Below are 120,117 nucleotides of genomic sequence, written 5' to 3'. Positions count from 1 at the left end.
GATGCCTGGAAGAAGAACACATCAACTTTTGCCTTGGGACCCTCCAAACACACGGGATCAATGTTGATTTCACTAGTTTCCTCATTTCCTCTCCCCCTACCGGTTGTGCTTTTCCATCACCCCCTACCTTAATCTACCTATCATTTTCCTCACTGCCAACCCCCAGCCACACCTCCCTCCTATTTATTTCTCAGCCTCCTTGGACTCCCCCTCCCTGATGAAGGGTTTACGCCTGAAACATTGACTGTCCTGCTCCTCGGATGCTGCCTGACCAGTTGTGCTTTTCCAACACCACACTTTTTGACTTTGATTTCCAGCACCTGCAGTCCTCACTTTCTCCTATCATGTTGCCAGGGCCTATTGTGCTTTTCCAGTGTACGTTCAGCAGTTTCTACATATTATATGGAGTAAATTAAATTGCCTGAATGCTGCTGAAAGCGCAAGTTTAATTGCAGTCTGTTAAGTATCTTTGTTATTATCAAAGAACAGTTTGGTCTCTATTCTTGTCTGTGTGCACAGTTGAGCTGTGTGGTGGTACTGACTGCAAATTTTCATATATGATACTAACCTACACTTATAGTCATAGAGATGTACAGCATGGAAACAGAAGCTTCTTTCCAACCCGTCCATGCTGACCTTCCAAACTGGTGACCTGGGACACTCAGAAAGACAAGATCAGAAAATATGTGGCAATCATTCCCTACAAGTTCCCCATAAAGCCATACACCACCTGACTTGAAACTACATCACTGTTCCTTTACTGTTGCTGAGTCAAAATCCTGAACTCCCTCTGAAGATCATTCTGATTGTACCAACACTGCCATGGACTGCAGGTGTTCTACAAGGCAGCTCATCATCACCTCTTCAAAGACAATTGGCATGGGCCAATGGCACCCACATTCTGTGAATGAATTAAAAAGAAGTGCATCTGTGTTGTTTACTGAGTATCTATTCTACATGATATTGCAAATTCAAATAATGATTAAAACTCATCATTGAATATGATAACCAAAAGCTTTACAATTTGAGGATGAGAAGTGCATATTTGAGTTGATTTATTATTGTCATGTGCACTGAGGTACAGTGAAAAATGTCTTATTTGCTTTACAGGCCGATTGTACTATACAAGAGCATCAGTGTAACAGACCAGAATGTAGGATACAATGTAACAGCTGGTGAGAAGGTGCAGAGAGAGATCAACATTAACATTAAAGAGGTCCATTCAAAAGTGATATACCAGCAGGGAAAAAGCTGTTCTTGAATATGTTCGTATGTGGATACAAAAGTTTATATCTTCTGCTCTATACAAGAGGGTGAAAGTAGTATAGCCGGGATGGTGGGAGAGGTCTTTGATTGTGTTGGTTGCTTTCCTGAGGCAGCAAGAAATATAGGTGAAGTAAATTGGTGGGGGGGGGCTGGTTTGCATAACGGACCAAGTTGTGTTTACAACTCTCTGTGGTTTCTTTTGGCCTTGGGAAGAGCATATCACGCTGTGATGCATCTATATAAATTTGTAAGTCTTTATGGACATGTCGAATTTCTTTAGCCTCCTGAGGAAGTAGAGGCATTGCTGTGCTTTCTTGACCGTAGTATCAACGTGGGTGGATCAGGACTTAATGTTGGTGATTGTCATTCCCAGGAACTTGATGCTCTCGATCATCTTCATCTCAGTGTGATTGATGCAGACAGAGTACCCTCCACTCTGCTTCCTGAAGTAAATGACCAGCTTCTTTGTTTTGCTGATGTTGATGGAGAGATTTTACCTTTATGCCATGCCATTAAGCACTCTATCACCTTCCTTACTCCCTCTCGTTGTTTCATATCTGTCCTACAACAGTGACCTTGTGAATGGAGTTGGTGCAGGATTTGGCCAGACAGTTGTGCTTGCATAAGGAGTATGGTAGGGGACTGAGTACACAGCCTCACGGGCACTGTAGTTGAGGACTGTCATGGAGATGGTGTTGTCACGTATCCTTATTGACTGCAGTCTGTTGATCAGGAAGTCGAGAATCCAGTTACAGAGAGGGGGAGCAGAGACCTAGATCCCGGAGTTTGGAGATGAGTTTGTTTCGAATTATGGTGTTGAAGGTGGAGCTGCATTTAATGAGTAGGAGCCTGACTTGGGTATCCTTGTTGTCCAGATGTTCCAGGGATGATCATAGGGCCAGGAAGATGGTGACTCCCTGCCATGCACCTGTTGCACCAGGAGGCGAATTGCAGGAGATCAAGGCAACCTGGGAGGCTGATGTGAGTCATGACCAACTTCTCGAAGTACTTCATACTCATGGATGTCAGAGTCACTGGGCAGTAGTCATTGGCACTTGATTGATGGTGGAGCAAGTGGGGACTTCAGATCATAGTAAGGAGAAACTGAAGACATCTGCAAATACTCCCACCAGCTGGTCTGCACGGAGCCTGAGTGCACGACTAAGGACTCTGGTCACTTTCCACAGGTTGACCCTTAAGGCCGATCTAACATCTGCAGCAGTGACCGAGTGTATAGGTGCCCGAGGCTAATGGGACGCTGTCCTTCAGTTCAAAGTGAGTGTAGAATTCATTGAGCTCATCAGGTAGGGATGGACTGTTGCCTACGATTCTGTTCGACTTTGCTTTGTAGCCCATTATATTGTGCAAGCCTTGAGACAAGTGATGGGTGTCTGTGAGGTTGGTTTGGGTCTCAAGCTTAGTTTGGTATTGCCTCTTGGCATCCCTGATAGTCTTGTGAAAGTTGTACCTAGATTTCCTGTATAGGTCAGGGTTGCCTGACTTGAATGCCACAGAACTGGACTTCAGTAGGGAATGGATCCCTGATTAGAGTCATAGAGGTGTACAGCACGGAAACAGACTCTTTGGTCCAACCTGTCCATGCCAACCAGATATCCCAACCCAATCTAGTCCCACCTGCCAGTACCCCACCCATATCCCTCCAAACCCTTCCTATTCATATACCCATCCAAATGCCTTTTAAATGCTGCAATTGTACTAGCCTCCACTTTCTTTGGCAGCTCATTCCATACACAAACCGCCCTCTGTGTGAAAAAGTTGCCCTTTAGGTCTCTTTTGTATATTTCCCCTCTCATCCTAAACCTATGCCCTCTAGTTCTGGAATCCCCAACCTCAGGGAAAAGACTTTATCTATTTATCCTTTCCATAACCCTCATAATTTTGTAAACCCCTATAAGGTCACCCCTCAGCCACGATATCTGTTTGGGGAATGTTTGGATTGACTTCTTCAGCATGCAGTCATCTGTATACTTACTAATGAAGTCTGTAATGGCACACTTATTTAGGTTGGCCACTGAGTTCTTGAATATGGACCAATCCACTGACTAGGCAGTCCCGTAGAAGCCCTCAGACCAACATTGCACTACTTTCTGTACTGGGTCCTCGTGTTTCAATTTCTGCTTGTAAGCTGGGAGGAGGAGCACAGTAATGTGGTCTTATTTTCCAAAGTGTGGATGGGGGATGGAGCAGTAGGCACTTTTTTATGACTGTGCAGCAATGGTCAAGAATGTTTGGACCACTAGTGAGACACGAGACATGGTGGTGGAATTTTAGTAGCACATTCTTGTGGTTGGCCTAGTTGGAGTCATCGGCTACAACGAACAAGGCTTTGGGGTATTCCATTGCAAGACTGTTAGTAGCATTATACACTTCATCGAGTGCAATCTTCACTTCTGCGTGATGGCACAGAGCCAAAAGAGGAAATGTAGGTCTAACAATTTCCTGCAAATTAGCTCCACTCCAGGGGAAACGTGATGGCTTTTGGGATGGGGTGTCGCAGCATGGAAGTTAAAGGAGAGCAATGATAGTCTTGATTGATTCCAGGTTATTTATAATGGGGTAAGTGGTAAATCTATTGTTGAGGATCACAGCTTGCATTTTGTCATGCAGCAGGTGGAATTTGATGACAAAATTTCTGTGAGCAGTCAAATTTGAAGAGAATATTCCATAGTCCCTTTTGGTTGACAGAGTTGGAAGTGTTTGTGAGATTGAAGGTGATCATATATATATATCTCTGATTTCTCAGATAGTCCCTTCAGCAGAAATGACATTAATCTCAGCCATGGGGTCCAGCAAAATTCTTCCTTCCCAACTGGCAATTCAGTTACTTTGTTCACTCAAAAGTTAACTGCAATGTCTCATCTGATAGCAGCTTTATGTCTCCTAGGTCATCCACTTAAACAAATATCTTCATGTCTCCTGTCTGAAATCAACCATTGCAGTCTCCTTCCTCGTCTAATGACTTTCTACCTTATTCGTCCCACACTGTCCATCGCAAAACCCCGGTCATTTCTTCTGCTGAAAATTCTGATGGACCAAATGGCCTACTTGAACACTAGGGATTCCATATATGGAGGTTGTTGCTGCTCTGCATTTTTCTTGAATTGGTCCTATCGTGCAGATCACGTCCATTGTGCTTCTTGGTGGACGGAACCCATGAGTCCAGAAAGAGTTCTTCAGCTACTGGAAGGAGGTTGTTGAGGAGAATGTTTGCAATGACCTTCCCTATCACAAACCTCAGGGAAATACCCCTTTGTAGTTCCTGCAATTTGTGTTTATTCCTTTCTCGAAGACAGTCACAATTACAACATATTGGAGATCAGCTCTCCTCCTAGATGCCTCACAGTGCCAGAGACCCAGGTTCAATTCCCAACTCAGGCAACTGACTGTGTGGAGTTTGCACATTCTCCCCATGTCTGCGTGTGTTTCCACCAGGTGTATCCTCCCACAGTCCAAAGATGTGCAGGTCAGGTGAATTGGCTATGCTAAATTGCCCGTAGTATTAGGTGAACGGGTAAATGTATGGGTGGGTTGCGCTTCGGTGGGTTGGTGTGACTTGTTGGGCCGAAGGGCATGTTCCAACGCTAAGTAATCTAATCTAAATTCTTGTATCAGTGGTGAGTGATTTACTTCCATATTGCAGTATTTTGGCAGGTGTGATTTATAATTTATTTTAATGTGATTAATCTTGGAGTTTGAATTTTGAACAGTGGCATGGAAGATTGGGGCGAAGAGTCTTTGTGAAAGTTTAATAATTATAAATATTATATAACAATGATGATTTCTTTTAAAACATAATAAAGGTACAGAATCCTGTGGTTAGATAGGACTTTTATGAATCATTTCTCAATTATTGTGTGCAGTTTTCATTTCTGTATGAAGAATAAATGTACTTGCCTTGGAGGTTATACAGTGAAGCTTCTCCAGATTGGTCCTGTGATCAGAGAGCTGTTCAGTGATGAAAGGCTGAGCAAATTACGTATTTGCTTATCATTTTAAAAAAAACCTCCAGAATGTCATCTTATTTAAGCACGAAGTTCTGAAGGGACCTGACAGGATGAGCACCGAGCAGTTATTTCTCACGGCTGGGAACATCTGGCAGGGATGTAGTCTCTGGAAACAGCACCGATTATTTAGGATGTTTTTGATAAAGAGAGAGCATTTTTCGTTTAAAGGGTTGTGGTTCTTTGAAATTCTCTACCCAAGGCAATCACGGGATTCTTCAATGTTGAGTATCATGAAGACTGAATGATCTTTGGTCTCAGGGAAATCAAGGGAGATTGGGCAAGGGCAAAAAAGCAGAGTTGAAGCAGAAGATTATATTGAATGTTAAGAGGAGGCTTGAGGTTATATGATCCACAGCTGCTGTTTTTCTTATTTTCTGTATAGCTGATTCGTACATACATTAGGAGTCTCAACATCAATGATCACATGAGGCAGTGGAATTCATGTTTTTAAGTCCTAATAGGACCAGACTTTAATTTTCTTTACCAATTTAAGAAAGTTTTGGCAAATTTTATTATTTGCATTGCTTCCAGTACCACATACTAATAACAAAGAAAAAGTGTAGGTAAAGAAGTGTGCTGGATAAGTGGTGCAGAGGGAGAGTCTCAAACTTCTAGAGCATGAAGACAAGTATTGGGGCAAATTGGTCATTTACAATATTGATGTAATTTTTTAAATGTTGAATTAAATAGTGTTGTCAGGGTGGGAATTTCATATTAATTTGGTAGAGAGAGGGGTTGATAGCAGCAGTGAGGCGAGAGGAAGCAAAAGAACAGGGGATATGCCAATCTTAATGAAGAAGATTAATTCCACAGAGTTCCAAGACAAAATTAATTCCTTAATCAATACCACAAGAAGTAGTGTGCAAGTTTAGCTGTACGAAGGCCTCAGGAAGAGGATATCAGATTCTCAGGAATGGGAGTTGAAGTCGCAATTAAACTAAGTGCTGTAGGGATATTAGGAAATTTTCTGCAGTGAAAGAGCTGCAAAAAAAAAGATGCTTTTGGCATTAGATTTCTATCATGTGTTTCAATATTTTTAAACTTGTGTTATATGTAAATAGTTTGGTTTGTTGTATTTTATCTTAATTTCTTTTGTGCAATACATTACTGTTAAACACACAATATTGCAAACTTGTTTCTCTTTTGTTTTAATGAGGCTGTCATGGAAAAACAAAACCAAGATAGGATCTTTCAATCCAGATTTCAGTCTGGGATCTGACTTGTCCAGTGATGACATTAACGGAGATCATTACAGTTTCTCATACTGCCTCTTTGCCTGGAGGTAGAAACATTGAAAAGGATCCCAAAACACACAAAAACGTGTCAAATTGAAAAGTTAAAGGAATGGTGGGTCCAATTAAAGACAAGGAAGGAAATCTTGAAGGTACAGTGAATGAATACTTTCACTGAGTCTTCACAAAGGACGAAGTTAATATTGTAATAGTTGGCAGGGTGAGAGATAAGGTGCAGAGATATTGTACAGCACCAGAACAATTGGCATCACAAAATTACTATGGACCTGATTAAAAAGGAATGAATCTTGGGCTGCTGAGAAAAGTTAGAGTGGAGCTGCAGAATTTTCAAACCTGTTGGACAAGGGAGTAGTGCCAAAGGCCCGAAAGGATTGCAATGTTTCTTTTTTGTTTAAAAACATTGTAAGGATAAAACTGTAACCAAGAGAAAAGGATACAACTGTTACTGCAGGCTAATCAATGTAATATAAAACTACAGAATAATGTTCAGAACAAAATTGATTTGGCCTCAGATGCAATAGTGGGTAGAATTCCACGTTCACACTTTAGGAAGAATGTCACAGTGATGTGACAGTGATGTTTACAATATTTATACCAAGGAACCAGGCATTTGAGTTATGCAAGAAATTGGAGATGCTGGGATTGAGAAAATTAAGCAAAGCCACAGTAGATGCTGGACAGATTTGCATTATAAATACAGGTAATACATTAGAACAATTAGTTTTAAAAGTAATTTCAGTGTAGATCAAAAGTCTGACTAAATGTTATTTTGTTTTGAAACATTCTTTCATGGGAAGTGGATATCACTGACAAGACCAGCTACTATTACCGATCCCTAAAAGCCTTTAATTGAGTGGCTTGCTGGGTCATTTCAGAGGCCAGCTAAGAGACAGTTATATTGCTGAGGGAACTGGAGTCACAGGCAGGCCATAATATCTAATATCTTTGGACACGTCCTAAAAAATATTAGTGAACTGAATGGGTTTTTACATCAGTCATAATTTGATGGTCATCATTACCCAGATTAGCTTTATAATTTCAGACTTCATGAACGAAATTTAAATTCTATCAGTTGCCATGGTGGCATTTGAAGCCATACTCCACAGCATTAGTCTAGACAATGGATTAATTGCCTACTGACAATCATTATGCCACTGTCTCCTCATCTCGTTTTTAGTTAACATTAAGCTCTTATATGGATAAATCGGAGGAATTTTGATGGAGCAAGTAGGAGGTAAGGGTTTCTTCTTGCAAGTGGGTTGGTAACCTGAGATCATAGACGTAAAAAATTTTGCAAAAGAACAAAAGGGAGAAATTGTTTTGTAGAGGTACTTATAAATGACCCATGAAAGCTGGGTAGAATTAGATTCCATTGTAACTTTCAAAAAGCAATTGGATATGCATTTGAAGAGAAAGAAACAAAGTTAACATTTCACATCTGGTATGAAGTTGTACCCCACTTGGAATTCTTTCTCTTTCTATATAGATGCTGCCAGACTTCCTACGTTTCTTCAACACTTAGTTTCAGAATTCCAGTATCTGCAATATTTTGCCTTTATGCATTTTAAGAAAACCAACATTCAGGGTTCTAAAGAGAAAACTGGGGTGGCACTAAACTAGGTGTTCATTTTTCAAAGAACTAACCAATGAATGTTCTGCACTGCAAGACACTAAGAAATTCTCTTTTCAAAATTGTAAGGAATGGATTCTAGAAATTAATCCAACTTGAAGCTGTGAAAACAGTTGTATAGTAAACAGGTTAGTAAGGAATTTCAAATCAAAAACAAAGATTGAAGTTTTAAAATTTTAGAGTTTGACAGCATCCAGTAGTAAACAGCAGAGAACAAATACATTTTAATCAACATTCTTATTAATGATATTGGATTTATTTTTTCTAAAAATGGCTTAGTGTTTCTTTGAGGTTTGTTCAAAACTGGTAAATAAAGTTTGATAATACCAATATTACAATAGATTACATTCATGAAACACAGGATCACACATGCTAGACAACAGCAGCTTGACAAATGTGAATTACAAAGGTACCTTAATGGAATCCCAATTTAAATGGTTTTCAGTGCAAGTGAAAATTCAGATACTTCTACTATAACTTAAACCATGAGGAGATGTTTCTAATGATAACTTTTACAGTCTGAAAATAATTATTGGAACATTGTTTAAGATCTCATCTTTTCCAAATATCAATAGATGTATTTGAAAAAAATCAGCATATCAATTAGTATTTAAATCCTGAAGTATGAGGCAGAGTAAACCAGGTACACAAGCTTGAGTGCAACTCAAATGTTTTCTAGTTGGACTTAGATAAATTACATAGGATAGTCAATATAAATACTTTCTATTACAAGAACATAATGCTGCTCACACTCAAAACTGGAAAACATTTTTAAAAATGCTTGGAAAAATAGAATTTTTCACATTAATATCCTTACACCAGAACTAATGATCTGTTATATGTAGAAGACTGAAATGATTAAATAAAAGGGGATGACACTGCAAAGTTAAAAAGAGAGATTCTTGTGATGGCACATGGAAAGAAAGCATTGATCAAAAGGAACTGTGAATATCAACAGCAGTACTGCCAGAACTTGACATTTGAAAGAAATGAAAGCAGTGTTATGAAGGTAAAAATAAAATTGACATAGTACTAAAGGACCATAGGATTGTTCTCTCATCAGAAAGACAACCAGTGGTGAGTTTAATCAGTGGTTCACCAAGACACTGACAAGGGAAGAGGTTGAGAAGGCAGGACCGTTATGGTGACCTCAGCCAGTGTGGGAATCGGACCCATGTTGTTGGCAACATTATAAACCAGTCATCCAGCCAACAGAGCTACATCATTGATCTGAAAGCTTAACTCTGTTTCTCTTTCAAAAGATGCTACTGAATATTTCCAGTGTTTTTTGCTTTTTAGTTAAGTATTCTCCAGGGTGTATTCAGATGTGCTATGGGGACAATAGTTTACAATGGTTCGGTAAAGAATACTTCATCATATGCAGTACAGACAACATAAACCTCTTGGACTAATTTTGTATTCCAAGATTCATCTATTGCACATGTGATACAATCCTCAGATGTCATTTGTTTCCAGCAACTAAAAAGGCAAGGGGAGCAGTTGTATAAGTAACAATTACTGGATAATCTGATAATTTTGCTACATCGAGACTTGACTTGCAACTTTTCCACTTAAAATTTATGGACAAATTTAAAAAATCACACAACACCAGGTTATTAGTCCAACTGGTTTATTTGGTAGCACTAGCTTTCAAAGCACTGCTCCTTTATCAGATAGTTGTGGAGCAGGACCAGAAGAGACAGAATTTAGCTACAAGTTCTGTGTCTTATGGCCCTGTTCCACAGCTACTTGATAAAGAAGCAGTGTTCTGAAAGATAGTGCTTCCAAATAAGTCTGTTGGTCTATAGCCTGGTGTTGTGAGATTTTTAACTTTGCCCACCCCAGTTCAACACTGGCTCCACCACATCATAAAATTTATGGAAACATTAAAAATGACTTATTTTAAAATAATACCCAATATTCAGAGTATGTCTGTGCAAACCAATCCGGTCATCAGGTTTGTCAACAATTATATTTACAGAGTAAGCATGACTTCACCAAGGTCCATGGTTAAATAATGAGAACAATTTGATACGCAGAATACATGGACACATGTATTTTTAATATCAGACTATGGTCATCAAAATTGCACGTAATACCTTTTACTCTATGTTTTGGTGGACACTGTCAGGAATAATAGTGACACAGCAAGTATAAATAAGAGAGTGAGGGTTTAAATTGAAAATAGTCTCTATTCCAGCCCTACTTTATTGTAGCAATCCTTCATATACAGTTACTTTTTCCATTTCTCTCCAAGAGTTCCTTGACCATTTTCTCTAATGAAAAGAGGTGCTCATCTGTATCTTCTGGAACGATCTTTCGTAAGGAGTCAGCAAGTTCAAATAGGTACTCTGTGTTCCTTCCACTTTGCCCAACAGCATTTAAAATCTGCAAAGCCATGTCTTCCAAGGGTGCTGGACCCAAGTAATTGGGATTATCACATGTTCCTATGTATTGCATCACAGGGAAAGGATCTATTGAAGTATCCTTTGGATAAAATGTAACTGTAATAGTCCTGTAACCATCTTTTTCTCGTAAGTCAAGATATTCCTTCACTTCTTCTTCTTTTCCATCTGGAAGTTTATACACCACACCCCACACGAGGCCCTGAATATAAACATACAATATGGTAATGTATTTGTCCAAAATTAGAATAAATACAATTTATTATTGACTATGATTTATGTACTATAGAAAATAAATTTTAAAAGGACATTATTCATATTTCATAAACTTGGAATGGGCTATCTGCATTTAAATTTGGTTCAATAATCTATAATACAACCTTAATTATGTTAATGTATCAATGCAAATATTCATGTTTTGTATCATCCCATATTAATAGCATAGCAAATCTTAATGCTGTAGAACATTTATTAGCAAGAAATAAAACAAGTCCTTTGTATATTTCACACCCTAATTGTTATTGGTGCTGTTTTATAATGTTGTCATAAACACTACAATTGCACAATGTTAGTAACCCATTATCTCCTATCTTGAATTATACATTTTAAATTACTGACCTGACATGCAATGTGTAAAAGATGAATTATCATGAAACTTCCCTAACCATATTAAAAATTCCACCCTTCTTTCTCTCCCCATCCAACATTCTTACCAGAAACAATCCTATTCCAGGTAAAACCTTTGTTTGATTTTTTTGTACAAATATGCTTGTCTCCCAACATCTTGGGGCAAGATCAGAAATTCAATTTGGAAAAAATACCTCAATGGCATAGTGGTATTATCACTAAGCTAGTAATCCAGACACCCAGATTATGTCTGAATCCTACCACAACAGATATGAAGAAAGTCAATCTTGATTGTTGTACAAACCCATCTGGTTCACTATCGTGTTTTTTTGGAAAGGAACACTACTGTCTGGCCTACAAACAGATCTAACAACTCAAGACTAGGCACTGTGGGCCATTACTGGTAGCATAGTTTATTTCAGCACACAATCTGTAATTTCATGGGCCAGCATATACCTGACTCTACTCTCAGCATAAAGCCAGAGGATCAACCTTGGTTCAAAGAAAAGTGCACAAAGCCATGTATGTCACAAGACATTCTGAAAAATAACAAGTGCCAATCTGGTGAAGGCACACAGCAGGATTATTTGCATGTCGAACAGCATAAGCAACATGTGCCAGAGAGGGCTAAGTAATTTAGTCTTGCCACGCAGTGGTGGACAATTAAACAACTCACTGGATGTGATGAGATTCCAAGAATATCTCCATTCTCAAAGATGGGGAAAGCCCATGCACAAAATAAGGTTGATGTACTTGCCTGAGTGGATGATCCATCTCTAGACATCCCCAGCAAGATAGATTTAGCCAAAACAGTCTTTAGGCCAATTTAAGTCACTCCATGAGAGATCAAGAAACAGGTGGAGGTGTTACATACTCTAAAAGGACCTGATGACGTTCTGTCAATAATACTCAAGATATCTGTTCCAGAACTTGCTATGCCACTAGCCAAGATGTTTCAGTACAGCAGCAACATTGGCATCTACCCAATACTGTGGAAAATTACCTATGTCCTATACACAAAAAGCAAGTCAAATACAACCCCACTAATTACTGCATCAGTCTACTTTCATCAGTAAAGTGATGGAAAGTGTCATCAACAGTGCTATCAGGCAGCATTTATTTAGCAATATAGTGTTCACTAGCGAGTTTTGAGAAGATTTGTAGTTCAGGTTGAGGTTCTGGATGTAGCTTTGCTCACTAAGCTGGAAGGCTCACTTTCAGATGTTTCGTCACCATACTAGGTAACATCATCAGCAAACTTCCGGATGAAGCACTGGTGGCATGGCCCGCTTTCTATTTGTGTGTTTAGGTATCCTTGGGTTGGCGATGTCATTTCCGGTGGGAATGTAATTTCCTTTTTTGTAAAATCTGGGGGGTGGTAAATGAAACCAGACGGATCCAACACACCCCGCTTCTACAGATTACCCAAAATCCACAAACTATGAGCCCCCCTCAGACCCATAGTCTCGCTACCTGGAACACCAACTTGCAGATTGGCCAAGGAATTACATCAAAGACTAGAACACCAAGAAGAAGACTCACACCACACAATCCACTCCACCCAAGAACTCCTGAAGACCAAAGACACCGAGATAGAAGAGGATGAAATAATGGTCTCCTCTGACATAACAGCCCTGTTTACATCTATCAACATCAACCTTGCCAAGAAAACACTGACTACATTGTTACAAGAACCAAAGGCACATACACTAAACACCACTAACTTCATCAGCAACAATATCATCAAGCTAGTGGACCTATGCCTTACCACCCACTTTACCTTCAACAACAAAACTCCAGACAAACCAACGGAACACCCATAGCATCTCCGATATCAGGGTTCTTAGCAGAGGCAGTAATGCAGAGACCCGAACAAACATCCAACCCAAACTTTGGATCCGCTCCATGGATGACACTAAATGAGACAAATTAGAGGAAACCTTCAAGACCATCAATAATATCCTTACTGGGATAAAATTCATTAAAGAGGAGGAAAACAACAACAAACTGCCTTTCCTCGCAGTAGAGCCAACAGCCAATGGAAAACTTCAAACCAGTGTCTACAGGAAAACAACACACAGACCAAATACCGAACGACAGAAGCAATCATCCCAACACCCATAAACGATGCTGCACTAGAACCTTATATCAACGAGCCACCACACACTGCAGCACAGAGGAGCTATGAAGAGAAGAGGAAAATCACCTGTAAAGTGTATGCAAAATGAATGTGTACCCAATGAACACAGTCTGCCGATTTCTCAGCAACAAACCCAAACAAGCAGACAAAACATGTCCAGGAATCCTAGCCACTCTCCCCTACATCAAAGACATCTCCAAAATGAGACCAACTTTCATTAGTATCCTTACACACAGGTCAGCAACAATATCACTTCGACTGGGACATCCACCTTAGAACAAGCCAAACAGAGACACGCATGAGAATTCCTAGCAGCATGGCATTTTAGCTGGAACTCTGTCAAGAAACCCAATGACTTGATCCCATTTACCACCACATGAGGAAAAAAAAACAGGAAATTACACCACCAACCCAAAGAAACCTAAACACACAAAAAGTGAGCCATACCACCAATGCTTCATCCGGATGCTCACTGATGACGTTACCTAGTATGGTGACAAAACGTCTGAAAACGAACCTTCTAGCTTAGTGAGCAAACTTATATCCAAAATGTTCACTGGTCAGTGTGGGTTCTGCCAGGGCCAATCAATCAGCTCCTGATGCCATTACAGGATTGGTTCAAACATGCACACAGGAGCTAAATTCCAGAGGTGAGGCATGTGACTGGCCTTAAAAAAACAAGGCTGCATTTGATCAAGCAAAGCATCAAGGATATCTAGCAAAATTTGAGTCTGTGGGAACCTGGGAAAAACTCTTCCTGTTTGAAGTCATACCTGACACAAAGAAGATGATTATGCTTGTTGGAGGTCAGTCATCTCAACTCCAGGACAGTTATGAAGGAGTTCCTCACAGTCATGTTCTAGGCCTAATCATCTTCAGCTGCCTGGTAATATAACCTTCCCTCCATCATAAGTTCAGAAGTGGGTATGTTCTCTCATGCTTGCACAATGTTCAGCATCATTCATGACTCCTGAGATACTGAATATACAGTCTTTCTCAATGCAGCAAGAGCTGGACAACATCCAGATTTGGGCTGACTAATCGCAAGTATTTGCGCAAGTGCCAGGGAATGACCATTTCCAACAAGACATTTCCTTGACATTCAAAGGGCATCATTAGCAACATCCAGGGGTTACCATTGACCAGAATCTGAACTGGACTAGCCATATAAATACTATATGGCTACAAGACCAGTTCAGAGGCTAAGAATCCTGTCGTGAATAACTCACTATCTGACTCCCCAAAGCCTGTTCACCACCTACGAGACGCAAGTCAGAATTGCGATGAACACAGCTGCATTAACAAAAGGTCAGAAGTGCAGATGCTCACTGATGATTGCACAATGTTCAGCACCATTCATGACTCCTCAGATACTGAAGCAGTGTTCAAATGCTTCAATATCTGGATAACATCCAGGCTTGTGCTGACAAGTGGCAAGTAACATTTGTGCCATGCAAATGTCAGGCTACGGCCATCAATCTAACCACCTCCCCATGACATTCAATGGTATTACCATCCCTGAACCTCCACTATCAACATCCTGGGGTTATCATTGACCAGAAACTCAACTGGACTCACCACATAGACACAGTGGTTATAAACAGCAGGTCAGAGGTTAGGAATACTGTGGCAAGTAACTCACCTCCTGAATCCACAAAGCCTGTCCATCATTTACAAGGCACAAGACAGGAGTGTGACGGAAAACTTCGCACTGTATACTAGTATAGAGATTGGGAGGTCATGTTGCGGCTGTACAGGACATTGATTAGGCCACTATTGGAATACTGCATGCAATTCTGGTCTCCCTGCTCGAGGAAGGATGTTGTGAATCTTGAAAGGGTTCAGAAAAGATTTACAAGGACGTTGCTAGGGTTGGAGGGTTTGAGCTATAGGGGGAGGCTGAATAGAATGGGACTGTTCTCACTGGAGCATCAGAGGCTGAGGGGTGACCTTTTAGAGGTTTATAAAATGAGGGACATGGATAGGGTAAATAGACAAGTTCTTTTCCCTGGGTTGACGGAGTCCAAAACTAGAGGGCATAAGTTTAAGCTGACAGGAGAAAGAGTTAAAAAGGACCTAAGTGGCATCCTTTTCAAGCAGAGTGTGGTGCGTGTACGAAATGAGCTGTCAAAGTGGTAAAGGCTGGTACAATTACAACATTTAAAATGTGTCTGGTTGATTATATGAATAGGAAGGATTGAGAGAGACATGGCCCAAGTGCTGGCAACTGGGACCAGATTTATTTAAGATTTCTGGTCGGTATGGACGAGTTGGACCGAAGGGTCCGTTTCCATGCTGAATATCTCTCTGACCACTTCCCTCCAGAATGACAAAGTTAGCAGATACATGGGAGAAAAAGCATCTGCGTGTTCCCCACCAAGCCACTCACCAGCCTGAAATATTGTTGCACCTTCAGAGTCCTGGGTCAAAAACCTTATTGTGTGTCTACCTACATCAAATGAACTGCAGTGGTTCAAGGCAGTAGCTCAGCATCCTTTCTCAAGGCAAGTATGGATAACAAAGCTCATATTCCATGAATGAATTATAATAAATACCTAAAATCAAAAGTATTCACAAATGAACCAAAAAGTAATTCGATGAAACCTTTCATCGAAATAAATAAAACAAAGACTTCCTGAAAGTTGGACATTCTTGAAATAACAGGGGTTTAAAAAAAATCAGATTGCAGACCTAGCTTAATGTTGCTTGTATCAGCCTCTTCAAAGAAAACTTTAGGTCTGAATAATCTCATGGTTATAGAACTCACGTTTACAGATGGCCCCTGGCTTTCTCATGGACAGCTTAAGGTATAATTGATCCAGTTACTGTATTACTTGGTGGATATGTTACTTGGTGTGCTATGGTATCACAGTATAAGATCAACATTGTATTTTTATTAGTCAGGAAATACTATTTACATTTCTGCAATGTTAATGTTTTTCAGGTCAGAAAGATACAGAACTATCCAGGAAGCACCAGCATAGGGTTCAGGTTAGGGGATGTTCTGGGGAATGAACTTCAACTACATCCAGTAATGTTTTTAGATCAAATTTACCTCAGTAAAGGTGACATATTCCTACTGGGAAAGATTGAAAGCAAAAGTTAGGATTAGGATGAAGTAAAAAGGACAAACAAGGATATATAGTGAAATAGATATTTGGCAAAATTTGGGAGTGCCATCAACAACTTAAATTTATGTAGCATCATTAATAGAAAATGACTTAAGGATCTCCAGAGGGAGAAATTTGATGGCAACTAAAAGGGAAAGATTGGAGGCATCATAGGTTTGATCAAAGAGATGGACTTTAAACACAGTATATCAGGGTAGGTCAGGCAACCAAACAGCTGACTGTACACCAAAAAGAAGAGAGACTGAGGTCATAGTGAGAAGTAACAAAAGGAAAACAAAAGCTGAGAGTTGCTGGAAAAACTCAGCAATTCTGGCAGAATCAGAGGAGAAAAATCAGAGTTAAACAAATATTTTGGAAGATACAGAATGTAGAGAAATAGATGGTGGCATCCTGAAAAATGTCCATATTACAGACGAGGAAACAGTGGATGTCTTGAAACACAAAAAAAGTGGATTAATCCCCAGGACCTGATCAAGTGTACCCTAGAACTCTGTGGGAAGCTAGGGAAGTGATTGATGGGCGTCTTGCTGAGATATTTGTATCATCGGTAGTCACACGTGAGGTGCCGGAAGACTGGAGGTTGGCTAATGTGGTGCCACTGTTTAAGAAAGGTGGTAAGGACAAGCCAGGGAACTATAGACCAGTGAGCCTGACGTCAGTGGTCAGCAAGGTATTGGAGGGAATCCTGAGGGACAGGATGTACATGTATTTGGAAAGGCAAGGACTAATTAGGGATAGGCAACATGGCTTTATGCATGGGAAATCATGTCACACAAACTTGATTGAGGTTTTTGAAGTAACAAATGGGATTGATGAGGGCAGAGTGGTAGATGTGATCTATATAGACGTCGGTAAGACGTTTGACAAGGTCCCCCATGGGAGACTGGTGAGCAAGGTTAGATCACAGGGAGAACTCGCTTTCTGGATACAGAACTGGCTCAAAAGGTAGAAGACACAGTGGTGGCGGAGGGTTATTTTTCAGATGGAGGCCTGTGACCAGTGGACTGCCACAAGGATCGGTGCTGGGTCCACTACTTTTTGTCATTTACATAAATGATTTGGATGCGAGCATAAGAGCCATAGGTAGTAAGTTTGCTGGTGACGCCAAAATTAGAGGTGTAGTGGACAGTGAAGAAGGTTACCTCAGATTACAACGGGATTTTGATCAGAGGGGCCAATGGGCCGAGGAGGAGGAGATGGAGTTTAATTTAGATAAATGTGAAGTGCTGCATCTTGGGAAAGCAAACCTTAGCAGAACTTATACACTTAATGGTAAGGCCCTAGGGAGTGTTGCTGAACGAAGACCTTGGACTGCAGGTTCATAGCTCTTGAAAGTGGAATTGCAGATAGGTAGGATAGTGAAGTAGGCGTTTGGTATGCTTTCCTTTATTGATCAGAGTATTGAGTACAGGACATTGGTTAGGCCACTGTTGGAATATTACGTGCAATTCTGGTCTCCTTCCTATCAGAAAGATGTTGTGAAACTTGAAAAGGTTCAGAAAAGATTTACAAGGATGTTGTCAGGGTTAGAGGATTTGAGCTATAGGAAGAGGTTGAATATGGTGGGGCTGGTTTCCCTGGAACGTCAGAACCTTATACAGGTTTATAAAATCATGAGGACATGGATAGGATAAATAGACAAAATCTTTTCCCTGGGGTGGGAAAGTCCAGAACTAGAGGGCATAGATTCAGGGTGAGAGGGGAAAGATAAACAAGAGACCTAAGGGGTAACATTTTCACTCAGAGGGTGGTAAGTGTATGGAATGAGCTGCCAGAGGACGTGGTGGAGACTAGTACAATTACAACATTTAAAAGGCATTTGAATGGGTATACGTATAGGAAGGGTTTGGAGGGATATGGGCCAGGTGCTGCCAGGTGGGACTAGATTGGGTTGGGATATCTGGTCAGCATGGACAAGTTGGACCAAAGGGTCTGTTTCCATGCTGTACATCTCTATGAATTTTGACTCTATGTGTGACCCTACCTGAGAACTAACCTATGAGGAGTGAATATAAATAAAACATATCTTGTGTATTAACCTTTTTCTGTGACATCACGTAAATAAATACCTTTTGGAAATCTACATTAATTGATTAGAGTTCTTTGAGAAATGAACAAGTAATGAAGAAAGTGTTAATTTTGCCTCATACTTATGATTTTCCAAATGTCTTGGCATAACCTCCATCATGGATTGTAACATTTTTCTTCTGACAGATATTAGTTTTATGGGCTTTTGCATTCTTTACTTTCTTTCTCTTTGAATACAGATTTTACATGAACTCCCCACCCCCCCAATCTGCTGGGATCTTTTGAAAGATCACAGTGCTTCTATTGTCTCTGCAACCAATTTTTTAAGACCCTAGATTGCAAGCCATTAGATTTGGGACTTGAGCTGAAATAATTTTCTATGTACCCATTCTCCAATGATTATGATTGTTTTAAGTTCATCTCTCCCTTTTAGCCCTTGTTTTTCCAAGTATTTTGGCATGGTTTTATGCTTTACACAGTGAAAGCAAACAAGGAACCAGAATGACACTTGTATCGTTTCCTTGTTTTCCATTATTAATTCTCCAGACTCTGTTTTTGCAGAGGACCAAACACTTACTTTACTCTTGATATTTTGAAACAAATTAGAATGCTTACTGTTTTTATATTTCAAACTGGCTGTCCCTTTTTTAAAAATAAAATGGGGAATTAAAATGTGATTCTTTATTGGCTTTTAAAATTGTCCAAACTTTTGATCTAATGTTAATCTTACTGAGTTTTCTTCTCACCTCCTTAGACAAGAAAACAATCTTTAAACTAGACTTTAGCCAACCTGTCCATATTAATGTTCAGTATTGTGCAATAAGCATACTGAAGTTAAGCATAGTTTCCTTGCCTTAAGTTGCAAGCTGACAAATGGAGCACCTGTATTTTACAAAGCTTGCATCCTTCAGAACTATAGATTTTTACAATAATACACAATGCTACAACTTAGAACAATTTTACTGGCATTTTACACTCGATCAGCTAATTAATATGCAATAGCTGTTGTTCCTATGCAAAAACAAATATTTCAAATACATTTATGAATTAATTGTAAATCAGTCCTGAAGTCAGTTTAAAATTTTCAATTATGCATTATTCTTTTACCTCAGGATCTTCAACAAGTGTGACAACTCTTCCAGGCTACAGGGATGGAATGAAAAAATACATAAAGTCTTAACGAGGTACATAATGACATAGTATAATTAAACTACGATTATGGACAAGCCAAATTTGGTTGAACTTTAAAAGACCTCAAAATAAAAATTATTTCCTTGCTTTCTGACAAAACTAAAATATATTGGATTGTAAATACACTGGTTCCAGTTACAAAACAGAACTTAAATCAAAACTTCATTAACTACACAAATTGTGGCCCTTTCTTTCAGAAACCACTCTGCAGACGACTTACCCGACTTTCCAACTATATAACAGTAATAGATTACCTCACTGCTATCAGGCAAAGTCAGTCACCATATTGGTGAATCATGCTACACAATTTTGTACATTAGACTTTTGAATGTACCGAATCAGAATTGTAAGCCATACGCTTTTACAGGTAGTTCTTCTATAACGTAATGGTTACACTCTTGTGCAACCCTGTATTATAGAAAAATTGTGCTCTAGGAACAGCACTTGAAGTGTTGTCGATGTAATCAGGTCACAGTCAGTAAAGTTCGCGCTTTAGAAACAGTGTCCCCAACTGTGTTACAGCAAATTCGCATTAATGAAACGCGTGTTATAGCAGAACAACCTGTATAAAATATTGGAGTATCCAATGTTCAAAGTATGCCTTATTTAAGTTTATTCTATCCAAACAATAGAAATAGAGAAAAACTACACAATTGATTTAAATGGAAATAAACTCAAAGTAAAACACTGACAAAATTTAGACTATTTTTATTTTAAAACCTGCTTTCAGAAAGAAACAATGATTATACAAACATTAGTCTATTAGTCAAGACCTGGGACGAACAACTCACAGATGAAAAGTTCAAATTTCATGTCAAGTTGTCAAGCCAAATCAATAATTTAGTTCATCATAAAAGTTCACCTAGCCCATAAAAAGACAAAAATCAACTGAATTGCTTAATTTACCATGCCTATCTGACTCCGTAAACGTGAGAATTTAGTTCCACATTACTGCCCACAAGCAACTAGAGATGGGCAAAAGATACAGGTCATCAATACGCCAAGAACAACAAATATTTGAATGCATCATTCTGATATTTTTGGTTTATAAATAATGGGTATTTTATCAATACAGCAGTTGTGATAAACATAATCAATAATCAACTATAACAAATAATAGGTTGTATTTGCCATAAATGAACAGGTTCATGAATTTACATTACTGACACCCAACTAGCTGGGTATTAACATGCTTAGGATTTGACCATCCATAAAACTGTGGGAGTTACAAAAGCAGGTTAGAGGCCAACAACTCTATAGTGAGTAACTTACTTTTTGTGTCCTCAAAATTTCTATACACCATCAAACAAGGCACAAGTCAATGGCATGATGAAACATTTTCCGCTTGCCTCGGCGAGGGTAGCAATGACAACACTCAAGATGCCCATATAATTAACACCCCATTTTCCTTCCTCAACCACATGATGCACAGCAGCAACTCACCAAGACTCTAATTTCTCCCACATAGAAGGGGAAGGCACAAGGGAAGTCCGCCACCTGCAAATTCTCCTTCAAGCAACATACCATCACATTTGGAGACATATTGTTATTCCTTGACTGTCAATGAATCAAAATCTTGGAACTCACTTCCTAACAGTAGCAATGGTGTAGCTGCAATAGATGTCTAATAGCATTTCAAGAAGATGGTTCACTACCACCTTTTCAAAAGCAACTATTGACGTGCAACAATTTGGTCTTGCTCGTGGTGTCCAGGACGGTGAAAAAAATAATCAAATTTAATCCCCACCAAAGAATTCAAAACAAAATGTCTGACACTGCACAAGATAAAAAAACTGAAATGCAGAACAGTTCTCATTTTCAGTGAAACATATAAACATTGGCAGTCATTTGCATCTCAGCTCTAGAATACAAATCATGTCCAAAATGGGACAAAGTCTGTGGTGAGATATGGAATAAGTCTTCTTGGCAGAATCTAAATTGAACATCAAATCATAGGTCAAACGCTGCCTGACAGCACTGTTGCTGAGTTGTTCCATCATTTTACTCATGATTACCAGTTGATTAATAGTGCATCAATGGTTGGATAAGATTTTGCAGCAGCACAAATCTGAATCAGTTGACCAGATCTGGTAACCTATCAAGAATAAAGACAAATGGAATAAAGATGTGGAAGATACAGAATGTGGGGAAATAAAGGATTCTGGATAATCCAAGATGGAGGACGGGAAAAATTTCTGGCTATAACAGCTGCTCCTTTTTTTGAGGTATTTTGGGTGTTGGAGGTGATTTCCTCGAATTCCAGTTTTAGATGCTGTTATATTGTTTTGGAACTTTGGAAAAAAAGTCAAAACAACAGCAGTTTCAAAAGGGAGAAGCACAAAGGAAGCACATGGTGAGGTCAGTGCGAGAGAGAGAGAGAGAGAGAGAGAGAGAGAGATCATGTACTGCTGGACATCGGAATGCATTTGGGAAAATTAACAAACAGTGAAATTCACAACTGACCTTGGAGGAACTGTTTGGGGAAAGTCACAGTACAGAAAGAGATAAGTGAATTGTATTAAGTGTGGCCTACAGAAAGTCTGCAGTAGTGAGTAGAGTGAGTTATTTCTTGATGATGATTTTTGAGATACACTTCTTGATTAAACCTAAAATATAAGCCATAACTATTAATTTAACCTCTACAAAACACTGCCCCAGGTTATTTTCTGGATCTAAAGGTCTGTAGATTATGAAGGAGCAAAAATGGCCTTTAGTAGAGTGATATGCGCTTAGAGTCAGAGATGTACAGCATGGAAACAGACCCTTCGGTCCATGCCGACCAGATATCTCAACCCAATCTAGTCCCACCTGCCAGCAACCGGCCCATATCCCTCCAAACCCTTCCTATTCATACACCCATCCAAATATCTCTTAAATGTTGAAATTGTACCAGCCTCCACCTCTTCCTCTGGCAGCTCATTCCATACACGTACCACCCTCTGTGTGAAAACGTTGTCCCTGAGGTCTCTTTTATATCTTTCCCCTCTCACCCTAAACCTATGCCCTCTAGTTCTGAACTCTGCCCACCCCAGGGAAAAGACTTTGCTTATTTACCCTATCCAAGCCCCTCATAATTTTGTAAACCTCTATAAGGTCACCCCTCAGCCTCCGATGCTCCAGGAAAAACAGCCTCAACCTGTTCAGCCTCTCCCTATAGCTCAAATCCTCCACCCTGGCAACATCCTTGTAAATCTTTACTAAACCCTTTCAGGTTTCACAACATCTTTCCGATAGGAAGGAGACCAGAACTGCATGCAATATACCAACAGTGGCCTAACCAATGTCCTATACAGCCGCAACATGACCTCCCGACTCCTGTACTCAATACACTAACCAAGACAGGAAAGCATACCAAATGCCTCCTTCATTATCCTATCTACCTGCGACTCCACTTTCAAGGAGCTATGAACCTGCACACCAAGGTCTCTTTGTTCAGCAACACTCCCTAGGACCTTACCATTAGGTGTATAAGTCCTGCTAAGATTTGCTTTCCCAAAATGCAGTACCTCACATTTATCTGAATTAAACTCCATCTGCCACTTCTCAGCCCATTGGCCCATTTGGTCAAGATCCTGTTGTAATCTGAAGTAACTCTCTTCGCTGTCTACTACACCTCCAATTTTGGTGTCATCTACAAACTTACTAACTGTACCTCTTATGCTCACATCCAAATAATTTATGTAAATGACAAAAAGTAGAAGGCCCAGCACCAATCCTTGTGGCACTCCACTGGTCACAGGCCTCCAGTCTGAAAAACAACCCTCCACCAACACCCTCTGTCTTCTATCTTTGAGCCAGTTCTGTATCCAAATGGCTAGTTCTTCCTGTATTCCATGAGATCTAGCCCTGCTAATCAGTCTCCCATGGGGAACCTTGTTGAACGCCTTACTGAAGTCCACATAGATCACATCTACCGCTCTGCCGTCATCAATCGTCTTTGTTACTTCCTCAGAAAACTCAATCGAACTTTGTAAGACATGATTTCCCACGCGCAAAGCCATGTTGACTATGCCTAATCAGTCCTTGCCTTTCCATATACACGTACATCCTGTCCCTCAGGATTCCCTCCAACAACTTGCCCACCACCGAGGTCAGATTCACTGGTCTATAGTTCCCTGGCTTGGCCTTACCACCCTTCTTAAACAGTGGCACCACGTTAGCCAACCTCCAGTCTTCCAGCACTTCATCTGTGACTATTGATGATACAAATATCTCAGCAAGACGCCCATCAATCACTTCCCTAGCTTCCCACAGAGGTCTAGGGTACACCTGATCAGGTCCTGAGGATTTATCCACCTTTAACCATTTCAAGACATCCAGCACTTCCTCCTCTGTAATATGGACATTTTGCAAGATGTCACCATCTATTTCCCAACAGTCTATATCTTCCATATCCTTTTCCACAGTAAATACTGATGCAAAATACTCATTTAATATCTCCCTCATTTTCTGCGGCTCCACACAAAGGCCACCTTGCTTACCTTTGAGGGGTCCTATTCTCTCCCTAGTTACCCTTTTGACCTTAACGTATTTGTTAAATCTCTTTGGATTCTCCTTAATTCTATTTGCCAAAGCTATCTCATATCCCCTTTCTGCCCTCCTGATTTCCCTCTTAAGTATACTCCTACTTCCTTTATACTCGAGGGATTCACTCGATCTATCCTATCTATACCTTACATATGCTTCCTTCTTTTTCTCAACCAAACCCTCCAATTTCTTTCGTCATCCAGCATTCCCTATACCTACCAGCCTTTCCTTTCACCCTAACAGGAATATACTTTCTCTGGATTCTCGTTATTTCATTTCTGAAAGCTTCCCATTTTCCAGCTGCCCCTTTACCTGCGAACATCTGCCCCCAATCAGCTTTCCAAAGTTCTTGCCTAATACCGTCAAAATTGGCCTTTCTCCAATTTAGAACTTCAACTTTTAGATCTGATCTATCCTTTTCCATCACTATTTTAAATCTAATAGAATTATGGTCACTGGCCCCAAAGTGCTCCCCCCACTAACACCTCAGTCACCTGCCCTGCCTTATTTGCCAAGAGTAGGTCAAGTGTTGCACCTTCTCTCGTTGGTACATCCACATACTGCATCAGAAAATTGTCTTGTACACACTTAACAGTATGGCAGTCCCATTCTATGTTTGGAAAGTTAAAATCCCCTACCATAGCCACCTATTATTTTTACAGATGGCTGAGATCTCCTTACAAGTTTGTTTGTCAATTTCCCTCTGACTATTGGGGGGTCTATAATACACTCCCAATAAGGTGATCATCCCTTTCTTATTTCTCAGTTCCCCCCAAATAACTTCTCTCGATGTATTTCCAGGACTATCCTCCCTCAGTACAGCTGTAATGCTATCCATTATCAAAAATGCCACCCCTCTTCCTCTCTTGCTTCATTTTCTATCCTTCCTGTGGCATTTGTATCCTGGAACATTAAGCTGCCAGTCCTGCCCATCCCTGAGCCATGTTTCTGTAATTGCTATGATATCCCAGTGCCATGTTCCTAACCATGCCCTGAGTTTATCTGCCTTCCCTGTTAGGTCCCTTGCATTGAAATAAACGCAGTTTAATTTATTAGTCCTACCTTGTCCCTGCCTGCCCTGACTGTTTGACTCACTTCTGTTCTCAAATGTACCAGTCTCAGATTGATCTACTTCCTCACTATCTCCCTGAGTGCTCTTACTAGTTTAAATCCTCCCGAGCAGCTCTCGCAAATCTCCCTGTCAGTATTTTAGTCCCCTTCCAATTTGGGTGCAATCCGTCCTTCTTGTACAGGTCACTTCTACCCCAAAAGAGATTCCAATGGTCCAAAAATGTGAATCCTTCTTCCATACACCAGCTCCTCAGCCATGCATTCATCTGCTCTATCCTCCTATTCCTGCCCTAACTAGCTAGTAGCACCAAGAGTAATCCAGATATTACTACTCTCAAGGACCTCCTTTTTAAATTTCTGCCTAAGTCTCTGTAATTGCCCTTCAGAATCTCAACCTTTTCCCTTTCTATGTCGTTGGTTCCAATGTGGACAATGACCTCTTGCTGGCCCCTCTCCCCAGTGAGAACATTCTGCACTCTCGCTGAGACATCCTTGTCCTGGCACCAAGGAAGCAACACACTACCCTGCTTTTTTGCTGCTGGCCACAGAAACGTCTGTCTGTACCTTGGACTAGAGAATCCCCTAACACAATTGATCTCTTGGAACCTGACGTACCCCTTGTTGCATTACAGCCACTCTCAATACCTGTTTGCCCTAATTATTTATTGAACACTCTGAAGTTTAAATAAAAATCCTAGGGTGAATAATGCATTTAACTTCCTGTAGTCAGCTTTGAGATCAACAGTACACCATGGTTACTTCACTGCTTATTGCGAAAATTAGGCCAAAGACTAATGGTATGATTTACTTATGTTTGATTCATGCTCATTTTGGTAGCTTCCCAAATGACAAAGAAGATGCTCTGGCCATAAAAATTGTTGAAGTCTACATCGAGATCTGAAGATTCAAAAGGGTGCTGCCAGAAAAGCACAGCAGGTCAGGCAGCATCCTGCTCCTTGGATGCTGCCTGATCTGCTGTGCCTTTCCAACTCCAGCACCTACAGTCCTGACTTTCTCCTAATTAAGGCCTGAAGGCTGTCCCCAAACGGAAAATGAGTTGTTCTTCCAGCTTGCGTTTCTGATTTGCAGTTCTTTAGTTTTGTTTAGTGTCACATATGCTATGGCGCCAGACAAATATTATTGGACTAGACTTATTCTAGACATTAGGCGTAAGTGAGGAACGCAGATGCTGGAGATTAAAAGTCGAGAGTGTGGTGCTTGACCGGCTGTGCTTTTCCAGCACCACACTCTCGACTCTTATTCTAGACATTGGCTGTTTACGTATCTAGCATAAGGGACAAGTCCTGTCTGCACTGCTCCAAATGCTTACCGAGCAGATGTGTTACTCATATGGAGAAGAGGACGGGAGGGAAGCTCTGCGGCTTGGACAAGGAGACACACCTGCTCCTAAAGATTTGGAAGGTGGCTGAGAAGGAACACCTTCCAGCCCCACTGGCAGCCGCCAGGATTTAAACAGCCGTCACATCTGGGGACGGTTATTCGGAGCAGCCGGTGCCGGTGCCGCCTACCCTGACTCACCTTGCCCGGGACACCCCGGTGGTCGGTGCTGCCCTGCCAGAATCGACGGATGTAGCCCCGAATGTAACCCACCAACTTCTCCTGATAAGGGAAATCCACTTTCCAGATCAGCGAACCGTAGCCGAATATCCACATGCCGACACCTTCCTCCAGCACAGTGACCGCGTCCTTTCTTAACCGCGAACCGACCGATCACCGTCTCCGCCACGATCAGCCCAAGAACCGACTCACCAACGGATGCACCGCGCATGCACGCACGGTACGGCGCCCCAAAACCCTGATGGGAAATGTAGTTCTGCAGCCGACGTATATCACGTGACCTCGCGCCATGCGGACTACAGTCCCCGGCAGCCCACACGCCCTGCCCCCGATTCCACCTATCACTGAAGGGCTAGTGCTAGACATACGAATTCGTTACCAGCCACGTGCGCGAGCCAGTGGGCATGCGCACATGCACCGGCGACGTCTCGGCTCAACAGGAAGTTGAGTCTCGAGGTGATGATGATTCTTGGTAACGGAGCATTCAGGCATTTCTGGGCAATGGACTTTATTTTCTGGTTCTATTTCCATTCGTTCCTTTAACTGTGCTTTCGAAGCAGAGCCAGATTGTGAGGGGTGTTGCATCTGGAGGAAACCTATCGGCTGCTCGTTCATTGCCATCGTTTAAAGTGAAGTTCATGTCAGTGTTGACATAAAAGCAAAACATCACGAATGTTGGAAACTCTACAGAAAACTTAGGAAACATGCAACAGGTCTGGCAGAGAAAAAGAGAATTAAAGTTTCAGGTTGGTAGTCCTGCAGCTGCAGTTCCGATACTGCCTGGCCTACTGAGTATTTGCAGCATTTTCTGTTTTTATTCATTGTAATCGTGTGGCTGTTGAAGAATTGGTTTAAACCCGGAATGGTAACCGTGCTTTATGTCTGTCTACCTTATCCTCATGTACGTCCTTTCAGTGTGTCAAACTATAGCGCTTTTTCCAATGGGATCAGGAAGTTGTTCGAAACAAACAACAACGGCTTGTTGGATACTGGAGCACAAGTTCAGCTGTGCTCTTCCAGCACCACTAATCCAGAATCTGGTTTCCAGCATCTGCAGTCATTGTTTTTTCCTCACAGGTTCAGGGTCAAACTTTAGAGAGTATGAACATACATAGACTATTCGGCCCTCGAACTTGCACTGTGGTTCAATAAGATCACGGCTGATCTGTTGTATTTTGAATTCGCGCATTTCCGTCTAACTCCGATAACCTTTGATTCCCTTGCCAAACAAGGATTTGCCTTAAAAATATTTAACGGCCATGCTTCCATCCAGCTAGAGAATTCTGAAGTTTCACAACCCTTTGAGAGAAAATATTTCTCTTTCATCTCTGCCCAAAAGGGCAAGCAGTATTTTAATACGTTGTTCTCTAATTCTGGGCTCACCCACAAGTGGAAGCATCAGGCCAGATTTTCCATTCCATTTTTTTTGTTATGAAAGAATGAACCTCTGTATTCTAATAGGTTTGTTTTGTATTGTTGAACTGTGGGGAAAACAAACTATGCCCACTTCTCACAGCAATCAGCTGTCAAATTCTGAAATTTAAATGTCATGAATGCCACTTTGACAACTGCTGTCAAATGGTAAGTACATAATGTAAGTGTGATGTTTGGGTGCTGGGATTGTAGGCTTCCAGACGGGTAGAGTGGTAGTATTATGACATGGAAGTCAAACCCGTCTGCTAATTAAACTAAAATACCCAGAGACGATCGCCTCACTTCCTACTGTTAAAAATGTGTGAATGAAAGAAGATCCTTGATTTCCACTGTATAAATAGAAAGTAACAATTTATTGATTTAATCCTAACTGTAAACACTAACCAAAACTATTAACAAACGGAGCACTCTTCCCCCAATTAACCACTATTGCTTAGCTGACCCCAATTCTATTAATATGTTGTTCCAATAATGCAATGGTTAAACATTACATTAACTTAATTACTCAGAGTCCATACAGTCTCTTATGTTGTCTTTCTTCCAGTCTTCCAATTCTACTGTCTTCTCCCTGGGTCACCTTTTTACTTATTACTGCTTTTACAAGAAAAGGTATCTTTTGATAGCGCCTTCTGAGATTTCTTTGAGAGCAAGATGTTTATTTTCTTGGATGGCATTTGCTGTCCGACTCTGTGGCAGTTGCTCTGACCAAATTTCAAAGTGCCCTCGTAATTTATACTGCGCAACATCATACCCTGTCATTGGTCTGATGTTGTGAATTCAATAGCTTGAAACTGAATTGTGTTTTAGTATCATCAGCATAATTTAACCAATTAATTTAAATTTGAATTGTCAAAACAGCAGCCATTTAATTGTCACATGGATCTATTTTGGAACAGCCAGTCTCTTAGCTGTTCTCTATACTGGCAGCTGTAGCTGTACTTAAAATTCAGAAAACACTTTCTATCTTAAAGTGACCATACACTCTTTTGACTTTGTAACAGTAGGTGCAAGGTAAGTAAGTGCTAAATGATTAGGTGGTAGAATGCCAGCTAAGTAGGATGTCAGGTTTGGGGAGGATGCCACGTGGGAAGCAGTTCAGCTTCCAGATGGCAAAGGGGCCAAGTAAGTGATGCAGTATTTAGATTAGAGTCGATAAGATGTGGAGCTGGAAAAAGCACAGAAGGTCAAACAGCACCAAAAGAGCAGGAGAGTCGGCTTTTCAGTTGAAAGATCCTGACCTGAAATATTGACTGTTCTGCTTCTCTGATGCTTGACTTGCTATGCTTTTTCTAGTTCCACATTTTATCGACTCCAACATTCCAGCATCTGCAGTCCTTGCTATCTCCAAGTACTTAGATTAGGCCAATGTGGATAGAAGAAATCAGGTTATGGAGGGCAGGTGTCAGTACTGGGGAGGGGAGGTCTGGTATATTGATGGGGATCAATATACCAGGTCTGGCGGTCGGAGAGGGGTCAGGTCGGGTCTGGTGCTGGAGGAGGTCTGGTCAGGTCCAGGCTGGCGATGCATGTAGGGTGTTGGGTGGTCTAGCAGGTAGGTGGGGAGAGAGACAATGTTCCATATTTTCACTACATTAATTTAGGAAATTTCCCATCGTGGGAAATCCTTTTATCACTTCAAACAAATAAAGTTAAAAATCACACAACACCAGGTTATAATCCAACAAGGTAGAAACAATGCCAGCAGATGCTGGAAACCAGATTCTGGATTAATGGTACTGGAAGAGCACAGCAGTTCAAGCAGCATCTGAGGAGCAGTAAAATAGACGTTTCGGGCAAAAGCCCTTCATCAGGAATACAGGAATATAATCCAACAAGCTTATTTGGAAGCACTGGCTTCTGGAGCAGCACTCCGAAAGCTAATGCTTCCAAATAAATCTGTTGGACTATAACCTTGTGTTATGTGATTTTCAACTTTGTACATCCCAGTTCAACACCAGCACCTCCATATCAAACAAATAAGTTAGATGATGCCTCTACTATCTTAATTTGCTGGAATTCTGTCTTAATTTTGTTAACTGCCTTTAATTGACAGTTCAGCAGAATCATTGTCATGGTGCTGAAGAGGGGTCATCAGAATCAAAGCGTTAACTCTACTTTCTCTTCACAATTGCTGCCAGATTTGCTAACTTTATCCAGCAATTTTTTTTTCATTTCATATCTTCAGCATCTACAGTTCTTTGTTTTATTTTAGTGATAGCCCTAGGTATCATTTTGAGAAATTTGTGCAGTAGCCTTTGCACGGCCAATCCATTCTTTGGGTTTGGGTAGCCACAATTGAATGTTGAGCTCTGAATTGAGCAGGCTTCAGTATAACTGAAGAATGGTTTAATTTGTATTCTAGCCCTGTTGATAAAGCCAACCTTTTGTATCAACCTTTTGTCTGTTTGTGTGGAGTTTTCATGTTCTCCCGGCATCTGGGTGGGTTTCCTCCCACAGACCAAAGATGTACAGGTTAGGTGCATTGGCCATGGTAAATTGCTCCATAGTGTCCAGGAATGTGCTGGCTTGATAGGAAAGCCATGGTAAAAGTAGGGCTATGGGTAGGGTAAAGGTCTAGGTGGGATGCACTTCAGAGGGTTAGTGCAGACTCAGTGGGTTGAATGGACTCTTTCCACACTGTAGGATTCTATAATCCCTATGTTACCTGATCATGTGAATCGTTTCCTCAGACCTTATTCCCCTCCTCTTGAAATATACTGTAATCATTCCACTCTTTAAACAGATCCACGCTAGACATTGTGGTTTTGCAAACTAATATCCCTCTCCAACTTCTCTTTCTTCTAGCCAAATGTTGCCCACTTTCTCTTGTAATGTCAGTTTGTGTGCCTTCAAACCTCCTTTAATAAATGGTACTCTACTTGAACGAAAGAAACTGTTCCTCCCCATCCCCATGCCGTCTTTGAGGTTGACTACTAGATCTTTTTCCAGGACCTACCCATTACTGTTCAGCTGGATGGAATGGCCCACCTATTCTATCCTTTTTTTTTATTAAACAATTACAAAACACAGTTTACAATAAACAGCTAACATGTACAGCTGTAAAAAACAGCAATTTTACAAGGGAGAGGAGCAGCAAAGTCAGGCCCCAAACCCTACTGTTCAACCAGTTCACAGGGAGATGAGGACAAACCTCAAATGCCAGTTCCACATATAAAAGACAGTAACAATGACATTTGTACATGAGACAATCCAGTTGCACAAAAAAAAGTGCAGACAATACAGACCCAGCAAGCCCCAGTTCCTCCCACCTTCTGACCAATCTAAGGCAGCCCGCCCCTACCCACCTTCCGGCTACTATCCTTATTTATTTGGATGTAGCCAATAAATTTTTTCCATTGATCTTAGCTGTTTTCTGTCATCTCTGGAATCCTCTAATGATTTCTCCTTGGTTCAATGCCTTTTTCCATCTAAGTGCTGTGGCTTAATACATTAATAATGTCCAACTCTATAAGCTATATTTCTCAACCTGTCCACTGTCTATGGCTTATTATGCGACTTGTCTGAGATCCAACTCTGACTGAAGACAAGTTTTTTCCAGCCAAGATGTAAGAAGATATAAGACTACTTTCAATCCTTGTCAAAACTCTGTTTGAGTGCTTGACCTCAGTCTTTTTTAAGGCTGAAAACTAACATTTGCAAACCAGGTGTCCTATTTCATCTAGACATGAGTTTTTGACAGCACCTGTACTTCATTGCTAAGACCACCTATGTTTACCTTGAACGTTTCTGTTTCCGTCCTGCCTCAGCTCATCATTGAGGTGGCCTTTTGGCACCGTGGTAATGCCCGTACCTCTGGGCCAGGAGGTCCGAGTTCAAGTTCAATCTGCTCTTGTGTTGTGTAGTAACAACTCAGAGCAAGTTGATTAGAAAATATCCAACTAAACGTTTATGTGATGAAAACACTATAACCACTGTTGCTTTAGTGGTTAATCGGTGGATTTCATTAGACAACGCATGAGTTTTTTAATAGGAGCTCTTGTGTGCAATGTTAGCTAGGAGGCCCAGGTTCAAGTCTCACCTGCTCCACAGATTGGTTAAAAACATCTCTTAAACAGGTTGATTAGAAAATATGTGTTGGCTCATCAGCTGTTAAAACTCTGTTCTATGTCTGTATTACCTCCTAGACTATTCCAGTGGAGTCCTGGTCGTTCTCCCATCTTTCACCTTCCATAAACCTGAGCTCATTCAGAACTTTGCTGTCTTATCCTATCAAAAACTCCCATTCCCATCACTGCTTGAATGCTTGCAGGAGTCTTTGAGGAAATTTACAGCTGAAGCTCATGTTCCACTTCTCCTCCAATCCAAGTTGTAATTTCACAGGGCTATAAAGTCATCCAGCATAGAAATATGCTTCAATCCACTGTGTCCATGCTGACCAACAAACATCAGACTGATTAATCCCATTTACCTGCATTTGGTCCATAGCCTATTATGTCCTGATAATTTTTTGTACTCCTCCAGATGCTTGTTAAATGTTGCGAGAATCTTTACCTCCACCGAGTTCTCAGGCAGCACATTCCTTATTTCCTCTAAACCTCTTGCTCCTCACTTTGATGCCCCCTGGTATGAGACACATCTGCCATGGGGAAGAGAATCTTGTGATGCACTCTGTTTATACATCTCGTAATTTTCTATGCCCTCAGTCAGCTCAGCCTCTCGGTCTCCTCTGCTCCAAGGAGAACAAACCCAGCTCATCCAGTCTTTCCTCGTAACTGAAACTTTTCATCCTAGGCAACAACATGGTGGATCTCCTCTGCACCCTTTCCAGTGCAATCACATCCTTCCAATCATGTGGCAATCAGAACTGTAGATAGTATTTCATCTGTGGCATAACCAATGTTTCGTAAAGTTGTAACAAGACATTTTGTTGCTGTATTCTACGCTCCAGCTAATTGAGGCAAGCATCCTGTATGCCTCCTTCACCACCCTGTTTACTGTGCTGACACCTTCAGGGATATATTTAGGACTGATTTTACTCAAGTTTTGTCGGATTGCTGTGTTGGCTTACCTGCTTGACACCTTGTTGGCAACACCATTGCATCCAACTCCAAAGAGATCTGTCTGGCTGTCTGTAATTCTGGCATCATTGTTGCATTGGCAGCTTTGTCTTTTTCTTTTGTAGCCTTCTCCTCCTTCGGACACTGCACTGGTAAATCACTATTGCTTCTCCTTTCCATTCCATTAAACACATTTATATGCTTTTTTTCTATAGCATCCTCCCTCATTTCCCACAGCTCCTTTAAGCTGGTGCAGTGAACTGTCAGACAATGTGCTTGATTCCAGACTCCTTAGAGACATAGTCTCAAAACTGAATGAGCTGAACTGTAAACCTCTGAAAGGAAAGAAACTTGTCACATAATAGTGCTGTGAAAGCGTTCAAATTGAAATTGGGACTGTAGTCCTCGAGCCTGGAGAAAATACTGGAATAAAAGGAAAATTATTTCTCCCAGAAAACAACCCAAGGGTATTAACAGAAATTCAACAGGTGATTTCAGGAATTAGATGTGATGAACAAATTGTCATATTTGTCTCAAATCCATTCTTCCAAGTAGACATTGGTGGGTTTATTACCGGTTCCATCAGGTATTTGTTTTTAAAAGCAGTGGAGTTGATATTGCAGATACTGTGGAAAATTATGTTGAGCTGAAAGTCCAATCAAGGTACAGTAATTTCTGGGGACTCAGAGAACTACCCACTTCTATCATGCTTTGCTTTCAAAATGAAAGTTGACTTTGATTCCACATACCTCCTAAGTTGACATTCTTCCGAATGGAGATAATTCAGTCCAACTATCATACTTGCCTCACAGATAACCATTTGGTGAATTGTTTGACTGGACTTTCAAACTACAATCCTGATTTGAAGGTACTGGCAAATAACGTATAGTCACAGTTTGTCATACAGAAACTTGGCAAGTCAAGGACAAAATGAAGACTTGTGTATGCTTTCATTAACATTTATATAGCATTAAAAAAATCTGTATTCTGTGTTTTCTTCAAATGAGGTGCTGGGTTGTACTGACATTCAAAAAAGACTTCTGGCCTAGACAATATGATGTCACCTTTTGAGTGAGTTCACTCAACCCAAAGGTCACAATTGATACATGTGTACGTAAGCTCACATGCATACATATGGTAAATTACAAAACACAGTGATACATAGCTGTGTTCTTGAATCAAAGCTTCTCATGTCAAAGCATTCTCAAGTGTTAATTTAAGTTTACATTAGCTTCAATTATAAACAAGCAACAAAACATTAAACTTTACTTTTGATCTAGCCATTTGGATTGCTTCCTGAAATAAACTTTGCAATTAAACAAATCCAAATTTAATTTTTGTTTATTTGATCAAGTCAACATGGTTAATTATTGAAAAATAACTTAATCGTTACACCTCAATTTTCACCTCTAATGAGAAGCTCAAGGAGCACACAGAGCATTTTGTCACCAAAAGGCGCCTGCTCTGCTTGCTTCACTGCTGTAAACCCTTTTTATTTCCAGTTTTGCTTCTATCTTCCTCTCTGTACTTTTAAAGCTGGGTTAATTCCATAGACCTGTTGTCTTTTCTCCTGATCTCCTTTCTATAAATTCCCATCCAATATCCCTTCCTGGCTTCATGCATGTTGGCCATGTAAGTAGATATGCTAACTCTTTGGTTTTCGTAATGTCATTATTATTCCAGTCTTCAAAGAGAACCGTCGACTTTTGCTTTTGTAGGTGGACAGATGACTGTTTTATGCAGGAGACTTAATTTTGAGTTCTTCTTTGTGATTGAAAGCTTGTTTGACTTTTGTCAGAAAATGGCTATTTCAAAGATTGTTGCATTTCTCTTCTTCAAGGTGGAGCTTATGAACTTGTTGAAGCAGAGAGTTGTTGCAACATGCTATGGACCAGACCCCTCCAAAGTATATTGTGGAGATAGCCTCGACCCTAACTTTTATATTTATTATTATGCAAGTGTAAGATCTCTGTTCCATATTTGATTAAATTGGTCCACCACTAATCTTTAATCAAAACATGCTTTATTCTTACAACACAGTTAAGAGAAGAATTGGCATAACTTTACTCTGTTGAAATACTTAATAAGATAATATATTATTTAGCCACTAATCATCAACTATTCCCATTTAGACAGCATTCCAAAAACACACCCTTGGCAAAAATGCACTTCAGCAAAACAGTTATGATTCTTATGTTTCCAGTCGAGAAGAAAAATAAATAATTACTCCCGTTTGATTTTTAAGAGGAAGTGTCTTAATCTAAGACTTCACGTTAGCAGCAGAGAACTCAAGCAGCCAGCAGGAACTAACTGTAAGCAAAACCAAAAGCCTTTCTGGCCTTGTGTGAGCCCTCACCCTACCCATTCAAGATTCTTTTTGTCTTATTCAAGAAAATCATTCAGGAGAACTCAAAAACTGCTTACCAACTGCCTATCTGAGGGAGACATTTTGACACCATTGTGACAACACCCGTCTGCAAGAGAAATAGGACAGAGCACATCCATTATAGGTAAGGTACCATCATGCAAGGATTGGTTAAATAAACAAGGTCTTTTCCCCGGGGTGGGGGAGTCCATGGTATGATTTCCCACAGACAGTGGTTTAGACAGGCAATTGCATCTGTTTGAAAGAAAACAAAATAAATATTTAAACGCAGAGAATTATAACAGGACTATAATGAGTGAGAATAATGGAAATAAATAACTTTTCTTTATATTAATCTGTAGTGTCTCTGGACAGAAGAAACTTTAATGCTATGAAGTTCAGAGGAATCTTGCTTGAAATTGGGATTTGTTTAGTAAGGCAGAGTTCTCCGCAACGGCGCCATCAATTCTTGTGCTTCAGTTTGTAGTTCGTACATTACTGGGCCTTTATTATCTTCTGATGGTTTGTTTTCACCAGTTTCCAATACAGGTCAGTAATCAGCAGAGACTTTTTGGAGAGTTTTATTTTAGTAATGTTAACTAATATCTTTGATTGCGAGTGGGTGAAAATTAGCTCTGGAATATATTTACCAACTGTTATTGATACTTATATGATTCATTTGTCTAATCATGCATCTGTTTGAGCAATATACAGAGAATCCTGGCTACCTCAATTTACCTGCTTATTTCATCCCCTTGTTTTCTCTCACTTACATTTTACCTACATTGGGGAAATTAATGTTTAGCTTCAATATTAGATAGTCATGGCAGTTTGGTTTTCTACAGAGATATTAATCAGCCTCTAATCCTGTGGAGGCACTTCATGTATGTTCAATTTGTCATAAGGTATTGAACACATTTTCCAATAATTACACATGAGACCTTTGAACTTATGAATGCGTTTTGTTTCATTTCAGTTTATTACTCAATATTCAACCATTGTTGAATATTTAGGCGCCAATTTTAATGATAGAATGTGCAGATGTGAGATGATACTTAACATTTTCTAAACTCAATTTAATGTTCTTGCTTTAATAATTCAACCCCACAGGATGGACTTCAGTGAGGCATACTCTAATACTTGTTCAGCTGCTGGATTTGCTGCAAGAAAAGGAAATGTAGAACTTTTGAAAACCTTGATTCAAAAAGGTCATAGCCTTGACATTGCAGACAACCGTGGTTGGTGCCCAATCCATGAAGCTGCAACTCACAAATCTTTGAGATGTTTGAGACTCTTAATTCATGCAGGTATTGCAGTTACCTTACTGCTATTGTTGAAAAAGACTTGGTCCCGTCACCGAAACAACTGTTGTTATAAGTTGAATCTTGCTTTGATATCTTTTACAACCATAGAGTCATAGACATACACAGCATGGAAATAGACCCTTTTGTCCAAATCGTCCATGCCAACCAGATATGCTAAATACATCTAGTTCCATTTGCCAGCACCTGACCCATATCCTCTCAACCCTTCCCATTCGCATACCCATCCAGATGCCAAATAAATGTTGTAATTTTATCAGCCTCCACCACTTCCTCTGGCAGCTCATTCCATACACGCACCACTCTCTGCGTGAAGAAGTTGCCCCTTAGATCCCTTTTATATCTATTCCCTCTCACGCTAAACCTATGTTGTCTGCTTTTGGACTCTCCCACCCTGGGGCAAAGACCTTGTTTATTTACCCTATCCATGCCGCTCATGATTTTATAAACCTTTCAGTCCCTGATGCTCCAGGAAAAATAGCCCAGGCCTATTCAGCCTCTCCCTATAGCTCTAACTCTCCAACCCTGGCCACATCCTTGTAAATCTTTTCTGAACCCTTTCAAGTTTCACAACATCCTTCCTGTAGCAGAGAGGTCAGAATTGCATGCAGTATTTTAGTAGTGGCCTAACCAATGACCTGTACAGCTGCAACATGACCTCCAATCTCCTGTACTAAATGCACTGACTAATAAATGCAAGCATACCAAACACCGTCTTCATACTCCTGTATATCTGCGACTCCATTTTGAAGGAACTTTGAACTTGCACTCCAAGGTCTCTTTGTTCAGTAACACTCCCCAAGACCTTACCATTGAGTGTATAAGTCCTGCTCTGATCTAAATTAAACTCCCATCTGTCACTCCTTGGCCCATCTGATCAAGATCCTGTTGTACTCTAAGGTAATCTTTGCTGTCCACTACAGCTCCAATTTTAGTGTAATTGCAAATTTACCAACTACACCTATGTTGACATTCAAGTCATTTATGTAAATGAGGAAAAGCAGTGGACCCAGCACTGATCCTTGTGGCACACCACTGGTCGCAGGCCTCCAGTCTGAAAAGCAACCCTCACCATCACTTTCTGTCTTCTACCTTCAAGTCAGTTCTGTATCCAAAAGGGTAGTTCTCCCTCTATCTTTGCCAACTAGTCTACCATATGGAACCTTGTCAAACGCCTTCCTGAAGTCCATATAGATCACATCCACTGCTCTGCCCTCATCAATACTCTTTGTTACTTCTTCAAAAAATTCAATTAAGTTAGTGAAACATGATTTCCCACGCACAAAGCCATGTTGACTATCCCATTATCAGTCCTTGTCTTTCCAAATACATGTAAATCCTGCCCCTCAGGATTCCCTCTAACCAATTGCCCACCATTGTTGTTGGGCTCACCAGTCAATACAGAGGAACCTCTATATTCTGAAGGACACAGGCAGGGAGTACTTTGTTTGATTAATCAAATTCCGGTTATTCAAATACCAGATAATGTAGTTTAGCTGCGCATCAGGACCTTGCACTCTTGCTGGATAATCCAAAATTCAGATAATCGAATGCCAGCTAATCGAAGTTTCTCTGCAGTTCCCAGGCTAATCATTGCCACCCTTCTTCAATATTAGCCTGCCTCCAGTCTTCCTACACCTCATTTGTGGCTATCAATGATATAAATATCTCAGCAAGTGACCCAGCAATCTCTTCCCTAGCTTCCCACAGTGTTCTAGGATACACCTGATCAGGTCCGAGGGGATTTATCCACTTTTATGTGTTTTAAAGTGTCCAGCATCTCCTCCTCTGTAATATGGGCACTTTTCAAGATGTCGCTGTTTATTTCCCCAAATTCTCTGGCTTCCATCTCCACAGTAAACACTGATGCAAAATACTTGTTTAGTATCTCCCCTATTTCCTGTGGCTCCATACATGGGTAGCCTTGTTCATCTTTAAGGTGTCCTGTTCTCCCCCAGTTATCCTTTTATCCTTAATGTATTTGTAGAATCTCTTTGGATTCTCCTTAACATTATTTGCCAAAGCTATCTCATGTGCCCCTTTTGCCCTCCTAATTTCCTTATTAAGTATACTCCTACTACCTTTATAATCTTCAAGGGAATCACTCGATTTCTGCTGTCTATAGCTGACATCTGCTTCTTTCTTATTCTTGACCAAAACTTCAATTTTTCTCATCATCCAGTGTTCCCTACACCTACGAGCCTTACCCTTAACCCCAACAGGAATATGCTATCTCTGGACTCTCGTTATCTCATTTCTGAAGGCTTCCCATTTTCCAGACATCCCATTACTTGCGAACATCTGCCCCTAGTCAACCTTTGAAAGTTCTTGTCTAAAATTGTCAGAATTGGCCTTCCGGTAGTAGGAAGTGAGGACCGTGGATGCTGGAGAACTTTAACTTGTAAATTTGGTCTATCCTTTTCCATTACTATTTTAAAATTAATAGAATTATAGTCACTGGTCTCAAAGTGCTCCCCCACTGACACCTCAGTCACTTGCCTTGCCTTATTTCTCAAGAGTACGTCAAGTTTTGCACCTTCTCCAGTAGATGTATCCATATACTAAATCAGAAAGTTTTCTTGTACACACTTCACAAATTCCTCTTCATTCAAGTCCTTAACGCTATGGCAGTCCCAGTCTATGGTTGGAAAATTAAAAATCCCCTACCATAACAGCCTTGTTATTTTTACAGATAACTGAGATCTCCTTACAAATTTGTTTCTCAATTTACAGCTGACTATTTTGGGGGGGGGAGGTGGAATCTATAATACAATCCCAAAAAGGTGATCATCCCTTTCTTATTTCTCATTTCCACCAAATAATGTCCCTGGACGTATTCCCAGGATATCCTCCCGAAATACAGCTGTAATGTTATCCCTTATCCTTGCATTTCACCAGAGTCGTACTGTTCTCTAATGTCCTTCATTCTCTACAAAATGTAACTTGATTGAAATCTTACTAAGTGTGGTATATTCCAATTTTTGCTGACCTACATTCTCAATGTGCTCAACAATAACATTTAAAATTCTTGTTTGCAAATTTCTCCATCATTGTGGCCTTGTCACACACTATGCAATTTCATCCTTCCCTACTCCTAAAGGCTTTATTCCTCTTGCTGCAGCCTTCTGTGCATTTCACCTCTTCCCCTGTCTCTTCCTTTCAAACCAGGCAATTGCTGGTCGTGCTTTCAGTCATCTTGAAACATACTCTTTATTTCAAAATTTCGTAATTGATTAATTCTATAACCTCTTCTGAACGTATCCTTATTGACTCAATATCCATTTTTATGCACAGCTGTGAACCAGTTTGGGGTTTATATATATTGAATTTAGCATAATAATCCAAGATGGTGTTTCAGCTTTCTCATGTGTTGTTTGATTCTTGCACTGCAATCTGACAGTGATTAGTATTGGTAAGTAGAGGAACCAAAAGATATGGGATGATAGGGAATTAGGTTGGTGGTTAATGAATGTTGGCAATAAGTCTGGATGGATCAGGACAGCTTGACACTGTCCTGATTTGTCTAGGTCATATTGCAAAGCTGGTCTGCTTGAAACCTTGTCTGTTTACTTAACATCCATACAAAAACGGGCAAGGCATCATTGAGCTTCTAGCAATCATGGTGTGAGCACACAAAATGATCAACATGGCCACGAAGCTGAATCCACATGTCTATTGTCGTACCAACTGTAATGACTATCAGAAAGACATTGAAAAGAACATCAAAGGTGTCATGTAATTTGGACATCTCCCACCAGGGTTATCTCTGTAAGATCTTGGACATCACTTGGAATGACAGAGGTCCGCTCAGCGATGCTGAAACTGAAACATGTTGCCTCCAGACATATGCCCCACCAAAGTAGCAGTCAACTGGACAGGTATAAAGGGAAGGAACTTTTTTTTAAAAAAAACTTGGTGATAAACATTTAAGAATGACTTTCAAGAACAGTAATTTACTCCGATTGCAATAGATCAGAGTCAGTGGTGAGGTTTTGCTACCTATTGTCATGTTCAGGGGAAGATAAATTTAAATAGGTCCAGAATGTCTCCCACCCTATTCTCCTTTTCCTTTTCTGAAATTCCTTCTGAACGATTGGCTTATCTTGCCTGTTTGTTTCTATGTCAGTCCAGTGTAAATGGCTCTTGACCTTTTTCTACTGTGTGTCATCTGTGTACTCAACTGCATGAGTTCTTCTGGTTTGCTGAGATGTGAAATTGGACAGTATGGGACAGCAAGAAGCAGAGGAGCAGTGAATGAAAAACACAAAATTATAAGAACAAAGGAGAGGGCAATAGAGCCTGAGATACTGGAGTATATTATGTAAGCATTTGAAGAAACTATCTTCATTCGGATAAGAATTGCTAATTTTTGTGTGTATTCCTCTAGCTTCTTCTGCTCAGTACATAGATTTAAAGACTTTTGAAGGTGAAACAGCTCTACATCTTGCTGCAAAATGTGGCCATTTAAAAATTGTTCAGATTCTGCTAAAGGCTGGGGCAAATCCGAATGCCATTACAAATGAAAATGTAACACCACTTTTTTTAGGTAAGGTTCTAAAATCATGAATTTTTGGTTCATAATCTTCACATAGGAAATTTGAAGTGTCTTTAATTACTGAGACTTATTTTTGCAGTTGCAGGGTTTAAACATTTCTGCAAGGCAAGTAGTTTAAATTGTTAGTTGTTTCCATCACAGGGAGAGAAACCAGGGCTTGATGTTTTTTTGTTTGAGTTAATACAAGTCTTGCCATGGGGTCAATAAACCTCCATTTGTGAATAGCCAAATGACTGGGTGGTAGGCTGGGAATAGTGCTTAGAAGGGAGCTGTTGGTTGTCAGTACTTTGATAAATGATACCCTGATGATGTCTACAGATACACTCTGAGGTTGCTTTCTTTTTCTAATCTGCCATTCTTCTTAGTCTCTTCCATTCCTAGTTCATCCTTACTCTACTACTCTCTTACTCTCTTCAGTACAGTGACACTCGTACATAACTGAATACAATTCTCTAAAGATGAAATCCTGCTGTTTGCATGCTTGTCTCTAGTCAATTTTTCTGTTCTGTCAGAGCAACATAATATCAGTATCTAAGCTACTGATAAATTTACATAAGAGCAGAAACAGTTTCTCTCAGTAAGGACACATCACAGCTTACCTTAGTCCAGAGATCCTGATTACTGCACAGCTAAGGTCAAGGATTCCAATTGTGCATGGGATTTCATAAAAAGGAGCATCTTTCTTCCACAGGGACATCATTGATCATTAGATAACTATCAAACACACTTTCAACACATTCTGGGAATTAATATGTTGCCCTTGTGCAATCAATTAGCAACAAAAATTCACTAATGGTGTACATACTTGAATCAGATTGAGGGAAGATAATCTCAGTGTAATAATTAAAACGGGAAAGTATCTCCGAATTCTGGAAATAAAATTACTTGCAGCTATAAAAGAATCAGCCCACAAAATCCAAAACAGCAATCATGTGGATTCTAGATATAAAGTTTTCAGTTTCTACTTGGAATTATATCTCAACTGGTTATCATTTAAGTTTCTGGTTAATTTTTCATACAATATAACTAGGACTTTAAATGAGTCTGTGTATCTTCTATGTATTCATATTGCTACAGGCTTAAAAGCTTTTATATTGTATTATGTTGAAGCAAAAGTTTGATTTTGTTTTTGTCCCAACTTGGCCTATTTGAAGCAATTGAGAAAGGTGACATTGCTGTTGCAAAGACTCTTTTAAAGCATGGAGGAAGAATTAATGGGCCCCATTCTGCGTGTTTATGGAGCGTTCTGCATCAGGCTGCTTATCAGGTACTACTACATTCATTATGATTCTAATGGGGGAGGGTGTGGGTGAGGTGGGGTTGGGTGGGGTGGGGTGGGAAGGGGGTTGGGTGGGCAGTGGGGTGGGTGGGGTGTGTTGAGGGGGATGGAGGTTGGGATCTAGGGAGATAGTGAGGAAAGAGATCAGTCTGAGACTGGTCGGGCAGGCAGAAACAAAGCAGAGAACAGGGTAGAACTGGTAATTAAACTGCATTTATTTCATTGCAAGAGGCCTAACAGGTAAGGCAAATGAACTCAGGACATGATTGGTAACATGGGACTGGATATCTTAGCAATTATAGAGATGTGGCTCAGGGATGGACTGGGTTGGCAGCTTAATGTTCCAGGGTGTATGCAATAAAAAGAGGGGGCAAGAGAGGAGGAGGCTTGGTGTTTTTGAATAGGAATAACATTACGGCTGTATTTAGGAAGGGTATTTCTGGGAATATGTCCAGGGAAGTTATTTGAGTGGAACTGAGAAATAAGAAAGGGATGATCACCTTATTGGGATTGTATTATAGACCCTCCAATAGTCAGAGGGAAATTGAGAAACAAATTTGTAAGGAGATCTCAGTTATCTGTAAGAATAGTAGGGTGGTTATGGTAGGGGATTTTAACTTTGCAAACATAGACTGGGACTGCCATTGTGTTAAGGGTTTAGGTGGAGAGGAATTTGTTAAGCGTGTCCAAGAAAATTTTCTGATTTCAGTTTGTGGATGTACCTACTAGAGAATGTCAAGTTTTGCACCTACTCTTGGAAAATAAGACAAGGGGGGTGATTTTGGGCCAGTGACCATAATCCTATTAGTTTTTAAATAATAATGGAGAAGGATAGACCAGATCTAAAAGTTAAATTGGAGGAAGGACCATTTTGACTGTTTTAGGCAAGAACTTTCAAAAGTTGATGGTGGATAGGAGGAGAGGAGGAATGTTTGCAGATAAAGGGACAATTGGAAAATGGGAAACCTTCAAAAATGAGATAGAGTCCAGAGACAGTATGTTCCTGTTTGGGTGAAGGGCAAGTCTGGTAGGTGTGAGGAATGCTGGATGATGAGTGAAATTGAGATTTTGGTCAAGGAAAAGAAAGAAGCATACGTTAGCTAGAAGGATAAAATGGTAACTAAGGAGAGAATAGAGCCCCTTAAAGATCAGCAAGGCCACCTATGTGTGGAACCACAGGAAGTGGGAGAGATACTAAGCAAGTATTTTGCATCAGTGTTTACTGTGAAGAAAGATATGGAAGCTGGAGAACTTGGGAAATAAATAGTGACATCTTGAAAACTGTCCACATTACAGAGGAGGCGAAGCTGGGCATTTTAAAATGCATAAAGGTGGATAAATTCCCAGACCTGCTCATGTCTATCCTGTGAAGCTAGGGAATAGATTTCTGGGCCCCTTGCTGAGATATTTGTATCATTGATAGGCACTGATGAGGTGTAGGAAGACTGGAGGTTGGCTAATGTGGTGCCTCTATTTAAGAAAGGTGGTAAGGAAAAATCAGGGAATTATAGGATGGTGAGCCTGACATTGGTAAGTTGTTGGAGGTAATTCTGAAGGACAGGATTAACATATTTGGAAAAACAAGGATTGATTAAGGATGGTCAACATGGCTTTGTGGGTGGGAAACTGTGTCTCACTAACTTGATTGAGTTGGTTTAAAGAAAAAGCAAACAGGATTGATGAGGACAGAGGTGGATGTGATCTCCGTGAGCTACAGTGAGGTGTTCGACAAGGTTCTGCATGATAGACTGGTGAGCAAGGTTAGTTCACATGGAATATAGGGAGAACTAGCCATTTGGATACAAAACTGGCCCGATGGTAAAATTTAGAGGGTGATGGTGGAGGGTTGCTTTTCAGACTGGAGACCTGTCACCAGCAGCATGTTACAAGAATTGGTGCTGGATCCACTGCTTTTTGTCATTTATATAAATGATTTGGATGCAAACATAGGAGGGATGGTTAGTACATTTGCAGATGACACCAAAACTGAAGGTGTACTCGACAGCAGAGAAGGCTAACTCAGAATACGATGCGATCTTGATCAGATGGACCAACGGGCAAAGGAGTGGCAGATGGGAGTTTAGATAAATATGAGGTGCTGCATTTTGGAAAGGCAAGTCAGGGCCGGACTTATACACTTAATGATAATGTCCTGGGGAGTGTTGCTGAACAGAGAGATCTTGGAGTGCAGGTTTGTAGTTCCTTGAAAGTGGAGTCATAGGTAGACAGGATAGTGAAGAAGGCATTTGGTATGCTTGCCTTAATTAGTCAATGCATTGAGTATAGCAGTTGGGAGGTCATGTTGCAGCATGTGTAGGACGTTGGTTAGACCACAGTTGGAATACTGCATGCAATTCTGGTCACCCCACTATAGGAAGGATGTTGTGAAACTTGAAAGGGTTCAAAAAAGATTTACAAGGATCTTGGCAGGCTTTGAAGGTCTGAGCTATAGGGAGATGCTGAATAGACAGGGTATATTTTCTCTGGAGATTCAGAGGCTGAGGTGGGGGATCTTATAGAGGTTTATAAAATCATTAGGGGTATGGAAAGGATGAGTAGCCATGTTCTTTTATCCAAAGTGTGAGCGTCCAAAACTAGAGGGCATTGGTTTAAGGTGAGAGGGAAAATTTTTAAAAGGGTAGTATGTGCATGGAATGAGATGCTAGAGGAAGTGGTGGAGTCTGGTGCAATTACATTTAAAAAGCATCTGGATGGATGTCTGAATAGGAAGAGTTTAGTGGAACATGGGCCAAATGCTGGCAAACAGGACTAGATTCATTTAGGAAATCTCATCAGCCATGTGTGAGTTGGACTGAAGGGTCTGTTTCCGTGCCGTACATCTCTCGGGCTGTGTGCCCACCTGTGTTGTAAGACTATTTATTGACCCTGCTTCCGTCGCCTTCTGAGGCAGAGATTCAAAAGTTGCTGAAAGGCCTAATTTTACAGTAGTGCCGTCCAGTCTGGACTCCATCCAAGTGGAACATCAAGACTATTCAAGATATTAATCAAGCCATCTCTCCTCTTCTAAACTCCAGTGCAAGTAAGCCCAAACTGCTCATCCTATCCTCATGAGACAATCCACTCATTCCTGGCATTGATTCAATGTACACCTCCTCTAAACTGCCTCCAGTGCATTTACACCCATCCTTTACAAGGAAATCAAAACCACACAGAGTGTTTGAGGTGTGGTTTCAACTATGCCTTGTAAAATTGAAGCATAACTTCCATACTTTTTGGTTCAGTTCTGGAGAGGATCCTGTTGACCTTTTGGATTACAAACTGTACCTGCATATTAACATATTATGTACTGGAATGCCCAAATTCCTTCCTCCCTCGGAATTCCAGTCATTCTCCATTTAAATAATGCTTTGCTTTGTTATTCTTCATAACAAAATTGTATATCTTCACATTTCCCACTTCATGGTCCTTCTGCCAGATTTTCTGCCAGTCAGTCTACATATCCTTACTTATCTGCAATTTCCTTGTTTCTTCTTCACAGCATACTTTACTATCTATTTTGCAGTTTTCTGCAAATTTAGTTACCATTCCTTCACTTTATTCATCTAAGTTATTGTTGTAAATTATGCACAGTTGAGGCTCCAGCACAGAACGCTGGAGGACTCCACTTATCAAATTCTGCTCATCAGATTAAAAATGCAATTGAGCATACTGTCTGGTTTCTGTCAGCTGCGTAATCATTGATTCATGCTAATTTGTTGCCACTTATACTATGAGCCTTTACTTTCTGCAATAAAATTTGATTTGGGGCCTTATCAAATGCATTCTGAAGATCCGAGTTCAAGATGTTTACAGTCACTCACTGTTTCGGCCTGACATGCATGCGCAGACAGACATGCACACGCATGTAATTATTAAATTTGTCATTTAACCTTGTCTGTTAATATTGAAGTTTCATATGCTGTGAACAGTTATGTTAAAGTTGGTAATCACTTTGTTTGGACTATATCTGACTGTTTGCTGAATTTTTGGGAAAAGGTTAATTCGTTCATTCTGCTGATGTGATCCTGCTAGAAAGTTGATCATGTAAATGCTAGCCCTGTCTGGTTGATGTGAGGAAGATGGGTGATCGAAGTTTAGGTGTAATTAACGTCTAGGCAGAGACGGATGATCATCCTAAAATAGTTCCTTGACAAGAATTTAAGGTGAAGGGATAACTGTCATTGAGTGAAAAATGGTAATCCCTTTTTAGTTACATGAGCTTATAACTGCTTGGTAATTTAACTGAATGATTGCGCTGAGCTGTTAAACTATTTCACATGCATTTGTACAAGTCCTAATCATAGTTAACTTCAGAAGAATCCTGTCTACAGCCTTTAACTTGTAATGTTTTTTAGGAGCACTTAGAAATACTGAAGCTCTTGCTTGAAAAAGGTGCTGATAAAGAAGCCAGGGACGATTATGGAATTACACCATTGTTTCTTGCTGCTCAGTATGGAAAACTGGAAAGTATAAGAGTTCTTCTGCAACATGGTAATTGTTCAGTCTTAATACTTTCATCTAATACAGTAAGCTGGCAATTTTGGATAGGCTAATTTAAAATCTTAATATTGCAAATGCTGTGTGTGTGTTGTTTTCTTTAAATGAGATTGTTGCTTTTCAGTATTCCAAAGCGCATCATTCCACTCCTAGTTAAAGTGACTCAAGTCCTTTCAAATTAACTGGCATGCTGTTTCAGACGTTTGAACAATATTTGCATATAGGCAGTAACTCTGAAATGTAAATATTCTCTGCTAATCTAAGAACCTCCAATGAATCCAGTGACTGTTCCAATGTACTTTTGGAGTACTATGACTATTTATTTGCTGACATAACAGTGTCTGGTTTCCAATAATAATTCATTACTTGATTGAGAAATTTCTTCTTGAAAAGCTACTACATCGTCTAAATACAAGCAATTTTTATTTTATAAAATGTGTTTGAACAAAGTAACTATAAATCCACTAAGTTTGTAATAGATATGAATATACTATTTCAGTCAGACAGAACATAAGGGCAACTGAAGAATACACTCCAGTGTTTTTTTTCCAGGATATTAATTAAAGTATCGTATTGAGTGGAGAAGAGAACATGTTCTGCTTCAAAACATAAAATTTTATCTGGCATTGTTTGATGCTAACACTTGGCAAAATGGAAAAGCAATCACTCTTTAGTACTTTATCCTTTTGGTTGAATAAGAAAATTAATAGTCTTTGACCATTACCGTTCATCTATCCTTGATTATCACCATCGATATTTCCAAAATGTAATTGATGAATATTCTGCCCTCTGTCTCATACCTTCAATATTTAATACATATATCACATTGTAATGTGATCTGTTCTACAAGTGATTTGTATTCTTTATCCACAACTCTGGCATTCATTAACAGTAGCTTTGATTGTTGTGATGAGGGATGAGCAAATTGTTTCTGCACTTTCCATATAACCCTCCTCCTATCAGCCTAACTTCTATCTGCTGATGTCAATTATACTTCTTGGACCTTCTGATGAAAAATTCCAGATTTCTTGAATAGAATACAAAAATGTCTGGATTCCATGAATTGCAAGCTTACTGTGTTACCAAATAAAAAATACTTTGTTATTTCACAAATCCAAACGTGTTTTCGCACTTTTTAAAGAATGATTAGTAATGATTGGATGTTACTCTGGATGATGCCGTCATAATGAAATTATGTAGTCCTGCAATTTCACACAGGAGCATGCTTTAAAGTTGATAACAAATTATCATCCCCAAGTGGAAAGCAGGCGGTGTTTTCCTATTCTCTGATCCTATTTTTGCTTGCTTTGTCCAGCCTTTCCAAATAAAGTTTAAACTGTTGAGGTACACTGTTGAGGTACACCACTATCTATTACAGCATAATTGAAGAATCAGCAATGAAGATACTCATGGAGCTCTGAGTGTTCTTCTTTATCATATTCAACCTCTCAGTCATGTGTTTCTCATTACTTCAAATACTTGACACCTTATCCTTGAAGAATTCATGACAGTGATATTTAGTCACACTGGAAACATACCTTAATTATCCTTTGTGAATTTTTGGGATTTACTTATTGTCTGCTATCACATCAATTCTGACTCTGCCATGATTCAGAAATCTATCAAAGCCACAAAGCTCCCAAAGTGTCTTTCAGCAATTCTATCCTCATACACCTGCAATTTAGGCCCCTTTCAACTCTGAAAGTTGGTAATCATTGATCTTTTGTTTTCTACACCACCATGTAACTCCCAATATTTTCTCTAAGATACTTTGAAACAATTGTCTTGCTGAAACATTTTTAGCACGGCAGCCAATTGTTCAAAAAAGGGATCATTCCCGTGAAATTGAACATCAACCAAATATCAATATGTTTATGATTGATGTACAATTTAACAGTTTCAATGCCTGCACATATTGCAGAATTTGTATATTAAATTAGACTTATTTCATATAACCTCTCAAATTCCGTGCTATATTCTTCCATCGACTGATTATCCATCTTATTAAAATGATCGATTTTAGGATTCCAACAATTCACCTTTTTTCCTTGGCTCTGTCCATAAATCATATTTAAATCACCAAATTGTGCTTAGTATCCATGTGTGTTACACCAGTCCTGAAAACACTTTATTTCTTATTTTGTTTTCTATTGGCAAGAATAAAGCAAACACCTTTTCTTTTCATGCTGCTTCTTAATTAGAGGTGATACAAGGCCACATCCCCACCATATTCCTCTTCTGCTCCAAAGTTTGTCTCCAAATCTGAAAACACAATGGATTATCTTAACTTTTGATCTTGCAACGTGACTCAGCATTTCACTTTAAAAAGCTACTGAAAAAGTTGCTTCTTCCACATATCTGAATTACCTTTAGTGTTCTTTAACTTCTCATGGAGAGATTTACATTAATCTTCTACTACCTCCGCCTGAGTGTAACCATGCATCAGGTGAGGAGAGAAGCTAAGAAGGACAACCTCAGCTGGTATGGGAATTAAACCACATTGTTGGCATCACTCTGCAATGCAAATAGTTGTCCACCCAACTGAGCTCACTGACTCAAAAACAGAAATTGCCAGAAAAGCTCATTGAGAGATTTCTAGCTTCTGACTTGCTGTTGTAGCCATAATATTTTTATAGCTGGGTCAGTTTCTGGATAATAGGAGCCTCGATGATATTGATAATAGGAGATTTAGTGATGGTAATGTTGATTCTCTCTTGTTGGAGATGGTCATTGCTGAACACTTCTGTGGCATAAACATTACTTGCCACTTATGGCTCAAACCAAGATAGTATCCAGCTCTTGCTGCATTTGGACATAGACTGCTTCTGTATCTGAGGAGTTGTGAATGGTGTTGAACATTGTGTAATTATCAGCTACCCTCCACATTTCTGACTTTATGATCAACATTTCCTTGTATTTTTTTTCTGGCTATGCAGTACATGGCAATGATTTCCAGATTTGGAAGTCAGTGCCCTTTTGGTGTGCTGATACTGATTGTCATGTATGGAACATTGGAGCAACCATGTAGTCGACATGGAATGTTGCTTATGATGGAGGGTAAGTTATTGAAGCAGCTAAAGGTGGTTGAGCATAAGACATTACCCTGAAGAGGTATTGCTGAATTGCCATGGAGCTGAGATGATTCACCTCCAACAACCACAATTATCTTCCTTTTATGTCAGATATGATTCCAACCAGCGGAGAGCTGCCCCACATTCCCATTGACTCCAGATTCACCATGGCTCCTTAATGCCACACTCAGTCAAAATAGCACACCTTGCAATAGGGAATAGTTTGAGATACTGGGCATCAACTTGCATCTTAGTGTTGTAAGCATTATTCATGTGTGATCCTTAGTGGTCATTGTGGTGGAGGAGAGAAGGAGATTCACCCATCTTGACCAAATGCTGTCTTTATGTGGCAAAAACCGAAATGTGTTTTCAGCATCTGCACAGCAATCGGGACTGCAGTTTATGTGCAACTTAAGAACCTTGAGAAGAAATCAGTTAGTGTGTGACTGTTTACAAGAAACTGCAGCTCTAGATAAATTAAAAAAAACATAAGGAGTGTTTTTTTTAAACGCACTGATGTTTTGAGTTACTGAAATGTGTCATAATGATTTATAGCCATCACTTCTAGTTTTCACAACATTTGAAATTTTATGAAAGCTAGAACTAAGTCACATTAAGCACAGTTTTGGGGGGGGGGGTGCGGCGGGGGAATGTAGAGGATTTTGGTGTAGTATGATTTTTCTGTCTGAAAATAATGTTTGCCAGTGTGATTAAACTCACTTTTAAGAAATCTCTGTATAATTTGCAATGGTCAATGAGTGATGAGCAGTGGAGCCTGCACTTTTGTTCATTAAACTGGTCAGCATAGTGCCTCTGTGGTTAGCACTGCTGCCTCACAGCACCAGGGACTCTGGTTTGATTCCAGCCTTGGGCGACTGTCTGTATAGAGTTTGCAAATTCTCCCTGTGTCTGCGTGGGTTTCCTCCGGTTGCTCCGGTTTCCTCCCACATTCCAAGGATATGCAGGTTAGGTGGATTGGTCATGCTAAATTGCTCATAATGTCCAAATATGTGCTAGCTAGGTGGATTAGACATGGGAATTGCAGAGTTTTAGGGATAGGTAAGGGGTGGGTCTGGGTAGGAAGCTCTTCGGAGGAGCAGTGTGGACCCGATGAGCCACACTGTAGGGATTCTGTGATTCTAAATCCACACACCTTGGGTATTGTCTAGTTTTAGGTTACTTCTGTCAAATAGCAAATCATGGCAGGGAACACCATAAACTGCATGTTGTCAGGAAGGAGACATTGCATCTGCATGTGAGGCACAGCCCAAGTCAGTATTTAGTTTGAGGAATGTAGAGGCGTCATGGGAATTTTATGCAGAAGAGTGGAGGTGCCTTTTGCTTACCTTTTTCATTGTCAGGCATTTTAATGGGATATTGATCAGGATCAGGGACGCAGCACAAAAGAAGGAGTAGCAACACAGGAAAACCGTAAATTCATTGTCTGGTAATAGCTACTCGTTTGATTATATGTGATGGGTTACTCTCAGATTGAAGGTAATTAGGGGAAATATGTATAGGTTACAAACTAAAAGACCAGTAGGAATTTTTTTAAGAAACAAATTAAGAACTAAGTAAATAAAATAGAGCTGTTGTGTCTGTGCAATATGGGAGCTGGTGGAGTCCATTATGGTTCATTGTGACCACATCTGTAGCAAGTATTGTTTGCTTGATGAACTCTGTCTCAAAGGTGATGAGCTCAAGTCTAAGCTTTGGACACTGTGGCACATCAGGAAGAAGGGGAAGAATTATTTGGGATACTGTATTTCAGGAGGCAGTCACACTCTTGAAATTAACTCTAATTTGGTCAGTGGTCAGAGACCAGAGAGTGTGACTATGAGCAAGGCAGGTAAAGAGAGCCAAGAGGTAGTGCTTCAGCCCTTGAGATTCTCTAACAGATTTGAGATTCTTGCTCCCTGTTTGGATTAGAGTAAGGGCTGTAAGAATGATGAGCAAACTGAATATGGCTCTGTGGTACAGGAAGCTATTCAAGAGATGGAAGGAAAGAGAATTGTGGTTGTAATTGGGGATATTATAGTCAGGAATAGATGTTGTTATCTGTGGCAAAAATATGAGGGAGGAAGTTGATTGGAAGAGTGGCCTAGCAGAGAAGACAGTGGGCAGCAATGGCTGGGAAACTCTGGAGGCACAGCAGAGGTTCATCCCAAGGAAGAAGAAACATATTAAGGGGAGGTTGAGGTGATCATGACTGACAAGGGAATTCAGGGACAGGATAAAAGCAAAAGAAAATATATTTAATGTGATGAAGATTGATGGGAAGCCAGAGGATTGGGAAGTCTTTGAAAAAGCAGCAGAGGACAACTGAAAAAGCAAGAAGGGGGGAGATGATGAAATGTGAGGGTAAGCTCACTAGTAACATAAAAGAAGATTGCAAGAGTTTTTACAGATATATGAAAGGTAAGAGAGAGGCAAGAGTAGAATTGGACTGCTGGAAACTGAGGCTGGAGAAGTAGTAATTGGGAATAAAGAAATGACAGAAAACTGAATAGGTAATTTGTGTCAATCTTCATGGTGTAAGACACAAGTAGCATACCAGAACTTCAAGGGACTGTAGTGCCCATCCCTAGTGCTGGAGAAGCTGAACGATCTGTAGGTGGATAAATCACCCAGATCCCAGATGGCCTACACCCCAAATTTCTGAAGGAGATAGCCAAGGCGACTGTAGAGGAATTGTGGTGATCTTTCAGGAATGACCAGAGTCCGGGATGATCCCAGAGCACTGGAAAATTTAAGAAGGGAGGTAGACAGAAGACTGGAAACTAAAGGTCAGTTAACCCCCCCTTCGACATGGTAAGATTTTACAGTCCATTATTAAGGATGAGTTTGTAGAGTACTTGGAAGTGCACAATACAATACGGCTAAGCCAGCATGGCTTTGTCAAAGTAAAATTCTTTGAAAAGATAACAAGCAAGCTAGGCAAAGGAGAGCCAGTGGACGTGATCTATTTAGATTTCCAGAAGGTCTTTAATAAGTTGCGACACTAGAGGCTGCTAACTAAATAAGAGACGGTGGTGTTAGGGACAAAGTTCTGGCATGGATAGAGGACTGGTTGACTGACAGATGGACGAGAATGGAGATAGAGGTTTTTTCGGATGGCAGCCGATGACTAGTGGATTTCCACTGGGTCAGAGTTGGGACCACTATTCATATTATACATTAATTATCTGGATGAAGGAACTGAGGGCATTGTTGCTAAGTTAGCAGGTGGCACAAAGATAGGTGGAGGGACAGGTAGTGTTGAGATGGTGGGGAGGCTGCCGAAAGACTTGGACAGGTCAGGAGACTAGACTAAGAAAGGGTGGGTGGGAATACAATGTGAAAATATATGATCTCATGTACTTAGGCCGGAAGAATAGAGGCATTGACTATATTTTTTAAGGGAGAAAGCTTTGGAAATCTGAAGCACAAAGAGACTTGTGAGTCCCAGCTCAGGATTCTCTGAAGGTTAACATGTAGTTTCAGCTGACAGTTAGGAAGGCAAATGCAATGATAGCATTTGTTTCAAGAGGGCTAGAATGCAAAAGCACGGATGTAAGACTGAGGCTGTATCAGACTCTGGTGAGACTGCATTTGAAGTATTGTGAACACTTTTGGGCCCTGTATAAAAGGAAGTATGTGCTGACATTGGGGGTCATTCAGAAAAGGTTTCCAAAAATGATCCCAGGGTTAAAGAACTTGTCATGAGAGGAGTTGCAGACCTTGGGACTGTATTCGATTAAGTGCCGAAGGTTGAAGGAGAGAGTCTGATTGAAATTTACAGCATACTGAGAGGCCTGGAATGGACATAGAGAAGATCTTTCCAATAGTCAGAGAGACTAGGACGTGAGGACAAACCTTTAGAACTGAGTTGAGGAGGAATTTCTTCAGCCAGAGGGTGATGAATCTGTGGAACTCATTGCCATAGAAGACTATGGAGGCCAAGCCATTGAGTATTTTTAAGTATGTATAGGTTCTTGATTAGTAAGGTGATCAAAAGTTATAGGAAGAAGCAGGAGAATGGAGTTGAGAAACATATTAGACATGAATGAATAATGGAGCAGATGCAATGGGCCAAATGGTGTAATTCTGCTCCAATATCTTGTGGTCTTATGGTAGCCTTTTTATCTTGCTCTAGCCAGATAGCCAATTTCTCTCCAATTTCTCACTTGTCTCACCACAAAATGTAGAAATTCACCACATAGGGCTCCATCTCCAGCTTTAGTCTTCTAGCCCTTGAACCTCAACATTACACTGTACTGATGCCCATTGGGGTTCTGTATCCTACCTCCTGGAAATAATTGTGGTGGTCACTGCTCATTCCCCAACCAAAGCTTTCTTCTTTTCATTCATCTGCTGTCACTACAAAGCTTCTGCAAGAACAGACTGTTTTCTAGCTCCAAGACTGATTTTGATGGACAGCCCCAGGAAAGACTGACTAGGCAGCTGACTGCTACCCTTGCAGTTCCATAATTGATGAAGCGTTGCTCATTGTGTGCACTAAACAGCAAGTCAGCATGGCATACTGTGAGCAGTTAGGCCCTGGCTGAAGTATCAATGTGTGAAAACACATGACAGGCCAAGGCAAGAGTAAGCAAAGGAGGAATGCTACAATCATCCAGGCAGGTGTTAAGGGAGTGAGTACAATGAGAGTACACAAGGAGCTTTGATGTATAGTCAGTTCTCCCAACCTATATCATCTCTTCGTGCAGAGTTTCCTTGCAGCGACATTTAAATAGTAGTTGCTGGAGCACCCCTTAATGAAGCTTTAAAGTGCAGAAGTGGACCAGACCAATGCTGTGAAGGTTCTGCTAGTTGTCAGGTGCCTGCACCCATGGACATGAGATGCAAATGGCCTGTGTCCTGAGATGTTGCCACATGTCCAAGCTGGCAGTCTGGGGGAGCAAATAGCAACCTGAAGTCGCCAAGTACCTGATCTGACTTTCATGTTGGTAATTGTTGATGTCCAGTTTGCTCACAGCGGGTGGCAGAATAGGAACCTGCATGTTAATGAGACAAGATTCGGTGTTCCTGAGGCTATTAATGAGTAGTAGTACCTTGTGAGAATCTCATTGCATCAGCCGGAACTCCATGTGAAAATGCAATGAGTTATTTCAATATTAGGAATAACCTCAGCTGTCTTCTCACACAATTCCCCAACATTTGCAACTTGTGCCTTAAGTTTGTGTTTTGCCAGGAAACATACTTGCGTTTGTTTGAGACCAGCCATCTTTTCTGCAGAAGCTACTCACTGTAAATATTTTCTAATCAATCTGTTTGGAGGTATCATTACACATCTCTGGAGCAGGTGGAACTTGAACCTGGGCGTGCTGGCGCAGAGGTAGGATGTTATCCAGGACAGATTTGCTCGATGGATCAGTACTCCATCCACCAGCTTAGCCATTCACTTCCTCTACCATCAGCACATTGTATTAACAGAGTGTGCCAAAAACTTGCTGAACTCTCTAAGGCAGCACACTCTAAACCTGAGAGCTAGATGTGTAAGAGCAGCTGATGCATGGAAACACCACTACCTGCAAGTTCTCCTTCAATTTGCAAACCATCCTGAACTCAAACATATTCCCATTCCGTTACCATTGATGAGTCAACTCTTTCTAACAGCGTCATGGTTGTACTTGTGCCATGTGAATGGCAATGGATGAAGATGGTTGTTCTGTATCACTTTATTGAGGGGAATTAGGGATGAACAACAAATGCTCGTCTTGCCTGCAATATTTACTTCCCATGGATAAATATATAAACAAAATTTAGCATGTACATAAAATATGAATATTTCCTCCATAACAAACTACCACTAATGTTCTGAAACCAGTTTAACCAGTGAGAATAAAGCAATTTTATTCAATGCTGTGTTTCTCTAATTAGTTGACCTTGAAAACAGGTTCTCCCATTGTGCTATTTTAGATAGAATGTTACTATTGATAAATAACTGGGCAAGATGCTGTACAATAACTATTTCAATTGATACAGGGTTTGCTTGGGAAATTGCTTCTATTTTTTGGATTGAACATTTTGGTATTTAATCAATGCTTTCGCTAGTTCTTTGCTTGTACACTTTGGAGTAGCAGGCTTTTTCACTTGAATGAGACGTATTTCTCTTGGTTTTGCCTGATTAAATTACTTGATAGGTCTCTTTCCAAGCTGTATGACTCTTTCAGTCCAACTCATCCATGCTGACCAGACATCCCAATCTAGTCACATTTGCCAGCATTTGGCCCATCTCCTTCTAAAACTTTCCTGTTCATGTACCCAACTAGATGCCTTTCAAATGTGGTAATTGTACTTGCCTCCACCACATCCTCTGGAAGCTTATTCTCGACACATACCACCCTCTGTGTGCAAAAGCTACCCCTCAGGACCTTTTTAAATCTTTTTCCTCTCACTGTAGACTTATGCTCTCAAGTTTTGGGTTCTGCATCTGAGGAAAAATACATTGACTATTCAGGTTATCCATGCTCCTTATGATTTTATAAACTTCTATAAGGTCACTCTTAGACTCTGACTCTTCAGGGAGAAAAAAGCCCCAGTCTATTCAGCCTATCTCTGTAGCTCAAACCCTCCAGTCCTGTCAACATCCTTGTAGATCTTTTCTGTACCCTTCCGAGTGTAACAACATCCTTCCTACTGTAACATGTCAGAAAAAATAAGGTGAGTTAACTTTTACAGATGAATTTGAATTACAAGCCGTTGATTTAGTTTTTTTTTTATGTCTTTATCTGATGTCTTCCAAGTGTGATTGGAGAACATATTATTTAGAGTTCTAAAAAATTAACAGCAGAAGTTTTAGCAGGTGAAAGATGGACATCTGTAGGGATACCTTTTAAGCATGGCTCAGATTTCTGTATCTCCTATCTGTATCAATAAACTAATCTACAGTTGATACCTGACAAATAATTTGGATTCCGTCTTCCCCATTAACATTATCAGCTGGGTAAATTGATTGGCATAGAATTTGCATGTAAAAGAAGTGCTTATGTAAGAGCCAGATGTTCCTGAAACATGAAATCCAGAACTGTTCTCAATTGTAGTGTACACTTTCAAAAAAAAGTGAAAATTAAAAGAAGTAGATTTGCTGTCATACTGCATTCTATCCATATAATTAATGCTGCTTTTATAAAAATGATTTGCATACAAATTGGGCCTTATTAGATTGAACACTTGGATAAATTCTTCTGTCATACAGTTGCATTCAGATTATTTTGTTTAATTACAAAATAATGGTGAAAATGCTTAGATGCTCAGTAACAAAATAGTTTGCTTGTATTTTAATATTCATGCACAATAGCCTTCTAACATAACTTTTTTTTAATCCATGAGACATGAACTGAATTTGCAGTGGACTAACCTATTGAATCTATTTTGCAGGTAGTGATGTTAATTGCCAGGCCTTTGATAAGGCCACACCTTTGTTTATAGCAGCTCAGGAAGGCCATGTAGAATGTGTTGAACTGCTATTGTCAAATGGTGCTGATACAAACCTTTACTGTAGTGAAGATGACTGGCAGTTGCCCATTCATGCTGCTGCCCAGATGGGGAAAGTCAAGTGAGTGCTCTGACATATACTTTGAGTAAGTTGTGTTTGGAAAATTTTCACCGGGTAAGTGCGAGGTGATGCATTTTGAAAGATCCAAATCAAGAGTGGACTATACAGTAAATGGAACAGTCCTGGGAAAAATTTATGTACAGAGAGATCTGGGTGTTCAGGTCCATTGTTCCCTGAAGGCGGCAATGCAGGTTGGTAGAGTGATCAAGAAGGCATATGGCATACTTTTCTTCATCGGAGAGGGTTTTGGGTTTCACCCTCAGACTCCCACATATATTTTCCTCACAGTAAAGGTGAAGAAATGTTGCATATCCATATTGCTTACATTACAAAGGCCTTGTATTTATCTGCTTTCACATGTCAGGATTGTTCAGAAATTGTCGACTTTTGAGGACAATATTTTTCATTTCCTAGATTGCCATCTGTATGTTTCTACTTGGCATTTTGTTGAGATTCATTGCTATGGTGACTATACCAGCTCAAATACAGAAATGGTTCTCTTCAGTAACCTTAACCAAAACAATTATCTTAAATCAACTTGTAAGAGATCTCACCCAATCTACTTAAAATCCTTTATGGCTTGTGTTTTTATAACATTGATTAGAATAAATTTACGTATATTACATTGGCTGTATGAGCATTCAAAGTCTTGCACTATTTGTATTTTAAGCTAAGAACCAAAAACATTTTTTGTGTTTCTGATGTGTGCAAATGAAAACTAATTTCATGACATACATGGATTTTTGGCAGGGTATTGGAATTCTTGATACCAATCACTGATCGAATATGTGATACAGAAAGGAATAAAGTGAGCCCAGTCTATTCAGCCGTGTATGGAGGACAGCAAACATGCTTAAAAATGTTACTACAGGCAGGTTACAGTCCCAATGCCCAAGAGTGCCCATTGTATGACTGCCTATCGCCATTGTGCATGGCTTTTTCTCGGAGGTAAGCTTGCAACTTTTAAAGCTTAAATTACAATTCCTGTGCAATTGTAAAATACTTATTAGCTAAGCAGCTACATCCACAGACATTGTAATATTGTTTAAAAGTATATTTGCATTTGCCTTCTTATAGGATAATACTTTATGATCATTATGCTCAATGAGCAATTATTTACGCTTGCGCACAGATTTTCTGTGGGATTTGACATTGGAACTCCATGTGATCAGAATGCCATCAAATGTACTGCTTTCTACATGGCTACTGTAAAGACACCAACTGAAAATTCATAATCCCTAAGATTGAAGAACGGTTACTGAGCAGCGCAGTAACATTTGGAGGTATCATCCATTGAGCATAATAACTTTTTGTTGATATTTTTTTTCCAGGATCTCCCATCTCACAACAGCAGCAAGCTGTATTTATATAGCACCTTTAGATTAAAACTTAAAGGAGCTTCCCAAAAGTGGTCTAAAACAACACTTATCTTAAAGGGATTATATTTGAACAAATTGGCAAATGCATATAAGAACATCTTAAAGAAAGAATGAGATGTATTGGCGATGGGAAAGCCAGAGCTTAGGGTTTTGACAGTTGAAGCCACTGCCAATGCTAGATCAATTATACTTGGAAATGCTGAGGTCAGAGTTTGAGCAGTGCAAATAACGGAGACTTATGGTGCTAGATAATATTAGAGTCAGGAAGGGGCAAGTCAGTGAATTGATCTGGAAACAAGGACAAGAATGATAAAATTGCGATGTTTATTAAGAGGGAACCAGTGTGGGGCACAGTGAGCGCATGAGTGGTGGTTGAAAGGGATTGGATATGAGGTAGGATAAGGATAGTAGAGTTTTTGATGATCCCAAGTTTATTAAAGGACGAGCTTGCAAGACCAGCTAGGTGTATAGTGAAATAGTCAAGTCTCAAGGTAACTAAAGCATGGATAAGGAGGGTTAAAGTCACATCAAAGTTAAAGATTGCATCCCAAAAGTTGTTTCGGGGGATCTTGTGGCATTGGTTGTGTCTTCATCTATGGGCTAGAAGGTCTGAAGTCACCTCCCTGCAGGTTTGTCGTAACATGTTTGAACAAGTTGATTTAAAATCAAAAGCTGTTTTCGTACTCTTTCAGGATGGAAACTTGGTTTAAAAGTTTTGAATACTGAGTTATAGAATTGCTGAGCATGGATTTGGGGGGCACCAACAAGTTCAATGACTTTGGACAGGAAAGGGAGGTTGGAAATGGGCGGTAATTTGGAGAGTTGAGGGGGTAAGTATTTTTTCTTCCTTTGGTGAGGGATGTTGAAGGCATATTTGAACAGGGAACAGTACCTGAAGAGAACAAATGACACTATCTACTTTTTTGTGAGCCATCAAGCAAAGTTGGGTCATCTGAGGTTTAATGGGATTATGGTACAGCTTGGAGTGAGTTATTCACTTCAGAATTCCCAATATCTAAATATAACTGTTCAGCAGTGACTTTTAGGATGATGGATGTTGCTACAGTGCTTTTCAAGTCCTTCACAGACATTCCCTGAAACAATTTATAATCAATGAAGTACTTTTGAAAAGTCGTACAGGAAACATGGTAGCCAATTTACGTGTGCACAGAAAATTCCCAAAAACTGCAATGTAATGTCTAGATATTTTATTTTTGTGTTGTTGGTTGAGTATTAAGAATTTACTAGAATGCTGAGAACACCTCTCCTGCTCTTTGAAATACTGACATGATCTTTTGTATTCGCTTGAGAGATAGATTGAGCCTCAGTTAAATGTCTTGTCCAGAAGACCTCTTCTCTAATAGCATAACGCCCCTTCAATGCTAAAGTGGAATATGGACCTAGGTTTCTGTGTTCAAGTCAGTGAAATGTGTTTTGAACACAAAACCACCTGAGAGCTAGAAGCGTAAGAGCAGTTGATGCATGGGAACACCACTACCTGCAAGCTCTCCTTCAAGCAGAGAATTGTCATGTGATTAATTTTGGTAGGAAGAATGAGGAGAGGCAAAATTGCAAGTATGATTTAAAGGGAGTGCAAAAACTTTCAGTGTATTTATATCTGTCTTTGGAAGTACAAGGACAAGTTGAGCAGGCTGTTAAAAAGGTATGTTTGATTTTTAGCTTTATAAATGGAGGCATAGAAGCACAGAAGTTATTCTAACCTCTGGTTATGGCCCATACAGTGTATTGTGTCTAATAACTGGGCATCACACTTTGGCTACAGACAAGGCTCAGAAGATACTTAGTAGATATTGCCAGGAATGAAAGATTTCAGTTATATTGTGAGACTAGACACACTGGGGTTGTTCTCCTGGAGAAGGTTAAGCAACTTGAACTGAATTACCACCACCTATGTAAATGTTGTATGGTTCTATGTCAAACTGAGGAAAAAAGGACATTATACTTCAGAAGAACATGGACACATGTGAAAAATGGAATTCAGCAGGTGAAGCAGCTATTTTTGATAAGAACAAATCTATCATGTTTTCATGGAAAAAGTGATTGCAGCAAAGGAACAGAGGATCTCTGTACAATTACACAGATCTTTGAAAGTAGGATTGCAGATGAGGAACTCCATAAATGCATACCTGGAAATTTAATATAAATATTTGAGACATACCTTACACAATTTCATCAATATCAACTCAGGTTATCAGTCAACCGCCTGTGACTTTGTTCAGCTGTTCAAGGCCAAGTGTAATTTTAATATAATGTGGGAGTGAAAGGTCTGACAAATTTGTGAACCCAGATGTGAGTGTTCAAAATTTGGTTGCTGTCTTAAAGCTGTGTGTATTTTCTGTATGAATATTTTGCAATACATTTGCTTATAATAAGGAGAAAGTGAGGACTGCAGATGCTGGAGGCCAGAGTTAAAAAATGTGATGCTGGAAAAACACAGCAGGCCAGGCAGCGTCCAATGAGCAGGAGAATCGACGTTTCGGGCATAAGCCCTTCTTCAGGAATGAGGCTGGTGTGCCAGGTGGGCTGAGATAAAAGGTAGGGAGGAGGGGCGCTGGGAATACAATAGGTGGAATGAGGTGAGGGTGAGGGTGATAGGCCGGAGACGGGGTGGGGGCGGAGAGGTCGGGAAGAAGATTGCAGGTCAAGAGGGCGATGCTGAATCTGGGGGTTGGGACTGAGAAAAGGTGGGGGGAGGGGAAATGAGGAAGTTGGAGAAATCTACATTCATCCCATGTGGTTGGAGGGTTCCTATGCGGAAGATGAGGCGCTCTTCCTCCAGGCGTCGTGTGGTCAGGTCTGGTGATGGAGGAGGCCAAGGACCTGCACGTCCTTGGCGGAGTGGGAGGGGGAGTTAAAATATTCAGCCACGGGACAGTTGGGTTGGTTGGTGCGGGTGTCCCAGAGGTGTTCCCTGAAACGTTCCGCAAGTAGGTGGCCTGTCTCCCCAATGTAGAGGAGACCACATCGGGTGCAATGGATACAGTAAATGGTGTGTGTGGAGGTGCAGGTGAATTTGCGACGGATATGGAAGGATCCATTGGGGCCTTGGAGGGAGGTGAGGGGGGAGGTGTGGGTGCAAGTTTTGCACTACTTGCGGTTGCAGGGGAAGGTGCCGGCAGTGGAGGTTGGGTTGGTGGGGGGTGTGGACCTGACAAGGGAGTCGCAGAGGGAGTGGTCTCTCCAGAACGCTGATAGGGGTGGGGAGGGGAATTTATCCCTGGTGATGTGGTCTGTTTGGAGGTGGCGGAAATGACAGAGGATGATACGATGTATCTGGAGGTTGGTGGGGTGGAAGATGAGGACCAGTGGGGTTCTGTCCTGGTGGCGATTGGAGGGGCGGGGTTCAAGGGCGGAGATGTGGGAAATGGAGGAGATGTGGTGGAGAGCATCGTCGACCACGTTGGAGGGGAAATTGCGGTCTTTGAAGAAGGAGGCCTTTTGGGTGGTTTGGTAGTGGATTGGTCCTCCTGGGAGCAGATGTGGAGGAGGCTAAGGAATTGGGAATATGGGATGGTGTTTTTACAGGGGGCAGGGTGGGAGGAGATGTGGGAGTCGGCCAGTTTGTAGTAAATGTCTGTGTTGAGTCGGTCGCCCAAGATAGAAATGGAGAGGTCTAGGAAGGGGAGGGAGGAGTCTGAGACAGTCCAGGTAAATTTGAGGTTGGGGTGGAAGGTCTTAGTAAAGTGGATGAACTGTTCAACCTCCTCGTGGGAGCATGAGGTAGCGACAATACAGTCATCGATGTAGCGGAAGAAAAGGTGGGGGGTGGTGCCAGTGTAGCTGCAGAAGATGGACTGCTCCACATATCCGACGAAGAGGCAGGCATAGCTGGGACCCATGCGGGTGCCCATGGCTACTCCTTTGGTTTGGAGGAAGTGGGAGGATTGGAAGGAGATGTTGTTAAGAATGTAGATTTCTCTAGCTTCTTCATTTCCCCTCCCCCCACCTTTTCTCAGTCCCAACCCCCGGATTCAGCACCGCCCTCTTGACCTGCAATCTTCTTCCTGATCTCTCCGCCCCCACCCCCTCTCCGGCCTATCACCTTCACCCTCACCTCCTTCCACCTATCGTATTCCCAGCGCCCCTCCCCCAAATCCCCTCCCCCCATCTTTTTATCCCAGCCCGCCTGGCACACCAGCCTCATTCCTGAAGAAGGGCTTATGCCCGAAACATTGATTCTCCTGCTCCTTGGATGCTACCTGGCCTGCTGTGTTTTTCCAGCATAACATTTTTCAACATTAGCTTATAATAAGCTTGTTTATTTAATGTTTGTTCATTATGGTGTGTAATTTTTATGATTTTTAAAGAAAACACTAAAGTTTTTAATAGCATTCTTTAAACTTTTTCTCATTCTTTTTGATGCTGCAAGATTTCAAGAAAAGTATTTTTACAACTGTATTTTGGAAATCAGTGGGATTTCCCTTCAGCTTCCTTTGCAACTGTGCTTTGGGGATGAAGGAAAGTAAGGTCAGGATGACAGCAAGGATATCAGACTTAACAGTCACTGAGTCCCAGCAGGCAAATGCAGTTTGGGTTCTTTTTAATGTGGCTTTGTAACCTTTAAACTTGTTTACTTAGCAAAGGTAGAACAAGAGAAAGCAAAAAGAAAAACCTTTTGTTGAATTGCATCCAGGTGATATTTTTCAATTCACATTTGGCAATGTGATTTTCCTGACTCTTATCTAATCCACAGTTACCACCTCTCACTCGATGTTACATACCCCATTAGTAACCAGAGGTTTCATCACGGACTGAAGGGCCTGTTCATGTCCTGTCCAGTTCTATGTTCTAGAACTCTGAAAAAGCCATACAGCACAATACACCATTCTTATAATATTTTAAAATGACAATCAAATATTTTCATTTGATATAGGCATTAATGTGTCAGTTGTCTGTTCTTTATCTTAAACAACAGTTTTATTTTTAAAAATTAACTAATTTTGCTGATTACGTCTGATAATGCACTACTTGTTAGAGTGATTATTTAATTTCTAAAGTCGAGCCACATCTTTGAAAGGCAACCCAAGTAGTAGAATTCGTTGTGAGGTTGAATGCCTACTGACCTTGTTACTTTCTGCATGTCAAGTGATCTGGGAATGTTGAGTTTTTTTTAAACAGTAAAAGCAAAGAATCTATTGTGAAACTGGTTAATTTCTTAAAAAACATCAATCAATTTGGAACTTCAAATTTAACTTGCATCTTTCCAAACTTTTGGCTTATTTAAGGAGATTTCCAAACCAAGATTTTTGATATCATCAAGCGCAATATAAACTGGAATGACCTCAAAAATCCCAAATTTGAATTAACGCTATTAAATATGAAAACAATATTAAAATTACCAATCTTGAATTAACATTCACAAGTATCATTGAAAGCCAAAACTCATCAATGCTTCAGTCGACTTCATATTTTCATGACTTAACAGATCAATGTTAATTCCGCATTAATTCAGATTGATGGTTATTAGTTAAACATACACAAAACATTTTTATCGCCTTGCTCTTTTCCACAGATACCTTTTCAAAATGGTTTTCATAAAAGTAAGTTGTGTCTCACAGCTAAACAATTTAATGTGTTGTTTCCATGGTGCCAGGATCAAGGATGCCCTCAGAGAGGGGGCAGAATGTTCTCACGGGGGAGACTGGTCAGCAGGAGGTCATTGTCCACATTGGAACCAACGACATTGGAAGGGAAAAGGTTGAGACTCTGAAGGGAGATTACAGAGAGTTAGGTAGAAATTTTAAAAAGGAGGTCCTCAAGGGTAGTAATATCTGGATTGCTCCCAGTGCTACGAGTTAGTGAGGGCAGGAATAGGAGGATAGAGCAGATGAATGCATGGCTGAGGAGCTGGTGTATGGGAGAAGGATTCACATTTTTGGATAATTGGAAAGTCTTTTGGGGTAGAAGTAACCTGAACAAGAAGGACGGATTGCACCCAAATTGGAAGGGGACTAATATACTGGCAGGGAAATTTGCTAGAACTGCTTGGGAGGATTTAAACTAGTAAGGTGGGGGGGGGGGTGGGACCCAGGGAGATAGTGAGGAAAGAGATCGATCTGAGACGGGTTCAGCTGAGAACAGAAGTGAGTCAAACAGTCAGGGCAGGCAGGGATAAGTTAGGACTAATAAATTAGACTGCATTTATTTCAATGCAAGGGGCCTAACAGGGAAGGCAGATGAACTCAGGGCATGGTTAGGAACATGGGACTGGGATATCATAGCAATTACAGAAACATGGCTCAGGGATGGGCAGGACTGGCAGCTTAATGTTCCAGGATACAAATACTACAGGAAGGATAGAAAGGGAGGCAAGAGAGGAGGGGGAGCGGCAATTTTGTTAAGGGATAGCATTACAGCTGTGCTAAGGGAGGATATTCCCAGAAATATATCCAGGGAAAGTTATTTGGGTGGAACTGAGAAATAAGAAAGGGATGATCACCTTATTGGGATTGTATCATAGACCCCCCAATAGTCAGAGGGAAATTGAGAAACAAACTTGTAAGGAGATCTCAGCTATCTGTAAGAATAAGAGGGTGGTTATGGTAGGGGGTTTTAACTTTCCAAACATTGACTGGGACTGCCATAGTGTTAAAGGTTTAGATGGAGAGGAATCTCTCAAGTGTGTACAAGACAATTTTCTGATTCAGTATGTCGATGTACCTACTAGAGAAGGTGCAAAACTTGACCTACTCTTGGGAAATAATGAAGGGCTGGTGACTGAGGTGTCAGTGGGGGAGCACTTTGGGGCCAGCGACCATAATTCTATTTGTTTTAAAATAGTGATGGAAAAGGATAGACCAATCTAAAAGTTGAAGTTCTAAATTGGAGAAAGGCCAATTTTGATGGTATTAGGCAAGAACTTTCAAAGCTGATTGGAGGCAGATGTTCGCAGGTAAAGGGATGGCTGGAAAATGGGAAGCCTTCAGAAATGAGATAACAAGAATCCAGAGAAAGTATATTCCTGTCGGGGTGAACGGGAAAGCTGGTAGCTATAGGGAATGCTGGATGACTAAAGAAATTGAGGGTTTGGTTAAGAAAAAGAAGGAAGCATATGTCAGGTATAGACAGGATAGATCGAGTGAATCCTTAGAGTATAAAGAAAGTAGGAGAATACTTAAGAGGGAAATCAGGAGGGCAAAACGGGGACATGAGATAGCTTTAGCAAATAGAATTAAGGAGAATGCAAAGGGGCTTTACAAATATATTAAGGACAAAAGGGTAACTAGGGAGAGAATAGGGCCCCTCAAAGATCAGCAAGGGGAGCCACCTTTGTGTGGAGCCACAGAAAATGGGTTAGATACTAAATGAATATTTTGCATCAGTATTTACTGTGGAAAAGGATATGGAAGATATAGACTGTAGGGAAATAGATCGTGACATCTTGCAAAATGTCCAGATTACAGAGAAGGAAGTGCTGGATGTCTTGAAACGGTTAAAGGTGGATAAATCCCCAGGACCTGATCAGGTGTACCCGAGAACTCTGAGGGAAGCTAGAGAAGTGATTGCTGGGACTCTTGCTGAGATATTTGTATCATCGATAGTCACAGGTGAGGTACCGGAAGACTGGAGGTTGGCAAACGTGGTGCCACTGATTAAGAAGGGTGGTAAGGACAAGCCAGGGAACTATATACCAGTGAGCCTGACCTCTGTGGTGGGCAAGTTGTTGGAGGGAATCCTGAGGGACAGGATGGACAAGTATTTGGAAAGGCAAGGACTGATTCGGGATAGTCAACATGGCTTAGTGCGTGGGAAATCATGTCTCACAAACTTGATTGGAATTTTTGAAGAAGTAACAAAGAAGATTGATGAGGGCAGAGTAGTAGATGTGATCTATATGGACTTCAGTAAGGCGTTCGACAAGGTTCCCCATGGGAGACTGATTAGCAAGGTTAGATCTCATGGAATACAGGGAGAACTAGCCATTTGGATACAGAACTGGTTCAAAGGTAGAAGACAGAGGGTGGTGGTCTAGGGTTGTTTTTCAGACTGGAGGCCTGTGACCAATGGAGTACCACAAGGATTGGTGCTGGGCCTTCTACTTTTTGTCATTTACATAAATGATTTGGATGTGAGCATAACAGGTACAGTTAGTAAGTTTGCAGATGACACCATAATTAGGGGTGTAGTGGACAGTGTAGAGGGTTACCTCAGACAACAACAGGATCTGGACCAGATGGGCCAATGGGCTGAGAAGTGGCAGATGGAGTTTAATTCAGATAAATGCGAGGTGTTGCATTTTGGGAAAGCAAATCTTAGCAGTACTTGTACACTTAATGGTAAGGTTCTAGGGTGCGTTGCTGAACAAAGATACCTTGGAATGCAGGTTCATAGTTCCTTGAAAGTGGAATCGCAGGTAGATAGGATAGTGAAGGTGGCGTTTGGTATGCTTTCCTTTATTGGTCAGAGTATTGAGTACAGGAGTTGGGAGGTCATGTTGCAGCTGTATAGGACATTGGTTAGGCCACTGTTGGAATATTGCCTGCGATTCTGGTCTTTTTTCTATCGGAAAGATGTTGTGAAACTTGAAAGTGTTCAGAAAAAAATTACAAGAATGTTGCCAGGGTTGGAGGATCTGAGCTACAGGGAGAGGCTGAACAGGCTGGGGCTGTTTTCCCTGGAGCGTCGGAGGCTGAGGGGTGACCTTATAGAGGTTTACAAAATTATGAGGGGCGTGGATAGGATAAATAGACAAAGTCTTTTCCCTGGGGTCAGGGAGTCCAGAACTAGAGGGCATAGGTTTAGGGTGAGAGGGGAAAGATATAGAAGAGACCCAGGGGGCAACTTTTTCACACACAGGGTGGTACATGTATGGAATGAGTTGCCAGAGGATGTGGTGGGAGCTAGTACAATTGCAACATTTAAAGGCATTTGGATGGGTATATGAATAGGAAAGGTTTGGAGGGATATGGGCTGGGTGCTGTCAGGTGGGACTAGATTGGGTTGAGATATTTGGTCAGCATGGACGGGTTGGACCGAAGGGTCTGTTTCCATGCTGTACATCTCTATGACTCTCTAGCTTTTCCATGAACATTTCTCCTCTCCATAGCTTCACGGGTAGACTTTGATCAAGTTGTTTATTAAAATCTGGATTTTGAGTGCGCAATTGTAAGTCGACATGGACACCTTCAATCAAATTCACATCTTTATATTTCTATGCATCCGAGAAATATGATTTCTATATTGTGTTTATAGCTCAAAGTGCCAATTTTATTCTATCCTCAAAACTTGAACTCTGCAAAAGAAATTTAAAGTTTGACCTTGTTTGAAATCTGATGCATAATTCAAATGTATACTGGAATTGAATAAACAAAAACTTTTAAGGCAACATCCAAACATAGACCAGAAAGAGTCAACCATTCTTTAGTTTTGAGTGCAGAACAGTGAGGTTTACACATGGAAGAAAAGAAACATTTTAAACTAAATAAGCATAGCAATGAATCTCTCACTCTCATGCAAATTGAAAAAAAGTCTTGCAATTCACAAATTAGGAAGCCTCACCTCTACACAAACTCCAATCATCCTTTCCTTTCTCTCAGCATTTTATGCTTTGCTATGAATTTATTTAAATTCTTTGATTATCTTTATTTAACCTGCTTCTATAATACTATTAACTAGATGATGTCAACTTGTCCATGAGGGGCATCAGAATTTAAATCTCCATCCTGAATCCATACTGTACTGCTTTTATACCTTTATCATCTTTTGGTCTTTTCTACCTTTATTGCTCCTAGCTGTACACTACTTCTCTCCAAGTTTCAATTTCCCTTTCTTATCCACGCAATGATTATTTTAGATAGAAGAATGCCTCCCTCATGGTATTCTCGGTTAACCCACAGGAGGTGGAATGAGGGTTCAAGAAAGCAGCTGCTCAAGGATGACCCTGGACAGGCAATAAATGCTGGTCAGCCAGCTACATTCATGTCCCACAAATGAATGACAAAATGTCTTAAATGCATTACCTGTTCTCTTTTGAACTTTTCTTGTTCTACTCTAGTTCTTTTAATAGTCTGATCATTATCATTAATTATTATCTTGCCTATGCTAAATTGCTGATAGTAGAAAATTTCTCACACCTAGTACCCAGGGCAAACATCCTTTGAGACAGTTCTAGAATCGTGATCCATTTGTAAGTATGTAATGAAGTTTCACTCAGAACATTTGCGTTATTCAACTTATGAACGTTCATTCCAATGAAGGCAACTGTGGCAAACATAATCCCTAACAAGTTATATTTAATTGAGGTAGCATTATTAATGTTAAATACATCAAAATCATTCCCATAGAAATATGGTCAAAATATTAGAAAATATCTGTTTTATTGCAATAAGCAAAGGGAGAGGAAGTTGTATGCTGCAGTGGGTAGAATTTCTGCCTTGGTGATTCAGGAATTTCAGGTTTGAAATCCACTGAAGGCTTGATGACTAAGGAATGTCCTTTCACAATGTGGTCATGCAGATTGATTGTCAATATTCAGATTGGCATTCGTAGTCATTCAACATCAAAGATCAGCAAGGCAGTCTATGTGTAGAACCACAGGAGATGGGAGAGATAGTCAACATGACATTGTGCGTGTCAAATCATGTCCCACTAATCTGATTGAGTTTTCTGAAGAAGTAATGAAGAGGATTGATGAAGGCAGAGTGTTGGATTTGATTCATGTGGACGTTCAGGAAGGCATTCGACAAGTTTCCTCATGGTAGACTAGTTAACAAGGTTAGATCACATGGAATAGAGGGAGAACTAGTTATTTTAGATACAGAACTGGATTGAAGGTAGAAGAGAGAGTGTGGTGATGGAGGGTTGCTTTTCAGGCTGTGACCAGCGGTGTGCCACAAGGATCAGTGCTGGGTCCACTGCTTTTAGTTATTTATGTAAATGACTTGGATGTGAACATAGGAAGTATAGTTAGTAAGTTTACAGATGACCCCAAAACAGAAATGTAGTGGACAGCGAAGATTACTTCAAGAATACAATGGGTCCTTGATCAGATGGATCAATGGGGCAGATGGAGTTTAATTTAGATAAATGTGAGATGCTATATTTTGGAAAGGCAAATTAGGGCAGGACTTAAATACTTAATGGTAAAGTGGGGTGTATTGCTAAACAAAGAGATCTTGGAGTGCAGGTTCATAGTTCCTTGAAAGTAGAGTCACAGTAGATAAGATAGTGAGGAAGGTGTTTCATATACTTTCCTTTATTAGTCATAGTATAGGTGTTGGGAGGTCATGTTGCAGCTGTACAGGACATTGGTTAGGCCACTTTTGGAATATTGTGTGCAATTCTGGTCTCCCTGATATGGGAAGGATGTTGTGAAACTTGAAAGGGTTCAGAAAAGATTTACAAGTATGTTTCCAGGGTTGGAGGATTTGAGCTAGAGGGAAAGGCTGAAAAGGTTGGGGCTGTTTTCCCTGGAGTGTTGGAGGCTGAGGGGTGACTGTATACTGGTTTATAAAATTATGAAGGGCATGCCTAGGGTAAATAAACACGATCTTTCCCTTGGAGAAAGTGAGGACTGCAGATGCTGGAGATCAGAATCGAAAAGTGTGGCACTGGAAAAGCGCAGCAGATCAGGCAGCATCTGAGGAGCAGGAGATTCAACGTTTCTGGCACAAGCCCTTCATGAATGTAGGGTTTTTTCCTTTGGGTAGGGGAGTCCAGAACTGGAGGGCATAAGTTTAAGCTGAGAGGAGAAAGATTTAAAAGGGATCTAAGGGGTAGCTTTTTCACGCAGATAGTGGTGTGTGTACAGAATGAGCTGCCAGATGAAGTAGTGGAGGCTGGTACAATTACAACATTTGTAAGCCGTCTGGATAGATATATGAATAGGAAGGGTTTAGAGGGATATGGGTAAAGCGCAGGCAAATGGGGCTAGATTAGTTTAGGATATCTGGTTGGCATGGACGAGTTGGAAGGAAGTGTATGTTTCTGTGCTGTACATCTCCGTGACTCGATATGAGAGATTCCTTGTCATCTTTGTTTTGGAAACAAAGTTTGAGCATCCATCCTCTCAACCATAGCACCACACCAATACACGTAAAAGTGCACAATGCCATAGCAATGTGGTCTACGAGTGATTTGTAATGCATCACCAAACATCAGGAAAAAAGTGTTTAGTTCGAAATCAAAATGTAACTTTGTATAACTAAAAAATAATGTCTTTTGAGGTTACAGTAGTTTTGATAATGAATTGCATTGTCCCACTATATTGTTCCTTGAATATAAGTTGTCAGAGAATGTGGAATGTTTTGCAGAAGAACAGTTTATTTGATTGGAGAGATTTGGTTAAAGTGCTGATTTCATTTCTTTGCAATGCAATTTTAAGAAAATGAGAATATATTGAAAGACTTAAGTACCTTCGTTTAATGATCTAATTACATGCAGTTGTGCCTTTTTTAAAGCTCCACTAACATAAGTTTTTTTTGTGTTGGTGTCAAATTTACATTATAGTTCACCATCTGAGATTAAGAGGAGTAAGTTTGTTTGTGTTCAAAGAAGCCTTTTAAAATAAGAGCACAAGGTTTGAAATTGAAGTTTTTTTAAAATGGAAAGAATAAGGAAGAATTACCAGGAAGTAACTCTACAGGTTGAAATGATACATCTGCAAAACTGAAAGGAAATTAGATGGGAAAGTGAACTATCCTGTCAAATAGCATTTGAAGTCATAATTTAAAATTTAAATTAGTAATTTGGCCTCTCTATTTTGCTGATTTTGTCTTCTATTCTTTTGTTGAAGTTTAGACATCAAGAATCTGGATTTTTAAAATGTGCCCATTCACAAGCAAAAATTGCAACACGTGCTGTTATTAAAGAATGAATACTGTCATCTAAAATGAAAATTGATTCAAGTATTGAGGAGAGGTGACAATGGAAGAACGTCTTGTTTTTACTGTAATTAATAATACAAATTGTTATCAACTAATTAATGGAATGATGAAGCCAAAAAATGCATAGAATTATATAGGTCGTACTGTATGGTACAGATTCAAACCATTCAGCCCAACTGGTTGATACCAGTGTTTATGCCCCATGAGAGTGCCCATGTCAACTCTATTAAGTAAACAGGTGATGGGTGTTAATATCAAGTTATTGTGGCTAAAAGGCAGGACATTTGTCAGGCAGTAATAGTGTTGCTCTGGAATAGGAGGTCAGGGTTCAAGTCTCACCTGCTCAGGATGTGTCTCTGAACAGGGTGATTAGGGAAAAAATGGTTGAAAGGAAAATAGGTGATGGGAAAGGGGTGGGGGTGTTCTTGTGGCGTAGTGACAGAAACCTCACCTTGGGCTAGAAGGTTTGGCTTCAAGTTCCACCTGCTACACTGGTATGTCACATGTCTGAACAGGCTGACTTTAAAAATCATTTTATAAGGTTGAGATTGCTGTGATTTGAGAGTGAGAAAGTTACTAAGCACTCTTCAAAGAAAAGTTTGTGACTTGTAGCTGCTTCACCTTCAAGCTTGGATCCAATTTAGCAGTGTACTTCCTTCCACTCTACTCGTCTAATCTATGTACGTAATTGTTTGTTCCTTTACATTCTCCCAATATATTTATTTAACTTGTATAAAATGTTTTGTGGCAATTCTTGATTTCAGTTCTATCCCCATGTTTTTACTTTTCTTTTGCTTTTCCCAGGAAAGCAGTATTGCAGGTGGGAGGGTGGGAAGCGTTTCATCAAATTGGTTCAGCCATCATTTTAGCATATTTGTAATTTAAACTGCTGTTTGGAACTAGCTGTTCTTATACTATTATCTTGTCTTCAGCTTAATCTTTATTAGTTTGTATGTACCCATTAACTGTGTGTTAAAGTGGGTCCTAAAGCCGGTTGTGAAGATTTGAAGGGAGGACTGTTACAGTTTATTGATTAAAGGTCATCTGCAAATAAACCATGAAAAATATTTAAAGAAACAATTCAAACTGTTCAACAAAAAATGCATTTATTAAGAACCATAAAATTTAGCAAGGGACCTATTTGTGACAATCTAGGTAAGTGCAGAATAGTATTAGGTTTAAAGATGACATGTCTAATGTTGTAAAGGACAGTAATCGGTAATCGATTTAGAAACCCAGCAGACGACCATCACAATTTTCATAAAAAGGGGAAAAAGTATGATAAGCGCAAATGTACCAAAAATATAAAAACAACTTTTAAGCCCTGTGTAAGTATATAAGAAAGAGTAGTTAAAAAATTCAATCTGAGCCGAATAAGGAATTTAAGGTATTTGAGCAGAGAACAAGTGCTGAAGAAACCAAACGGACTAAAATCTAACCGATCCCCCAGAACATGATGGTTTACATCCTTGGGTGAGCTGCAATGACAGTAGAAGTGCTGACTATGATTTTCCAAAATTCCCTACGTTTGGAATTACCACAGTGGATTGTAAGTTAGCAAACTCAATACTGGTATTCAAGTGTAGAAAGATAGTCAAAACTGGGACCTGAAGGCCAGTTAGTTTGATATACATCACCTGAAACAGACTGAACACTATTATTAAGGCAGTTTTAACAGTATACTTAGAATATTGTACTATTACGTAAAATCAGTATGGTTTTAACAAAAGGGAAATCCCATTTGACAAATTTATTGTGGTTTCTTGAGGATGTAACCAGTGGGTAAATAAAGGGGCACCAGAGGTTTAATGCACTCTGAGTCCAAGAAACACATAGTCATACAGCACGGAAACAGACTTTAGGTTTAACTCTTTTATGCCGACCAGACATCCCAACCTAAACTAGTCCCACCTGTCAGAACCCAGCCCATATCCCTCCGAACCCTTCCTATTCGTATAGCCATCCATGCAATTGTACTAGCACCCACCACTTCCTCTGGCATCCCATTCCACACACACATACCACTCTCTGTGTGAAGAAGTTGTCCTTTAGGTCCCTTTAACATCTTTCTCCTCTCCCTCTAAACCTATGCCGTCTAGTTCTGGATTCCCCCACTCCAGGGAAAAGACCTTGTCTATTTACCCTATCCATGCTGCTCATGATTTTATAAACCTCCATAAGGTCACCCCCCCAGCCTCTGACGCTCTAGGGAAAACGCCCCAGCTTATTCAACCTCTCCTCATAGCTCAAATCCTTCAACGTTGGCAACGTTCTCGGAAGTCTTGTCTGTACTCTTTCAAGTTTTGCAACATGCATCCGATCAGAAGGAGACCGGAATTGCATGCTATAATCCAAAAGTGGCCTAACCACTGTCCTGCATAGCCTCAACATGACCTCCCAACTCCTATACTTGATACTCTGACCAATAAAGGAAAGCATACCAACGCCTTCTTCACTATCCTATCTATTTGCAACTCTACTTTCAAGGAGCTATGAACCTTCACTTCAAGGACTCTTTGTTCAGCAACATTCCCTAGGATCTTACCATTAAGTGTATAAGTCCTGCGAAGATTTGCTTTCCTAAAATGCAGCACCTGGAATTTATCTAAATTAAACTCCATCTGCCATTGGCCCAGCTGATCAAGATCCTCTTGTAATCTGAGGTATAAGTTGCCCTACAAAAGATTAATACACAAGGAAAGGGCTCTTGGGGTTGATGGCGATATACTTGCATTTATAAAGGATAGTTTAACAAACAGGATGCAAAGAGTATACATGGGACTCATAGCTGTTTGCAGCACAGAAGAGATGATTCAGCCCATCTTGTCCATACTGGTTAATAAAGAAATTACTACGTTAATCCCTGTCTCTAGCTTTTGGCTAATATCCCTGGCACTATAGCAATGCTAATGTATATCTAAATATTGCTGAAATCCTCTCTCGTGCTCTCTCTGTCCTCAACCTGAGTCTTAACCTTCTCCCTCTAACTTTAAATCTTACTTATTGACCCTTCTACTAATGGGGGAAAAAAGTTCCTTCCTATCCTACAGTATCTATGTCTCTCAACATTTATCAGCCCCCTCTCAAATATCATTGCTCAAGGAAAACAACTTCAACATGTCATGTCTTTCCTTATAATTCAGATGCTCCAGCCCAAGTAGCAACCTGGTAAATCCTTGCGTCCTCTCCAATGCAATCACATACTTCCTATACTCAGAGACCCAGAACTGCACATAGTACTCCAGTTGTGGCCTAACCAGCACTTTGTAAAGTTTAAGCATAAGCGTTGAGCTCTTGTAGCCTCATTTAATAAAAGGAAAGTATCCCATACGTGTCTTCAACCACCTTATCTAACTGGCTTACAACCTTCAGGAACTTGCATGCCAAGCCTCCTCTGACATTCAGTCCTCTTCAGGATCCTACCGTTCATACTATAATCTATTGCCTTGTTCGCCCTCTTCAAGTGCATTATCTTGCACCTTTCCAGCTTGACTTCTGTTTGCCAGTGCTGTGCCCAGCTGACCAGTCCATTGATACCTTACTGCACTTTATGGCTATCCTCCTCACTATTTACCATTCTGTCACTTTTTGTGTCACCTGCAAATTTCTTGACCGTACCACCGATATTCAACTCCAAGCAAGTGCCACAGCTCTGAGCCCCGTAGAACCCAACAGGAAACAGACTTCCAGTCACAGAAACACCCTTCTACTATCAACCTTTGCTTCCTGCCTCAAAAAAAGTTTTGTACAATATACCACTTTGCCTTGGGATTCCTGGTTACTCTCTTGACCACTTTTTTTTCTTTAAGGTATTTATTCAAAGGAAACAGAATGTTTATTTCCAAATTAGTAATATCAGCATTTAACACTTATAAGGGAAATACACCTTTCAATTATCTTATTTTTCATTGATTAATTAGCAGTCTGGTGTAATATGTTCTTCATTTAAGTTAAAGGGCTGTGTTGTCAAAGTTAATATTTTTGATATATTGAGAATGCTATTGAACAATTTACACTGCAGGGATTTCTCTTTATTGTTACAGAGCCAAAATTAAAATTTGCTTTCTTCAGCATATGTTTGAGACAGATGCCATTGGCTTTATCATAGCATCTGGCAAAACAGGCCAGTTGTGACTTTTCTCAGCTTGATGTGCATATGTAAAATGATTAACTGCATGTAGATTTATTTATTCATTGTTAACCAACCTTGGGGAATAGCTTAACTGACAAATTATGAAGATAGTTGGATGTCCTGGGAAAAAAAAATTGTTGTTCATATGATTCAAGAAGCTAGATTAATTTTTCCATTTATTTTATTCTCTAGGTTTTTTGCACTTGTTTACATCCTTCTTAAAGCTGGAGCTGTTGTAACAGGTCTTCATTATTGTTATTGCCTGCAATATCAGTGCTTCCATCTGCTGCAGTTTCTTCTGGCACAGGGTTATACATTACCATCAGGCACTCATTTGGCTGATATTGTAAAATATGGATTATTATCAGGACATCAGTACAAGCAGTGGTTGCCTCACCTATTACTAGCTGGATTGAATCCTGTTGATTTGCTTAGTGAAGCGTGGTAAGTAACACATTCAGAGATGCATCTGCTTGTTAATTTTAAAATAAACAGTAAATGACTTCTTTAAAGTTAAAATAATACAGAAAATAGATGTGCAAGTCAACACATTATCATTCAGGATCACTTGTTTGTATCCTCAAGCTCTTAGTTAAATATAATGTTATATTATTTATAAGCTTCATTTGGTAAAGGATAACATAGCCAAGACTAACTGTAGACAAGAGGCTGGTATTCCAAAGGCGTTGATTAAAACGTGTGTATATATACAGGAGTGTCTGGTTGATTTGTAGTGGTCAATTTAAGATTATGGTATTAACCATTTAGTATGCATGGTAACATTAGATCAAGCAGAAGTGTAACTTTGCAGGTCAGTAACAAAGCATATTTCTCATGTTATAGTTAGATTTTTGTTTATATAAATTAAAGCATCATTCACAATCCAATATCTGATCTTTACTCTTGTTTCATTGGAATGGGTAACTTAATTTAAAAACTCACTTTTTCTGTTATAACCCTGAAATACATGTCTCAGTAATGGTTTACCTGTTACATTTCCTTATTTTAGGTTATTTTTGGTGTCAGTTACATTGCATAAAAACAATGAGAAGAAAATAACACAAGGAAAATATGCAATTAAGAATCAAAACTCAAATCTGCAGTTTGATATTTCTGAGATTGTCAGTGCAATGTGTGTAAAAGGAAAATCCAGGTGTATAAATTGCTCACTCTCATCAGACAGTCCTCTTAACAGTGTCAGAGCAGGCTTATAATCCAGGCTGAGATTTGACCATGACTTTATGCAGTGTTATAAAGACTGTATCTTTTTTTTGATATTTTTGATTGTGTACTGAAATGGAGAAGGGCTGATCTAAAAGTCAAGGATTGCCACACTTTTTAAAAGCAAATTACCTGACAATTATTGTCGGTGCTGTTTGATTAGCTATTAGTGCATAGAGTGGGGAAAGTCAGGTTGCAGGCAAATTAGAGCGAAAGGGTGTTTACAGATACAGGTTGTTTTGCTATAATGCACGTTTCGTTAATACAAATTTGCTATAACATGATTGACGAGTTGGGGACTCTGTTTCTAAAGCACAAACTTTTAAAGCATGTATTGGTTAAAGTGCGATTCTGGCCCCATTAGTTTAAATGGTGCTGCTATTTTGTGATTTTCTTATACCACGGGATTGCATGAGAATGGAACTACTGCGTTATAGTAGAACCGACCATTGAGGTATGTCCAGGAACAAGTAAGTAATTGATCTGTGAATTAATGACTATCTAGCAACAACGAAGGTTTCCTCCTTGCCAAAAACCCTGAAATTGGCTCCTAAAGACGAACAGCTTGGGTGCATGAATGCTCAGTTCAGAAGCAATCAGATCTTCGGAAAAGAAGGATCTGTGTTTCTGCTCTGTCATTTTAAAAAACACTAAAGTCTGAATACAGCCAGTTTGTTTCCCCTCGTCACTTGCTGTAAGTTTTGACTTTAATAAGTTAGAGACTTTTATTATTGTGCCTCCTTTGAGCAAGTACCTGAAAAAGGAAAATTAAGGAGCAATGGTCTGATTAGCAAAAGGATCGGCTCAGCAACCGTGTAGACCACAACCACTTCCCAGTCTTTTCCCTCTGCCCATAACATCCATTTTCTTTTTGCGTCTGTCGTGTTTGTCATGTGTAGAGTGATAGTTTATAAGGAATGGAGTTTTAATTAGTACAGTTATATGACGATAGTTCATAATTACTTATCTGTAGCTAGAATCTATTTATTTTGTCTGTTTACTGTTAGGTAATGAAACAGGCCCATTCTTTCTGGCAACCTGAGCCTAAAAGACACGTGCATTAGAACTTTTGCATACTTTTAAAAATATTTAATTTCTGTGACAACTCAAAATAGTGGTGCTTGATTTCAAAAATGCTATGCCTCTGAAGTGTGAAAGAACCCAATGTTAGATTATTTCAATGAAAGAAAATTTTCATACTAATATGGATGCATCTTGGATCTCCATTGGAAGGTAGGCTATAAAATGTGGTTTCAGTATAGCCACTCAGGAAAACCTGGTTAAGATACTAAAAATTCTGGAAAAATTCATAAGTGGAATGATTTTAAAGTGTTTGTCTATCATTGTCTTTGGTGTTTCAGATCAACCAAACACCCTTGTGGGGTGTACTTAAGTTCCTCAAGTGACTTTGTAGCTATTTTGTATCATCCAGGTTTCCTCAGTCAGCAACAATGTTGGTTGGTGATTCTCATACTCCTCCTCCATATTGATATTGAGCCTCAAATGGAGTAAGCAAAGTGTCCATCTTCCCCTTGCTTTCAGGTGGAATAGCCAGTCTTAGATGTTTGGAATAGGGTTCTGGCATTTTTGGCTTCTAATCAATGTCTCACTCTTCTCTATCTATTCCAGACACCGCTATATTTAAAAAATGTTGTTTGTATTTTTCATGAGTCTTTGTCATGAGAAGATTCAAGTGCTAGGTATCTGGAATATAGCAGAAGTTGAACCAACATTGAAGGATCCTGTGTACGTTGTGCAACTTATATAAAAAAAGCCTCAACATTTTTATTTGCAAACAATATCTCTAACTCGGTGTACCAGAGAGCACAGATAAAGTCACGAAAGCAAATTGCTGGTAAAACTCAGTAAGTCTGGCAGCATCTGTGGAGAGAAACATCTTAACCTTTTAGGTCCAGTGACCCTTAAGAACTGGGCAGATAAGGTTCTCTTTTTAAGTCTCCAGCATTTAAAGAAAATGTTGATATCTGTCGATAGGGTTTATTTTAAGAATCTTATTGTGAAGGCTCATCCTATCTTACTTTTGGTTCAAGGCCCAGTCATTTGGTTTATTTTGTGTACTTTTTTTTACAACAAACTAATCTGTTAAATGTTTATTTTTTTTAATGCAGTTGTTAACTCATCAAAATTGCTTGAAAATTAACATACTTAAACACCAAAAAGACATTTATTTCTGTTAATTTGGATAAATGTGAGGTATTGTATTTTGGTAATACAAACAAGGATAGGACTTATACAGTTAATTGTAGCACACTGGTAGTATTGTAGAACAGAGACTTCTCGGGGTTTCAGGTACAAAATTTCTTGAAATTTACATCGCAGGTAGACAGGGTGGTTAAGAAGGCCTTTAGCATGCTTGGCTTAATTATTAAGACCTCTGAGTATAGGAGTTGGAGCATCATGTTGAGGTTATTGGTGAAGCCTCTTTTGGAGTAGTGTGTGTAGTTCTGGTCATCCTGTTCTAGGAAGGAGATTATTAAACTGGAGAGTGTTCGGAAGAGATTAACAGGGGTGTTGTCATAAATGAAGGGTTTGAGATAAAGAAGTAGACTGGAAAGACTGGGACTTTTTCCACTGCAGGTTGAGGGGTGACTTTATGGAGGTGTATAAAATCAGGAGGAGCATAGATAAGGTAGATGATAAAGGTCCTTTCTCTAATATGGCGAAGTTCAAACTTGAGGGCATATTTTTAAGGTGAGAGGAGAAAGATTTAAAAAGGACATGAGGGGCAATGCTTTTTACACAGATTGGTTCGTGTGTGGAATGAACTGCCAGAGAATGTGGTGAATGTGGGTATAGTTACAACATCTAAAAGACATTTGGTAAGTTCGTGAATAGGAAAAGTCATGCAGCATGTTTCCATGACTGCATGACTCTATGACTGTTTCTATGACATTGAAGAATCTAAGTCCACAGTTTATTTAGTCTTTAGTCTTCTGTTTGATTTTTCTGAAGAGAAAAGTAATGTATATAGTTTTAAAATATTCGAAGAATGCAAAAATGAAGATGTATTTATCCATTTGAGGAACTATTATCCAGAATACCAAATATGGTATCCATCATGCCTAACTTGCTTGAAGAACAAATGAAGAAGACTAGTTCTCAGATCCCAAGAATACTAAGGAATGATTCCAAATGCTACTAAATAGCCTGAGCAGATTAAAATATGTATTTTAGGACTGGTACAAGGCAGACTTTAACAAATATCTGCTTCAAACTATACCTTGGTCCCACCAAGCACCTGTTTGGTCTGAATCATGGAAGTAGCTTAAAACAGCAGGCTGGAGCAGACAGGTTTATCTGAGACACAAAATGATTGGGAAAATTAGTATTACCTACAAATTAAGTGTACTGTACAGTTAAGGAGGAACATCTGCACATAATATAGCTCCTTCCACTTTCTATGTATCTACATTTCTGGAGCTTCGTAGACTTCAGCAATTGTAGCAATTAATGACATAAATATAAACTAATCTTTGGTTAGGATTATTTTTTGCAAACATGCTTTAAGTTCTAAAAAAAATTTATGGCACTTGAGTGTGGAATGAGTGCTGCAAAGGCCAGAGTTCCTGATGAAGTTTGCATTGGGATTTCTAATTTACCACGTTTGTCAGCAGCTAAAAGATGTTTGATTATGTTTCTTTAAATAAATGTTTGAAAGTAGGAAATGTTTTGGCTTGCTTGCTTCTGTGACAGCAGCAGATCATAGTCACAGATCTTGTTCATTGAAGGCGGATATTTGCACCTATGAGAAAGTGAGGAATGTAGATGCTGGAGATCAGAGTCAAAACGTGTGGTGCTGGAAAAGCATAACCGGTCAGGCAGCATCCAAGCACCCGAACATTCCTGATGAAGAGCTTATGCTTGAAACTTTGACTGTCTTGCTCCTCGGATGCTACCTGACTGGCTGTGCTTTTCCAGTACAGCACTTTTTCACTCTGGTATCTGCACCTATCTATTATCAGTTGTGAAATCAGCTTTATTTGTGTGATAATCATGTCCAAACCTAAAGAATAGATATTCAGCTCAAAAATGATTATAGTAAATTTATCTAATAAAATTCAAATATTTCAGTTTTACTTTCTGCCAATCATAAGATTTCACTAAGGGTTGCACATTACGAATCTAACTTTTAGATCTTTCAATTTGGAGGTAATTTTATTTGTGATGAAACAAAGCAGATTAATAGTAAATGCCAGCTATGTATTTGGTTGATTATTTGTCAATGGTTCATGATTATCAACAATATAAACATAAAAGGTGATCATCGTTTTTGCTATTGCTGATTTGCTGTCCAGAGGTAAATAATCTGTCTACAATTGTAGGGTGAATTCACTGTTGCATAAATTAGTGCAATGTAATATAATTTATCACTAGGAAATTAATTTCCTTGTTTGTTCAAGCATCAGTACGACTGATTATTTTGCTTAACCCAAATGGCCAGAAGCATGCTGCTGATCAGACTGGACCATATGCTTTTGGCTGTCTATATTAGCTATTTTAAAATGAATTCTTGATGCAAAAATTTGATTGAGCACAATTTGTAGATTTATTTTCAACATTATAGATATTACATATGATTAATACAATTGTAGCAAAATATTACAATCAAATAATTTAATTTGAGTTAATAGTCGATACAGGTACATGTTCCTTGGAAAGGATTGGATGACCATCCTGGGAGATCTGACACACTGTTCTGTTGCCTTGATTTTATCTTTTGTTCCTGTTCGATATAAACTAAAACTTTTCATGCAGAGTTACAGTTGGTTTCTTTTTGAATTACAACAATTGATGCTGCTCGCATTGCAAGCCTAATGAAAGGTTAGTTTCCACTGTATTCTTTAACTTTACCAGGTGGTCATATTTTGAAAGAGATCTCTGGCCTTTTACTAGGCTTCAATTCTGTACTACGTACCCTCTGCGTGCAAAAGTTGTACCTTAGGTTTCTTTTATATCTTTCCCCTCTCATTTTAAACCTATGCCCTCTAGTTCTGGACGCTCCCACCCCAGGGAAAAGACCTTGTCTATTTATCTTGTCCATTCCCCTCATGATTTGATAAACCTCTATAAGGTCACCCCTCAGCCTCTGATGTTCCAGGGAAACAGTCCTAGGCTATTCAGCCTTTCCCTGTAGCTTAAATCCTCCAACCCTGGCAACATCCTTGTAAATCTTGTCTGAACCCTTTCAAGTTTCACAACATACTTCTGAAAGGAAGGAGACCAGAATTGCACGCAATATTCCAAACGTTGACTAACCACTGTCCTGTACAGCCACAATGTGACCTCCCAACTCCTGTACTCAATACTTTGACTAATAAAGGAACGCATACCAAATGCCTTCTTCACTATCCTATCTACCTGTGACTCCACTTTCAAGGAGCTATGAACCTGCACTCCAAGGTCTCTTTGTTCAGCACCACTCCCTAGGACCTTACCATTAAGTCCTGCTAAGATTTGCTTTCCCAAAATGCAGCACCTCGCATTTATCTGAATTCAACTCCATCTGCCACTCCTCAGCCCATTGGCCCATCTGATCAAGATCCCATTATAATCTGAGGTAACCTTCTTCTCTGTCCACTACACCTCCAATTTTGATGTCATATGCAAACTTACTAGCTATACCTCCTATGTTCATATCCAAATCATTTATATAAATAATAAAAAGTAGTGGACCCAGCACCGATCCTTGTGGCACTCCACTGGTCACAGCCCTCTAGTCTGAAAAGCAACCCTCCACCAACACCCTCTGTCTTCTAGCTTTGAGCCAGTTCTGTATCCAAATGGCTAGTTCTCCCTGTATTCCATGAGATCTAACCTTGCTAATCAGTCTCCCATGGAGAACCTTGTCGACTACCTTACTGAAGTCTACATCAATCACGTCCACTGCTCTGCCCTCATCAATCCTCTTTGTTACTTCTTCAAAAAACACAATCAAGTTTGTGAGACATAATTTCCCATGCACAAAGCCATGTTGACTATCCCTAATCAGTCCTAGCCTTTCCAAATACATGTAAATCCTCAGGATTCCCTCCAACAGCTTGCCCACCACCGACGTCAGGCTCACTGGTCTATAGTTCCCTGGCTTATTCTTACCACCTTTCTTAAAAAGTGGTACATTAATGGCACCTGTGTCTGTTGATACAAATATCTTAAATAAGGGGCCCAGAAATCACTTCCCTAGCTTCTCACAGAGTTCTAGGTCAGGTCCTGGCGATTTATCCACCTTTATGCGTTTCAAGATGTCCAGCACTTCCTCCTCTGTAATATGGACACTTTTCAAGATGTCACCATCTATTTCCCTGCATTCTCTAGCTTCCATGTCCTTTTCCACAGTAAACACTGATGCAAAATACTCGTTTAGTATCTCCTTCATCTCCTGCAGCTCCACACAAAGGTTGTCTTGTTGATCTCTGAGGGGCCCTATTCTCTCCTAGTTACCCTTTTGTCCTTAACGTATTTTGTAAAAACTCTTTGGTTTCTCCTTAACCCTATTTGCCAAAGCTATCTGATGTCCCCTTTTTGCCCTTCTGATTTCCCTCTTCTGTATACTCCTACTTCCTTTATACTCTTCTAAGGATTCACTCGATCTATCCTGTCTATATCTGACATAAGCTTCCTTCTTTTTCTTAACTAAACCATGAACTGCCAGAAGAAGCAGTGGAGGCTAGTACACTGCAACATTTAAAAGACATTTGGATGGGTATATGAATAGGAAGGGTTTACAGGCACATGGACCAAGTGCTGGCACATGGTACTACTAAATTGGGATATAAGATCAGCATGGACAGATTGGACCAAAGGGTCTGTTTCCATGCTGTACATCTCTATGACTCTAACTACAGCCAAGTACCTGTTCTACCTTTTACCAGAAACTAATGCCTATTGTTATAAAATCCACCTTTGGTCTAATTTGACACTCATTGAGACCAGTTTCAGAGATCTAATAAATCTGAGATCTAATCCATCCAGGCAACAAAATGCTGTTGACAAACCCTGTTTAACTAGGTGGTGGTTCAGTGACACCAACTCTAAATAAGGCCTGGGGAAGTAATATTTTGTCTTTTATTGCTGTACAATGAATCAAGTTAGTATTAACTGGCCTAGTCAGTGTTCCTGTTGGAACACTTGATATTATTCCAATCAAACAAGCTTTCTTTCTGTCATTTTGTCTTTTTTTTTGGAACAGGTTAGCAGGAGTCAGCTTAGCTGTTTGATAAAGGGACATAGACCATTGTTAGGAATTACCCATTACTTCTGAATCAGTCCATTTGGTTAATTCAATAATATTTTCTCATCTAGTCATTTTAAATGCTGTGAGTTAGTGCTTGAACCTAAGACCAAGATGAACACGTCCTTGTAACTTGAAGAGAGAATTTTTTTTTGGGAAGTTTGCAGTATAGATGTAGACCAGTAGCTTGTTTTCTGCACTACATCCTTGTCCATAATCCTGTAAATTTCTCATGTTCCAGATTCTGTCCTGCTTCCATTTCCATCATGTTTTCTGAAGCAGCATTTCAGATCCTGATAACTCTTAAATTTTAATACTTCTCTTGAACTTCTCCTCCTGTATTGTTTTTTCCAATGATTTTGTATTCATGACCTTGAGTTATTAGCCCCTTTTGTTCAAGGATTATTCTTTCCTATTTGCTGTATCAAAACCTCTTATTTTGGAAAGCTCTATTCAGACATTTTTTAACCTTTCCTGTTACAAGGAGATTAGACTAGATCCTTCAGTGTACTTCACACGAGCAGTTGGGAGCGAGAACACTTCCTGAGGGAGGTACAGTCAGAGTGTATTTGTGAATTTGGAGCACAGTGGGATTTCAGTGCAAAGGAGAAGAGCTTTCTTTTGTGATTTATTGGTTGTAAGGACTTTGTAACCTGAGTAATATCAACTTTAAGTCACAGCAGGTGAGGTTAGCCTACTGGAATGTACAACCTGTTATATTTGGAAAGTTATGGACCCTACTGACATCGTAGATGACCTTGTGACTAGGATATGATCTCAATGGCAGAAAGCTAAGCTCCATGATTCAGAACTTGAACTGTTCCTGGAGACACTGTGACACATTGTGAGGTTGAAAGTTATATGGATAGCATGTTTAGAGAGGTGGTCACAACACAGTTCAAGTGATTGGAAGAAAGAAAGGAATGGGTGACCACAAGGCTGTCAAAGAGAATCAGGCAAGTTGTGCAGGAACCTCTGGGGTCCTGTCACAAATTGGTTTTCCATTTTGGAAGCTGATGAGGATGTTAGTTCCTCAAGGGATTGCAGATAGTGCTAAGCTTCTGGCACCACAAACAGCCTGACAATACGTAACAGGAGGAAGAAGAAAGCAGGCATGATAGTGATGGGAGATTCAGTGGTTAGGGGAAAAGACAAGCATTTCTGCAGCTGCTGATATGACTCCAGGTTGGTGTATTGCCTTCCTAGTGCCAGGATCAGGAATGTAACTGAGCAGCTGCACAGCATCCTAATGGGGGAGAGTAATAAGGCAGAGGCAGTGGTATGCATTGGTACCAACAAGATACTTTGATTGTGGGATGAGGTCTTGCATCAAGAAATGAGGGTGTTACGCAGTAGGTAACATAGCAGCACCTCAAAGTTTGTAACCTCTGAATTACTCCCGTTGACATGAGCTAGTGAGTATGGACATGGGAGAATAGGGCAGTTGAATGTGTGGCTCAAAAGTTGGTGCAGGAGGGAAGTTTTGGGCTGTTGGATTTCTGGAAAAGATGGGACCTGTACAAGTGGGCTGGTCTTCATCTGAACCAGAATGGGACCAACTCTTTGCAGATAGTTTTGCTTAGGCTTCTGGGAGGAACTTAAACTAGTTTGGCAAGAGGAGGAGACAGAGTGTTACTACAAGAGGGATACAGCATACTTTCATAAAGGGAGTTCAACCATGATATGTTTCTATGGAGTGAGGCGAAGTTTGATGACTTCTACTTTAATATTAGCAGTGTTATAGGTAAATCAGTTAAGTTAAGGGTGTGGATTGATGTGAAATGCCATGTAATTGCAATCACAGATATGGCTGAGGATGGGACAGGACTGACAACTCAACATTTTGGGGAATGGAATCAGAAGGTAGCAGAAGGCAGGAATGTAAAAGCGAAGATGGTTTCACATTATTATTTAAGGAGTCAGTTACTGCAGTAAGGAGAGATGATATCTTGGAAGAGTCCAAAAATGAGGTTTTGTAGGGAAAACTGAGGAATAAAAAGGGAACAATCACATTGCTGGGAGAATGTTATAAACTCACAGTTGGCCGGCAAGAGTGGAGCAGATATGTAGACAATTCACAAAGATGTGTTAAAAACAATAGTAGGGTAATTAAGTTGGGGGATTTCAACTTCCCCAGTATGATTTGGGACACTTGTAAAGTGGTTAGAGGGTGCAGATTTCTTGAAGAGTATTTAGAAGGATTTTTATGTAAACATGTGGGATATTCAACAGAGGACATTGCAGTGCTGGACCTAATTTTGGGGAACGGAGCCAGACAGTTGTTTGAAGTGGCTGTGAGACAGCATTTTAATGACAGTAATGACCACACCATACATTTTAAGTTTGTTATCAAAAAGGAAAAAAAAGAGTCCCAAAAAAAGAGTTGTGGATTGGAGGAGGGTAAATTTTATTAAATAAGGCAGCATCTGGTCTAAATAGACTAGGAACAGCTGCTCTGTAAATCTACAGCAGAACAGTGCAGGCATTCAAAATGGAAAGGGCCAGAATACAGGCCCAACATGTTCCCTTTTGAGTGAAATGTAAGAGCAACAAGTTCATGGATGTCCAGGAATATTCAGGATTGGATAAAAAGTAAAAGAAAGGGCTTTAAAAGGTACTAAGTGAGCAAATCAGGAGAAGCCCTAGAGGAGTGTAGAAAGTGCAGGGAAGGATCTGAATAAAGCATGTAGGAGAGCAAAGGGAGACATGGAAAAAAAAATATGGATAGGATTAGAGAGAATTCCAAAATATTGTATAAGTTTATCAAGGGGATGAGGATAACCAGGGAAGGAATAAGACTTTAGGGACCAAGGGGACAATCTATGTGTGGAGCCGGAGGACATTGATAGGGAAGATATTGAGATACAAGTATAGAAACAGGTCCCAAGGTCCACTATGTCTATGCCAAAAAGCAAACACCAAATAATCCCCTTTATCTGCGCTTGGTCCACCTCCCCCAGCATTTTAAGTACTCATCCGAGTGTTTTATAAATGTTGCAGGAGTATCTGCTTCCACCATCCTTTCAGACAGCACTCTCCATATATCTACCACCAGGGTGGAAAAAATTCTTTGTCCTATCTCTAAATCACTTGCTCCTCAGCTTAAACTTATGTCCTCTGGTCTTAGACACATCTGCCATGGGGAAGAAATTATCAAAATCTACTCTGACTAACCTCTCATAATTTTGTATCTCTCAATAACCTCTGCTCCAGTCTGTCCTCATAACTGAGACTTTTCATCCCAGGCAGCATCCTGATTAATCTCCTCTGCGCCCCCTGCAGTACAATCATGTCCTTTTGATAGTGTGGCAACCACAACTGTACGCAGTATTCCATCCATGGCCTAACCAATGTTTCATAAAGTTGTAAGGACTTCCTTGCACCTATATTCTATGCCCTGGATAATGAAGGCGAGCATTTCATATGCCATCTTCACCACCCTATCCACTTATGCTGACACTTTAAAGGATCTATAGATTTGTACACCAAAGTCCCGCTGTTACTCTGGACTCCCATTCATCGTATATGTCCTTCCCTTATTAGACCTCCCAAAATTCATCACTTTGCACATACCAGGGTCAAACTCCACTGTCATTACTCTGCCCAGGTTACCCATGATTAATATCAGACCGTAACCTGAGACTGTTCTCCCTCAGTATCAATGGCATCACCAATTTTTGTGTCATTCGCAAGTAAGTATACCTTTTATGTTTAATTGAATTGAATTAGCTTTATTGTCACATATTCAAAAGAGTACAATGAAAAGTTTATAAGTTGCCACTTACAGCACCATCTTAGGTACAAAGGTACCTAGTTACAATCCATAGTTGCAGAATAGAAAAATGAAAAAAAAAGTTAAGTTATAGCTATACACAAATAGATCAGCAAGTTACAAAGACAAACATTATAGTCTCTCTCCAAAGTCTCTGCAGCAGGCTAGTGTAGGGGGCCATCAAGTGACTTTACATCCAAGTCATTAAAAGAGCAAAAAGACAAGTGGCATTTGTAGGGGACTCTATAATTAGGGAAATAGATAGTATTCTTTGTAAGCAGGATAGAGAGTCCACCACGTTATGTTGCCTGCCTGGTGAAGACATCACTGTAGTGTTTCTTTCCTTCCTTCCCTCCTTCTCTAACCAAAGAAAATAGTCAGGAGGGTAGAGAGATGTGCTATGGAAAATTTGTTGGTAACAGGGTGAGTTGTAAGGCTTTAGCTCGAGACACTTCGGAGAGAAAAACGGCTGCTGAGTAAGACAAGGGCCCATGGTGTTAGAGACAAGGTACTAGGATGGATGGAAGATTGGCCATCTGGCAAAAGGCAGAGGAGATTGGGGATAAAAAGATCCTTCTCAGAATGGAAGCCGGTGACTAGTGATATTCCACAAGGGTTGGTGTTGGAACCACAACTTTTCACTTTTTACACCTTAATGATCTGGATGAAGGAACTGAGAGTATTCTGGCTAAGATTGCATGCGATACAAAGATAGGTGAAGGGACAAGTAGTACTGTGGAGGTGGAGAGGCTGCTGAAAGATTTAGACAGTTTAGGAGAGTGGGCAAAGTGGCAGATGGAATGCAATGTGGGAAAGTGTGAAGTCATGTACTTTGGTAGGAAGAATAGAGGCATGGACGATTTTCTGAATGGGAGAACATTCAGAAATCTGAAGTGCAAGGGACTTCGGAGTCTGAATCTGGGTTTTTCATAAGGTAAATGTGCAGGTTGAGTCAGTAGTTAGGACGGCAAATACAATGTTAGCATTCATCTCGAGAGGACTGAAATATAAAAGTATGTTTGTGGTTTTATGAAGCTCTGGTCAGACCACATTTAGAATGTTGTGAACAATTTTGGGCCATATACCCAAAGAAGGATTCACTGGCCCTGGAGCAGGTCCAGAGGAGACTCCCAGAAATTAAAGGCTTAGCATATGAGGAGCGTTTGAGGACTCTGAGTCTATACTTAATGGAGTTGAGAAGGATGAGGGAGGGAACCAATTGAAACTTACAGAATACTTAACGACCTGGACAGTGTGGACATTGGGAAAATGTTTCCATTGATAAGAGAGACTAGACCTCAAGGGCCTAGCCTTAGAATAAAGGGAAGACCCTTAAGAACAGAGATAAGGAGAAATTCTTCAGCCAGAGAATGGTGACTGTGTGGAATTCATTGCCACAGAAGGCTGTGGAGGCCAGGTCATTGAGTATATTTAAGACTGAGATAGATAGGTTCTTGTTTGTCAAGAGGATCAACAGTTTTGGGGAGAATGGGGTGGAAAAACTTATCAGCCACGATAAAATGATGGAGCTGACTGGATGGGCTGAATGGTTTAATTTCAGCTTCTATGTCTTATTGTTAATAACAAAAAGCAAGGGTCCCAACACCAAACCCTCTGGTAAAGGACAGGTCACAGGTTTCCAATTACAAAAACAGCACTCCACCATCTTTGCCTCCAATTTGTAAGCCAGTTTTGGATCCAGTTTGTTAACTTACCTTGAATTCTATGGGTTCATAAATTCTGAACCAGCCTTCCAGGTGGGAACTTGTCAAAGGCCTATTGAAGTCCATGTAAATCACATCAACTGCAGTAGCCTTATCAACATATATTTTGTCACCCTTTTTAAAAAAAACTCAACCACATTCATGAGACAGACTCCCTGTAACAAATCCATACTGGATATCCCTGAGCAATCTCTGCCTTTTCAAAGTATTGATTAATCCTGTATTTCAGAATATTTTTCAATAATTTCCCTACCACTGATGAAGAACTAACTAGTCTGTAATTACCTCGCCTATCCCTACTGCCCTTCTTAGCTATCAACTAGCCATATTAGCTATCCTCCAGGGGCCTTTCCTTGCCCTTCTAATCACCTTTTTAAGCCATGATGTGGAGGTGCTGGTGTTGGACTGGAGTGGTCAAGGTCAGAGGTCACACGGCACCAGGTTATAGTCCAACAGGTTTATTTGAAATCACAAGCTTTCAAAGCGCTGCCTCTTCGTCAGGTGAAGTGAAGAAAAGCACACAGGCACAGAATTTATGGGCAGAGAGATCAATGGGCATAGAGGTCAAAAGGTAAAAACAATGACTGCAGATGCTGGAAACCAGATTCTGGATTAGTGGTGCTGGAAGAGCACAGCAGTTCAGGCAGCATCCAAGTAGCTTCGAAATTGACGTTCCTGATGAAGGGCTTTTGCCCAAAACGTCGATTTCGAAGCTACTTGGATGCTGCCTGAACTGCTGTGCTCTTCCAGCACCACTAATCCAGAATAGAGATCAAAAGATCATACAAATGGTTTGAGTGGAGTGTTGATATGCTAAATAGTAAGTCTCTGCAGATGAGCAAAAGTGTCAAAGGTATGAGTAAAGTGTCAACAACTGAATAGTAAATGAAAGGTTGATCTATAATCCGATTAATTGAGGCAGAGAGATAAGTACAAAAAATTAGAAATAAGCTGGTGTTGGAGACCAGCTAAATGGCTGGAATAACATGATGGTGTGAGTCATGAGCCAAGGGTCTAACCAAAGTAACAAGCAATCCAAAACTGTATCAACTAATTAGGTTAAGTTATCAAGGTGCTGGTGTCAAAACAGGACAGTAAGGAAGCTTTTATGGTTATCGAATAATGTGGTGGGGTTACATATAGCTCAACATGAACCCAAGATTCCGCTTGAGGCTGTCATCATGGATATGGAACTCTGCTATTAGTTTCTGCTTGGCGATTCTACATTGTTGTGTTTCTCAAAAGTTGCTTTAACCAGCCCTTCATGTAAACATCAACTACAACGCCACACAATTCTGTCATGGCAACCTCTGCAAGACATGTCAGATCATTGACGTGGATACTACCATCACACGTGGGAACACAACCCGCCATGAACACGGCAGGTACTCATGTGACTCGGCCAATGTTGTCTAATACATACACTGCAGGGAAGCATGCCCTGAGGCATGGTATATGGTGAGACTATGCGGATGCCACGACAACAGATAAATGGACACTGCAACAGTCACCAGACAGTAATATTCCCTCTCAATCAGGGAACATTTCAGTGGTCAAGAACATTCAGCCTCCAATCTTCAGGTATGTATCCTCCAAGGTGGTTGTCACAATATTCAACAGAGCAGAATTGCCTAATAGAAACTGATAGCCAAGTTCTGTACCCATGAAGACTGTCTCAACCATGACCTTGGGTTCATGTTGCGCTACATGTAACTCCACAATACTGTTGTAGACAATAGGTGCAGGAGTAGGCCATTCTGCCCTTCGAGCCTGCACCACCATTCATTATGATCATGTCTGATTATCCTCAATCAGTATCCTGTTCCTGCCTTATCTCCATAATCCTTGATTCCACTATCCTTGAGAGCTCTATCCAACTCTTTCTTAAACGAATCCAGAGACTGGGCCTCCACTGCCTTCTGGGGCAGAGCATTCCCCACACCCACCACTCTCTGGGTGAAGAAGTTTCTCCTCATCTCTGTCCTAAATGGCCTACCCCTTATTTTTAAACTCTGGTTCGGGACTCACCCATCAGCGGAAACATGTTTCCTGCCTCCAGAGTCTCTAATCCTTTAATAATCTTTTACATCTCAATCAGATCCCCTCTCAGTCTTCTAAACTCAAGGGTATACAAGCCCAGTCGCTCCAATCTTTCAACATAAGATAGTCCCGCCATTTTAGGAATTGACCTCGTGAACCTACGCTGCACTCGCTCAATAGCCAGAATGTCTTTCCTCAAATTTGGAGACTAGAACTGCACACAATATTCCAGGTGCGGTCTCACCAGGGCCCTGTACAGCTGCAGAAGATATTCTTTGCTTCTATACTCAATCCCTCTTGTTATGAAGGCCAGCATGATATTCGCTTTCTTCACCACCTGCTGTACCTGCATACTTGCCTTCATTGACTGGTGTACAAGAACACCCAGATCTCTCTGTACTGCTCCTTTACCTAACTTGACTCCATTGTGTATTTGTAAAATCTTCCTCACTGTCCTGTTTTGACACCATCACCACGATAACTTATTATGATTGCTCTACCTTAATTAGTTTGTACAGTTGTGGGTTACTTCTTACTTTGGTTAGACCCTTGACATGTGACTATTTTATCTATCATGTTATTTCAGCCGTTTGGTTTGTCTCCAGCAGCACCTTATTTTTTTTTTTGTAATTATCCCTATACCTCCTATAATCAGATTATAGGCCATTCCTTCACATACTAATCAGCTGTTGACAATCTACTCACACTGTCTGACACTTAAGATCGCCTGCAGAGACTTATTATTCAGCCTCTCGACACGCCACTCACACCATTTAATAATCTTTTGATCTCTCTGCCTTTAAATTCTGTGCTATAGCTTTTCTTCACTTCACCTGATGAAGGAGTAGTGCTCAGAGGCTATGATTTCAAATAAATCTGTTGGACATAATCTAGTGTTGTGTGACTTCTGCCCTTTTTAAACAACCTCCTGCACTCTCTGTACTTGTGAAGGGCCTCTTTTGTTTTAATGCACTTTATCTGACATGTGCTTCCTTCTGTTTCTCTAGCAAACTCTCTATCCCTGGCATCCAGGGTTCTTTCAACAATATTGTCCTTGCCCTTAACTATTAGAGGGCCAGGCTAGATCTGAATTTTCACTGTACTATTTTTAAAAGACTCCCACTTTCCAAATGTAGACTTACTTGCAGACAGCTGCTCCCAGTCTACATTTGCCAGATCCTGTCTTATGATGTTGAAATCATGCTTCCCCCAACTTAGACACTAAACCTCTGCATCAGCCTTATCCCTTTCTATTATGATTTTGGAACCTATGGTTACTATTCGCAAAATGCTCACCTGTTGAAAATTCAACTATTTGACCAGCTTCATTCCTGAGGATTAGGTTTGGTGCTACCCCATCTCTAGTAGGACGGTGTACTGGCACAAAAAGCTGTCCTGGGTGCACTTTAAAATTTCCACCCTGTCTGGTCCTTCCACACGAAGGATGGAAGTGTGTTCAGCCGCAGTTCCTGATTCATCAAATGGAGTGCTGGAGCTGCAGATAGACTCACTACGGTTGAGGACATTCTGCCTTCTTAATCACCCTGTCTCCCTGTGACGCAAATTTCAAAGAATGTGGAATTCAAAACACAAACCAATTGTTGGTCTTATGGAATAGTAGAATAGGTTCAAGAGGTTAAAAATCACACAACACCAAGTTATAGTCCAACAGGTTTAATTGGAAGCACACTAGCTTTCGGAGCGACATTCCTTCATCAGGTGATTCACAATCACCTGATGAAGGAGTGTCACTCCGAAAGCTAGTGTGCTTCCAATTAAACCTGTTGGACTATAACCTGGTGTTGTGTGATTTTTAACTTTGTACACCCCAGTCCAGCACTAGCATCTCCAATCAGGTTCAAGAGGCTAATTTATCTACTTCTGGTTCTGGAGTTCAGTTTTTGGAATGCAGGGCACTGTTGACCCAGGAAAGGAGTGATCAACCAGAACAGCAGTCTTTGCTGCAGTTTGTGATGGAATAACTTTTGAGAACATCTGGAGGGAATTACTGAGAAATCTGTGGGATCTGGCTTGATCACATTTGCTATCTGATCGGTGCTGTAGGGTGCTTGATGATTGGATAATTACCCATGATCAATTCTGGGTGTTAGAATTAGGTATACTTGCATTGTAGACTGTTTTACTTTTACTGTACTACTGATTATTCAAAATTGCAGAACCATTTGGCTTTATTCTCCTGCTTCTTGTCTTTCTTCCACTGTAGAGATAAAGATGCTTGGTCCCAAACCAGTTCTGATGAAGAATTATCAGACTGGAAATTTTAACTCTGCTTTCTTCCCACGGTTGCTGCCAGATTCTGCTGAGTTTCGCCAGAAATTTCCTTTTAGTTTGAGTTCATAATATAATTTGGCAATCTTAGCTGGGATCAAATGTAAAGTTCATTGTCTGGATTGTTTCATAATGTAACTTGAGAGCTCTTACAGGGTTAGTAATCCATGTAGAAGTAAGAATGCTGGAAGTTGCTGAGGTTAAACCTGATTAAGATTTTCAAGGTGAATTTTACTGTACACGTTGAAAACCAAAATGACTTTGTTAGTTGCTACAACTTTTCTAGAGAATGAAGACCTGTTCCCGAGTTATTAACAAACACTGACCAAAGTCCGGTTAACAGCATTAGCAGAAAAGTTAGAATTAAATTATGCTTAAAATTGAGGGCTAAGATAACAAATATGGAGTCTCCTTTTAGTTGCTGTCATAACTCGCTGACCTTCGATTCCTGTCCAGTAATGTATTGAACCACTCTTCAATGATTCCTAAACTAACCTAATTGACCAATTGACAACCTGTCAATGAGCCATCTTCACTTGCTAGGTAGAATTGAATGTTGACACCTAGCAACTCCTGGAATTGCCTGTTCCTTAAATGCTATGGATTGCTGGCTTGTTCAATATAAAAGAAATGAATGCAATGAGAAGATTTATGTTTAAATCTTAAGTAATTAAAACTTTACATTTTAGTGATATATCATTTGTGTTTGTTCTACAGGTTAAATACTGCCAGTGATAACATGCTTAACTTTACACTTGAATTTACAAACTGGAAGAGGCTTCCTTCATTTGTGGAGCAGATTCTTTTCTGTCGTAGAGCAAACTCCACTTGGATTCATCAGAAATATTTTGGTATGCAAGCTTTCAAAGTGCGAATTAAAGTGAAGTACCTGTTGAGTTGATGTGACTCTTACTCTTACTGAGATCACTAAATTTAGAGCAATCTTTTTGAAATAGCTTCTGTTTGAAACCTGTTTATTTAACTTCTGTTACTGCTCTCTCTCTGCCTATGCTGATTGATTTTTTTTGTCTGATTTTCCCCTGTTTTATTCCTCCTTCATAGTTTTAAACATATGTTTTGCTTCATATTTACCCTGAGATTTCTGTCTTTGTGGCACATAATCCTTTCAAACTTTTTATCTATGTAAATCACTGTTGTATTCCAGTAATTTTAGTTGCACAATTATAATCATTCTGATATTCTTAAATGTTACCTGTTTCTTGGTTCACTTTCTTGTGCTCTTCAGCTATAATTTAATGTGAATTATAACTGAAATAATTCGTGTTGGCATTATATATTAGAAAATAAAACAGAAGTTTTAAACATCTTCCTCTTTTGAGAAATAACAATCTTGGGAAGAGGGAGGGAAGAGCAGGAGAACAGGAGGGGGCAAATGGATGGAAGCATTTGAATGATTAGTGACAGGGAATAGAATATTTCTGAGGCATTTGGACATTACTGCGCCAGTGCTGATTTTTCTGCTCAGTGAGCATTGGATGGGAGAAACAAGCCTTTGATCCACTGACACTTTGCTGGGCAAGTGGGCAGTGACAAAAATTTTGTATGTGGATGGATAGGGGCAGATATCAAAAAGATTGTTCAGGAAGGACGGTGTGTGAGCCAGGCTAAATTGCTAAGTATGGGACGCTTAGTGCTGTACTTCTGCTTGATATGGAAAGAGCATTAAATGAGGTGAATGGGAGCAATAGATGAATGGATGGTGACCAAAGCAGGGATGAGGGAGGAGTGTGAGAGGATAAGATGCATTGCTTAATGTTGTGCAGTTGGAAAGTGAAGGTTACTGAAGTAATTACTGGACAATTGTAAAGACCAGAGTACTGAAATAATGCTCTGGGGAAAAAGATGTAGAACAGTCTCATTAGTACACTGCTGTAGTCCGGTTTGGTGAGGAAGGAACCCTGGTCCTGTTTGACTGTGAGAGAATGATTGTTATTTGCAACATGTTCATGTGTGTGATGCTGTTGGTGTCCTCTTTGAAAGGGTGAGTTAACCTTTTATTTCTTAGACCATATGAGACTCATGAATGGCAGATTTACACATGGGAAATGGCATATAACTCAAGTTTTATTGCAAGAGTAAAGGTTTTTTTAATATATATATATATAATTTTTTTAAATTGGTTACAAGCTTCCAAACACAGATAATGCATTTACTTACCACCATCTCCACCCATTTGTTCACATCTCAAATGACTATTATATATTTTGTAATTACCAGTGGGATGACATTAAATTTTCTCATGAGATGCGTCTTGATCACGGAAACTTACTTATTCTTTCCAAGCCATACCCAATTATATAGTTACATTCTCATTGGCCCAAGTTAAACTGACTTAAAGGTGATGGACATTGACTGAAGTCACCTCCCACTATCTCCTGACTGGCTCTGGATGTTGCCATTTATCATTGGGTCCATCCTCTTCATTAAGTTTGGTATTGTGACTTCACTAAGGCAAATATTGTTTGTTTCTTTGTTAAAAGGAAAAAGGGAGGCCTGTGTAATCTGCACTCAATGTCTTATATCTCAGTCCTAGTTTAATTAGTGAAGTTCCCAACGAAACAGAGATTTCTATCTCACTAACAGTTTGTTTTTCCACAGTTTGATTCTCTGTGCAGCTTATATTCCTATAGAGTTAAAAATCACACAACACCAGGTTATAGTCCAACAGGTTTATTTAGAAGCACTAGCTTTCGGAAGGCTGCTCCTTCATCAGGTAGCTATGGAGCAGATTCATAAGACACAATTTATAGCAAAAGATTACAGTGTCATGCATGGAACTGATACAATATATAGAAAAATCCTAGATTGCTATTAAGTCTTTCATCTTTTAGAATGGGTTGCAGGTTTCAATTCATTAATATGTAAATCCCAGAACTACTTTCAAGTTACATTCTCGAGATAACTTAAGGTTTGATTAAAAAAAGATGACCTCTTAGCTCAGACAATGCCTTAAAGGTATGAGGTTTGATTCTGTCTGGATCCTAATCTTGAGTCAGACTGGTTCCATTTCCAAAAAAGGAATTAATAAGTAGTTCTGGAATTTGCATATTAATGAACTGAAACCTGCATCCCATTCTAAAAGAGGAAAGACTTAACAGCAATCTAGGTTGCCCATCTGATTTCCCTGAAGGGCTCCGGCCCGAAACATCGATTCTCCTCATCCTCGGATGCTGCCTGACCTGCTGTGCTTTTCCAGCAACACGCTTTCGACTCTGATCTCCAGTATCTGCAGATCTCACTTTCTCCATCTGATTTCCCTTGTTAGTATACTTCTACTGCCCTCATCATAGAGTCATAGAGATCAAAGTCTACCCGTGAAGCTATGGAGAGGAGAAATGTTCATGGAAAAGTTATAGAGTCATAGAGATGTGCAGCATGGAAACAGACCTTTCGGTCCAACCCGTCCATGCCGACCAGATATCCCAACCCAATCTAGTCCCACCTGACAGCACCCAGCCCATATCCCTCCAAATCTTTCCTATTCATATACCCATCCAAATGCCTTTAAATGTTGCAATTGTACTAGCTTCCACCACATCCTCTGGCAGCTCATTCCATACATGTATGTGAAACGGTTGCCCCTTAGGTCTCTTTTATATCTTTCCCCTCTCACCCTAAGCCTATGCTCTCTAGTTCTGGACTCCCCAATCCCAGGGAAAAGACTTTGTCTATTTATCCTATCCAAGCCCCTCATGATTTTATAAACCTCTATAAGGTTTATTATTCGAGGGATTCACTGAATTTCAGCTGTTTATACCTGACATATATCTCCTTTTTCATGAACTGAGCCTCAATTTCCCTGGTCATTCAGCATTCCCTATACCTATCAGCCTTGCATTTCACATTAACAGGAGCATAATGCCTCAGAACTCTCATATCCTCCTTCTCTAAAGGACATTAGGGAACCACATAGGTTTTTCCAATAATCGACAATGGTTTGATGGTCATCATTAGACTTATAATTCCAGATTTTTATTGAATACAAACTATTGAATTCTGCATCATTTGTAACTGAAATGAAATGACAGCAAACAAAAACAGGCCACTGAACCTAAAGGATTGTTGTTTCTATTTAGACTCCACTTGAGCTTCCTCTCACGCTTCTACTCACCCAATCAACATGTTCTTCAATTCCTTACTTCACACAACAGAAAATCTATGTACCTTGAAACTGAAGCTTCTCCATGATTGTCTGTATACTATTAGTTAGTTATTACTTCACCCACTGTCTGGGTGAAGAATTTTGTCCTGAATATCGTATTGGCTGCAGTATTAACTAATTTTGCTAATGTTTTCACTAATTGGACAATTTTAACTAGGTCTAAGTTACAGAATAAGGGGAAGCTCATTTTAAATTGAAATGCAGAGACGCTTTGTCTCTCAGAGGGTAGTGAATATCTTGAATTTTCTATCTCAGAAAATTGTGGGACGAGATCACTGAAGTATTCAAAGAGGAGGTAGATTTTTAAAATATCAGCATGTTAACAGCTCTGAGAAGCTGACATGATAGAGGAGTTGAAGTCTAGGCAGATCATCATGTCTTATTGAATGGCAGAGGAAGCTTGAGGGGCCAAATGATCAACTACTACTCCCATTTCATATAGTCTTGTCGAATTCTGTGTATGATCTATCTACTTGGGAAAATGGTGGTGTAGTTGCAGTGTCATTAGGCTAGACTAATACTTCAGAAGCAGAATCTCCTATTAAGATGACATGGGGTTAAATCCCATTATGGGAGCTGGTGGGCTTTAAATTTAAATGCAATTAATAAAATATGGAATTAAAGCTAGTATCAGTAATTGTGATTTTTTTTGTAGAAACCTATCTGATTCACTGATGTCCTTTAGGGAATGAAATCTGGCAACCTTACCTGGTCTGGTCTGCACACTGACCTAGCAATTCAGGCGCAACAAAGACACACACGAGAATTCTTAGAGGCATGGCATTCTAACCAGAACTCCATCAAACACATCGATTTAGATTCTATCTACCTTCCCTTTTTAAAAAAAACCTGGAAATCCCATCACCCACCTTAAGAAACCAAGACCAATAATAGGTGGGACATACCACTAGTACTTCACCAGAGACTCTCACTGATAATGTTACCTAGTATGGTGATGAAACTTCTGAAAACGAGCCTTCAAGTTCAGTGAGCTAACTTAATACTTACTCAGTTCAAAGCACTTATGGAAGGGCAATAAATGCCATACAGGCCAACAATGCCTACATCCCATGAAAGTGTAAAGAAATAAAATCAGTCGCTATCTCAATTTTATCATCTGACTGTCAGGTTTTCACTGCAAGTATATTTTGTTTTGTTGTAGTGGATGCTCTGTTCAGAAACAGTACCTGTTATTATGACACAGGGATAGCAAGCCAGACCAAATCAGACCCTGGATTCATAACACAATGAAATTTAGACATTCAATAATCCTCAAAATTACTTAATAGTTCCTAACTAGGCTTTACAAATAACCATTCTTTGGCACAGTTTAAAACTTAAACCAAAATTAACTATTTATTGTTAATAAAGTGACTTTAGCAAAACACAGATGAACTGTAAAGCAATCTAATTAATATCTATGATCTAACCCTAATCATCTTTGATCACCAAACTCCCCCACTCACACCAACAGGCAGTTAGGGGATAAATTAACAAAAAGTAAAAGAAACATAAGTTGACAGTTCAATAACTGTTTCAATGATGAATACCAATCCTTCATGAAATATGATGAGATATGTTACAGGTGCACAGGATTGCATCTTGCTTGAATTCGAAAGTTATTTGATCAATGCAAACAGTTTCCACATACTTGCCTGATTTCTTAGAGACTGGGGTTAGTTTCTCAGGACTTCCAACAAGTTGATAACTGGAGAATCACTTGAGAGAGTAAAACCAAAGAAGTTCGGTTCAGCAGCTTCAAATGCAACACACTGCTTACTACTTTCAAAAATCTGGTCAACGCCGGTACATTCTTTGGTTTTTCTTTCCATTTTTTAACATTACTTGTGTTGGTTGTCCAGCATCTATCCTCTCTTGATCGACCAGTTCAACATCCAACAATCTTCCAGTCCCTGAGCGAAATAACATCTTGGTGCTGGTTTGTCTATTGTACTCCCAGTGTAGTACTTAACCTGCATCATCTTTGCAGGCCAGTGCCCTGCAGCAAACACCAGGTTTTTTGTGGTCTCCTTCTTTTAAGAACAAGCTGCTATTCAAAGTTCAATTCTCAACTGCAATTCTCAGTTCCAAATCAAAAATGAGAATAATAAAAGAAAAATACTGATGGTCCCAACACTGCTTTCTGTGGCTTTGAGTTGTAGCCTTCATAATCCTTTTAAGACTGTATTTGCCAGCAGTTTTTAGGTACTTATTTTATCTGCATCTGTCTGTGAAGGCATTACCTCCTACTTAGATTCCTCCTATATGAATTGATATTTTTTGGATTCAGGGCAGCTGCTTATAACTGACCAGTGCTTATTCTTCCTCAAAATCCAAAAAAAAAACTGGTAGCACCGCAATCTTTAACTTTTAAACATTTCCTGGAATATTGTTTGAGGAGAGTTCAGATTAGGGTTAGATCATCGACTTTTATTTTTGTTCCTGTTCCACTTTTGCTCTCTAGAGATGCTGAGGCCTTTTACAGAAGTCCAGTTTTTCTTCACTTGAAATTAAGTTTGGATCTTTGGTCTGTAAAGCATTGAAACATAACTCAACATAATTCAATAAGTGTAACCATAATTCAATGTGTAACCAGCGAGCAGGTAGCAGCTAAAAGTATAGGAGCAATAGAAAGTATATTTTAAAAACATCTACAAAACATCCAGGATCTAGAGATAACTATGAATTTGGCAAGCTGAGTGACTCACATTTATTATTGTCACAAAAGTGAAATAACCACTTTCTCAGCATTTTACTTTTCAGCATTTTTAATGCATTAAAATGAACTTGGTAATAACCATAGCCATTGCAGAATTATTAGGAAGAGGGATTAGTGAAAAAAGTGAAATGTCATGAACTAAATTAGTTTTGAATGTTATCATGCATGAATATCTGAAAGCTGCTGTAATAATGCAAGCATTAAGAAAAAATGTACATGCCTTAAGTTTCAACTAAATTCTTCTGGAGCTGAGACATAGTAGAAAGCTTGACCCAAAGACTATAATTTTGATCTGTATTTGATATATTTGTCATGATGTTTTAATTTTCTATTCCAATTTAGATGATATTCCTTCGTTGACGCACCTCTGTCGTTTAAAAATTCGATCAACTCTGAAAAGTGAATTCCTGCGTTCTGATAAATTTATTCGTCAATTACCACTCCCTGTCTGTCTGCATGATTTTCTTCTTTATAAAGAAATATTGAAATTATATGGCATTCCAGAAATTTCAGAGAGTCAAGAAGAAATCCACAGTGAAAATAATTACATATAATATTCAGAAGACTGATTATAGCAAACATCTGATGTGTATAAGGTAAACTGAAAAATATGTAAGGCGTGGCTGTTGTGTCTTGATGCTTACATTGTCAGTCATCATAAAATGTGCATGTCTAGATGTATCTGTACACCTGTGCCACCATAAGATTTTAATTTAGCAGGTCAGTTTTGTTTCGAATTAAACTTTTTGCTAACTATCTCATTTTAGCATCTGCCACTGTAAAATGTTGTGGAATGTGAACTGTAAACAATACTTCACAATCATTATGCGTTGTACTTTTGACTTCAAATATCAAATGAAGGGAGAGTTTCTCACTCAATCTGTCCCTCCTGGTTAGCTCTCCCCTTTTGATGTCTTCCATTCTAGTTTATTTACACAGTTCCCAGCATTCTACAGTAGCTCACCCAAGAGGCAGCTGTTCATTTGCGAGTCTTGACAGTGAATCTTGACAGACTGTTCGACTAGGGATTATTACAGTCAAGTGCAATTCTGTTCTCAACTAATATCCACATATGTGCAATTTCAACGGCGGTAATGGATTCTGATAGATGAGAACCTTATTTAATTTTTCTCTTTTGTGCATAGGCCAGATGTAATATCGTTGTTATTGTTCTGATTGAAACTAGGCAGAGCAGCAGAAGCTAGGATTGAAACCGGGTCTTTACTGTTGGGGTAGTTCAGCTACTCCATGTCAATTTTCAGAGAAACATAGAATACTATAGTATTCCACAAAGTTGCTTGCCCTCCCCTGACTGTGTGCTGGATTTTTGAAAGACCTGTTAGTTTCCCTCTCCCTCCCATTGCTACAAATGTAGTAAAAAGACAACTAAAGGCTCTGAACCAAAACCAGAAATTGTTGAAAAAACTCAGCCAAACTGGCAGCATCTATGGAGAGAAACTAGAGTTAAAGTTTTTGGTCCAGTAACCTCCTTCAGAACCTTTCTTCTGTTCTGAGGAAGGGTCACTGGATCCAAAACTTTAACTTTGCTTTCTCTCCACAGATGCTGCTAGACCTGCTGAGTTTTCCAGCAATTTCTGCTTTTGTTTCTGATTTTCAGTGTCTGTAGTTTTTTCGTTCTTTTATGTTTACTAAAGGGTTGGAGTCTGCATGCACATAGTATATTTTACAAATCGGATTAATTGGAAAGGGAAATCAGGTTTGACTGACTTATTGGAGGTATTTGAGGATGTGAGAATGTGGTGCTGGAAAAGCACAGCAGGTCAGGCAGCATCCGAGGAGCAGGAGAATCAACGTTTCGGGGATAAGTCCTTCATCAGGAATGAGACTTGTGGCCCGGGGTCTGAGAGATAAATGGGAGGGGGTTGGGGTTGGTGGAATGTAGCTGAGAATACGATAGGTGGATGAAGGTGGGGGAGAAGGTCATAGGTTGGAGAAGAGGCTGTAGCGGATAGTTGGGAAAAGTGATGGGCAGGTCAAGAGAGTGGTGCCGAGTTGGAGTCTTGGGACTGGGATAATGTGGGGTGAGGGGAAATGAGGAAACTGGTGAAATCCACATTTATCCCATGTGGTTGCAGGGTCCCAAGGCACAGTGTGAGGCGTTCTTCTTCCAGGCGTCAGGTGGTAAGGGTTTGGTGATGGAGGAGACCCAGGACCTGTATGTCCTTGATGGAGTATGAGGGAGAGTTGAAATGTTCAGTCATGGGGCAGTGTGATTGGTTGGTGTGGATTTCCCAGAGATTTTCTCAGAAATGATCCACAAGTTGGCATCCTGTCTCCCTGATGCAGAAGAAACCACATCGAGTGCAATGGATACAGTATATGGCATTGGTGGCAATACAGGTAAATTTGGTGCACTAACCTCTACACCGTTGAAGGCAGGCACCTACTCGTAGACAAGGGGGGTGCAATGGTAGTTTGGCATAACAACCTCTACAGCACTGAAGCCAGGTGCCAACTCGCAGGCACGTCCTCCTACTGCCACCTTGACCATGGCCTCTCCTCCCATCACCAAACCATTGTCTCCAAGATCTTCCACAACCTCATCACCTCTGGGGATCTCACATCTACAGCCTCCAACCTCATCATCCATCAACCCCGCACCGCCCGATTCTACTTTCTTCTGAAGATTCTCAAACCTGACTTCTCCAGTCGACCCATTGTCTCAGCCTGTTCCTGTCCGACTGAATTTATCTCTGCGTACCTTGGCATCATCCTGTTCCCCTTAGTCCAGGAACTCTCCACCTACGTTTGTGACACCACTCATGCCCTTCACCTCCTCCAAGACATTTGTTTCCCAGGACCCCTAAGCCTTATCTTCACCATGGACATCCAGTCCTTGTACACTTCTATCTGCTATGACGAAGGCCTCCAAGCCCTCCGTTTCTTCCTCTCACGCCATCCCAACCAGTACCCTTCCACTGACAACCTCATCCGCCTGGCTGAACTGGTCTGAACTGTAAAAATGCCTTCCCTTATTCCCAATTCCTCCACCTTTGCCACATCTGTTCCCAAGATGACCCATTCCACCTTAGAAAATCCCAGATGGCCTTACTCTTCCAAGATCGCAATTTCCCCTCCCATTTGGTCGACAATGCCCTCCAGTCCATCTCCTCCACTTTCTGCGCCTCCATCCTCAAACCCTATCCCTCAGAACGCAACAAGAACAGAACCCCCTGGTCCTCACTTCTATCACACCAACGTCCATATACATGGCATCATCCTTCACTTCTGCCACCTTCAAACAGACCCCGCCACCAGAAAATGAAAAGGTCTAGTCTTGAAGGCCTAAGGTCAAAAGCATTGTACAATCTAGCTTTCCTTTTCATTTTTGTGACCTTTATTGTTTTATGAGATTGCTTTATGCATGACAGCCAAGCAAATATTTGAAGTTAGTCTAAGTACAGAAGCTATTTAACTGCTTAAAGGAACATTCAGACTGGTGTGTTTTCCTTGTCAAGACATTAAGTACATTTGTGAAACAAGTTAGTACAAGATAACTTATTTATCTCTGGATTTAATTATGTTTTACCTTTGATTGGCTGATATAAATTGATCCGATCAACAGCAAAGAGAAAGCCCCTTTGCTCTATCAAATCGACACTGGTCAAAAACTATTCTATTCCAACTTTCCAACACTTGGCCCATAGCCTTACATGCCTTGGCATCACAACTGTACAACTAAGGATTTCTGCCTCTACTACCCTTATCAGCAGTGAGTTCTAGATTTCCAGCACCCTCTGAGTTGGAGGGAAAAAACCTCTTGCTCCTTAAATCGATCTCCTTTGGCCTTAGGGTCTTTGAGCTTTTCACCGTGTGCAAAAGTTCCTTCCTATCTGCCCTATCTACACCCCTCATAATGTTCTTCATCTCAATCAATCTCCTCTGCTCCAAGGAAAACAATCTCGATCTACCCAATCTCGCTTTGTATCTAACTCTCTCCGGCCTGTGCAACATCCTGAAAAACATCCTCGTCACCCTCTTCAGTACAATCACATTCCTCCTATAACGTGGATTCCCGAAATGCACGCAGTACACTAGCTATGGCCTAACTAGTTTTTTTTTTGTAAATATATTTATTAGCAAATTTTTTTAACTTTACGAACATAAAATTAGTGAAAAATACAATCAATAACAAACATTAGTATAATAATAAGAAAAAAAACACAAATTACAATACAACTACTGTCTACCATCTACTAACCTACCCTATGATACAAAACCCTAACACTGTGCAAAGCAACACCAGTAAATAAGTAAATAACTAATAGCTCAAAAAATAAAGCACAGATTACAAAGGTTATGCTCTGTGCAAAGCTCCCAAACAAAGGAACGGGATCATTGAATATACATCCGTATTAAATCAGGAGACCCCCTTCAGGGCCCTGGGCTTGACAAACCTAAACATCCTGGTTAAATAAATGCCCTAGTTAAGATAGCTAATAAATCTATGGCAGTAGGGCTGCTATGTCTTATAAAAATGGTCTGTTGTGTGGTGCACCATGTTTGTAAAAAAAAAAGTCCAAGGGAATGTGCTCCATAATTAATTCCTGACATCCCAGCAAGCCCGGCGGCTTCTCAGACACCCAATTCATCAGAATATTCTTCCGTGCACAGTATGCAAGAATATTAAATCGTTTCTTCTCATGCCCATCTAAAGATGGTAAGTCGGTAGACCTAAGAGGAGAGATATCGGGTCTACTTTGACTTCAATCCTCAATATCCTCCCTATCTCTCCCGCCACGGCGCTCCAATAAACAGAGTTTGTGGCATGTCCACAAGCAATGGCTAAGAGTACCTACACTTATTTTACATTTGGTGCACATTGAAGATGCCCCTTTTTTAAACGTCACCAAACGGTCTGGTGCCAGATGAACCCTGTGGAGAACTTTTAACTGCATAGCGCATGTCCTATTACAGATTGAGAATTTTCTAGCATTTTCCCATATGTTCTCCCATGTTTCAGAAGAGATCTCCACTCTTAGCTCTTGCTCCCACCTCACATAACCGGTTAATATCCTGCCAGGGCCTGCCACCCAGCAGGCGATAGAGGGCACTAACTGAAAGGGTGCTTGTGGAACGTAGCAACAACCTCTCTGTATCGGGCTTATAGGGCTTAGTGAGAAGTGTCATCGTCTTCTGGATGAAATCCCTAACCCGAAAGAAAAATGAAGAAGATCTCTGCTGGGTAATCCGTATTTGCGGCTCAGTTGCTCAAAAGACATGATAACCTCCCCTTCAAACAAGTCTCCCAAACTAGAAACTCCTCTTGCTGCCCATAGTTTGAACTCTGAGTCCATCATCCCTGGTCGGAACCTTGGCATGCCAACTATAGGCATAAGTGGTGAAGTCTTGGATAAGCAACCCTCACTCTGCGCATCGCCCTCCATGCTTTGACTGTACTAATGAAAATGGGAGTGGTCCATAACTGTCCTCATTTTATCCATGAACAACAGGTTAATAAGAGGGCACCTTGCCTGGGAGGCCTCGATATTGAGTTCGGATCGTTCAATCACAGACAAAAGACAACAGGGAATTCAACTGATACCTCCTGATGTCTGGGAAATCAATTCCTCCCCCTCCTTGAGGCAACTGCTATTTAGTAAGTTTGATGAGGGGCCACCCACGATGCCAGACAGAGGAACCAAACCATCCCATAAGTTTCCGCAGCGTTGACCTGGGAAACATTATAGGGAGCATATGTATGGGTTAAAGCAAGCGAGGAAGAACGTTCATCTTAATGAGAGATATTCTGCCCAGCCATGAAATTGGAAGAGACTCCCATCTCTGAAGATCCCGCCTAATATTGTCAAGCAAGTGAGCAAAGTTAGTCCAAATTAACAGATCAAACTTGGGGGTAATAAAAATTCCTAGGTATCGGAACCCTGCCCTTGACCACTTAAAAGGGAACTTCGGGCCACCTTCAACTTCTGGTACATCCTTAAGATTCCCCAAAGGCATAGCCTCCGATTTTGCGAAGTTAATCTTATATCCTGAAATAGTCCCAAATGAATTGACACATTTTATCAAATGGGGTACAGAGGTCATCAGGTTCGATTTAAAAACAGAAGGACATCATCTGCATACAGTGTAATCTTGTGTGCCCTCGATCCCACTTCCAGAGCGGTTATGTGGACGTTCTGACAAATGGCCTCTGCCAGCGGCTCTATCACCAACAGTGAGAGGGGGCAGTCTTGCGGACTTACCCCTACCAATCCTAAAATTCCCAGACTTCACCCCATTGGTGATGACCGCGGCCAGAGGGTGGTGATATAAAACCTCCAAGATGCGGCCATTCCACCCGGTCAAATGCTTTCTCTGCATTTAAGGAAATCGCCAACCCCAGAATCTATCATTGCTGACAAACTTGGACCACATTCAGCAACCTTCTAATATTATTAGAGGACCTATGGCCCCTTATAAAGACTGTCTGGTCCTCTTTAACAATATTAGGTAATACCTTTTCCCATCTCAGTGCCAGGATCTTAGACATAATCTTGAAATCTGAATTTAATAGGGAGGTGGTCCTGTATGAGGCACAATCTTCGGTAACCTTCCCCTTCTTAAGAATTAAGGAAATATTAGCTGCTTTCAAAGATGGTGGTGGGCATTCATGCATATAGGAGTGGCAGTACATCTCCAACATTGGCCCTGAGAGAATCCCTATAAACTCCTTTTAAAACTCGATAGGAGACCATCAGGGCCAGGCGCTTTCCCACTCTGAAGTTGCCTAGCTGCCTCCTACATTTCCTGATCTGTCAAGGGGACATTAAAGAGAGAGGCCTGTTCCATGGTTACCCCTGGGAGATCCAGGTTCTAAGAAAAGGCCTGCATTTTATCCCTCCTGTCCTCGCAACCTTCAGACCGATACAATTCAGAGTAAAAAAACTCTGAAAAGCCTCATTAATCTTTTTAGCATCATATGTAAGGACCCCGGCACTGTTCTGATTGCAGTAATGGATTGGGGAGCATGCTTTTTCCTATTCAGGTATGCTAAATACTTCCTTGGCATATCCCCATACTCGAACAGCCTTTGTCTAGCAAAAGCAAGTTCTTTCTTTGCATTTTGTGTCAGTATTGAATTTAAGGCAGCCTGGATGGCTATGATCCGCTGTAGCTTAGTCACCAAACGCTGCGCAAAATGTGCTGTCTTGGTGGCTGTCAACTGCGTCTCAAGTAGATGTTGCTGTTCCTCCTGTCGTTTCGAGCTAGCCGAATAGGAAATAGCTAATCCTCTAGCAAAGGCCTCAGCAGTTTTCCATAGCATAGACAGACTACTAGCCGTGCCTGAATTGATAGTCAAGAATTCCTGAAACTCCTTCAAAACGTATTCCACAAATTTGGATTCCTTAAGGAGAAAAGGGTCCAAACGCCAGTGCCGCAAACCTAGCCCCTCACTCTTGGCCTTAACTTCCAAATGTACTGCCGCGTGATCAGAGATAGCTATACTCCCAATTTTGCAACCCATAATCAAATCCAGAAGGGCCGCGGGAGCCAGAAAGAGATCAATCCTCATGTGACATTTATGTGGGTTTGAAAAAAAGGTGAAGTCCCTGCAGGTATAGTGAAGACATCTCTAAACATCCACCTGCCCCAACTCCTCACATAAGTCAACGACCTGCTTGGCCTGCGAAGAAATAGTTGGGGGCCCACAAGGCATCCTGTCCACTGTCAGATCCAAAAGACGATTAATTCCCCCCCCCCCCATAATAATGTGCTGTGTTCTAAAGGCACTCGGCTTAGAGAAAGCAGTAATCAAACATTTGAGGGGATGTGCCGGCGGACATTAGACATTTAAAATGCCATGTGGGGAGGTATGTTTCAGAGCTTTAAGTATTACAAACTGTCCCTGCTCATCTTTCACCTGCTCTAACAATGTGAATGGAAGATTTTTCTGGATAAGTACCGCCACTCCCCTACTTTTACTAGTAAAGAATGAAAAGAATACCTGGTAATCCCCCTGTTGTAACTTCAGGTGTTCCCCATCATCAAGATGGGCTTCCTGCAACAAAGCAATATCAACCCTTTCTGTCTTAAGGCTAGAAAGCACTTTTTTCCTTTTAACAGGCGAATGACTTCCCTTGATATTCCAGGTGCACCATTTAATAAGACACTTAGCCATATCCCCTTTTAGAGACCCTTGAACCCCTGGGAGGGGGATCCCTGCTTACAAAGGGCCAAGCACAAGGAAATAAAGGCTCATAGTGTCGAAGAATTACTGAATGCTAAAAACTACTCTAACATAACTACAAGCACCTATTACTACCAAAAACCTACAAAGAAAACCAACCAAAAAAGTTTGAATGGAAGACTCTTCCCCCTGCCCATTGGGGGCACTCACCCTACCCATCCCCTACTTCATAGCTCCTTCAAACCCAGACTGTGCCCCAGTCTTAGGCCAGAAAAAAAACAAGGAGATGATCCTTAAATCAACAGAAAAAAGACAAACTCAGGATGTGCCATCCCATCCCTAGGTTCATGTCACCCCTACTTGTGACTAAAAGAGGAAACAGAACAAACACAAAAAAGGGGAGACAACAAAGAACATCCCCAAAATCTCCCATTATAAAATCCAGTTATAAAAAAAGGAACAACTTATTCCAAGTTTTTTTCCCCCTTTCCAAAAAAGAAATTATTAGGGAGAAAGAAAGGAATTAAAAAAAGGAAGGGAAAACATGGGGAATGAAGGAAAAGAGAACAAATGCTAACCGTATTCTTCAGGCTAGTCCGTCTATTTTAAAATGTCTATAAAGTTTTTAGCTTTATCCGCTGAGTCAATTGTATAAACTGAGTCCTCGTGGTTGAAATGGAGTACTGCGGGGGTATATCATGGAGTATTGGATGCCCAGGTTCCTCAGCCTCTTTTTAACTTCATTGAAGGACTTCCTCTTTCAAATTAAAGCTGTCGAAAAATCATGGAAAAACATGATTCTTGACCCATTGTGCAGCAATGCCTGTGCAGCTTCTATGATTTTTGTTTGTCCTTATATGAATGGAAGTGCACTAGGACCGAGCGTGGGTGCAGCACCGGCCATGACCTGTGCACTGTAACCCGATAAGCCCTTTCAATCTGCAGCCTGCTGAATTCGATGGGAAGGCCCAAAAACTGCAGCAGCCAGCTTTCAAAGAAGTTGACTGGCTGCTCACCTTCCTCGCCTTCAGGGAGCCCGACAATTCGGAGATTCATCCTTTGACCTCGATTTTCGAGGTCGTCGATATGGTTTCGCAAGGCCCGCACCTCTCGCTCCAGTACCTGGAACTAACTGGATGAGGACTATGTTGCAGCTTCCAAAACCTTAGTTCAACCCTCTATCTCCTCTAGCCTCTCCCCGAGGCCCTGGATCTCCAGCTCATGCTTCTGCAGCATGGATGCGATAGGTTGGACCTGGGGATGGATGAATTTCCCCACAGATCTCCTCAATCGCAGCCCCAACTTTCAAGGTAAGTCTCTCCATCGCCGCAGCCAATTCCTGTGAGTCTGTCAGGTCCCTGCGGGATTCAGGAGAGGCTGCTGCTGCTGCTGTCTCTGGTGTGCCCGGTGCTGCAGGGGAGTGTCCTCCCTGCTGCTGCTTGCTTGCTCCTTTTCCCTTTGGCATCCTTCCCACTCCCAAATATTAACAAATATGTGTTCTGTAAGGTTTAACCTAATAATTCCACCACATAAGTGGGCCAAGGAGGGAAAAGAAAACACCAGTATGCCTTGGCTGTTAGGCAGAGCTGTCCACAGCAGTTCTGCTGAATTGCCGCCATCTTGCTGAGTCCTAACCAGTGTTTTATACAGTTCCACTGTACCGTCTTTGTCCTTAAGCTCTCTGCCTCAGCTATTAAAGACACAAACTCCATTTAGCATCTTAACCACTTTTTCTGCCTGCTCTGCTACCTTAAGGGACTGTATACCAAGATCCCTATGATCCTTGGTGCTTACCAGGATCCTACCGTTCATTTATACCCTTGCCTTGTCTGTCCTGTCCAAGTGCATCACCTCCATTATTGTTACTGAATGTCTTCTGCTATTGAATTCCATTTGCCACCAGTCAGCCCATCTGACTGTATATATTCTCCTGCAATCTAAGGCTATCACTATTTACCTCCCTATTTACCACTCCACCAATGTTTGTATCATCTGCAAACTTACTGATCAACACTCCTACATGCAAGTCTACGTTGTTTATATTTTTTTTATAATGTATTTATATAAATATCAAACAGCAAGTACCCCAACATTGCTCCCTGTGAAGGGGCATAATTCAGTTATTTTTTTGATACAACGATGCATAAGTTGTATTAATCTGAAAGAAAATATCTCAAAGCTGCCAGAAGTTTGTACATAAGAATTAAATGAAACCACCATCACAATGTGTAACTGATGAATAAGATGAATTGGACCTATAATCTACCAACTGAAATTATGTCATGTAAATGGTTGGTATTTTTCAATATAAAATGTGGATAAAATTTCCAGTTGTGTTCCCACTGAAATTTTTATTGCAAAGCTTGGGAAGCTGCAAACAAGTATATTTGGAGAAGTAGATCATTAATCATTGCTTGTATCTTGTAGTCACAGTGTTTCGATAATGTGAAAATATGAAACAAATGGGTAATCGTCTATGGAGGGCAGCAAAGACTCACTAAAGCAATGTGAGCACAGTGGTAGCATTATAGTCTCTCCAAAAACATGCATTATCACTGTCAGGTTATAAATTTTATGGGCAGAATGGGGGATGACTAGTGAGAAGACAGAGACACTCACCTGCTGAGCTGTCAAAAGGATATTTTATTTTGCAGCTTTTACATCCATATTGTCGTTTCTTCACTTCTAATGTAGTTGAATGCAGTCTATTTTTATATCTCGGAGACGTGTTTTTTTTGTATATGAACCTTTATGGATTCTTTTGTGCTATTGACATTCATGTTATCAGTCACTACCTTTTGAGATAATGCGCCATGCTTGTCGCAGCTGAATTTTATTTTATCTTCATTTAAATTGATAAAAGTGTTATCATCTAAAAGAAAGGAGAAATATTATTTGTAATTTTTAAAATGTAGTGTGGATCCTTTCTCTTTGGGCTTTTCTTTGAAGTACTGCTTTGATGTGAAACAAAATCAGAAATTGCTGGTGAAACTCAGCCGGTCTGGCAGCATTTACAGAGAGAAAACAGAGTTAACATTTCGAGACTGATGATTCTTCATGAGAATTGCTTTGATTTTTTTTCATTTACCTCTATAGAAAGAAGAAAAAGAAGTGATGAATAGTCTGCAGCAAAAGTTCATTTTCACCATTGCCATTTGAAGATGTGAAAAACAGGATGACTTGGATGACCAGAATAGAATTATTAGATATAAAATATAACTGTACAAAGGAAATAGAGTCGGTGACTGACCTTCCAAGCAGAGAGAGTCCAGACACAGATTGTGATGAGACGAAGAAATGAAACCAGTTACCTACTGGAGATTCCTTTCCCTGACTTCACTTTGCTCCTGATCATTTATTCAGTACCACTGTGCAATGTATTCAACTTATTATATTTTACGACTGCTTTATTTAATTAAAAATGTAAGGAAACATTTTAATAAATGGATGATGTATTTGAATTTTTATCCCCCTAGTAAATGTAACATTTTCTGGCAATAGAATATGACTGACAGTGGGGAATCAACTCAGAGAAAGTGAGGATTGCAGATGCTGGAGATCAGAATCGAGAGTATGGTGCTGGAAAGGTACAGCAATTCAGGCAGCATCCAAGGAGCAGGAGAATCGACGTTTCGGGCATAAGCTCTTAATCAGGAATGAACCATGGCCATTGCTGAACACTAACAAAATGGTCCTTTATAGTTTCTCAAGAAACTAATGAACCACTTAAACTAGTTAATAAAATGGGGAATGTACAACATATTTGTATGTAAAAAACTTGACAGTTGCAAGATACGTGACTTAATCATGATGCTTGGCATTTAGACACTATTATTTTGCTATATCCTAAAATGCAGTGGATCTCAGGAGTGAAGAATATCTGCTCCTTCTGTTTGGACAGCATTTGCAGTCAGGTAGAACTTTGTTTCTGAGTTTTCCTTTTGGCTTCAGTACTATTTCAAGTCCAGTGGCCTGTTGTTTAGTTTAAATGTGCTCCCAGTTTCTTCTGAGGAATTGAATTTGCCTGGAGAAGGTGACCTCCACTACTGTTCTTGATAATCTATGTTGTTAGATGAAAAGAGAATGGCCAACAAGCTACTAATGGAAAACACTTCACAAATATCTAAATTATTAATGGAACTTGCGCATGGCAGCATTCTGAAAACATTTGTGCAGACTATTTTCACGTCCAGTTTGTAGACACTTTTCATTGATTCTGAATGCCAGATATCAGGTGTTCCCATGTATCTGCTGCCCTTGCTCTTCCAGATAGTGAGGGTCATGGGTTTGGAAGGTGCTGTCAAGGAGCAGTTGCTGCAGTGCTTCTTGTAGATGGGACACATTGCAGCCATGTCTGGTGGTATGAAAGGTACTGAATGAGTAAGGTTTCAGGTATCAATGAACCAAACTGTTTTGTTCTGGGTGACATTAAAATTCTTGTGTGGTGGAGCTGCACTCATCCAGGTAGGTGGAAGGTATTCCATTGCATTTCTGAGTTGTGCCTTGTAAATGTTGACAGGCTTTGGGGAGTTTTGCCCTTGACATGTTCTTGTAGCGTCAGTGTTTATATGGCTGTTCTGGTTCAGTTTCTAATTAATGAAAAGGCCGTGATGCTGATAATGGCATCTGACGGACAGTAATACCATCGATGATTAGATTCTTGTGTTTTTGGTGGTCATTGTTTAGTACTTGCATGGCACAAATGTTACTGGTGCCTATTAACACAAGTCTGAATATTTTTGAAGTTTTGCTGCATATAGACAAAGACTATTTCAATATCTGAAGAGTGGTGCATGCTATTGAACATTATGCAATCATCAGCAAGCATTCCTCTCAGGAAGGGAAAGTGATTGAAGCATTAAGCACAAAGATGGTTAATCCTTAAGACACTATACCTTGAGGACCTCCTGTAGTGATGCCATCTTCCTTTGTACTCGATATGACTAGCTAGTGGAGAGTTTATAGCCACATTCCCACTGATTTAGATATTACTAGGACTCCTTGATGCCAAACTCTGTCCTTGATATCAAGGTTGTTGCTTACTGTCACTTTCTTAGCTTCTGGAGTTCAGGTCTTTTGTTCATGTTGGGTGCAGTGAGGTGTAATATAATGAGATCTGGAGCTGAGGGGCTTTGACAGCCCAATGCAAGCTCCAATGCAAGCTTTCATCTCTGATGATTGAGTGAATGGCAATTGACCGGGTTGACTTCATCCAGATTTTGATGGACAGCATTCCACACTGTTAGCTCAATGCAGTTGTAGCTTGGCTGGAACAGTTTTGTTGTGACAAATGTTGATGTGAGGCTCTCTATTCCATCATGTCGCTCACTAATAAAGTTACTAAAAAACTATGACCCCCCACGTGACTATGTGGGGCATTGTTGGTCACATTCTGCTGATTAGAATACTTGTTATCCTGTTTTCTGCCACTCAATTAATTTCTTCCTTATGGCAGTAGCTGTCACTTTCAGAAGCTTCAACATTTCGGCTGACTCATCCATAATTCTCTGGTTTCCTCCTCTCGCTACCTGATACAGTGAAGCGATGTGCATTTTTCCAATCTAAGGAAATGGCTCCTGAATTGAGGACATTTGTAAGATTATAGTTGGATCACCTTTTAGCTCAAGTCACTTCACATTTTGTTAGTGTCCTGGAATGAAATCACCCAGTCCTCTGTATTTGTCACTCTTTATTGCCATTATTTTCTTCATTATTTTTGTGTAACTTGCATTAATTTTGGTGAATCTGCATCCACTATTTAAAATATGTTTTCTTTGAATGCTTGACTCTTTATTGAACTGGTGACTGCAGATGTCACAGGGTTTGAGATAAATTTGCTCACAATTTAACAATCCCATCGGATGATATTTTACTATCATCAGTAGGATAAATTTTACACGTGAAAAAATGTGCGGGGAGGTGGTACTTGGAAATGAGGCATTAAATGTTTATTCTGCTAGCAACTGATTTCTCAAATTTGGGAATAGGCTTTGCTCAGTTCCTCATGTCATCCTGTAATGGATCAATGAGCAAAAGTGAAATGAAGCCAGAGCAGGTGCCTAAATTTCTGATAAGTACTGGTCACAGGTAAAGTTCCATGCTTAAAGCATGAAGTCATGTAATTTTACCTATTTGTTCAGTTGAGACCTGATCATCTTTTAATTTTAAAAATTATCAAATCATCAGTCATTACTTTATCTAGTATATTTGAGGTATTGTAACAAGAATTTACAATGAAAGATATTGGTGTCAGTACCTCAAATCAGCTTGCTTTTTAATGTAAACTAATTTTAAAAAAAACCACGTTTCTTATGTGACTATTGAATTTTCCTAAAAGATTAACTGAAGTGAGCCTAAAATGCACTGGAAGCTTAATCTCCTGTGAAGGTTTGTCTAGTTAATTTTTATAGCTGGAGGTTACTGGAAGGTATAAATCAAGTGATGTGTAAAATGGACAATTGATTCAATTCTGTCTTCTTCCCACCAATTAGGCCAGATTACACTCATTTCCATAATTATAAAGAAAGCAAATTGTATCTTTTATGATTTCATGCACTAAGGGCAATGGCAGAGTGTATGACTTGGAATTCAATACTTCACACAGCTTGTGTTTATTGTACATATTGTAGAGAGGAGAATCTCAAGAAGCAGTTTAATCAGAAGACCGTAGGAGGCCATTCAGCCCATTGAGTCTGCTCTGCAATTCAATGAGATCATGGCTGATCTGATAATCCTCAACTCCACTTTCTTGCCTTTTCTCCATAACCCTCAATTCCCTTATTGATTAGAAATCTGTCTATTTCAGCCTTGAATATACTTAATAACTCAACCTCTGTGGTAAAAGAATTTCTCAGATTCACTATCCTCAGAAGAAATTCTGTCTCAAAACGAGAAACTTCTTATGTTGAAGTTATACTCTGGGGAAAGTGAGGACTGCAGATGTGGGAGATGAGAGTCAAGATTAGAGTGGTGCTGGAAATGCACAGCAGATCAGATCAGACAGCATCCAAGGAGCAAGATTTCGACATTTTGGGCAGGAGCCTGATGAAGGGCTCCTGCCCGAAACATCGATTTTTCTGCTTCTTGGATGACTTGCTGTGCATTTCTCATACTCTCTGGGCCTATACTTTCCCACAAAGGGAAAGAACCTCTCAGCATCTACCTGCCAAGCCTCCTAAGAATCTTACATTTTAATAATTCAACTCATTCCTCTAACTCCTATTAGTATAGGCCAAATGCACTCAACTTCTCCTCATAAGAAAATAAATCTATACTCGGGATCAAACTTGGGATCCTTCTCTGGACTGCCTTCAATAACACTATATCTTTCCTTGTATAATGGTACCATAACCGTTCATCGTATTCTAAGTGTGGTCTAATGAGTCATAGAGATGTACAGCATGGAAACAGACCCTTCAGTCCAACCCATCCATGCTGACCAGGTATCCCAACCCAATCTAGTCCCACCTGCCAGCACCCGGCCCATATCCCTCCAAACCCTTTCTCTTCATATACCCATCCAAATGTCTCTTAAATATTGGAATTGTACCAGCCTCCACCACTTCCTCTGGCAACTCATTCCATACACGTACCACCCTCTGTGTGAAAAAGTTGTCCCGTAGGTCTCTTCCATATCTTTCCGCTCTCACCCTAAACCTATGCCCTCTAGTTCTGGACTCCCCGACCCCAGGGAAAAGATTTTGCCTACTTACCCTATCCATGCCCCTCATAATGATTGCCTTGTTTAGTTTGACTACTTTAAATTCCACCCCCTTTGAAATAAAGGTCAATATTTTATTTGCCTTCCCTATTACCTGCTAAGCTTATAAGCTAATTTTTGGGTTCATGCATCAGGACCCCAAATCTCTGTGCTGCAGCTTTCTGTAGTTTTTCTCAATTTAAGTAATATGCATGTCAAAGTGCATAACGCTCACATTTTATGACATTGTTCCATTTGCCAAATTTTTGCTCACTTGCTTAACCTGTACTTATGTCTCTTCATAGTCTTTGCATCATATTCACATCCACCCACCCACCCCCATTCCTATTTTCATTTCATCTGCAAACTTGGTGATACTTTACAGTGAATACTGTACACACTATTGTGGCCCCAGCATCGATATCAATGGCATTTGTCTAGTTACAGATAGTCACTGTGAAATGCTCCCATTTTCCCAGATTCTGGGTGGAAAGTTGAATGGGTCTGTCTGAGGTGGGTAATATCAAGATGTGTGGCAGTATAGGGCCACAAGACTAGGCCCATCTTGATTTGGAATCACCTCATTCCATCACTCCCCAAGCAGTGTGGCAAGATTCTTGCTGGGCAGAAGTGAGATGCCAGTTCACTGGAAATAATGCTTGTTAATGTCATAACTCACCTTATTAATATTCAGACATCCACCTCATTAAACTCGCCAAACAAAACATTGGGAAAACTCAACAAGGCAGTCAGTGTGTGTGTACTTGGCAGATACATCTTATTGCTTACTATGAACCGCCTCCACCCTGGACACTGGGCAGCAACATCTCAGGTCACAATCCACAGGCACCAGCTGCAAACATCCATCCTCTAAGGGCACTGGCATCACTATCTATCAACTCATCACAACTATCCTGTCACTTAGGCTATTCACTGGCCATGGATGTGGAAGTACAGATTTTCATTGGAAGGTGAATCAGCAAAGTAGCATTGAAAAGCTATGCACACAAGGATAGGCATCCAGCTTTCAGACAGAATTAAGACCACATCTCAGGGATGCTGGCTTGTTTTCTTGATGCTTGTTCATTTAATGTCTATCTGCATGCTCATGGCATCCTTGCTGTGCCAATTAATGCAGCTACAAAAACAGTCAGCTTGCCTTAATGCTAAGCTATCCTTAGTCTCAGGGATGCAAATCTTGAGTATGACAATGTTCTATGCTAATCTTACACCTGTTACATAAGCAAGCAAACACCCATGTCTCAAAGCCTTAGGGGAGTAATCCTCACCATAGTTCATGTAGGCATCTGTCAGTCAGAGGTCCCAGCACTGTAAACCAAGAGTAGTCTCCCAGGAAGTTGGCCATGGTTAGGCATTCAGTCAGGGAGCCCAGGCATTGTCCAGGGAGTCCATAGCTATGATCGGGGTGGGTTGTGGCTAATGTGGTTGAAGAGATATATATGCACCAATCAGGCATTCCAGTTCTATCAATGTCATTGGGATCAATGTTGATGATTCCTCCCATCCCTCTCCAAGTTCTCTCTCACCCTGAGGAGATATCTGCAGTACAGGACAGGCAGTGTCCATTTTATAGTTAACAAACTGTTGTTAAGAAAAAAAGATTTTAAAAATGTCTTGAGATGTCAACACAAACTAAGTAGCTTACTTGTACTTTAAAGACTAGAAGTACTCACTATTCATATATTGCAGCTCCTTTCTTGTGTCACACTGTGATTTGCCACTTCACTCCACTGCTGGTCTCACTGCAGGTCGCTTCTCAATCAGTGTCTTTCAGCCTATCTTGCTCACCTCCGGCTCAATATATTTTGACCCTTAGATATAGATTGTATCTTAGTTATTTACCGGCTTCTCACCAATTAAACAGATTTTATTTTCTTGTAGCCTTGGAAGAATCATTTCCTGGCAGCTGAAAATGTTCCATTTATCCAGTTTACAGAGCAGAATTCTTTTTCATGAACTTCAGAATCACGTATGTCAATGTTGTTCAGAAAGGGGTACATATAGGCACTTAGCAAATTGAAGTTCCAGGAGACCAACTTGAAATAATGGGCCAGATTTTCCGAGGAGAAGCAATCTCTTTTTCCCTCTTTTGTATGAAAGGAAGGAGCTCTGCATTCCCGGGAGGAGATTCCACTCAGGACTTCCTCAGAACTTGCTCAGAAATGGAGAGCTGTATTTCCATTCTGACAGTACTTTGGCAGTGTAGATCTGTTCAGCGAAGACAAACAACAGCCCCTGTTTAGAGCAGTCAGCTGCTATATTCTGACATTTAAAGGTGCTGGCAGCCACGTTATTGGTTAAGAGTTAAGTACATAGAGTCAGTGTGATGCTAAGGTGCTTGGATGGTCTGGTGCCAAATCAGTAGGGTGTCAGCTGGGTAGGGGCTAGAGCAGGGAAAGGGGTTTAGGTCTTGTGGGGTGAATAAGTATTGGATGCAAAGCTGATGAAGAAGGAGTTCAGATCCTGGAGGATGTCAGGTTAGGGTCTGGCAGAGGTGTAGTTGGGGGTGTGTTAAGTAAGTATGGGGTCAATTGAGTAATTGCTCAGGAATTTAATTAATTATCTATTTAATATTCTAACTTTTCCTGGGTAACTTTACAGTTTGTTCTCAGATAACACTTATTCCGCCAGCATGATTTGGTTGTAACATTGCTGAAGGATTAGGGAACAGTATTTTTGGGAATGCTTACCTCTGTTTGCAATTGCGCAATTCCAGTTGGG

At 40.2% G+C, this 120,117-nt stretch overlaps 2 protein-coding genes across 11 annotated transcripts; one reads left to right on the top strand and one right to left on the bottom strand.

Moving 5' to 3' along the window:
* Positions 1–8,373: 8,373 nt before the first annotated feature.
* chac2 (ChaC, cation transport regulator homolog 2 (E. coli)) lies at positions 8,374–27,088 on the bottom strand. 4 transcript variants are annotated; one of them, XM_072580903.1, is made up of 3 exons: positions 26,906–27,088; positions 19,613–19,648; positions 8,374–10,781 (listed from the first exon to the last, which is right to left on the bottom strand). In XM_072580903.1, exons 1-3 carry the CDS (start codon positions 26,966–26,968, stop codon positions 10,398–10,400), a joined length of 483 nt encoding a protein of 160 aa, XP_072437004.1. In that variant the 5' UTR covers positions 26,969–27,088; the 3' UTR covers positions 8,374–10,397. The 4 variants fall into 4 exon arrangements, with proteins under 4 accessions (XP_072437004.1, XP_072437005.1, XP_072437006.1 ...); XM_072580905.1 differs by having other exon boundaries at positions 8,375–10,781; positions 26,834–27,022; XM_072580904.1 differs by lacking the exon at positions 19,613–19,648.
* Positions 27,089–27,285: 197 nt separating this feature from the next.
* asb3 (ankyrin repeat and SOCS box containing 3) lies at positions 27,286–113,143 on the top strand. 7 transcript variants are annotated; one of them, XM_072580896.1, is made up of 13 exons: positions 27,286–27,618; positions 35,716–35,834; positions 36,052–36,238; positions 36,800–36,996; positions 41,399–41,557; positions 42,721–42,833; positions 47,201–47,336; positions 57,797–57,974; positions 58,725–58,922; positions 76,523–76,774; positions 95,343–95,476; positions 101,870–102,123; positions 112,773–113,143. In XM_072580896.1, the coding sequence occupies exons 4-12, from the start codon at positions 36,801–36,803 to the stop codon at positions 102,079–102,081; spliced, it is 1,578 nt and encodes a 525-aa protein (XP_072436997.1). In that variant the 5' UTR covers positions 27,286–27,618; positions 35,716–35,834; positions 36,052–36,238; position 36,800; the 3' UTR covers positions 102,082–102,123; positions 112,773–113,143. The 7 variants fall into 7 exon arrangements, with proteins under 7 accessions (XP_072436997.1, XP_072437001.1, XP_072436996.1 ...); XM_072580900.1 differs by lacking the exon at positions 101,870–102,123; XM_072580895.1 differs by lacking the exon at positions 112,773–113,143 and having other exon boundaries at positions 101,870–102,350.
* Positions 113,144–120,117: the final 6,974 nt, after the last annotated feature.

Source organism: Chiloscyllium punctatum, chromosome 11 (genome assembly GCF_047496795.1).
Source record: "Chiloscyllium punctatum isolate Juve2018m chromosome 11, sChiPun1.3, whole genome shotgun sequence".
In the NCBI taxonomy this organism is placed as follows: Eukaryota; Metazoa; Chordata; class Chondrichthyes; order Orectolobiformes; family Hemiscylliidae; genus Chiloscyllium; species Chiloscyllium punctatum.
This window is presented reverse-complemented; position numbering and strand designations above follow the sequence as displayed.

Excerpts from the sequence above, each read along its gene's own strand:
- chac2 (XM_072580905.1), bottom strand. The coding sequence starts at position 26,968 with ATGTGGATATTCGGCTACGGTTCGCTGATCTGGAAAGTGGATTTCCCT. Across the intron at positions 19,649-26,833 it reads ACCGGGGTGTCCCGGGCAAG|CCTGGAAGAGTTGTCACACT; the intron begins GTGAGTCAGGGT and ends CCATCCCTGTAG. Across the intron at positions 10,782-19,612 it reads CACTTGTTGAAGATCCTGAG|GGCCTCGTGTGGGGTGTGGT; the intron begins GTAAAAGAATAA and ends GTTTATATTCAG.
- asb3 (XM_072580896.1), top strand. The coding sequence starts at position 36,801 with ATGGACTTCAGTGAGGCATACTCTAATACTTGTTCAGCTGCTGGATTT. Across the intron at positions 47,337-57,796 it reads AAGAGTTCTTCTGCAACATG|GTAGTGATGTTAATTGCCAG; the intron begins GTAATTGTTCAG and ends TCTATTTTGCAG. Across the intron at positions 76,775-95,342 it reads GATTTGCTTAGTGAAGCGTG|GTTAAATACTGCCAGTGATA; the intron begins GTAAGTAACACA and ends TTTGTTCTACAG.